Raw genomic sequence first — 125,107 nt, 5'->3', positions numbered from 1 at the left:
AGAGCAGGAATTAAAGGCATGGCCACCACAGCCTGACCCATGCTGCCATTGCTTAAGCACCCTAATGCCAATCAAAAGTCATTTCCCATACTTTTTTCTCACCGAGCCTTTCCTCATGTTCTCATTTCCTGGAGGTCCCTTCTTTATCACAGCCTTCACAGCTTAGCTTCTCCATGGAATTTTTTTTTTTTTTTTAAAGAAAAACTCCCATGGAATTTGAGGGAAAAGCTCTTACATGCACAAATTGTGTAGCCTCTTTCCTAGAAATTCTGATTCCACAGATGTGGCCCAGGACTAAGGAGTCTGAGTTCCTAGCAATTATCTCTGAGGATTCTTATTTGCAGTCAGGTTTGAGAACTGTTGGATATTAGATTAGCCAGGTTATGCTACAAAAAAAACAAAACAAAAGATCCTCTAACCTTGCGTGATGATTTAAGACTACAGAGATTTGCAGGCCGGGCGTGGTCGTGCATGATTTTAATTCCAGCATTCTGAGTTCCAGGCCAGCTTGGGCTATGGAGTGAGTTTCAGGACTTCCAAGGCCACACAGGGAAACCATGTCTCGAAAACAAACAAAGTACCAAGATTTGCTTCTAGCCTGGGTCGGATAATGTCAGAGATTTTGTTCCCTAGGAAGACCGGATGGATGCTTTGGGTGGCGGAGAATTTATGCGCAGCTGATCCACCTGTATACTCTGTCAGGCTAAATTTCTGTCCATCCGCTTGCTACAACTTGCTTGGAAGAACGGACATTAGGACGGTGTGCGCATATGATAGTGTGTAATGAAGCTCTCATCTCATTTTTAGGCCACAGACAAAGCAGAGAGTAAAGAGCAGATCAGCCCCACCCTCACGGAGTGAGGGCCTGATGTTTGTAAGCAGGAAAAGTCATTCTGATGCCTTCCAGTTGGGGCACTGAGTAAGGATTCATCGGATCTCCAGTCTGGCAGCTATGAGAGAGCCTGTACCTCTGGTGCACACCCTTCCTGTTCCTCTGTCTTTTCAGCCTGTTTCCAGGTTTATCCCATGAAGGTCTTGCACTTCCGGTTTGATGTCCCACTCCTCACCTCATTCTCTGCCTCATCAAACCATTTGGAACCTGAAAGTGACTACAGCATTATTAATGACAGCGGTGGTCTCTCTTTGCTAACTTAAAATTTAATAAAGAATACCTGTGGTGGGCAGTGGCGGCCCACACCTTTAATCCCGGCACTCCAGAGCTGAGTTTGAGGCCGGTCTAGTCTACTGAGTGAATTCCAGGACAGCCAGGCTACACAGAGAGGTACCCTGTATGGAAAACCTAATTAAGAAAAGAATATTTACTAATTAATACAACAATGATGTGACGATGACAGATCATCCTTCCGCAGTGCTCGTCAGGTACCAAGGTCTGTTTTAAGTATTTTGTAGGCGTTAATTCTTTACTCTTCTCAAAGACTATCTGAGGTTACTACTGTTATCTCCATTTCCAGATAAGGAAACGGAAGTACAAGGGGTTGAAGCAGCTTGCTCAAGGCAGGAGCTGACATTCAAGCCAGATAGAAAGCCAAATATTCCCTAGTCACCTTGTCTCTGCTTCCGAAGGGGCCCATTCAGCCTGTTTTGCAGCAAACCCAGTCACACAGCGGTGACTAAATCATGGCTCTACCTTCCTAGATGTGTTCTGGAGAGCTGATGACTTGCTAACCGTCTGGTTTCCCTGTCCACTTGCATGATGTAGATACCATTAACTCAGGGCTTCTTTTGAAATTATTTTGTTTTTGATTACGTGCAGAGCTGTGTGCTGGCTAGTTTTACGTCAACTTGACACACACACTTGAGTTATCTGAAAGGAGGGATCCTCCACTGAGAAAATGCCTCCCTGCGATCTGGCTGAGTGGGCATTTTCTTAGTTGGTAATTGATGGAGGAGGTCCAGCTCATTGTAGGTGGCGCTATCCCTGGACTGGTGTTCCTGGGTTCTATCTAAAAGCAAGCCGAGCAAGCCACAGGGAGTGAGTTGGTGGACTCTGCACTGGTTCTTGCCTCTGGGTTCCGGGCCTGTTTGAGTTCCTGTCCTGATTTCCTTCAGTGATGATTGGTGATGTGGAAGTGTAAGCCAGATAAACCTTTTTCCTCCCTGACCTGTTTTTCGGTCACGGTGTTTCATGACAGCAGTAGAACCCCTGGCCAAGCCGATCTGTGTCCGTCTGTGTGTGTGTGTGTGTGTGTGTGTGTGTGTGTGTGTGTGTGTGTGTGTGGTATGTGCGCATGCGTGTACTTGTGAGTGCAGGTGCCCGTGGAGTCTAGAGCCACCTGACGTTGGTGCTGGGAACTGAACTCTGGTGTTCTGCCAAGAGTGTATAGACGCTGTTAACTTCTGAGACAACCCTATAGCTCCAACTTAGGACTCCTTTAAAAGTTTTTCAATAGATTGACATATCTAGCCAGGTGTGGTAGCTTGTGTCTGTGATCTCAACATGAGGCAGAAGGACTGCCATAAATTAAAAAGCAGTCTGGGCTACACGGCTAGACCTTGTCAGTCCCTGCAGCACACATAGTCCCAGTTACATGAGAGGCTGAGAAGGAGCTCTCTTGGGCCCAAGAATTTCAGACTGCATAGCAAGATCACCTCCCTTCCCCATCACTGACCTACACCTCAGAGAAGGTAGTCCTCAGAAGGATGGCCTCAGACTCACAGAGAGCTGCCTTTGCTTCCTGGGATAAGGGCGTGCATTTTCTTCTCAGGAATAGCAGCAAGGGCTCTTAACTGAGAGTCATTCTGCAGTCCACGTATATTTTAAATAACTTCCCTCCCCCCCCCCCAGGGGAGGAGGGCTGAGGAGATTGCTTTGCAGTTAAGGTTTGCAGTCCTCTGCTCTTCCAGAGGACATGGGTTCCATTCCCAGAATCCACATCGTGGCTTGTAACTGGCTGAAACTCCAGTACCAGAGGACTCAAAGTCCTCTTCTGGTCTCCAAGGGCATCAGGTATACAGCGGTTACACAGACATACATGCAGCAAAACACCCATACACATGAAATCATTAAAAAGAAATGTTACCTTAATAATTATTTCCTGGGAATGGTAGCACATGCCTTTAATCTCAGCACTCGTGATGCAGAGGCAGGCTGATCTCTGAGTTCAAGACCAGCCTGGTCTACAGAGTGAGTTCCAGGACAGTCAGGGCCACTGTCTTAAGAGTGTCTAAGAGAAACCCTGTCTTACAAAAAAAGGTAGACACCTGAACAGTGGTTCTCAACCTTCCTAATACTTTAATACAGTTCTTCATGTTGTGATACCCCAACCATAGCATTATTTTCATTGCTACTTCATAACTGTAATTTTGCTACTCTTATGAATCATGATGTAAATATCTGACATACCACTCCTGTGAAGGGTCATTCCACCTTCAGAGAGGTCAAGACCCACAGGTTGAGAACGCTCCAGAGCACCCTCTCTGTCACAGTGATACACGAGTCAAGAAGGAGGCAGCCTTGCACTGGTGAGAGAGCTCAGCCGGTCAATGAATTGCTACGATGTCTGATGACCCGAGTTCCTGGATCTTAGAAGGTGTCAAGAGAGAACTGTTCCCACACTGTCCTCAGACCTGTGTGTGTGAAGGTGTGCACACTGAAACCCCCAGACTGTCCAGACTGTGTGTGCGCGCACTAAGGTTAAGATATTTTAGAGCAGGAAGTACCCTTACCAGGAACTGAACCTAATGAACCTTGGACTTCCAGCCTCCAGGAGTAAAAGTAGGCCCCTGCTGCTTAAGCTGCTGTGCCTGTGGCAGGCTTAGCACAGCTGTGGTGTGGCCTGGCCTTCTAACTCTGCCAAGGTGCCCCACTCCCTGCTTCTTTGTTTATTTTGGTGATGCTAGGGATCCATCCCTGCCCCCATTTATTATCCTCTCCTTGGGATTTTCTCCACCCACCCCACCCCCAGCCAATATGGGCTGTGTGTGGCCATAAACGAGTTCTCATTCTTCCCTTCGCAGCTGGATTTAGAGCTACAAGTGACCACATCTGACTCTGTTTGTTTTTTTGACACAGGGTTTCTCTGTGTAGCCCTGGCTGTCCTGGAACTTGCTCTGTAGACCAGGCTGGCCTTGAACTCAGACCAGGCTGCCTCCCAAGTGCTGGGACTGAAGGCGTGCACCACCACCACCTGGGTCCTTTAGAACTTCTATATGGTTCAGAAATCAAACTAATAGGAGGCAAGCACGCTGGCACAGGCCTGTAATCCAGCAGGGTGGGAACTTGTCTCAGAGAGCAAATGTAGGATCTGGAGGGAAGGCTCGAAGGGGAAGAACAGTTTTTGTTCTTCCAGAGGACCTGAGTTTAGCTCCATGTACTGGCACTGGGCAGCTGAACCGGAAGTAACTCCAGTTTCAGCAGATCCCATGCTTTCTTCTAGCCTGTTAGGGCACGCATGCACACATGCGCATATGTGCACATGCAGACACACAGGATCACCAAACAAATACACATGCTTTACATGGATACATACAAAACAGAAATTCTATATAGGAAGCTTCTTACTCTAACAATTTTTCTAACCACCTTGTCGTGAAATACCCCAGGCAACTTTTCTCTCCTGTTCTCCAGTGCATGGCAGTGGCTGTGGTTTTTGTTTGTAGACTTCTTTTATGCGTGTGAGTGTTTTGCCTGTATGTATGTGTGCGCATCATGGACATGCTATTATGGATGATTGTGAACCACGGTTGGCAATATCTAGGTGTTCGGAACGAAATCCTTTACAAAAGCAACATGTGCTCTTAACTTCTGGGCCTTCCATCCTGCCCTGGAACTTTTCTTTTCTTTTTTTTTTTTTTATTTTTTTAATTTTTTTCCCCCTATTTTGGAACTTTTCTTAAGTAGAGCAAGCAAACACACAACAGGTCCGCAGAAAGTCCATTCAGTCACTCTCAGAGTCTGGAAAACAATAAATGGTTGTTTTAGGCTGCTAGTAACCTTGACTTCCAAGTTGTAGCTTCTTACCCAGCTATATTTGTGCCTGAGATTCTCAGAAGTGGAATTTCCTGGATATGTAGGATATTGGAACTCTATGTGTATGTTTACCGACTTATGTATTTTTGGGGAATTGTCCTGTTCTTTGTCTATTTTTTAAAAAGTAAACTGGGCTAGACGTAGTGGCTCACGCCTTTAATCCCAGCACTCAGAAGGCAGAGGCAGGCAGAGCTCCGTGTGTTCAAGGCCAGCCTGGTCTACATAGTGAATTCCAGGACAGCCAGAGCTACATAGTGAAATCCTGTCTTGGAAAAACCCAAAATAAGTAATAAAATAAAAGTAAATAAACATTAAACTGGTCTTTTTTTTAAATCAGTATTTTGGAGTTCTCCGAGCAGTACAGTGGTAAGAATACAAACGCCCTCTCTAGTTTGTCCTTGAGTTTGCTTGTGTTTCTGTAATGCCAAAGTTTTATTTTCTTTACACAGCTATGAAGGGTGTTCTTCTCTTCTTCCCCCTCTCCTCTCCACTGTCTTCTTTGACAGAGCCTTTATTACACAGGCTGGTCTCCAGCTCACAGGGATCCACCAGTCTCTGCCTCCCGTGTGCTGGGGCTGAAGAGCTGGACCACCGCGCTCGGCCAGTTGCACTTTTCTTGTAACATTTTTAACATAACAGACTTTGTTCAATAAGGTACACATCCCATCTCTTCAATGGTGGCTTGTTCTTCAGGCTGAGAGGCGTCTTGATGCCAGGCCTGGAGCTCAGGAGAGCTCTGGTGCTAATGCTGTGGACGGGGAGCCCTAGAGATGCCCGCTGGGTGAAGGCACAGCAGTGCAGGTGATTTGAGGGATGGGAGGTCTGCGGCGGACCTCTAGAGAGTGGCCAAGTGATAACCCCCAGACCCACTCCTCATCTCTGGCCTGTGGGCTTGTGAAAGCTGCGGCCTGAGCACTGTCTGCAGGGGAGCAGAAGCTGTTAAGTGAGGTGACGTTATCCTTGGCTCCCAGAGATGAAGCAGACAGAGAGGGAAGTAGATTAAGACCTGCCTCAGTTTCAACATAGCAAATGTGGAAGAGAGAACCTGAACACAGAGGAGGGCCGGTCCCACCCTCAGCCCGTCCCCTCCTCCATGGAGACAACTCAAAAGTAGGGCATCAACAGGTGACATCTCTGGGGACAGTGGAACATTCCTTTTTCTTCTTCTTCCTTTCCTCCTCCCCCTCTTTTTGATGTGTGTGTTGGGGGGTTTCGAGACAGGGTTCTCTGTCCCGAACTTGCTTTGTAGACCAGGCTGGCCGATCTGCCTGCCCCTGACTCCCTCAGTGCTGGGATTGCAGGCGTATGCCACTACACCGGGCTTGTTTTTCTTCCCTTTCTTTCCCCTCCCTCGTTTCCTTCTGGCTTCTAGCACTGCTGGGACTTGAACTCAGTCCCTGGCTGGTGATCTTAGTTATGGCACAGACTCTGAGGCTAGGGGTGAGATTCAATGGTGGAGTGCTCGCCTCACATTCACGGAGTCCTGGCCTCAGCCCCTAGCACTGCAGAACGAGGGGCATGGTGGCACATCTCTGTAATCCACGTAACCATCCTCCACTCTACAGGGAGCTCCCTCGTCCTGCCCTCCACATGATCCTATCAGAAACAAACTAAAGAACCATGGCACCTGAAGGAGGACAGGGGAAAGTCCTTCTACCTGACACCATATCCTACTTCCCCCACTAGCCAGAAACTCAGACAACAAGATCAGCACAGGACAGACTTCAGGGCCATATTTTCTAGCTTCAAATCCTAACAAAGTCACTTACTAGTCATGTATCCTTGGGCACCTCAATTCCAGTTTCCTCTTTTTTTTCTCTCTCCCGGAGACAGGGTTTCTCTATATAGCCTTGGCTGTCCTGGACTCGCATTGTAGACCAGGCTGGCCTCAAACTCACAGAGATCCATCTGCCTTTGCCTCCCTGAGCGCTGAGATTAAAGTCATGTGTCACCTTGCCGGGCTCAGTTTCCTGTTCTTTAAAAGAAGGACAGTAACAGTGCCCCTATCTCATAGAATTCTCCTGTGGCTTCCAATGTTAGTTTTTCTTAGATTTTTTCTTGTAGCCCAGGCTGACCTCAAACTCATGTAGTTTAGGATAACCCTGAATTTTTGCACCTCCTGAGTGCTGGGATTATAAGTGCAAACTATGGTCTTGGTTTACCCAGTGCTGAGGTAAAACCCAGGACGCTGTGCACGTTTCATGTGTTCTACCAACTCAGCTACGATGCAGACTCTGTTTTGTTTTTTCAGACTGGGTTTCATGTAGCCTTGGTTGGCCTCAAAGTTACTAAGTACCTGAGGCTGGCCTTGACCTCCTCATCCTCCTGCTTCTACCCCTCGAGTGCTGGGATTACAGGTATGTGTCACCATGCCCAGATCAATGAATTAAAATGGTAAAATGTTTATATTGGTGCTCCGCACATATAAATGATACACAAATACTAAATGCACAAGAAAGAATTTCATTCATCCATTCATGGGGAGCTAGTGTGTGCAGGGGACCCAGCAGTGAATAAGGCAGGTGAAAATTCCTGTCCTTACAGACTTTATAGTCCAGTGGTAACCAAATACGGCCTGAGAGGTTTCCAAGTGGAGATAGAAGACGTGCAGGATTGGCAAGACTGCTACCCTAGCACCTGGTGCACAGTGGGGCTCAGGAGATGGAAAGGGAAGAAGATCCTGAACTAGCAGCAGAGTGCAAACTCTGGCAGAGACCTTGGGGCTCCTGAGAGCCTCAGAGGAACAGTCACCATCCTCGTCACCATCTAGCAACAGCAAACACACGATGCTAGCTCATAGCAGGCACCATTCTATTATTTTTTTTTAAGGATTTATTTCTTTAGCATGTATACAGTGTTCTGCCTGCATGTACACCTGCACACCAGAACTCATTATAGATGGTTGTGAGCCACCATGTGGTTACTGGGAATTGAACTCAGGACTTCTGGAAGAACAGCCAGTGCTCTTAACTGCTGAGCCATCTCTCCAGCCCACCATTCTATTCTTGTGTCTTATATCTAATCCTTATGAAACAAGAGGAGTTTAATGCTATCCTTCTCATTTTTTTCCAGATTGGAACTAAAGCAGAAAGGTTTAATAACCTGTGTCATAGCGGTTATGAGTGGGTACCCCAGCCCGGGTCATCAGGCTCTGGGCTGGGTGGGATCAGACCTATAGGTAGAGAGGATGGGACAGGTTGCTCAGCCTCAGGACCATGCAGAGTTTGAGCTTCAGACAACAGAAGGAATAGACACACCTCACTAACACCTACACATCCAAGACCCACTATACTCAACCCAAGATTCAAGGCTATGAAGGGCCCAAGAGGAGCACAGGACTCAGCAACGGGGAGTGCCACCAATTGCCTATTCAATGCCAGCACATGGGAGCAAGAGGTAGGAGGATCTCTGGAGTTCAAGGCCAGCTTGGACTCTCCAGCTGCACTGTGGAGTCTTTGGTGTTTCTCCTAAAGCATCTCATTATTATTATTATTATTATTATTATTATTATTCCAGAGCTGAGGACCGAACCCAGGGCCTTGCGCTTGCTAGGCAAGCGCTCTACCACTGAGCTAAATCCCCAACCCCCTCATTACTATTTCATTTGTGGTCTCTGGGTGTGATTAAAGGTTTGTTTTGTAATTCTGTTTGCTCTTGTTTTTTTGAGACAGGGTTTCTCTGGGAAACATTAGTTCCAATCTGGAAAAAAAATGAGAAGGATAGCATTAAACTCCTCTTGTTTCATAAGGATTAGATATAAGACACAAGAATAGAATGGTGGGCTGGAGAGATGGCTCAGCAGTTAAGAGCCCTGGCTGTCCTGAAACTCAATCTGTAGACCAGGCTGTCCTCAAACTCAGATCCACCTGCCTCTGTCTCCTGATTACTGAAATTAAAGAGGTACACCACAACTGTCCAGCACCTTAACCTTTCTAACCTTTCTTTTTCTTTTCTTTCTTTAGATATATTTATTATGTATACAGTGCTGTGCCTGCATGTATGAGAGCAGGCCAGGAGAGGGCACCAGATCTCATTATAGATGGTTGTGAGCCACCATGTGGTTGCTGGGACTTGAACTCAGGACCTCTGGAAGAGCAGCTAGTGCTCTTAACCTCTGAGCCATCTCTCCAGCCCCACTTTAACCTTTCTTGATGCCATCTGTTTCTTACCTTTAGCAAGGAAGAAGCTGTCAGACCAAGCTGTCAAAAGGGGAAATTGAATCTCGGAGGGCAGCAGTGAAACATTGAAGATCATACCCAGGGCTGGAAGACAGGTATCCAAGAGCCACCCCACACCCCTCCTTGTAACCAGAGAATGAGGAGGGTCTGAGGAGGCGGCAAGCGGCAGTTCAGCAGAGAGGCAGCAGCTAGTATGCAAGCACACCCTTGCAGAGCTCATCTTTTGTTTTTCTTTTGGGCCCCTGGGACATGCGCAGACTGCAGACTTACATTTGGAGGCTGTTAGCGTCAGGAGACCTTGAAAGTCAGACCCCACAGCAGGCAGTTTTCTCCACATCATCTTCAGGGCACCACAGCATGCAGACCGGGCCTCCTGAGAACCCACGAACACTGCATTCCTTCTGTGGGTTGGTCAGGAGGCACATTATCCTCACTCCCTCATTCCCAATAGCCAGGGAAGCTGCATTCTAAAGAGGAAAGGGTCAGAGCCCCACGCACGGGATCACACGGCAGTTGGCAGTTTCCAGTCCTAAAGATCACCCTGATCTTCTGCAGTCACCCTAAGTAGAGACATGAGAGATCAAAGTCCAGAGACAAAATATGATTCTCCAAAAGTCCACAGCAACTCGGACTCAGAAACGCAGGCTTCTTAACCAGAACATACTAGAGATCTGACTGACTGCTGTTTCCCTTGCTGAACTTTTCTCTAGGGAAATCTAATACACATTTTTGGCTGTGCTGACACTGCTGAGGGTGCCGACACCTGCTTTGGGGGACTTCTGTACAACGGAAGCCCCACGAGTGCATGGGGCTTTGGTCTGTTGGTCCCTGGTGTGCTACCAGCCCCTAAAACAGTATCTGTTCTGCAGTATGTGCCCAATAAAGATGTCAAGTGAACGTATGTCCAGGGAGACAAGGCTGGGGAAACGGCACAGTGAAAGACGCCTAAAGAACAGGAAGCCACGGGCTTTAGTTTCAGATACACGAAAGGCTAACAATATTCGGAACAAATTTTCTGTGTGGGCCTATTATGCGACAGCCACTGAATTCGGTGCTGGGGATTCCGTTAAAGAAAAGCAAGTCATGCTCAGACGTCAGTTGTATAAGGCAGGGCTGCGGAGGTAACAGTACATTTTTCTCAGTCTGAGCTGCTCTGAAATCATCTTGCCGCGCAGAAGGTAGCGAGCTCAGCGGGACTACAGTGCTCAAGCAGGGCGTAGGCCGCCCACCTGTCAGAGGCTGTGCCAGAAGGACGCGGAGGGCGGGGGGGGGGGGGGGTGAAGCGCCACCTTGGCTGAGGTCACTTCCCACCCCCAGATTCTCTGCCTACAAAACCCTGCGGTTCTCTGACGCTGTAGACTCATTATTTTCTGACTTTCAAGGTCTCACGATGCTGAAAGCCCCAAATGTAAGTCTTCAGTTTGCCCACGCGCTAGGAACCCAAAATTAAAGCAAAAGGTGAATTCTACAGGGTCTCCCCAGTACGTGGCTGAGAGTAGGCAGCGTACCCTTCCAACCCTCGTACAAACTGCAGGGTCGCAGCTCAGACCCAGGTGTCGGGGACGTCGCGAGACTGAGGTCCGAGACGTCGGTGACAGCGCCAGAACACGTGACTGGCTGTCGGGCGCGCGTCCCTCGGAACTGGGCCCGGGACTGTCACGTGACGGGGGTGTGTGCCATGGGGTGATGTGAGATCCGAGGATCTCAGACTGCGTGCAAATGACGCATTCCCAACCCTTCGGGCAACTAGATTTCAGTTCCAGCATGAGCCGTTCCGGTAGAGGCGGGGAGGGGGGGGCGGGCTCTCGATCCCAGGCGGCCTCGCTTCCGTTCTGCCGCAACTGCTTCCGACCTCCGCCTTTCCCCTCGGCGGGGAAGAGCCGGGACCTCGCGCGCATGCTCGGAGTCATCGCCCCGGAGGGGCGGGGCTGCGGCTTCGGGAGCAGGATGGGGGGAAGAGAAGGGAATTCCAACCTGTAGAACTTTAGGGGTCCTATGGTCGGGTTCTTCCCCGCGACCGTGGATGGTGACAGGGGCGGGGCCTTTGGCGGCTCCTGGGGGGTCTTGGGGTTCGCAGGGTGAGGGAGGGGGGTGTCAGGCGTGAGAGAGGTGCGGGACTTCCAAATTTAGGACCTTGAGGCCCTTTGGGTCCAGGCCCAGGGACGGGGCGCTCCGGCCACCATGCGCGACAGGACCCACGAGTTGAGGCAGGTGAGACACCGGGGTGGGGAGGAGAAGCTGGGGCTGGGCGGGCGCGCTGCGGTGAGGACCCCTGGCTTTGGGTCCGGGAGGGGTGGCTGATGGCCAGGAAGGAAAATCCCGGAAGCCCGTGCTTCCCGCGGGACGGGCACCGCAGCGAGCGGATAGTGCCAATGACTCCGGCCCTGGTAGGGGGATAACAGCTCCGACGACGAAGATGAGGTTCGAGTCGCGCTGGTGGTACAGCCAGGTGCCGCCCGACTGGGGAGCCCGGACGATGAGTTCTTCCAGAAGGTAAGGGTCCGGGGGACCGAGGTCTTGGGCGGACTAGAGTGCCACTGATGTCTTCAGCCCCTCTTGGTGACCCTCCGTAGGTCCAGACGATTCGGCAGACCATGGCCAAACTGGAGAGTAAAGTCCGGGAGTTGGAGAAACAGCAGGTCACCATCCTGGCCACGCCCCTTCCCGAGGAGAGTAAGCGAAACCTCGGGCTCTAGCTAGCCAGCCCGGTGGATTGTGGGGGATGTAGTTTTATTCAAGTGGTGGCCCGAGTGGGTTTTGGTTTGGGCTTGTGGTAGAAGCTGTGGTTTGGAAGTGTTGGCTTTCTCATTTAGGCATGAAGCAGGGCCTGCAGAATCTGCGCGAGGAGATCAAACAGCTGGGGCGAGAGGTCCGAGCGCAGCTAAAAGGTGAATGAACTTGAAGCGCCTCAGTCACATCTTCCCCTCTGATTCAGCCCCGTCGCTGGTATATGTGGGTGGTGTGTTGCCCACGTAGTCGAGTGATGCATCCAGGTCACACGGCAGGCCTCGTTCAAGGATCTCTGTCCCGTGGCATCCAAGCCGTGGTACTTTGCGTAGCCCATGCTGGCCTCTCAGATCCCTTTATCATTATTTTAGATTTAAATTCGAAATTACTTACTGCTATAGCTCTTGCAGCCCCGTGTGAATTCTTTGGGTAGACAGATGAGGGTTTCCTCACACTTGTGGGAACCCACTGACGTAATACAGAAGAAAACTTCTCTCAGAAATTCAGAATTAGCCCCCTTCCCCACTTCTTGTCAACCCATGTAGACCAGGCTGGCCTTGAATTCACAGAGATTCATCTCTGCCTGCCTCTTGAGCGCTGAGATTAAATTAAAGACCTGCCCCAACCATGCCCAGCTGTTCATCTCATCCCCTTCTTCCTTCTTCCTTCTTCTTCCTCTTCCTAGTTCCTTCTTTTTTTTCTCCTCCTCCACTACTACTAAAATACTTCCCTGCTCATGGTCACTTTATAATAAAAATTCTGTGAAGACAAGAACCTCCTTATTATGTAGCTGGAATGTAGATATGGCCTGTGTTCTGGTTCCCAAACAATTCTTTAAAATTCACTTAACATTTTTATTATATATTTAAAGTTTTATTATTATTATTATTATTTGAGGGAAGGTGCTCAATACACAGACCAGGATAGCTTCAAACAGAGACCAGCTGGCCTCCCAAACAGTTTTTATAAGTCTCAGGGAAAACACTCCTTTTGTCAACCCTTGTCTTTCTCCCACAGCCATAGAGCCCCAGAAGGAAGAAGCTGATGAGAATTATAACTCAGTCAACACGAGAATGAAAAAAACCCAGGTGGGTTTCATTTTCCTAGAACTAGAGCATTTTAAAGTGTTTGTTAGGTTATTAAATGGTGACTATTCAGCCCTTGGAGACCATTGATTCTGGGGTCTGTCCTGATTTTCATAAGCATATGAAGGTGCTTATGCTCAAAAGAGAGAATTTGGTGTAGGCAGAGAATCCAGGTCTCAACGAGTTCACTCCATTGTAACACCCTGCCTCCTCCATTCAAAGGGAATTTGCTGTGTCAGACATGATTTGGGCCTGGCTGTGAGAAGCACACTTTCCCAAAACTGAGAATGGGAATTTGGACTGAATAGGGAACAAAGATATTTCTCATATAGGACTTGGTACCTAATTCCTCTGCCCAAGGGAAGAAGAGACAGAAATAAAGCAAGTGGAGCTGGAGACAGGGCTCAGTGGTTAAGAGCACCGGCTGCTCTTCCAGAGGACCTAGGTTCAATTCCCAGCACCCACATGGCAGCTCACAACTGTTTGTAGTTCCCGTTCCAAGGGACCCAGCACCCTCACACAGACATGAATGCAGGCAAAATGCCAGTGCACACAAAAAATTAAAAAGAAGAAAAAAATGCAAGGATGTCCCTGTCCCCGTAGATAGAATTCAAGAGGTGAAAGGGCTGGCAAGATGGACCAATGGGCAAAGGTGTCCACTTCCGGGCCTTGGAGCCTGATTCAGTCCGGGATCCACGTAGCAGGAGGAGAACTGACTCCTTCAGTTGTCCTCTGACTTCTACATGTGTTCTGTGGCACACATGCCCTCCCCCAGGGACACACACAAAGTAAACATACGTAGGGGCTAGAGAGACAGGCACTCTCTCAGAGGAGCTGAATTCAGTCGTTTCCAGCACCTGTGGCAGGTGGCTCACCCCATCTGTAACTCCAGCTCCAACCTCCTCCAACACCAGCACTCCCTACATATGAACACATGATTAAAAGTAATAAAAATACTAATAATCAAAAAGTAAAAAATTAATATAGATATTTTAAATCTTCATATATTGTTTTAAAAAAAATGTTTTAAAAAGAAATGAGGGATTCTCCCTGGGGCAGCAGTGAAAAGGGAGCCATAAAAGGCGACATCTTAGGAAGGAAATTTGATGGGACTTGACCAGGCCCTTCTGGGTGCTAGTGAAGAATGGTTAGGATTTTGGGAGGTTAGGATTTGAATAGGTAGGGTGGTTTGGACATCTGGAAAGGGCACACACCTTTGATCCCAGTATTCGGGGAGGCAGAGGCAGGCGGATTACTGTGAGTTCAAGGCCAGGTCTACAAAACAAGTCCAGAACAGCCAAAACTATACAGAGAAACCGTGTCTGGAAAAAAAGGGGGTGGGGGTGGGGGTCGTAGGAATGGGAGTTCAGGAGAGTAAGCTTATGTAAGGAATCAGGTAGGGACCACGGGAGCCACACTACAGGAGGGCACCTGTGGTTCTTGGTAAGAGGGCCACTGTGGTAGTAACACGGTGACACTGAGGTACGTGAGCACACGTGCAGTGTCAAGAGCAACGCTGACATTTGGTGAGCCTTCAGCAAGTGCACACTTGCTGTCGGTGCCAGGCTTAAACATTCTATCTTCGAGACTTCACATTTTAGTGGGGCAAGACAGTCACCAAATAAGTACATTATTTTACTTTAGTTTTTACTCTTTTGAGACAAGGTCTCACGGAATAGCTCCTACTGGCCTGGAGCTCATAGCGATAAGGCTGCCCTCAGACTCAGGGATCTGCCTGCGTCTGCCTTCCCAGTGCTGGGACTAAAGATTTAGGCCGCTATACTCAACTGAGGTTAATTTATGATCTAGTAAGCATTAAGAGACAAAACAGCATAAAAAGAGGGAACATGCTGGCAGAGGGAGGGAATGTAGCTTAAATAAGGGGGAGGAGGGAGCTGAATGGTCGAGGACATGCTTCGCATACGTGAGGCCCTGGTTCCGACCACCTGTGGTACCAGAAGCTTGTTTTTATTTTTCTTCTTAAACGTGTGTGAGTGAAAATGGACACATGTGCACACCACAGTGGGAGTGGGTCGTCCCACACAGATGGGGTCTGTGTGCCTCTGCCTCCCATGTCACTGTAGGCATGCTGGGATCACAGAGGCACACCACCACATCTGGCTCTTAATGTGCTCTGGGATCACCGAATGTGGATTTTAATACTTGTGCTAGTAGCATTTTCACAGGCTCAGCCACCTTGGTAGTCCCGCCCTGCCCCAAATAAAGTTAAAAAACAAGTAAGGGCTGGGGTATCGGTCATGTTACACGCTTGTCTAGCATATGCAGGGCCTGGACTGCATTTCTACCACCACACAATGCAGCTCCCTGTTGGTACACACCTGTGATGCTAGCAGGCCAGCCTGGGCTACATGGGACCCAGTCTCAAACCAAATAATAGTAATAATAATTAATAAACAAGATCAAAATTGAAAAACTCAAAAATAGGTGAAGCCCGACATGGTGCACACCTGTAATCCCAGCACTTGGAAGGTAGAGACAGGATCAGGAGTTCAAGATCACCCTTGATGAGTTCCAGAGCTGTAGCATGAGCTGTAGGAGACCGTGTCTCAAAACCAACTAACCAACAAAAAATAAGTAAGGTGGAGCTAGAGAGATGGCTCAGCAGTTCAGAGCACCAGCGGCTCTTCCAGGGACCTGGGTTCAATTCTCAGCACCCTCGTGGTGGTTCACAGTCTTCTGTAGCTCCAGTTTCAGGGGTTGGACACCTTCTGGCTTCCACAGTCACCAGGCACATGGGCTGCACTGATGAGTGTGTAGGCAAAATACTCAGACACATAAAATAATCAATGATTGGAGACTTAAGCGTGCTTGTGGGAATGAGCATTTTAGGCAGAAGGAGCAGTGTGCAAGGACTGAGGGGGGCATGTTTTGCTGAGGGAGAAACCACTGGGGAGGAAAGGGAGGGAGATAGTAGGAGTGGTGAGGAGGAGGCAAAGTCATGGGTGTAATGAGGCCCCTGATAAGACCTTTGGTTTCCTTCTGAGGAAGGAGGGAGTCTGCCAAGGCCACAAGGTGGGTATACCTCAGCACCTCATGGCAGTTCCTTTTGACGCCCAGCTAGGCTTTCTGTTCTTAGCATGGTGTCCTGTCCCAGCAATTCGTCGAGCTCATCAATGAGTGCAACTCAATGCAGTCCGAATACCGAGAGAAGAACGTGGAGCGCATCCGTAGGCAGCTGAAGATCAGTGAGTTGGGGTGCCTGGCCCTCAGGGTTTGAGAGCATGGATCAGCTCTGAGCTGGCCTTTCCTGTTACAGCCAATGCTGGGATGGTGTCTGATGAGGAGCTGGAGCAGATGCTGGACAGCGGGCAGAGCGAAGTGTTTGTATCTAATGTGAGTGGCCACAGCCAGCCTCCCCTGTGGGCCTTCTGTCTCTGAGTCCTGGTTTCTCTGTAGAGAAAGCAGAGCAAGGCCCAGCCAGGAACGAGTTAGAATATGCTAGGATCCCATTTAGAGAAGCTCAGCAGAAACTGTGGATCGGCTCCTGGTCCCCCTGTGACGTCTTCTCCAATCCCTGTCTGCCTCCCAGATACTGAAGGACACACAGGTTACGCGACAGGCCCTGAACGAGATCTCGGCACGTCACAGTGAGATCCAGCAGCTGGAGCGCAGTATCCGTGAGCTCCACGAGATTTTCACTTTTCTAGCAACAGAGGTAGAGATGCAGGTGGGTGCCTGGAAGCCCTGTGCGGCCTGCCATCCTAGCTGTGGTTTGGAGTTACGCTCCGCCCTAAAGACACTCTCCTGGGCTCTTGTGTGCTATCAAGCACAGGCATGCTCCCAGGTGGCCCCCACTTCCATCCTGAGCCAAATTCTGCCACCTCCACAGCTACCTTGATAGCATCCCACCTGTCCCTCCAGCGTGCCCCTTATTCTAATCATGGCTTCTCTTCCTATAACAGAACCCCCCCCCCCATGCTATTAGAGGGTTTTTTGGAGAGCTGTCCCTAAGGGACAGCTAATCTCTCATAGGTTGGAATGGTGCTTTCAGGCTTGGCCGTAGAGGTCAGGGAGCTTCCAGCCCTGTCCTGACTTCCTGAGCTGAACTCCACAGTGCTACAGCCATTCTCTTCTGCAGCTGGTAGTCATGGGGAAGGTCTCTCATCCAGTGGGAGTGCCAGGACCAATGCTTGTAGTGCCAGGAGGAGGCAGGAAGAGGATGGAGACGGGCCCAGAAGAATGGGTGAATTCAGACCAGAGTTTACCATCTGTGGAAAAGGTGCTAGCCATACAAGGCCATGGCTTCAGGCCTCCACTGCAAGTGAAAGTTACATAGGACAAAGGAACAGAGAGAAGAGACATCATGACAGCGGTAGGACCTGGAAGCCATACTTATCTGAACATTTGTCAGCTCTGGTCCTGCCTTATCTTTGTTAATGTAGGTTTTTCTCTGCCAAGAATATCTTGGTCAGCAGCCAGGGCTACACAGAGAAACCCGGTCTTGAAAAATCCCCACAGGCTTTTAGTCCCAGCACTGGGGAGGCAGATTGCTATGATTTTGAGGCCAGCCTGGTCTACAAAGTGAGTCCAGGACAGCCAGGGGCTACACAGAGAAACCCTGTCTCAAAGGCAAGAAAAAAAAAAAGAAAATCCCTCAAAAAGAATGCCTTGGAAGCTGGGCGGTAGTGGTGTATGCTTTTAATCCCAGCATTCAGGGAGGCAGAGGCAGATGGATCTCTGTGCATTGAAGGCCAGCTTGATCTACAGAGAGAGTACCATGACAGCTAAGGCTATACAGAGAAACCTGTCTCAAAAAAACAAACAAGCAAACAAACAAAAAAATATCTTGATCATTTTGGCTTGTGCTGGGCAGCGTAACTGGTCCCTGCCTCCAGGCCTGGTTATCCCTCCGGTCTCTGAACTGTCCCATTTGTCCTCTGAACAGGGGGAGATGATCAACCGTATCGAGAAGAATATCCTGAGCTCAGCAGACTATGTGGAGCGTGGGCAGGAGCATGTCAAGATAGCCCTAGAGAACCAGAAGAAGGCGAGAAAGGTAAGCCTCAGCTCATGTCCCAGCCTTGGGCACTCCACAATGACTTTCCGTGACCCTTCCTCTCCCACAGAAAAAAGTCATGATTGCCATCTGTGTTTCTATCACTGTTCTCATCTTGGCTGTCATCATTGGCATCTCCATTACCGTTGGATAATGTCACATGTTCTTGGTGAGATTTGGTGGGCCTGCCCCATCCCTGGCAACAGCCTTCCTGCCTCCTGTCGGAACCATTTCTTTCTCCTTCCCTTGCAGGTATTGGGAGAACCAGAGACCCAGCGTGTGTGGAGGCGGGGCGGGCGACCCTCACATTGGCCCTGTGCAAAAGGGCAAATGGCTTTCTGGGATTGGCAGCTGCTCATTCATGGAGTCCTTCCCTTTAGGCCACAGTGATTGGGAGAAAGTTTGCAATGCCCTGTTTGTCTGGGACACGTTGTTTTGTAAAAAAAAAAAAAAAATTAAAAAAAAAAATAAAAAAGAAAGAAAGAAAGGAAAAAAAAAAAAGAAGCTTGGAGCCAGCTGTGCCTTTGTGTTCCTGGAAAGGCTGGCCCAGGCCTTCAAGTCTCCATTCTCCTTCCCCCCTGGCCATTGCTGCCACCAGGCCCAGTCAGTCAATCAGACTTCTCTAGAAGAGCATCCACAGCAGGCTAGCTCTACCCACAGGGTGGGTAAGGTAGGCCAGGGAGGGGTACAGCAGGGACTGCATATGCCTGAAGTGCTAAGCTGCCGAGCCCAGGGCTGCAGTGTGGGTGAGGTATATGTGTGAGAGATGCCAGGACATCTTGAGAATCACATAAGCAGACAGGAAGAGCAGCTCTCGGTGGGGACAGTGTTTATGTGGGATGTAGCGGGGACATGTGGCAGAAGAAGTTGCCTGGCACAGGGACCAGCAGGCCAGCTCCTGTGACCGGATATGGGCACTGCCTTTTGTAAGAGGAGCTCCTAGAGACCCACCATCGCACAGTGGCTGCCTGGCTTATGGGAGGTAGAAACAGGCAGAGGCGCTGGAGTCTGCTGTTTTGTTTTTGTTTTTTAAGATTTATTTATTATTTATACAGTATTCTGTCTGCACGCCAGAAGAGGGCACCAGATCTCATTGTAGATGGTTGGGAGCCACCATGTGGTTGCTGCGAATTGAACTCAGGACCTCTGGAAGAGCAACTCTTAACCTCTGAGCCATCTCTCCAGCCCCTGAAGCCTGTTTTTGTCTGTTTGTTTGTTTTGTTTTTATAAGGCATGTGAGCTACAGGCCCTGATTCTATTTCAGGGCTAGCCTGGTCTACATAGCATATTCCAGGCTATTCAGGGCTACATAGAAAGACTCTGTTTCGGGGGTGGGGGAAAGAAATGAGTGTGTAGCCTGGCATGGTGAGGCACACATGCAGGCAGAGGTCAACTTTGGGGCATAGATTCTCTTCTAACATTGTGGGTTCCACAGTCAAACTCAGGCTGTCTGGATGTAGCTTTTTCTGAGGACACTTGGTTTACAACTAAGCTACTCCTGGCCCGGGTTTGGTTAGATTGAACAGTCCTTGGCTTTAGTCTCCAAGGTGTTCATTCCACCCTGCTTTCATCCCACGAGACTGTTCAGGCACCTCTCGCCATAACTGTGCTGAGTGCTGAAAGAGCTAGCTGTGACAGGCTAGTTAGTGCACTACCTGACCATTTCAGGAGGGATAGGAGGATTGGCTAAGTGGACCCCTGCCTGCCTTCAACTGGCTGGCAGAGTATTGTTCTCAGATTGTACATCTCTTGCTATCTCTGTGTGGGATGTACTTTGTTGTGGGGTTTTTGGGGTCATTTTTGTTGTCTTTTTAAGACAGGGTTTCTCTGTGTAGCCTTTGCTGTCCTGGACTTGCTTTGTAGACCAGGTTGGCCCCAAACTCAGAGTGATTGCCTGCCTCTGCCTCCCTGAGTGCTGGGATAAAAGGTGTGCGCCACCACACCCAGCTGTGGGATGTACTTTGATCTCAACTGGGAAACAACTAGTCAAGAGAGCATAGGTTTTTCCTCCCCTCAGTGTAAAGCAGCTTAATTTAGGAATCAGGTATGTGCTGGGCATCACATGGAGTCCCCAGACATACCCAAAAGCAGCAGAATTGTGGTGGCGCACGCCTTTCATCCCAGCAGAGCCCTTGGGAGGCAGAGACAGGCATATCTCCATAAATTCAAGTCCAGTCTGGTCTATAGAGCAAGTTCCAGGACAGCTCCAAGACTACACAGAGAAACCCTGTCTTGGAAAAAAAAAAAGAAAAAAGAAAAGAAAAACAGAGAGACAACGTAATGGTAATGACGGATGGTGGTAGGGCATGCCTTTAGTCCCAGCACTCAAGGGAGGTAGAGGCAGGAGGATGTCTGTGAGTTCAAGGCCAGCCTGGTCTACAGAGTGTTAGGACAGCCAGGGCCCCACAGAGAAACTGTTGACAGAGACAGAGAAACTTCCACAAAGGTGAGAGCCTTCATTCCCTGGAATGGACGGGTGCTAACTAGATGGCTAAGCTGGATACATACATTCTGCTTTCCGGGATGGGGCAGCTGGGACCAGGGGGAGCTTGCCTGAGCACCACATGTGTTTGGCTCTGGGGACTCTGGGTTTCCCAGTTTTCCATCTCTTTTTTTCATCTCCAGCAGACTCCTGGCTGTTGGCCACCTTTGTCCACTTTCTCATGCTGCCTTCAAAGTGAAACAAGATCAGGGCCCCACCTGCTCCGATACAGATGTTGGACACTGACAGATTGATGTTCAACATCTGTGCAGCTGGGTGTCTGTCGTTACCTTTTATTTTTAATTGCATTTCTTTGTGTGCGCATGTGTGGAGGTTAAGAGAACCATTCAAAAGACTAGTTTTCTTCCATGGTGTGAGGCTGTCTGTAGCTGACCTTTGCTACTTTGCGGGTTCTTTTTTACTACCCTCTATTTCTCCAGTTTCACCTCCCAACACTGGATAGGAAAGAGGAATTCGGGAAGTCCCTCAGTCTAAATTATCCTTTTGTTTCTTCTTTGACCATGACTACTAAAAAACTGCAACCAACCTCTCTGAACAAGTAACAGCTGTTCCACACACACCCTCACACACACACACACACACACACACACACACACACACACACCTTTCGGGGCTCTAGCATTTATATACCCTCCAAAAAGTTCCCAGACTGTCACACCGTCACAGGAACTATCTGCAGGTGACAAGAGGCAAATCATAGTCCGCTACTGCAGACAGTCCAAAGCAGCCCCCAATCCCCACACCTGAGACTAAACTGAATGCACATTCTTATATCTGTGTTTTTAAGAAACCCAAATTCCCAAATTGTCACTGGAGAGATGACTCAGAGGTTAAGAGCACTGGCTATTATTCCAAAAGTCCTGAGTTCGAGTCCTAGCAACCAACCACGTGGTGGCTCACAACCCAGTGCCCTCTGCTGGCATCTGGGCAGAACACTGTATAAATAATTACATCTTTTAAAAATATATTTGAGTCGTCAAGCTGGGAGGCAAGCACCTCTATCCACCGAGCCATCGCTTACAGTCAGGTATGGCAGTATGTCCTTGTAATCCCAGGAGTCAGGAGGATCACTAAGAGTTTTAGGCCAGTGTGTATTATATAATATATAGCGGGGCGGGGGGGGGTTGGCTTCAAGACTGTCTTATCAGTAAACAAATGGAAAGAGAGAGGTAGTGAGGTGTGGCCAATCATATCTGGAGGCTGGAGGATCAGGTGAAGGTCCTTCCTGCTGGGTTTGAGGCTGGGAAACATGAAACATTGTCTGTGGAGCCGGGAGCGTGGGTGGGGAGATACAGCCGAAAAGGGCTTTAAGCCTCACATTCAGGGACTGGGCAGATCACTTGCCATGCAAGCCTGAATGAAAAATGGAGATCAGATCCTCAGAACTGAGCATGTGTGGTGGTGGACCTGTGTCATCCCCAGTGGGCCTCTCGTCAGATGGAGTTGGGGACAGGAGAATCCGAAAGAGCCCAAGGGCCAGCTAGCCTGGTAACATAAGACCTTGTCTCAGGCCAGGTGGAAGGGATTCATCCTCTGACCTCCACATTGACTCACCCTTATATGAGCAGGCACACAGCGCAACACAAACTATTAACACTCATCTTTGTGACGAAGCCCTATCAAGCATATAATTTGTGCCGTTTGCAAAAAGTCTTTGCAGTGATTCCCACCAAAGCTGGTCAGTCAGTCAGGATGACTCAGGGAGAAGGAGGATTAACAGTCAGTTCTCCCAGAATGTCAGTAGACTTTGGATGCCTACAGTCAACAGCCAGAGAGCAAGCATTTCTCTAAAGAATTATGGGTGTCACTGTTGTCCCATCAAACTGATGAGAATCTAATAGGTAAGAAGCTACCATTTCCTGTGTATGGGATCATGCTTGGAATCTTAGCACTCCGGAGACCGAGGCGGAGGATTGCCATGAGGTCACAGACTACGGCCTGGAAGTCTAAGTTAGTAGGAAGTTGTTCGGTCGAGTCAGAAGATCCAGGTGTGAGCTTGCTGTTTTTATGTTGCTCCTTCTCCTGGACCACTCTCAAGATGCCCTCCGCCACTTCCACAGTCCCACACTTGTAAGGGAACAGTCTGCCCTTCCCCTCAGTTGCTGCTCAAGCTGTAGAGGTGATCATTGCTCTCATCTTTTTAGAATATAAACTACAGCACCAGAAACAGCTACACATGTTGCTGAGAAAGAACATTTTTAAAACCCAGGGTTACTTTAAACTCTTAGCAGTCTCCATACCTCAGCCTCCGGGAAGAGCTGGGATTACAGTTGTAATTGGTTTTTGGTTTGAGACTGGACGTATACCAGGCTGTCCTTGAACTCCTAATGCTCCTGAGTCAGCCTCCTGAGTACTGAAATTACCCAGAAGTACTACCATGCCCAGCTCAGGCTGTTTGTTGCTTTTTGTTCTGTTTCTCTAAACTGAGGGCAGAATTAATACTGGCCAACTAGTGGCCACTGCAAATTATAGCCAACAAAAATATTAACCCCTCTAAGGCTGTATTTGTTTCTCTGTGTGTGTGTGTGTGTTTCTTGAGATTGGGTCTCACTCTGTATAAAGCTCAGGCTAGTTTTAGAATTTGAATCCTATTGTATGTGCATGAGTGCTTTGCCTCCGTGAATGGATGTACACCACCTGCCGTGGAGATCAGAAGGGCTGTGGATGCCCTAAAATGAGCTACTGTGAGTCACCATGTGGGTGCTAGGAGCCAAACGTAGGTCTTCTGCAGGTGCTTTTAACCATTGGATCATTGCTCTAGCTCCAGCCCAGGGTAGTCTTGAAGTCACGGTGTAGCCAGGTCGATCTCAAGCTTAGCCTAGTTCTCTTGGCTTAGCCTCCTTGGTGCCGGGACTGCAAGCATGTATTTCATGCCCACCCAACTTTCTGTTCCTGAGGTGACAAACTGTCACACTGAGAGGCTCACAGCCCACACTTATTCTTTCACAATTCTGGAGGTGAGAAGTCCAAAGCGGGCATCACTCAGTGAGCCAAGCGTGTGCGGCCCTGGCTCCTCCTGGGGGCCCGGACGCAGAGCCTGGTCCCTTCTCGGGTCTAACAGTTCCTTGTGTTCCCTGGCTGGTGGGCCCAGCGTCTGCTCCAGAGCACACCATTCTGTCACCACCACAGAAGCAGTGACTTCTGTGTCCCTCGTAAAGATGCCTTTGTGGGGTCAGGTAGTGGTGGCCTGTAATCCCAGCCCTCGGAGGCAGACACAGGTGGATCTTGGACTTCAAGGCCAGCCTGGTCTACACAGGGAAATTCTGTCTCAAACAAACGAACAAACGTGTTTGCATAGGACCTACCCAGACATCAAGCTCTATCTCCAGCCTGTCTTTAGCTGCACAGGTCCACAGATGACAATTGTGCTATATAGGTCAGACTCGCCCCAACTGAGTCTGTAAATTATTACATCGTCCAAGGCTTTTGCCATATAAGTTAATGTTAGCAAATTAAAGTGATTGGGATATGAATATGGGATGGGGTGTCTGCCACACTATTCCGCATTTAACTCAATTTAATTATTTATTCACAAAATACTTATTGAGTAGGATTTATGTTCAAGACATTAGCCTGGGCGAGAGAAATAGAAATAGGCGTGAGGTCTCTGCTTTTATACACGGTACCTGTTAGTGGGGAAGTCAAGTGAATAAACTGTTAAGATATTCTAAAGCTGTAACAGGCATTGTGAAGACAAGGATGGCAGAAAGCCCTTTTTGGCGGGGAGGGAGGCTAAGGAAAAAGCCTGAGAGTTTTATTCCTGGGCTGTGTATCAGGACTGTCTCAAAAAGAAAAAGGCCTTGAGTTGTACTGCCCATCTGAAGTCCCAGCTTATGGAAGGCAGAGGCAGGCAGCTCTGAGCCTGATGCTAGCCTGGTCTACACAGCAGCTTCCAGGCTAGTCAGGACTACATAATGAGACCCATATTTACCTTTAAAAAAAAAAAAGGTAAATAAGCCAGGTGGCTGTGGTTCAGGCCTTTAATTCCAGCACTCGGGAAGCAGAGGCCAGCCTGGTCTATAGACTGAGTTCCAAGATAGCCAAGACTACACAGAGAAACCTGTCTCAAAAAACAAAACAAAAACACCAAAAGCCAAACCAAATAAACAAACAAAGGTGATACTGTTTTAGGAAGAATGACTAGCACCAAGGTTGGTACGGAGATCTGGAGGCAAAACAAAGCCGCCGAGGATTATTTTTAGCTTGGAAACTAAGAAAATTTCCCAACGTGGAGTTTTGGTTTTTTATTTGTGGTTTGAGAGTGTCTTACTTCGTAGCCCCAGCTGACCTGACACTCACTGTGTAGATCAGGCTGGCCTGGAATTCAGAGATCTGCTGCTTACCTCAGCCCCCAAGTGCTGGGATTAAAGTCAGGTGCCCCCGTAGCACCTAACGCCTAGGGGGATCTTAAGCGTTACTTTTAAGGTTTGCTGATTTTTTTTTAATAATTTATTTTATTTTATGTGCGTTAGTATGAAGGTGTCAGATCCCTTGGAACTGGGGGCATAGACAGTTGTGAGCTGCCATGTGGGTGCTGGGAATTGAACCCGGGTCCTTTAGGAGAGCAGACAGTACTCTTAACCACTGAGCCATCTCTCCAGCCCCGGTTTGCTGATTTTTATTGATTCATGTGTATGTATGCTGAACCCAGGAAGGCCAGCGGCATCAGATCCCCTGAATCTGCAATTATAAGCAGTTGTAGGCCACTCGATATGGGTGCTGGGAGCCAGATCCAGATCCTCTGCAAGTGAGCACTCTTCAATACTGAGTCATCTCTCCAGTCCTCCAAGTGGGTTTGTACATTTTGCTTTCCATGGGTAGTTTCACCCTCCGTTGGTCCAGGTGCCTGTAGTTACGAGGCTGTGTGGGTGGGGCGCAGTGCTGGGAGGGAAGCCAGGCCCTCACCCATGCAGGGGAAGCACTCTTCCGCTGAGCCCTTTAGTTGTACATGTCCACAGCTGGGGACCTGTGCTGTAGGTAGACTTTACCCACAGTGCGACTGGCATCTGATTTTGATGACTGATAAAATTTGGGACTTTAGAATAGGAGACGTTTTTGGGCTTTGACAGGGTTAGAATTTTGGGAAATGTCTTTTTGCGGATGGGACAATCTTTGAGAGCCAGAAGAGATGTGCTAGTTGAAATAACGGTCCCTGAAGAGTCCACACCCCAATAGCTATGGATATATTCCTTTACGTGGCAAAAGGTACTTACTTGGCTAGGTTTGTGTTGTTTCAGTACTGGGGCTTGAACTCAGGACCCTGCAAATGCCAGGAAAATGCCATCACTGAGTTAAACACACAGTGACTGACCGAATGGTTGACTGAATGAATGACTAGGTCCCACTGCATATCCCGGGCTGGATTTTGACTTGTGGTCCCCCCCCTGCCTCTACATCCTGAGCAGCTGTGCTTCCTACAGGTATCTATCATCACATTTAGTTGGCAAAACTGTGTAGGTGTGATTAGAGTTACTAAGACTAAGGTTAAAATCGGCTTATGCAGATGAGCCAACGTAATCACACAAAAACCAGAAATCTCCCCATCAAGCAACAGAAGACTAAGGGAGAAAGAAGAGTCAGAGGCTGGGGACGGTCATTCCCAGTTGTAATGCAAGCACTCAGCAGGCTGGGGCAGAAACATTTCAAGTTTGAGAATCAGCCTGGGCCCTGCAGCAAGACCCTATCTCAGAAAACCAGCAAACAAGCCCGAAGAAGGGTTAGGGAGATGGGTCAGTTGGTAGCCTTTGCTGAGGAAGGAACTGAGTTCGAATCTTAGCCTGTCTTAAAAAAAAATAAGGAGGTAGGTCTGTGTGTGGTGGCTCATACCTTCCATCCCAGCACTTGGGAGGCAGAAGCAGACAGATCTGAGATTGAGGCTATCCTGCTCTACATCATAAACTCTCAGCTAGCCAAGGCTATACAGTGAGAACTTATCTCAAACAAAACAAAAAACACAAACCCGACAGCAAATACAAAACAAAAACCAACAAACTAATAAGGCACAGAACTGGCTGAGGTGAACACCTGATGGTGCCTTCCACACACATGGGCACCTGATAAGGTCATTGAGACTGGAGTCTGCTTGAGGTCTGTAGGTGGGAGATGGAGACAACAGAGATCTAAAGAAGGCTGACCCCAGGACAGAGGGACTTCTGACAGCAGTCCAGAAACTGACTGGTCTCCACAGCTCCTCAGCTGAGGTCAGAATGCTGCTGCTTCCTCTGCTTCCGCCTTAGCCCCAGTCTGTCTCCCCGACTCCCAGGGGTGACCATCTCCTTTCTGTGCTGGCCCTGAAACTGCTGCCTCAGTCTTCCAAATGCTGAGGTCGCAGGGGCACACACACCTGGCCCTTCTCGTCTCTTCCCTTTCCTCCCGCTTTCCCTCCGCTTCCTTTCCTGGGACGGAGGCCAGGGTGAGCCTGTTTATGCAGGGGGCATGATGACCAAGTCCACTCACGGAGAGCTGATCCCAGCTATTGTCTTAGCACTGGAGCCTATGAATCTGCATTCGCCAGCTGGAGAACACCTGGCAGGAAATGGAGTTAAGGGATATTAGAGAAGACTAGGGAGGGACAGAGAGCAAGGCGTCTAGACATTACTGCAGGTGTGGCGCATGCCATCAATCCCAGCACTCAGGAGGCAGAGGCATGTGGACCTTGTGAGTTCAAGGTCAGCCTGGTCTACAGAATGAGTTCCAGGACAGCTACACAGAGAAACCCTGTCTTGAAAAAAACAAAAACAAACAAAAAGAAAAAATCAAAAGAAAGAAAATGTTAACAAACATTTTAGAGACTTGAGATTTAGCTTAGTTGGTAGGCTGCTTGTGTAAGCGTGTGCAAAGGCCTGTGTTTCATCCCAAGCACCAAAGAAACCTGTAATTCTAACACTCAGAAGGTGGAGGCCAGACGATTAGAACTTAAGGTCATCCTTGGCTGTGTACCAAATTCCAAGCCAACCTTGATCCCATGAAACCTTTGTTTGGTTTTTGGTTTTTTGAGACAGGGTTTTTCTGTGTAGCCTTGGCTGTACTGAAACTCACTCTGTAGACCAGGCTGGCCTCCAACTCACAGAAATCCAGAGTGCTGGGATTACAGGCATGTGCCACCACACAGGGCTCCCATGAAACCGTTAAAAGTCTAGCTCAATGGGAGTGAAAGGGGAACTTCCCTATTGTATCACAAGACTGTATTTGTCACTAACAAAGAACAATTCAAAAGTGAAATAATCAAAACAATCGGTTCTCTTAGGCCTGGCGCAGTGGCTGGCCTGTAATTCCAGCACTTGGGAAGCAGAAGGTTAGGAAGTTCCAAGGCTAGCCATGCCTACACAGCGAGTTTGAGGCCAGCTGAGACTCTATGAGACCCTGTCTCAAAACAAACTAAATGTCACAGATGAAAAACGAGAACAATTCATTTGTAATAGCAACAAAAACAATAACTTGATATAAACTTAACAACATAAGATTTATAGGTAAACCAGGTGTGGTGGCTCATACCTTTAATCCCAGGACTCAGGAGTCAGAGGCAGAAGGATCTCTGTGAGGCCAACCTGTTCTACAGTTAGAGTTCCAAGACAGTCGGGGCTACACAGAGAAACCCTGTCTTGAAACAAACAAACAAATATATTTATAGATAAAATGAAAAAAAAAAAAAAACAGTTGAAAGGAATTAAAAATCTAAGGTGGGGCTGGAAAGGTGGCTCAGTGGCTAAGAAATACTCTTCAGAGGACATGGCCTTCACTTCATTCCCAATGCCTGTGTGGCGGCTCACACCGGGCCTCTCAACTTCAGTTCCAGGAATTCTGACATCCTGTTTCCAGCATTTCATGCACATGGTGCAGAGACGGACATCCCAGCCAAACCCATGCATGTACAATAACAAGAAATCTTCTGTATGTTTGCTTGTTTGTCGAGACAGGGTTTCTTTGTGTAGCCCAGGCTGCCTGCATCTGCCTCTGCCGGGGTTAAAGGGATTCACTACCATTGCCCAGCTTAAAAATAAATCTTTAAAAAGGAAAATATCTGACAGGTCAGAGATTTGATAAATATCCCACACATGAATGAACTGATTCAGTACAACGACCAAAACCTAAACTTGCTTTTTATTTCTTGATAGCAAAATCTGGCAATCTGATCTAAAAATTCAATAGTTAGGTGTGATGACATACATCTGTAATTCCAGCACTCAGGAGGCTGAGGCAGGAGAATGGACTGTTTGAGGCCAGCAAGGGCTACATCGTGAATTGAGGGCCAACATGCAGCTCTCAAATCCAGTCTCAAAAAAAAAAAAAAAATTACAAAATGAGCCGGGTGGTGGTGGCTCACGCTTTTGACTTCAAAACTCAGCCAAATCTCTGTGAGTTAGAGGCCAGCCTGGTCTATAGAGTGAGTTCCAGGACAGCCTTGGCAACACAGGAGAAATCCTGTCTCAAAAAGCCAAAAAAAAAACAAAACCCAACAAAACTACAAAATAAAATCAAAATGGAACTGTAAGAATAGGAAAAAAAAAATCTTGAAATAAAACAAGTTGGGAGAGAAGAAATTACCAAGCTGGGAGCCTCATAGGCTCTGATCTGAAGTTTTACAAAACTATACTAACCGGGGGCTGGAGAATGGTTCGGTGGCTGGGAGCACCTGTTACCCTTGCAGAGGTTTGGGATTAAGTTCCCAGCACCCACATGGTGGTTTACAACTATCTAGCAATTCTAGGGGCTCCAACACTCTCTTCTGAGTGCACAGACATACATGCAGTCAAAGTACACAGAAATAAATGCCATCTTTTTAAAAAACTCCTGTAATAATCTAGATATTGTGGTCCTGGCATAATGACAGATATGAAACCGAAGGTGTGATTTGAACGTAGAGCCTAACATGTGCCAGGCCTTCGGTTTGAGCCCAGCAAGAAACAAAACAAAACCCCTCATATTTACAGTTAGTTTATTTTTTTAAAGAAGGCCAAGACAATTAAATGGACAACAAATGTCTTTTCAACAGATGCATCTGGAACAATTGAAAATTCATAGGCAAAAGAATGAAGTTGAACCTCCTCCCTCAAACCATACACAGAAATTAACTCAAGATGGGCCAAGTATCTTAAGTCTAAGGGCTTCTAGCTATAAAAACATACACAGCTTGAAAAGTACATTTATGGCGGAGAAATACATTTATTAAGGAGAAATGGTTCAGCTCTTAAGAACACTTGCTGCCAAACTAGGTGGCTCACAATTGCTTGTAACTCCAGCTCCAAGGATCAGACACACTCCGTGAACACTGCACTGACATGCACACAACCCCCACACAAGCATCATCAAAAATGAAAACCGGCAAGTCTGCAAATAGATGTCATCAGCTTTGGTGGCGCGTGCCTTTCCTCAATGAGTTATCTCGCTGTCCAGCTTGCTTCTGCCTCCCAAGTACTGGGCTTAAAGACCCATGGCCCCGATCCCCCACCCCACGTAACTTTTATCCTTTTAGTCCTCATCGCGAGCTAAGCAAATGCTCAACCACTGAACTACACTCTCAACTTGAAAGACACCCTTTCATTTTAAACAACCAAGGGTGTGTGTGTATAGGCCACATCACTTACTCACAGAGATCCTCCTGCCTCTGCTTCTTGAGTGCTGGGATTACAGGTGTGGGTCACCACACCCAGCTCAGAGGACAGCTGCTAAGAATCGGCTCTCTCCTTCCATCATGCAGGTCTCTGGCTGTTGAATTTAGGTTGTCCGGCTAGGTGGCAAACGCATTTTACTGGTTGAGCCATCTCAAAAGACTTCCCTCTAACACTAATTTCTGAGAACTGGGTGTGATTGTGCTATCTCTGTCACTGAGATGTTTGCTATTTTTCCTGCATTAAACTATGGCTGCTTGCTGCAATGTTCCCATGACCACACTTGGGCCTGGAGATGAACTGCACCCTGCGGTCTTCCTGACGCTGCCGACTTGGCGGTCCTCAAATTCTGTGACAGGGCATGGAATCCCAGTGTGGTGATGCATGCTTGTAATCTCAGCATGTTGGAGGCTAAGCAGGAAGATCACCTCAAGTTCAAGGACAGCCTGAGCTAACACAGGGAGACACTGTCTCAAAAAACAAAAACAAAAACTGTCTACAGGAAGACTCTCAGAAAAGGGGGAAAAGAAAATAAAGAGCTTAGGAAGGGAGTTTCAGCTTACTTCAGCCTTTAGCTTTGCTTTAGCTACAAACAGAAAGGAAGGCCCTACTGGATACAATGTAGGATGCAATCTTCAGCAGCCCGCTAGGCAGGCGAGGTGGCTCAGCAGGCAAAAGTGCTTGCTGCCAAGGCTGACAACCTGAGTTCCATCCCTAGGTCCCAAATGGGAGAAGAAAACTGACTCTCCCAAGTTGTCCTCTGATCTCCATAAATTTAAAAAAATAAGTATTCCAGCTGGGTGTGGTGGCGCATACCTGTGATTCCAGCACTCTGGGAGGCAGGTGGATTGCTGTGAGCTCGTGGCCAGTCTGGTCTACAGAGAGTTCCAGGACTGCCAGAGATACACAGAGAAATCCTGTCTCAAAAAAAAAAAAAATTTACAAAAGTTGATAGTAATCCTAGCACTTTAGATACTGAATGAAAACATAAGATCACAGGCCAGTCTAGGATACACAGCAAGGCTGGCTCAAAAAAATAAAAAATAAAATAAAAAAACACAAAACAAAACAGCAATAAAGAAATGAATGATACCTAGATTGTGTTTGGCTTAGTGGTATAAGCCTGTCTCACCTGCTCAGTAAGCTGACAGTACAGGATCAAAAGTTTCAAGTCGGTGGTGGTGGCGGCACACGCCTTTAATCCCAGCACTGGGGAAGCTGACAGGTGGACTCAGGAGTTCAAGGCCAGCCTGGTGTACAGTGAGTTCTAGGCAACCAGGTCTACACAGAGAAACCCTGTCTTGAAAAACTGGGGGGAAGAAAAATGTTCCAAGTTTATCTGGGTTAGTCACCTTCGTAATTCCCATGTCTCAACATGAAAATAAAATAAAGGGCAGGAGCTATAGGTCCATGCCAAAGTTTTTGCCCAGCATGCTTATGACTCCTGGTTCAATCTTCAGCACTACAAAACTTAAAATAAGTAATAGTAAGTTTACAGATATACACATGGCTGTTTTTGAACCCCTCTTTCACTCTACTGGTTGACTTTAATTTTTGTGCCAAACATGTTTGTTTTTTGGTTTTTCAAGACAAGGTTTCTGCGTAGCCCTGGCTTTCCCAGAACTCTTTCTGTAGACCAGGCTGGCCTCAAACTCAGAGATCTACCTGCCTTTGCCTCCTGAGTGTGTCGATTAAAAGCATGTGCTACTGTATTTTTTATTCTAGTGCTTTGGTTTTTAGCATGTCAAAGATGTCACCTCTATTCCTTTTTTAAACTACCATGGGATGGATGTGTAGCTCAGTGGTAGAGCAAATGTTTAATATAAGTGAGATCCTACCTTCAATACCCAGCACCAAAAATTTACCTAAATGAAAAATAGAAATATAGATGTTCTATATGAGCTTTGAGTTTTCAGACTGAGTTAAAAAATCCTTTGGGCTCTTTCCATACACCATAATGATGTTCTGGGGGATGCTTCCAAAAACTCTCACTCATGCCAAACACAGGCACACATCAGTCCAAGATGGCCAACGTGACAACCCATGTGCCCAAGTCACCTTCTTTTTTTCTAGTTGTAATGGTGACATGCGGCCATACTGATAAACTTTAAAATACTGATGATCACAACACTTTTGGGAACCTCATAGGCTGACTACACAGTGTGCAATGACCAGGCCTAAGGCTGACACAAACCTTACAAATCTGGGAAAATGGCAGAATAATCTGTCTCTGTCCCAAGCTTGGTTTCACTGCACTGACAACCAGCTGACATCATGAAATACAAAGGAATGGTAGCAAACCTATGAGCTGGAGGCCAGCCTCTTCTACAGAGTAAAGTTCCAGGACAGCCAGGAACTCTGGTTGGTTTCCCCTTACAAATGTCAGACAGTCAGCTGTGACAGCATATGCTTGGGAAGCTACAGCAGAAGTACCAGTTTGAGGGCAGCCTGGGCTACACTGTGAATTCAATGCAAATGCAATGGATTTAGAGACCAAACTAGGAGAGTCAACTTTTCCCTCCTAATGCTGTAGATAGAACCCAGGACCTCACATCACACATGATGGGTAAGTGCTCCATCACCAAAATAAATTCCAGTTGTCAACTTTTGTGTATCTCATAATGTGGCCCTGGTCAGCTAGAACTCCTGATGTTGACCAAACTAGTCTTGAACTCAGAGACCTCCTTCCCTCTGCCTCCCAAGTGCTGGAGTCTATCAACATATTTTAGTAACAACCTTGTCAATTCAGGCATAGTATGCCCCACTGCTTAGACTACATATATTTCTTCACTTGGCTTTGTGTGTATGTGTATGTAGCCCCTGCTTTCCTGGAACTCCTTCAAACAGGCTGTCCTTGAACCCAGAGATCTGTCTGCCTCTACCGCCTGAGTGCTGGGACTGAAGGTGTGCACCACCAAACCCAAACCCAGTAAGGACTTTTTTCAAGACAGGGTTTCTCTGTGTAACAGCCCTGGCTGCCCTGGACTCCCTTTCTGTAGACCAGGCTGGCCTCGAACTCCCAGCAATCTGCCTGCCTCTGCCTCCAGAGGGCTGGGATTACAGGCGTGTACTACCATGAGGTTAGTTCTTTGTAGTTCGTGGGTTTTAATGTGAAGAGGAATCTGTTTCCCTCCAAGTACACCTTCTAGTTTGTTACTGTGAAAAACAGAAAAGATAATGTTTTTTAGCTGTCTCATACCTGAGGGGGGAACTTTTTGTGACCCTTAGCCTTTAACAGTGGAGCCATCTCTCCAGCCCTGAGAAAAAAATAATTGTTGAGGCCAGCTTACTATCTATGGAAGGACAGACATAGTAAAGGTTTCACGGCCCCAAGTACAGGCTAACCTAAGCTGCAGAGGCTGCTTCACTGCAGGGCTTGACGCTTTTAACACACTGCTGAATTCCCCGGAATTCTCAGAGTCTCAGATACCTTCCTGGATCAACCTGCCTACAAAGCTCTTACAACCCAAAATATACTTTGGCAATCAACACATTTCAAGACCCTTCTGGGGCCAGGTGTGGTAAACACCTGTAATCCTAGTACTTGGGAGGCTAGTTCAGGAGGATCGCTTGAGCTCAAGGTGAGCCTGGGCTACCCACTGAGCTCTGGGTCAGGCTAAGCTTTGAGATCCTGTCACAAAACAAAACACCCCCCAGAGCCCTCTGTGTGTCTGTCTGGGATCTCCACTGAGGCTTAACTGCACCAGAATGCAGAAGACAGCTCGGTGTCAAAGCCAACGCTTTAATGACTGTGTCTGCCAGCCTCGGTTGTCCCCGGCTCTCCATGGACTGAGAGCAGAGCTAGCTGCCCACAGGAGACTGGGGGTGGGGCTTGGGGGGTGGGGTGGGGAGGAGTAGAGAGAGCTGCAAGCTTCAAGCTGACCCTTCTTCTGGCATTCCTAGCAAAGCCACGAGGGGCTCCAGGGGGATGGGGGTCCCGATGGGCACGGGGTGGGTGCGTTCATGTTTGCGCAGGTCACTGGCACTCAGGAACGCTTTCGGACACTGGGGACAGGAGTAGGGGCGGACGGAGCTGTGGGTGCGACTGTGCTTGCGAAGCCCAGCCCTGTCCGAGAAGCTCTTGCCACACTGGGTGCAGGGGAAGGGCCGGAGCTCGGGGTGCGAGCGCTCGTGCCGGCGCAGCAACGTCAACGTGCTGAAAGTTTCTTTGCACTCTCGACACACGAACTGTGCGGGCTTCTCATCGGTCTCCTCGCCCGCCCCCTCCCCCGCGTCTCCCAGGGTGCCAGGGGCCTCCCCGACGCTGGCGTCCTGGCACTCCACATGCTCCACCGTCATGCCCACCACCTGCCACTGTGTAGCCACTACCCCACCAGACTCGGGCGGTAACCCCAGCAGCCCGGCGGGAGGGTCCCCTAGCCCAGCCCCCGCCCCGGGGGCGGCCGAGCCCTCACCCACGACGCCTACGGGCAGCGCCAGTCCCAGGACCAGCTCCTGCTGGGGGGCGGCTCCGGGGGTCTCGTTGCTTCTGTGGGTGCGCTCGTGCTTCCTGAGGCTGGACAGCACCACGAAAGACTTCCCGCAGGCGTTACAGTGGAAAGGACGCTCACCCGAGTGCATGCGGCTGTGCTTCGTGAGGCTGGCTCGCTCGGCGAAGGCTCGCCCGCACTCCTCGCAGCGGAAGGGCCGCTGGCCCGAGTGCACCAGGGCGTGCCGCTTGAGGTCCCAGGAGGCCACGAAAGTCTTGTCGCACTGCAGGCACTTGAAGGGCCGGTCGCCCGTGTGCACTCGCCGGTGCATGGCCAGGTCGGCCGGCTGCCGGAAGTCCTTGCCGCACTTCTCGCAGCGGTAAGGCTTCACGCCCTCGTGTGCCCGCTGGTGGCGGCGGAAGCTCGAGGGGTCGGAGAACATGCGGCCACAGCGAGGGCACAAGAAGGGCTTCTCGCCCGAATGCGTACGCTCGTGGCTTTGGTAGGAGCTGAGCTGCGTGAAGCCCTTCCCACACGCTGGGCAGCGGTAGGGTTTCTGGGCTGCGTGGATGCGCTGGTGGCATGTGAGCGAAGAGGATCGCGAGAAGCTTTTGCCGCACTCGGAGCAAAGGAAGGGGCGCTCACCCGTGTGGGACCTGAGGAGGGACGGAGGACCTGGTTAGATGGCAATGGACTCAAGTGGGACGGCCCAGTGGCCTGACTGGGTGGTAATTGCCTAAGAGACACGGAGCTGCACCGGTCCTCCCTACGACCACTGCCCTTTCCGGCTGTCCCGGAACCTAGGCCCATCAGGCCCCCTCGCGCTCCCAGGTCTCCACCCAGCCTGACCGCGGGCCAACCAGGCACTTCCGTCTTTAGACAAGCACCCGGCGGTCCCTCCTCCCACCGTACCCCCGGGCCTCACCGCTCGTGGTTGCGCAGGTCCTTGAGCTCGGCGTAGGCCTTGCCGCAGCGCTCGCAGCTGTAGGGCCGCAGGCCGGCGTGCGTGCGCCGGTGCTTGCGGAACACTGACGGATCGGCAAAGCTCTTGCCGCAGTCGGTGCAGGCGTAGGGCCGCTCCCCTGTGTGCCCGCGCTGGTGGATCTTGAGTTTGGACAGTGTCCCATAAGCCTTGGGGCAGTGCGTGCATCGGAAGGGCAGCTCACCAGCGTGCGAGGCCAGGTGCACACGCAGGCACACTGGCTGCATGAAGCGGCGGCCACACTCGGGGCACGGGAAGGGCTTCTCCCCAGTGTGGCTGCGCCCGTGGCTGCGGAGCTCAGGAGCTGTCTTGTAGGCCTTGGGGCACAGTGGACAGGCATAGGGCCGGGGCTTGGCCACTGAAGCAGACACCTTGTCTCCGCTGGCGTCCTCGGCCTTGGGCTCCGTGTCCACCTTGGACTGGACCTCATTCACCTCCTCTTTGCAGTCTGTAGATGTATGTGTAGCAGCATGGCGGGCTGCCCTGGGAGCATTTGGAAATGTCTTTGTACAGAACAGGCACTTATAACGGCGGCCAGAGCGCTTGTAGCAGGGGCCTGGGGCTTTGGCCTCTGTAGCCTCCACTTCCATGGCCTTGGTGGGTGGGTCCTCTCTGCAAGAGAAGAAAAATTAGATCAAAGCCATCCTTCTGCCTTCTTCAAGCCTTCCTTCTTTACCAAAGCCATCTCAAGATCTGAAGTGACCCTATCTTTAAGGGAAAAAAACCAAAACAAAACAAATCCGGGGGCTGGAGAGATGGCTCAGTGGTTAGGAGCGCTGTCTGCTCTTCCAAAGGACCCAGGCTCGATTCCCAGCACCCACATGGCAGCTCACAACTGTCTGTAACTCCAGTTTCACAGGATCTGATACTTCCACACCAACCAATATACATAAAGTAAAATTAAATACATGATAAAAGAAAAAGTTAGTTTTATTTTACTTGTATGAATGTTTGCTGGCACCATGTCCATGTCTGGTGCCCACGAAGGTTGGTTTATAACCATCTGTAAATGGTTATAAACCAACATGTGGAATCAAACTAGAATGGTCTGCAAGAACCGCAAGTGCTCCTAACCACTGAGCCATCTCCTCGGCCCAAACCAGACCTCTACAACCAGTTTTGATACTGTGTTCATGTCTCCCCTGTGATCTGCTCATTGGGTGTAGAGACCAGTAAGTGAGGGGCCAGAATCACAAAAGAGCCAGCTATATTCTGTTCCTCAGCCTGTTTTCTAATTCTCTGGCATTCCTAGAATGCCTGGCTTCTATTACTCTCACAATCTTATTTTCTCACTTCTGACCAAGGCCTTAAAGTTTCCAGATGCTCAGGGAAGACAGACCTTTTCAGAGGAAGGAAGAGCCACTGTGGGTGCGTATTACCCTCCCCCGGTTGGCCAGTTCTTGGAGGAACAACTGTTCAGAGAATTCTGACCATGCATAGTTGCAAAGCACACGACCCCAGACAGGAATTTTGGTCCATCCTCTGTGGTGGAGTCTCTTTTAGTCCTTTTTCCAAAACTGTGGTAATAGGAGCTGCACTCCCAAGGCAGTCTGACCTACTGCTGGCAGTCAGGGCCTCTTTCTCAGTCACAACTAATGTGTCTAAGCTGACGAGGCCTCCTGGGATACTAGCTCTTGCCGAGTCCCTACATTCTGGCCAAGAGCCCAGACAACATCCACACAGCTGCTCCTAGGATCATAGTTGGGAAAAAATAGGATTAACAGCTGCATCAGCCTTAACACCAGCTCATCCTCCCAGAGGGATGAAGGGAAGAGGATTAGGGCAGATCCTCTTAAGAGAAGCTTAGATGTGGTACGGGGGCAGGGAAGAGTAGGTGTGGACAGCCAGGTGTGTCTGGAGGGTGGCAGGCCAAGGTTCCGTGTTCAGGCTTGTGCACCATTGACTAGGATGTTTACAGACCCGTGTCCTCATCTGTACATCACAGGAGCTGGAGTGGAGAAGGAGGCTGGAACTGAACTAAGCCAAGAGGATATGGGGAAGGGGATGGGTTGGGGGGGCCTATTTTGGAAAATAATATAAAAGCAGTTTGTCCAGTTGACCAATGAAGCCCCTTAGAGTCTCCTCTGAGTTAGCACCATACTAGGAAGCCTTTTTTTGTTTGTTTTGTTGGGAGGGAGTTGAGTCTTGGGCCCAGGGCCCAGGCAAGTGCTCTACCGCTAAGGCACATCCCTAGCCTCCTAATTTTTTTCCTAAAGAAAAACAAAACAAAAGCCAGGCTTGGGTGCAGCCCAACAGCAAAGTTCTTGCATAGCATGCATGAGGCTTTGCTGGTCTTGATGCTGGGACAGCTCAAATCTGCTGAGCACTCGCTAGATTTCACAGTATCTTGACTGTTTCTCACTCACCCTTACATCAACAGCACAAGGGATGCAGGGCGTCTGTGCAACCAAGTATATCCTGAAGGCAGAATGCCAGCTCCTAATCTAGCCTCCACCACTTCCCAGCTGATGTGACTTTTTGTGCAGTTACTGTATGTCTCTGACCTGTGAGATGGCCGTAACAATAGCAGTGACTCACAGGACTGAGGACTGAATGGAACCAGATGGCTTCTCTCAGCTACAGTGTCTTCTCAGAGCCTGGGTGTGGCACCTTACAGAACTCCCAGACAGCCTGAACTAGGAGTCCCTGACCCCATCTTACAGATGAGAAGGTGGTGGGTTCTAAGAGTAAAGAGACTTGTCTGGTCACACAGCTAGAAACTGACCATGGCTGAGATGTGCCTGACTTTGGGTATTTCAAGTTTTTGAGCCCTTGCTCAGAAGTCTGGGACCTGACCTACCGTCTAGGCCTGCAACAGTGTCCCGAAGCCCTACACTTTGAACCTACACCTTCTTTCATCTTTCTAACACAGCCCCGAGAGCAGAGCTGGGACCCAGTGCTGTCTGAGACTTACTAATCTTGAGCGCTGGCCCCTTATCCCAGCCCTTGCCAGGCTGTGCTTCAGTCTTCCAGTCTGTGAACCAAAGACCAGGTTGCTAGAGGGTTAATCCCTCCTGAAGCACTTAACTGTCTAATGGATCTCAGCAGGCACCCAGTCCATGAAGAATGGAGAGCCAGGTAGGTTAAGTGTGTCTACCTTAAAAAACTTTATTGCACCCACTACGTCAAAGACTGAGGTTTTTCTAGGTGAGGTCTGGCAAACCCCTGCATCAAAACCCTCATCTAGGAAGCACACCTACGATCCTAGTATTTGTGAGTCTTATGCAGGAGGATCATTAGTTCAAGGCCAGCCTGGACTACATAGCAAGATCCTGACTTAAATAACAAGCGGCTGGAGAGATGGCTCGGATGTGAAGAGCCTCGCTGCTCTTTCAGAGGACCTGAGTCTGTTCCTAGCACCCACATTGAGTGGCTCACAACCACCTGTATCGTCAGCTCCAAGGGATCTGATACCCTCTTCTGGCTCCTTTGGCACCTGTAAAGAAGTCTGAATACAAATACACAACTGAAAATAAAAATAAAACTTTTTTAAAAAGCAAACAAAACCATCTAAGGAAGCTGATGTAGGACACTGGAATCTGCATGTTTATTCTTTCAAATTAAAAAAAAAAGTCATAGGCAGGAGAGACTGCCAAGCAGTTGAGAGCACTCACTGATCTTCTAGAACAATGGTTCTCAACCAGTGTGTCTGGAATGACTCACAGGAGTCACCTATGACAATCTGAAAACAGATATTTATGCTACAATTCGTAACAGTAGGAAAATTACAGTTATGGGGTAGAAACAAAAATAATTTTATGGTTGAGGGTCACCACAACATGAGGAACTGATATGAAAGAATGGAAGCATTAGGAAGGTTAAGAAACACTGGTCGAGAGGTTATGAGTTCACTTCCCAGCACCTGTGTTAAACAGCTCACAATGGTTAGGCTGCAGCGGATCCGCTGGAGCCTGACATCCTCCTCCATCCTTCTCTGAGCATGGGCACACACACAAGTGTACACACACAGAGCCCTTTTTGGTTCCTCTGTAGCCCTGGCTGCCTCGGCCTCCCCAGTGGCAGGACTAAAGGTGCGTGCCACCACGCCCAGCTTCCTCTGTGTGGTCTCTGACTCTGTCTCCCTACAGCACTGCTGGATTACACATCTGCCTGGGTTTGGGGGCTTAAACTCAGACTGTGAGGTTTGCATGGCTGGTGTTTAAACCCACCAAACCATCTCCCCAGCCCTGCAAACTGTACACTAAACAAACTCTGATCATTCCAACCAATACTGAAGAACCTATGAGAGCCAGCATACAAAAGGGGAAGTGCCTGCCTGACACGTGAGGCACTGGGTTCTATCCTCAGTACCACAAACAAATGAGAGAGAGAGAGAGAGAGAGAGAGAGAGAGAGAGAACACCCCCCACCCCCCACCCCCGCTTAGGTCTTCAAGTACTTATAGGAAGGAAACACTTTTACTACAATTCTATTTTAAAATGTGTTTTTACTATGATTGTATTTAAAAGTCCTCACAAGGCAAACCGGGTTCACACCTGATTAAGATGCCCAGAGTCAAAACTCAAATCCTCAAACCCTGGAATTGAACTCTTTTGATCACTCTTGATTCACTTGAAATTCTTCAGCAAAATCCTGACATTTCCCAGGATGAAGACAAGCGGTTTTCTGCGATTAGCGAACCCCTCATTCAGCTCACTGCTGCTTAGCTCTGTCCAACTCCCCACTTCCATCATGAGGCTTCACCCACCCAGGCCTCCTGTCTTGGTTTTAGACTTTAATTTCTTCAACTCCAAGGTGTTTATGCTAGCAGTTCCCTTCGTCTGAAGCACCCTGAGACCTTTGTATCTCTGAGTGCTGTCTCTTTGGTAACTTTGGGTTTTACTGTCACACACCTCCTCTATTAAGGCTTTCATTAAAGATTTTGCTTACTCTGTGTATGAACACTCACTCACAAGGTATGTGTGGAGGACAGAGGACAACTCCTTTTACTCTATGGGTCTAGGAGGCTAAACTCAGGTCATCAAGGCTGGCCATCTCCCTGCCCCTAAGGAGGCCTTCCTGGGCTCTGCAGAGATGGCACAGCAATTCAGAGCAATTGCTGTTCTTCCAGAGGATCCAGGTTTGGTTCCTATCACACACAGGGTGGCTCACAAACACCTGTAACTCCAGTTACAGGCATTTGGCATACACTTGGCACACATACATACATGTAAGTATAACATTCATACATTAAAAAAACAATAAAGGTTTTCTTGTCTACGTTTTCTGGGGGTGGGTCTTACTATGTAGCCCAAGCTGGCCCGGATTCTTCTCACCTTGGCCTCTTCAGTGTTGGAATTACAGGTGAGAACCATGAGCTTTGGTTCTGATCATCAACCTTCCTTTCTTTTTTGGCAGCCCTTGGAATTGAACTTAGGGTCTCATGCAAACATTCTACTACTGAGTTATGCTTTCAGCTGGATGCACTTTCATTCATTCATTCTCCCCCCCCCCTCTTGGCTGTCCTGCAACTCACAGAGATCTGCCTATCTCCTGAGTGCTGGGACCTTAAGGTGTGCACCACACCTCAGAGACTCCCTTCAGATGATGATATCATTGTCCTGGCTACCTTTTTATAAATTCACTTTACATCCTTGTTGTAGCCCCATCCCTTCCCCCCTCCCAGGAGCACCCTCCCATCCCACTCCCTTTTTTCCCTCAGAAAAGGGGAGCTCCCTCACCCGTCCACCCCAGCTCATCAAGCTGCATCAGGACTGAATGTGTCCTCTTCCCCATATCCTGGCTACCTTTTAAGTTCTTTCAAAAAAACCTTTTTTTAAATTTTTATTTTTTTAATGGTCCCATCTAGATCAAATCCTACGTGCAGGCTTACGCTGTGGACTAGGTATCACTCGTATTGTATGGACCCTGATTCGACCTCTCAAGCTCATTTCTCAATTCTCCAGAAGTCTGTGATAGCTGAATATTTGTGTTCTTCAAGAATTCTTGCCCCCTCTCCTGGACTCTATTTGTAGACAAGGCTGCTTGGAACCCAGAGATCCCCCTGCCTCTGTCTCCCTGAGTGCTGGGATTACAGGTGTGTGCCACAGCACCCAGCTTCTTCTAAAAATCTTATATTGAAGCTCTAATCTCCACTGTGACTGTGTCTGGAAACAAGTCTTTTCGTAAGTAATTAAGGTCAAATAAAGTCTTAAGGGTAGGACTTCAGGCTGTAAGGTTAGTGTTCTTGGTGCTAGTAAGAAGGCCCAGTGGGTAACGCCGTTTTCCACCAAGCCTGACAGCCTGAGTGTCAGGACCCGCATGGCGGAAGACAGAACAATTCCAGTAAGTTGTCCTCTGACCTCCACACAGGTGCTGCAAGCACACACAAGACAAATTAAAATGTAATCAAACATGTTCTTAAAATAAGAGAGAACAGAGAAGCCAAGTAATTACTCATAGATTTAGCTGGTATTTGAAGCCAAGTAGACAAGATAACGAAATTTCTGCCATCTGTCCCCTTGACTATCGCTTTATTAGCAGCAACACATTTTATTATTTGGTTGTTAGTTTTCTGCCTCCAGCACTAGAGTCCAGGGAATTTTGTCCTATGCACTCTCCTGTCCAAAACTGCTTGGTGACTGAAAGCAAACCCGGGTCTACAGCCTCTGCCTCTTCCATCGGAGGAGTTTGTGAGAGGAGTTTGTGAGAGTCAGTCACCGACTATTTATTAACGGAGAGAGAGGCCCCATCTTTAGAAGGTCATACAGTTCAAGTATCACCCTAGCACTACAATTTGCTCCCTGTTGTGATGGAACGCCCTGTTACTACTCGCCTGAGGGGGATGACCTTTTGCTGCCTCACAAGTTAAGGCAGATTTAGTGCCTGCAAAGTTTGGGGGGTGCGGGGAGGGAAGCGGCGCCGCTGTGGTTAACAAATAAGAGGCATCTACATTCCCCCATCTTTGCAAGTCAAAATATAAGCCACACAGACCTCGGGCCTTTTGGTGAGTTGATGGAAATGTATTGGGGTGAATTGCTGTCCTCAGCCTAACAACTGGTCAGCTCACAACCCGCTCCCATTTTTCCAGCCTCAGTGTCTGTGGCAGTGTCTCCTCTGGTCGGCAACCTAAGCTCCATCCACAAATCACAAACTTTACCACCTCCATATGCAATTGCTTTTGCCCGGGAGCCCTGGTTTTCCTTCTCCCACAGGAAGATACTTGCAAGCTTCCCATTCTCTATTTCCCAATAGTCCACGCCCTCAAGAATATTTAACCAGCGGTAAGCACGAGGGATGCATGGCGCTCCGGGCCTCAATTTCCTCAGTGGAATGGGGTCCCTGAAACCTATGGGAGTTTGCAGGGCGGTAGGGCCTACCAGACTCTCTGAGGAGGGACAGGAGCTGCAGAAACCCAGCGCTCCTCGCTCTCTGCAACCGTGTTTGTGCGGCTGTCCTCGCCAGACAGGCAGCCCCCGCCGAGCGGGGCTGTATGCTGACTCATTTGGGACTAAACCCTAGGATAACGTGGCTTCGGCGAGTGGAACAGGGCGGAATGAATGAAGAAGGAAGGGAAGAACAAATGAATGGACGGAGGACCGAGAGCAGGACAAAGGCCTGCAAGATGGCGTTCTCTAGGACCGCGGGAGGGGCGGGCAGGACCTCGGCCTGGGAGGGGGCGCGCAGACGCGGAGGACTTGGCTCGGAGGCCCTCGCCACCCAGACAAAAGCCGGTCACATGGCGGACTCTAGGACCCCCGGGCCCGCGCGGAGCACGACCGGCAGCCGCGTCCGCCGAGCCTAGGCATCCACCGCGCTGACCCGCGGGCACCGGGCGGGTTCTAGGACCTGCCGGGCCCGCGGCCCGCCCGAGGCCGCTCGCCGCTCGCCCCGCCCGCGATGCTCGCGCCCGGTCAGCTCGGCCCGCTCGGCATCGGAGGGGAGACCGAGGGCGGCGCAAACCGTGTCGGCGCCCGCCGCCCGAGGCCCTGGCGACTCCCCGCAGCCCAGTCCTACCTGGCTGGATCTCCGCGGGCTCCACAGCTTCGGCGGCGCTGCCCGGAACCGACGGCGCCCGGGACGGTCGGGGAGCGGCCGGCGCTAGGACCCAGCGGGGGGGAGGGCGGGCGAGGGGCGGGGCCGGCGGCCCGGCGGCGGAAGCGGAAGGCCACCCTCCGCGCTCGGCAGGAAGGAAAAGCTTACGGAAGCTCCCCGGAGCCTACCGTAGCAGAGAAGTAGCTCGCCAAGGGTCTCTGGGTGCCGCGGGGCCGGGACGCGAGACGGTGCGCCCCCCGCCAGCTCGTCGGAAGTGTCTGCAAGAGCTAGGAGGTGGGGAGCAGCAGAGAGGGCCCCCAGGCTTTGTGGTCCCCGAGCCCGTCGCTAGCCCACCGCCTCTCCCCCAGCGGAGGAGCGAACTTGTGAGGAGGCCCTCCCACCCCTGAAGAAGTGTCACCAAAGCGCCGTGGCCGGGGCCGCGGGTTATTTACTGTCCCTGCGCCGCCGACTGAACAAGCACTGGGGCGATTTTTTTTTTTTTTTCTTTTCTTTTCTTTTTTTTTTTTTTAAAGGAGCTCTGGACGGAAGTGTGGCTTCAGCAGCAGGGCGCAGCGCCGACCTGCGTGGGAGGAGCCAGAGTTGCGCCCACCGTCCCCAGCGCGGTAGCGCGCGCTGCCTGCCATCCCAACACTCCCGAGGTGGAGGCAGGAGGGTTGCCCCGGGCTCGAGGCCGGCCTGGGCTGCAGAGTTAGACCCAGTTTCAAACCAACAAAAAACCAAACAAACAAGAGTCGGGCCCGCCCGGAACCTAGCGCCGGAAGCGTGTCCGTGTAGAAACACTGACCTGAGGGACAGGAAGTGTTCCTGGGCGGAAGTTTCCGGGGGAAGGTTTAGCTCCCAGGACACTTCCTGGTTCCTAGTAACAATAGGAAGTGTCCGCGGAACTGGGGTAGACTCTTGGCGTATACCAGCTGTGCCCTGTTACCTCTATCTCCTCCTTTCTGTCCCCTCTTTCCCTCATCTACCACTCCCGGGAACCCCTGGCTGAGTGTACGTGGGTATGAGCTCGAGAACACTTGCACCAGCAACCACTTAGGGCTCGCGGCTGCAGTTAGGGTGAGGGTCCCAGTGCGCAGGCGCGCTCCCGTTCACGACCTCCAACGGACGCGCCGGCGGCGGGAACCAGAAGGCACTCCTGGTGCGAGGTAGGGATCTAGAGAAGAAATTGGCAGAAAAGACGAGTGACTCTAGAGAACCGTGATGGTGTTTGACTCTGGACAAGGGACTCCAGTGCAGGAGTTTTGAGTAGTGAGAATTCCGGGAACAGGCTCAGCTGGTGAGATTAGAAATAGTTGTGTTAGGGTCCCGGGAGACTGTAGTCTGCTTCGGAGAAAGGCAAGATGATGTGGCAGAAATGAGTAGCTGCTACTGGGGAAGCGAGGGTTTGGGGATTAAGATTGCCTCTTAAAGTGACTTGGGCTGTGTACTGAGACCCTGTCTTAGCATCTCCCCGAAAGAATTAACAGCAGTGCTTGCCACATGGTACTGCCCAGCACAACGAGTTGCCATCGTCATCATGATTTAGAGAGGATGTAGAAGAGAAATGAAAAGTGATGGTGTCAGCAAGGTAAGGCAGGCAGGGGATAAAATGAAATTCCAACCTGAAATGGGATGGAATTAAATGTATTTAAAGGAAGTAAGTGAAACAAATGCCTACCAATTAGGAAAACTGTGCTGCTAAAAAGGCAGAGGGTTCATCCCTGAAATGGCCTCTACCTTCCATACAGGTTAGGTGGTGGCTGAAGACAGCAGCTGTGTTGTTAGTACTTTCAAACCACTGCCAGTTTAGCTGAAGGGTAAAGAAAGAAGGATTGGATGTCTCTTATTGTTAAGACCTGGCCAACTTTGTGGCTCTTACCTATAATCTCCAGTCTCAAGAGGTTGAGGTAGGAAAGTCCATGAGTTTGAGGCTAGCTTGGGCTACATAGGGAGTTCCAGAGCCGCTTAAGCTACAGAGTGAGCTGAGACCTTATTTCAAAAACAAAACAATAACAAAGCCAGAAGTACTTTTGGCTTGTTAAAATCTCATAGGTTTTTGTTAGTTCCAGAATAATAGAGAGCAGAGCTCTATAAACAGTAAGACTGATTATATATATACACACATACACACATACTGTTTAAAAAGTCAGGTCTGTCTAAAGTCTAGACTCCTAGGTTTTAGTTTTCTTATGTCTCTCTGGCTCTACAGATGACTTAAGCATAGGGAAACTTTTCTTGACATTTGTGCATAGTGAAGCTTTCTGATGGTGCCTCTGGACCTAATATCAGGTCCCTGGCGTGGATGGTCGGGGGGCCTCTCGGTGACTTCTTATGAACATGGTACTCATATAGCCAGGAAGCAAAACTGACAGTCCTTTCTTTTGACTGCTGCCCCTTCTTTCTAGGCCTTGGCTCCTTCTGCAGAGAAAGATGCTGCTGCCACCTGTCTGTTCCTTCTGAACCTCCAAGTTTTTCTACCACATCGCCCCATGGAGGACATGCCCCTTTCATTTGGTTGCTCTGACTGTCAGAGACAGTTTCCTAACCTCCCGGAGCTGTCGCGGCATCGAGAACTACTCCACTCATCTGCTAACCAGGACGGTGAGAAAGTTGATGGTGTCTCTCACCCCTGCCGCAGTCAGCAGTGTGAGCGTGGCTACCGTCACCCAGGGAGCTTGGCCAACCCCCAGCAGAACCACGGGATTGGTCTTTTTCCCTGTACTACCTGTGACAAGGATTTTGCTAATCCCTTGGCCCTCCAGAGCCACATAAGGACTCATGCTCCTGAGGGCCACCAAAGGCATGGGCCCCCACACGCCAAGGAAACCTCTCCACATCAGAGCGAGCCAGTGTGCACTGACTCTTGGGGTCAAAGGCTTGGTTCTGGGGAAGGCTGGGAAAATCAGACAAAGCATGTACAAAAGACACATGGTTGTGAATCTGGAGCTGATCCCAGGGCAGCTGCAGATACTTGGGAAGATCCACCTAGAAAACGAAGAGAGAGCTTAGAAATCCAGCCAGATCCTAAAGCAAGCGCAGAAGACTGGGTACCCGCCACCAGTTCTGATGGAGCGCCACCACTCCCTACTCCAGCGAGCAGCCTCCTTAGCAATTTGGAGCAGTATTTGGCTGAATCGGTAGTGAACTTCACGGAGCCCCAGGAGTCCACTGAGCTGCTTCCTGCTGAGGCGGAGCGAAAATACAAGTGCAATCAATGCGGAAAGACCTATAAGCATGCCGGGAGCCTTACCAACCACCGGCAGAGCCACACTGTTGGCATCTACCCTTGTGCCATCTGTTTTAAGGAGTTCTCTAACCTCATGGCTCTGAAGAACCACTCACGACTCCACGCCCAATACCGGCCTTACCACTGTCCCCACTGTCCCCGTGCCTTCCGGCTCCCTCGGGACCTGCTGGAACATCAGCAATCCCATGAGGGGCTAAAGCAGGAACAGCCATGTGGCGAGAAAGAAATGCCTACCACAAACGGACACGCAGAGGAAAGGGGCTGCGATCAGCCACCTAAAACAGAGATGCTCAATGGCTCTGGGGAGCTCGGCACTTCTGGGCAGCTGGAGGATGGTGGCCCAGAGGAGTATCGACCTTTCTGCTGTGGGGACTGTGGCCGTACTTACCGTCATGCAGGTAGTCTCATCAACCATCGAAAGAGCCACCAAACAGGTATTTACCCCTGTTCCATTTGTTCCAAGCAGCTCTTTAATGCAGCCGCTCTAAAAAACCATGTGCGTGCTCATCATAGACCCCGGCCAGGAGCTGGGGAAGATGGTCAGTCATCGGTATCCTCAGGAAGGACGTTGGCTGAGGCTACCCCAAAAGAGGAAGAGGTCCCCACTGCCAACCTGGACCATCGTCCCTATAAGTGTAGTGAGTGTGGCCGGGCCTACCGCCACAGGGGAAGCCTGGTGAACCACCGCCACAGCCATCAGACAGGGGAGTACCAGTGCTCGCTCTGTCCTCGAAAATACCCCAACCTTATGGCTCTGCGCAACCATGTGCGGGTACATTGCAAGGCCACACGCCGAAGTACAGACCCTGGGACTGAAGATTCGCCTAGCCCCGTCAAGAAGGAGCAGCCTGACCCAGCGGGAGCAGAAGCCGCATTTCACACAGATCAGGAGCACACGTGCCAGCGAGAAGAGGCCACCAATACCCTCTCAACAGCAAACAGGACGATGCCACACAGGTGTAGCATTTGTGGGATGTTCTTTGAAGATCTCAAGAGTCTCGAACGTCATAACATGACCCACAGGGCAGGGGAAGGGGACAAGAGCAGGACAGGCAGCACAGCATCTCCGCCAAGAGCATTTGCATGCCGAGACTGTGGGAAGAGCTATCGCCACTCCGGCAGCCTTATTAACCACAGGCAGACCCACCAGACAGGAGACTTCAGCTGTGGGGCCTGTGCCAAGCATTTCCATACCATGGCTGCTATGAAGAGCCATTTACGACGTCACAGTCGGCAGTGGAGCAGGAGGCATCAGAAACGAGATAGTAGTGCTGGGGAAGAAGAAGCCAAACTCCCACCTGTGGGTACCTGGACCCTGAAGTTGGAAAACCATGAGGACCTGGATTGTTCCCAAGACCCTTTGGGAGAAAGTCCTTGTGGTACTGAAGACGACCTGGAAAGGGCTGGAGACTGTTTGCAGGCTGGATCTAAAGGCAACAAATGTGAGCTTAAAAAGGATGAAGCCTGTTTCCTGGGTGATAAAGAGGGCACAGGCACTGAGGAAGGATTAGAAAAGAAAGAGGCCTGTTTCCTCCACAACTTGAATATCCCAGGTGACGAGGAAAGCAGTGAAACTGGCTTTTGTGATAGCCTCCCTGGGTTGGACAGTGACCAGAAGCCTGGTATTTGCCAGTCGGACTCCTCCCATCCTGCTGACGCTGACGCTGTCTGGAAGGCTGGAGTCATTCACACATGTTCTGATTGCGGGGATTCTTTTCCCAGTGCTGCCGGCCCATTGAGCCATAGGTCCTGCCACCCTCCAGGCATCTATCAATGCTCTCTGTGTCCAAAAGAGTTTGATTCTTTGCCTGCCCTTCGTAGTCATTTCCAGAATCACAGGCCAGGGGAGGTAGCCTCAGCACAGCCTTTTCTCTGCTGCCTGTGTGGTATGATCTTTCCTGGGAGGACCGGGTACAGGCGTCATCTGCGCCAGGCTCATGGCTCTTCTAGCATAACTGAGGGCTCAGAAGAAGAAGAGGAAGGCACCTCGGAAGCAGCCTCTACCCGCAGTCCCCCCCTGCAGCTCTCAGAAGCAGAGCTGCTGAATCAGCTGCAGCGTGAGGTGGAAGCTCTTGATGGAGCAGGTTATGGGCACATTTGTGGTTGCTGTGGCCAGACCTATGATGACCTTGGGAGCCTGGAGCGTCACCACCAAAGTCAAAGTTCCAGCAATAGGACAGAGAATGTTCCTAGCCACTTAGAAGGATCAGGTGATGCAATAGAAATGGTTGCAGATGATGTCTTTGAGGGCACAGTGATCTCCTTCTCAGAAGAAGGTGGGGACACAAAGTCTGAAGAGGGAGTAGGTGGCACAGTAGCAGACAGTCTTTGCATTCAAAGTGGTGAAAACTCTCTGGAGTCCCACCCCCGCCCTTTCCAGTGTAATCAGTGTGGGAAGACCTATCGCCATGGAGGAAGCCTGGTGAACCACCGAAAGATCCATCAGACAGGTGACTTCATCTGCCCTGTCTGTTCCCGCTGCTACCCCAACCTAGCTGCCTACCGGAATCATCTGCGGAACCACCCTCGATGCAAAGGCTCAGAGCCCCAGGTGGGACCCATCTCAGGAGGCCACAGTGACTCCCAGAAGGTGGCAGAGGCAGAGCGGGAGCAGGCCTTCGTGGGGCAGCTCCAGGAAGAACTTAAGGTGGAACCCTCGGAGGATCTGGCAAGGGAGAAGGAAGAAGTGTGGGAAGAGAGCACTGTGAAGGAGGAGGAAGCGGAGCAGAGGCTGGAGACGGGCAGTCAGACTGACGTCAGTTCTGAGCGCCCCTTTAGCTGTGAAGTGTGTGGCCGCACCTACAAGCATGCCGGCAGCCTCATCAATCACCGGCAGAGCCACCAGACTGGCCACTTTGGCTGCCAGGCCTGCTCCAAAGGCTTTTCGAATCTCATGTCACTTAAGAACCACCGGCGCATCCACGCAGACCCTCGGCATTTTTGCTGCAGTGAATGTGGAAAAGCCTTTCGCCTGCGGAAGCAGCTGGCCAACCACCAGCGGGTCCATACTGAGCCACGTAGGGGTAAGGAGACCCAGAAATTGCTTCGTGAGGATTGGCCTTTCAGGTGTGGGCAGTGTGGCCAGACCTACCGCCATGGTGGCAGCCTCCTGAACCACCAGTGCAACCATGAGACAGGCCGTTACAGCTGCCCCTTCTGTTTTAAGACTTTTTCTAGTCGCACGGCCCTGAAAGACCATCAGAGGCTGCATTCTGACAGCCAACGGCGGAAAGCAGGATGGCCCCAAAGGGCAGCAGCTGTACGTTGTGCCCTTTGTGGCCGTGGCTTTCCTGGGCAGGGATCTTTAGAGCGGCATCTGCAGGAGCATGAGGAGACCAAACTAGAGCTGGCCAGTGGCCAGGGAGGCCAGCATGGTACCGAAGGCAGTAAGGGGAACCTTGATAGTGACTGGGAACTGCAGGGCAGCTCAGATGGCATTCAGTCAGTTCTGCCACTGGAGCGTGGAAGCAAGAGGCCGAGGGAACACAGTCAGAGTCCCAGTGGGCCGGCAGGTCCAGAAGTCACAGAATCTTTATCTTGGGAGGTGGGAAAGGTAGATGGGTGTCAAGGAGACAGGGGACAGACGAGTCACAATGGTGCCTGGGCTCTTGAGGATCAGTTAACTAAGCCAGAAGGCAAGTTGGAAGTTGCTGTCTCCAGGAATCCTCGTGACCCCTGTGAGAGCCAATCCAATGGTCCTGCTGTAAGTTCTATGGATAGCTGGGATGATAGAGACAGCAGCTCTCGGCTCCAACCAGAGAGCCACCCCTATTGCAGCCAGTGTGGCAAGACTTACTGCCAGCCTGATGGCCTCTTGAACCCCAGCAGTAACAGGAAAGACGGTCACAGTTGTTGGCCGTGTTCCAAAAAGTTCTTGAATCCTGTGAGCCCTAAGATCCACAACCACGTTACTGCCCAGCCCTTTGGTTGCAGTAACTGTAGCAAAGTGTGTGAGGCCCATAGTGAACTGGCCACACACATGCAGACTCACCACATGATCGAGCACAGTCAGGTGCCAGGTCAGACAGAGGAGACCAGAGATCCACAAGCGGGCATGGTAGAGGTGGATCTCCCTGGTCCAGGGAAAGCTCAGGAGGCCCCATCAGAACCTCCTAGAGACCCAGAAGAGAATGGGAAGCCAGCTAATGGAGGACAAGGAATAAATTTCATAGCAGCTGAAGACAAGGAACGTCCATTTTGCTGTGCCCAGTGTGGACGTTCCTACCGCCACGCTGGTAGCCTGCTGAATCACCAGAAGGCCCACACCACTGGACTCTACCCTTGTTCCCTGTGTCCCAAACTTCTGCCCAACCTGCTGTCTCTCAAGAACCACAGCAGGACCCACACGGACCCTAAGCGCTATAGCTGCAGCATCTGTGGCAAGGCTTTCCGAACCGCTGCCCGGCTTCAGGGCCACGAACGGGTCCATGCACCCCAGGAGGGCCCATTCACCTGTTCTCACTGTCCTCGCCACTTCCGCCACCGAATCAGCTTTCTGCGGCACCAGCAGCAGCACCAGGAGGAGTGGACAGTGTCTAGCTCAGGTATGTGGGATGAGTGCGTTGGGCAGAGGATTGAGAGGACCCAGAAAGAAAGGATTGTGAGTGCACAGTGGAGAGAGAAATCCTGACCCAGAGGAGATGAGGGGAGCAAGCAGAAAAGAGTGAGATGGACTCAAGTGGCAAGGGCCTAGAGATGGACTGACAGCCTAGTTTGAAATGGTTGGCTGCCTTTGAGCCACTGAGGTATGAACCCTGCCTAAGTCAGGAAGATGGGCATTATGGTAGGTTGGGCAGTGGTGTGGACTCCTCTATTATGGCCAAAGAGGAATGGCCTTTTTCTTTCCGTGGTCAGAGGTATCTGTTAGAAATCACCAACTGAGCTTCCTGCTGGTGCCACAGAAAGCTGATTCGGTGGCGGAAGTGGCGAGGACAGTGAGAACAGGTGAATGGGTCCTCCTGAGGTGCATGGACCCGTTCGTGGCCCTGAAGCCGGGCAGCGGTTCAGAAAGCCTTGCCACAGATGCTGCAGCTATAGCTCTTGGGGTCCGTGTGGGTTCTGCTGTGGTTCTTGAAAGACAGCAGGTTGGGCAGAAGTTTGGGACACAGGGAACAAGGGTAGAGTCTAGTGGTGTGGGCCTTCTGGTGATTCAGTGGGGCACCAGCACTTCCAGGAAACCTGATTTAGCCAGTAATGATTTCCAGAAGAAAAAGATGGAACCATGGGCTTTGTTTAGGTTCTGGTCTTTCCTAGAGTGGGCAAGAAGCTGTGGAATGAGAGAGGTGGACGGTGGAGGAGTGCCAGTTCCTGGGTTGTCATATAGGTAGATAGGTAATAGCCTGCAGGTTTAAGGAAAGGTGAGTCTGCCTGCTCAGTTGGTGACTTCTAACTGGCTGCTCTGTGGCTTTACTGCTGACTTGGCCAGTTTGCTGGGTCATTGGCCAACTCTGTTCTTCTGTCCTCCTTCCCTGATAGTTTCTCTGCCTTTTCTTCTTAGAAGTGAGGCCTCTGGTCCTTCCTGGGAATGCTGTACCACATCTTTGTGTTTGTTCTTTTAGTTAACTTTTTCCTTCTCCTCTTGCCACAGATCTTATAGGAGCCAGCCAAACTACCCTCTCTGCCATCACCTTCCCCCAACACACCCCTTTAACTGAAGGACTGACTCACAGATAATTGTTTCTTTGAAGCCAGGCCCGGTTGAGCAGCAGCAGTCATTAGTCCCTATCTCTCATGCTCTATCAGAGTGGATCTCAGGGTAAACTGGTCTCCACCCAGCCCTTGGACGGGTAAGGCGGTGGAGTCATGGGCAGTCTATGTACTCAGCCAGTTCATATTCCACATTTAGAGAGGAAAATGCATTCTGTCTGTAGCCACCAAGGATGGATGTCCCTGAAATGGTATGCCCTTTACCAGAGCTTGTCTGAGAAGGACAATCGTGGTGATGGTTCCTTAGAACTAAAGATATAGCCCTCAGGACAAAGGCTTCTTGTGACGTCAAGTGAGTGATGCCTGTTAGCCAAGGCCGCAAAACTAATGAGGATTTGTGGACTTGACCTGTTTGGTGAGGGGTAATATGCTGGGCATGTGCCTGGGGCCTCTTACATGGTAGGCAGCCACTTGAACGTGAACTATTTATGCCTGCCTCTTGCACTTCTCTGTGCTCTCAGGGCTGGAGAGGTGTAGGCCCCCTCAGTGACCTGTCCTTCTCTCCCTAGGAGTTTCAGTGGCATCAGCGGCAAGCAGAGGGGACTCAAGTACAGCCTCACTCCTGAACCCTTCACCCCAGTGGCCTGCAGACCTCAACTTCTCCCTCTGAACTTCGTCTCCAGAGAACAGCTCACTGAAGTTGGAGTACAGGCAGGGCAGGGAGAGGCTTGGATCTCCACATTTCTCTCAGGAGTTGCTTGGGCATCCCCATCTCCTCTGCCCACAAAGACAACCCTGATCTGGTTTCTTTCTCGAGAAGGGCATCAGGTAGTCTTCATGTCTGCCCATGAAGGATCTCCTCCCAAGCCTGTGTCACCATGTTCTTCAGGGCCAGGCTCTGCCAAAATACTGGGATGGCCAGATTCTAAGCCAGGGAGAGGCAGATTGAGAGTACCACAGGTGGGAAAGTTGCCTGTGGGAGGGGAGCCTTTTACTATAGTTTGTAACTTATTTTCTAAAATCTATTTTGTAACAATTTATTTAAGTTTTAAAAAAGGAAAATTGCTCCCCAAACCCCACCCTCCAAAAAACAACTTTTTTTTTCACAACAGCTATTGGTGTGGTTGTTTCTGAAGGATTGGATAGAGAACACTGGAGACATCTCTGTTGAAAAGCAGAGCTTGGGGGTGGGGCCTTGGCCACACATGGAAAGCATCTCTGGGCAGGTTCATTCCCAGCCAGACGGCTGTCAGGCCTGCCTCCAGGCTGGCTGGGAACCACAAGACAGGCAGGGGAAGGGCAGGCGTGTAAAACTGGGTGTTGACGTGGGAGTTGCCTGGCTTTTCTGGCGTCCTGTGAGCAAACTAAAGAGTCACCATCAACAACTGGCTGCTTGGCCTGTCAGGGAGAAGAAGGAAATTAATTTTGCTCCATCCCTGTAGTTTTATTACTTCCCTTGTAGAAGCATGATCCATATTGGTCCCCGTGGTGTATGGGAGACCCGAAGACCCAAGAACCCGAGACTCCATGCTGCCTAAAGTCCATGTGGGTCTGTCTGTGCTCTGGCCCACACAGCTGGAGGCGTCAGAACAGTGTTTCCGCTGGGTGAGAGCCAGAGCTAAAGAAGAGTGAAGTGACAAACATACTTGAGTTGACCAGGCAGCTTCCAGGCTCAGCCTCTGGCTCTGGCTTCTCGGCGAAGTAGACCTGCCAGTCTAGATTGCTGACCCAGTCCTCGTAGGCAGAGAGTGCTGCAAAAACTGCAGGCCTTGCAGAGCCTTGGCATGTGTCTCCAAAGCTGTGCAGTCCAGCCAGGAACCATGTGCCCCTGACCTCATGTACAAGTGGTGCCCCAGGTAGGTCCTGTCAGGAAGCAGGTTACACTTGGTGACTTCCCGCGGCAGGTGGAAAGGGCTTGGGGGCTAAAGCCTGGGCTGTTTGGGGGCCAACTGGCAGAAAGTCTGTTCATGAACTGCAGGGTGAGAGAGTGCCGGGGTCTGCTGGGTAAGGTTTGGGAACTGGAACTCACCTCACAGTGAGGCGCCTCACCCACAACAGTGGCGCATACCATCCCTGGCAGAATGTGAACACCTGTGCTCCCAGGGCCTGCATGCTGTTTGTTACAGGCCATTGGTCCCAGGACCGTCACAGGCACTGTCTGGGGGTAACTGATGTCTAGAAAGCAAAGGAAGAGACTAGATGCCTCAGTTGCCTCCAGTGGACAACTGCCAGGGTCCCCACTCCTGTGTACCTGCTCCTTGGGCCAGCCCAAGAACCCAGCCGTGTTCACCATCAGGCAGATGGTGGTCAGCATAGGGCAAGCAAAGGGGCCTCAGGCCAGGGCCCAGCGTCACAGGCTGAGCCAGCAGCAGGAGGGCCACATCATAACCACCCTCTGGGTGGGTATAGGCCCCGTGCAGAATGAGTTGCTTCAGGCCCCGTTCCTCTGGTCCGGCCCCCAGTCCTACGCTCCATTCCTCTAGGGTTTGGCGCCTGTGGAGAGGCAGGGTTGACAGCACTGAGTGACAAGGCTCTGGGGCAAGGGGCACAAAAGAGAGGGCAGGAGGCTCACCCAATAAAGCAGTGAGCAGCAGCCAGCACCACCACCTCTGATACCAGGGCTCCACCGCAAGCCAGCTTCCCGTGGTGCTTCAGCCTGGCATCCCAGGGCCACCAAGAGTGGGCTCCTGCCCGGGGGCCTCCACTCCTCAAGGAGCCACATGCTGAAACAGGTGGATTACATCATCCAGTTAAGTGGTCACTTCCTGCTAGGGCCTGTGCTGAATGCTTCCATTAAGTTAGCAGATCTCCCCCATCCCCTTCTCTAGGTTGACTTTCAGCCTCATTACCAAAGCTAACCAAACTAACATGGAGATTAACCTGGCTCTGTAACCCACACCAGGTAGCCCATTTGGGATTCAGAGGCACATGTGCATGCTTTTAATCCTGATGTCTGACAGTACTCCGTGCCAGCCTTACCTGGAAGGGCGCTGCCCAACTCCCCCACCCACCAGCACTTCTCCAGGCCTGTACCAGCCCTAAAATTCCTAGCTTACTAGTGTTCTTCTGAATATCAGAACCTCACTTCCTTCCCAGGTATGTCTTTGCTTCCTTCCCAGGTATAACCTAGCTTCCTTCCCACATATGACTTTGCATGCAATTTGCATTGCCCTGCCTCAACCTCCCTCTGTTTCTGCCCCAGAAACTTGCAGCTTTCCCCCTGAACGAGTCAGATTTCAGAGACATTCATATATCTGAATTTGTAAAACTTTCTGGCCCCAGTGGGGCTGTTTGTATCCCAGGAGCTAGAAGGGGCCTTAACAAGCCTAGTTCTCGATGGGCCATGTCTAACTGGAGGTTGCTTCCTTGTTGTTTCTGTCCACGGCCCAGGAAGCCTTTATGTGTCTTGGATGTCCCTAAACTCCCCACTCCTAATACCCATGCTCATACCTACCCACACAGCTGTTCTCATCACTCGTCTCCACAATTCCTGGAGCCTGCACCAAGAAAGCTGCCCCGTGGATGTGGGCCTGCAGCCACGAACTGTGAGCAGCCATGTCAGTCAGCAGCACGGGAGTGTCCTCTTGGGCACATCTTGATGTGAAGCTAATGATCCCAACCTGGACCCAGTGTCCATCAGGCTCTTGGCACATCACAGGGCCCCCAGAATCTCCCTGGAGCCAGGCAAAGAGGTCAAAAAACAGAGACCCCTGAGCCCCAACACTGGCCAGAGGCCCAGTGGCTGTATCCCATCCTCCTCCTCTGGAGGTTTGGCCCTCAGCCCAAGACTAGGCCCTCCCTTTTCCCCTGTACTCATCAGACCTGGCAGGGTCCCTGCACCCCAGGCTGTGCACCCCCACACAGCATCCCAGGTCTTGCTGGATTGGCCAGCAGCCGCTGGTGCAGCCGATTGTAGAGACAGTTACAAGTGGGGCGGCTGATGAGCTGAAGACGCAGATTCCGTAGGGTCCTGGAAACTGGCAAGCAAGGTAAGGTTGAGTCTAGCTCTGGGGCACTCTAGGATGTGGGTGCCAGCACAGGTAGGAACCGCCTGGGCAAGCAGAGTGCCTCTCTACGCTTCTGTCTAGGGCAGTGCTTACCATCACTGGTGTTCTGGTCCCAACCAGTGGCCCAACAAGAAGCTCCAAAGGGGAAATGGTGAGTGGGTTGGGGCAAGCAGAGGGTTGTCTGAGCCGAGGGATGGGTGAGCTGGAGCAGGGCCAGGTCTGATCCCTGGGTATAGTGGTTATAGGCCTTGGGCAACTGCAGAGCGGCAACTCCCACCTCCTCAGCCCCCAGGCTCAGCCCCTCCTGCTTGAGAGAACCCAGGACCACGGACCAGGTGCTCAGGTCTGTTGTGACCACCCTGAAAGGAGAAGAGCAAGGCCCAGGCAGCTGAGTGCCAACGGAGACATGACAACTTGGAGAAGACATGACAACTTGGAGAATAGCACGGGCAGGGGGAAGATGAGCAGATAAGGCACATGGCTTTCAGCACGGTTCCCTCCTTTCAGTTTCCATTTACTCTGCAAAGCATGTACCATGAAAGATTGCTAAGGTTAAGCTAGTATCGTGTGCCTGCTACTTGGCACATCCTCTATAAATGATACTTTGTTATTCTAGGGGCAAAAAAAACCCCCAATCTTGTGAGGTACAGGGACAAACCAAGAGAGACTGGACCAAAGCATGACTCACTTTTCAAAGCAGTGAGCAGCTGTGAGGACCCAGGTGTCTGCCACCAAGGAGCCACTGCAGATGTGTACTCCCTGTCGCCTCACACTGGCCTGCCAGGGCCATTCGCCAGGTGACGTGTTGCCTTCATGGGGCTCTGGAGGGCCGGGACCACGCTGCCCACATGCTGTAGAGAAGGGGGAGTCATGCCAGCTGCAGATGCTGTCCTGACCTTAGGACCACAGGGTTCCACTTCCCCTCAGCTCATACACGAGTACAGCCTGGGGTCTCATGGCCCCATCACTTACCACGCTGAGCTGCTTGAAGACCTAGGAAGAAAAAGACACAAGATGTGGGGGTGCCTTAATGCCTGGCCCAGGTCTAGTGGAGGGGATGAGTTGAAGGACAGGCCCTGGGTCCTTATCTATGACTGGCTACCTCACCAGCCCCTCCCAGAATGAAAATATTTATGAGGCTGAAAAGCAGCTTTTATTGGAGCCTATTCAGAGTGCACGGCCATTAATTCTCTCAGCCGTGCTCAGCACTCCTGGGCCGAAGGAGCAAGACTCAAGGTTTACCTTGGGAGCGGGCCAACCCTCCTCCAGGCTTCTGAACCCCTAACTCCTGCCCTCACCACTGAGTCAGGGAGGTGGCCTGTGTATGTGAAGAACATTAGCTTAATTGTCCCTTCGGCTGTAGAAGCGTAAAAGGTTAGATTAGAGGTTTGTGTCATGTCCAAAGTTGGGGAGGCCTCAAGTGAGCCTCACTCCACCCCTGTCCTAATGGATCAGTCTGGCTTTCCAGGGGGTCCCTGTCCTGCCTGCATCCCATCACAGTCTCCCACAGATAGGTCTACCGAATAGCTGAGGCAGAGTTGGCATGGAAAGCCCCAAGCCAGAACATGCCTGGGGTCATTCTGGAAGTAGAGGATCAGACAGGGGACAAGACAGACACACGGGTGAGATTGCCACAAGCCGACACAGGGATCCCTGCTTCTTCCCTTTCTAACCTGGTACCAGAATGTGCTCTCAAACATACTACATAGCTTTTCTGTAATTCAGTTTCCTCGCCAAGATAGGAACGTCGTGCTTACCTCAAAAGAACCACTGTAAAGAAATGTAGGTTCTTCCAAAGTGCTGTAACCTGGCCCAGGAAAACTACGGCCATTTTGATGGCAGGCTGTGTGCTGCCTCCCCTCACCATCAGAACCCCCCCCACACCCACACACCCACACTCCAAGGCTACTGGGGCAGAGAGAGGCTTATGAGTCCCCACAGTGCCACTCCCCCTCCCTTACACATGAGTGACTTACCCTCTATCAGGACCACAGCTCCCACAATAAGCAGCTCTGGTCCCCAGCTCTGCCTCATGCTGCCAGGCCACTTGTGCTCTGGTTCTCAGAGAGGCCACCTGGGTCTCCCTGGCTCCACCCCTGCTCCGCCCTCAATCAGCTAAGAGGTGTTACTTTTCCTGGGCTGGAAGAAAGCCAACAGCTCTTAGCTTGGGGGCTGTGGTTGTGACTCTTAATCCTCTCTGGGCTTCAGTTACCAGCCAGACTCCCCCAGTTCAAATCCCAGTTCCCCCATTTACCGTACCGGTGACTTTGAACAATGAAGTTGTTTGTGCCTTGCCTGAAAAACTCAAGTGCTTGTGGGGTGTGGGGAGAGAACTGGGGGGATAGATCAACAGTTAACAGCACGACCTGGTTTGATTCCCAGCACCCATAGGGTAGTTCACACTAGGGTCTGTAACTCCAGTTCCAGGAGCTCTGACACCAGGAGCTCTGACACCCTCTTCTGCCCTCCCAAGGCACCAGGCACATATGGTACATAGACACACATGAAGGCAAAACACTCATGCAGATAGAATAATAGTAAAAAAATTAAATTGGTCTCATCAGGTAGACTGGAAGAAATACAGATTTTTATTATTGTTTTTACTTTTTAAATATTCTATTTTATGTGCTTTCATGCTGAGCCTGTATATATGTCTGTGTGAGGGTGTCAGATCTTTCCAGCCAGTTGTGAGCTGCCATGTGAATGTTGGGAATTGAACCCCAGGACCTCTGGAAGAGCGGTCAGTGCTCTTAACCACTGAGCCATCTTTCCAGCCCTTATTATAGTTTTTTCAATCACTTTATTCCAGAGAGAGGGCAGCCTGTGCGGTTTTTTTTTCCCTGCACTATGTGGGTCCCAGGATTTGAATGCACATGGCCAGGTACCTTTACCTGGGGAGCCATCTCATCGGGACCATAAGCAAATTTAGGGTGCGGGTGCAGACACTTGCCACCAAGCCTAACAACCTGGGTTTGATTCCCTGGACCAACATGATAAAGGATTATTGCAAGCTGAACTCTGCACACACATCATGGTATTCACCATGCACACAAATAATTAAATTTTAAAAAAAAGAATGCTTAGGGCCTGGAGAGATGGCTTACTGGGTGCTCTTTCCAGAGGACCCGGGTTCAATTTCCAGATCCACACAGAAGCTAACAACCACCTGAAACTCCAGTTCCAGGGGATCCAACACTCCCTTTTGCCTTCTGCAGGCACCAGGCACGTATGTGGCACACAGACATACATGCAGGCAAATGCTCATACACATAAAATAATCTCCTAAATTCCTAAAAGCCCAACATAGTGGTACACACCTGTAATCCCAGTACCTGGAGGCTGAGGCAGAATTTTGAGTTTAAGGTCTGGTTGAGCTACCTAACCAGTTTGAGGCCAGCCTGGACTGTACAAGCAAAGGCCCTGTCTCCAAACAAATCAACCAGTCACAGTGTTTAGACAAGTCTGACATCTAGACCAGTTACTTCCTGCATGAAAAACGTCTCCTGTGGAGCGGCGGCAGACTCCTCAGATTGCACTTTTCAGCTTCTCTGCCTCCCTCAGGCCAAGCCAGGTAAGTCTTATACACCTCAGTTTGCTTCTGAGGTAACACGTGCAGGGCCGTGTGTTTACACGGGTGGATCTCATCCCAACCTCTCTCTGGGCCTGCTACCCTGTCGGCAAGGCCTTCTCTCCTTTTTTGCAAATGCTGGGGTGGAGGTTAGAACACTGAGGGTGCGTGCTTTTGCACCTTCCAACTCCTAACTTAGGCTAGCTCCATCATTCAGGAACCCTGACTGCGGTATCCGAGGCCAGCGTGGGCAGAGTTGCGAGCCGACAAGAGCCAATGGTGGATGCCCGTTATGAGAGAGGGGCTGGAGTATAGCTCAGTGGTAGAACACTTGCCTTCCATGTGCAAAGCCCTGTGTTGATCTGAGATCTCCCTCCCCCGGCACTTGCAGTCTCAGGGCACCTTAGCTTCTCTGTACCTATGCTTCCTCACCGATAGAGAAACAATATAACTATCTCATGCAATTACTCTGAGGATTAAATTAACACATTAATTGGCACACATTAGGAAAAAACAGAAACAGAATCTTCACCTGGCCCCCCATGGGTGATAAGACTGGCTGGGAATGCTAGGTGGGGTTTTTGCAGGAGTTCAAGTCGGACTACAGGAAGATGTCCCAAGCAGGCCTGCCCTCCAGGTGTGTGGCAGGCCCTCCTACGACAGGAGGTCTGATCCGTAGGCAGGAGGCACAAGCTTGTTTCCTGGTCATGGGGGCTGATGCGCCAGGTTTTGCTGACTACACATGCCGGAGATGATGCAGCCGTCGCGGGCTGGCCCTCCATGCTCTGACTCATCCCAATTCCAGAGAAGGCAATAAGGGAAAGACCAACACCCCGAAGGGTCTCTGGCAGACACACGCTTCAGACTTGACCAACATAAGAAAATTTATTGTTCAAAATCCTTCTCTTTAGCCAAAAGCAGAAAACAGTTCTTGGGAACAGAACTTAGAGGTACATTTGGTCATTGTCCTGTGTGTGGTTATTGGGGGGGAGGATTTGAATGAAGAGAGTGGGGCAAGGCAAACAAAGCAGACTAGGTCAGCCTGGCCTGAGATGGCACCTCAGTGCCTTTTGGCCTTGTGTTCAGGCACCTCCTGAAAGCTAAGCCACATCAGACCCACATTGATGGCATAGGTGGTAATGCAAACGATGCAGAAATCATGGAGCACAAAGAACAAGATCCAGGCCAGATAGACAGAACCAACGACAGACACCAGGGAACTCAGTACCAGGAGGACAGAGGCCCACCGTCCCCTCCAGCAACCTGTAAAAAAAGAGAGTATCAGTAATGGTACATCTAGAGTTCTGTCATGCCTCCACAGTGACAGACAGCAGGTACATCCAGTAAAAAGTACTCTAAGACAGGATCTGATGGATCTTATCTGCTCAATAATCCTTGGGACCCAAACAGTAAATTCTCCTGCTAAACTCTACATGGAATGAAACACAGGTAACACAAGTCACATTTGGAGTCCTCTTCTCAAAAAAGAATTTTTAAGATAGATGTGTTAACATATGTCTATAACCCTAGCATTTGAGTTCTCAAGACTCTGGAGTTCAAGGTCAACCTTGAACTCATGAATGCATAGAAACATGTCTCAGAAAAAAAAAAAAAAAGCAGCTAGGCATGGTGTCATACAGTCCCAGAGGGCAAAAGCGGAGGATCCCTGCAAGTTCTAGGCCAGCCTGGTCTACATAATGAGTTTCAATGACAACCAGGGTCACTTAGAGAGACCCTGCCTCAAGAAAAACAAAAACAAAAACAAAAAAACACCCAGTGGTAGTGATTCAAGTGTCTTTAATTCCAGCACTGGAGTTCAAGGCCAGTCTGGTCTACAGTGTGTTCTGGGACATTAGGGCTGTGCAGAAAAACTCATTCTCAACAAAACCAAAAACCAAGTCAGGTGTGGTGGCACACGCCTTTAATCTGAGCACTCGGGAGGCAGAGGCAGGTGGATCTCTGAGTTTGAGGCCAGCCTTGTCTACATAATGAGTTCCAGGGAGGTACAGTGAAACCCTGTCTTGAAAAAAAGAGAAAGAAGGGATAAAACCCAAAAACAAAACAACAACAAAATGAAACAAGAAAAAGAAAAGGACTTCTGAGTTTGTAGGAAATCTTTTGAGGGCCCCTCGGCCTCTGGCTAACTGAACCAATTCAAATACTTGGGCTAAGAGTTCTCCCGCCCTGTCTCCTTGGAAGGAGGCTGCTCAGTGACTAGTCACTGTCAACTATCTAGGTCACCAAGGCATGGGGTGGGCTGATCTGGAAGGGGGAAGAGGTCGTGAAGGGGCACGGCACTCACCTAGCAGCAACTGTGTGCCATAGAAGATGCAACCAAACAAGCTGTTGGACTGGTTGAGGGCGCTGTCGGCGCCCAGCACATGCTCCACCAGCCCAAAGCCCTGGCCCCACCTGGCGGGAGTGAAAGAACCCAGGTAAGTGCGGTCAATGGCTCTTGACCTTTAGCCTAGAAACGTGAGGAGCAAGAATCCATTCCACCCACCAAGAAGCCAAAGATTCTTCACGGAGACCTTCTGCCATGTCACTGATTCTACCCTGACCTGGCATCACGGACCGTCAGAGAATTTTCAGGAGCTGGGGGAGACGGCTCAGCAAATAAAAGTGTCTGCTGACAAGCCCGTCAACCGGCTAGACTCCCTGCGACCCACCAAGTGGGAGACTCGGCTCCCCAAAGTTGTTGTTCGACTTGCACAAGCATGTAAGTTGCACGCACATGCCACCTCACAAAGAAATAAATAAATGTAAAAACAACAACAGCAACATTTTTTTAAGCTTGATCGCGCTGACCACAATTGGGTAATCTGGAGCACATTCTATTTGCTTTGGACCCACAAAGCTACAGTTACCTCACCACCCACTAACATCCGGTCTTCCAACACAACACTGGCCAGTGCTCCATCGCCTCCTCCCGCTCTGTGCCATCATCCTCAGCCTCTACCTACTCCACTGCCCTGCTGCCTCCAGTTTGCCAATCACTGTTATTCCCTGGCATCCTCAGGGAGCGTTCAAACACCACAATCTCTGAGTGGTCCAGCCTCTGTGCACGTCCGATTACCCACCAAAACTCCTCGGGCAGTCCGCTCTCGAAGTGTCCGTTCTGCGGACACTGCGATCCTAGACTCCAAAATCATCCGGCAACCTGGCCGTCAGGTACACCTTGGCCTCCAAGGGCCCCAAGCTTTCCATGTCTGCACGCACCGAGAGGAGAAGACCCGCGAACAGCTGATGGCCGTGCCCACGTCACAGAGCGCGCGGTAATCCCGGTCGCGGGCGCGCGCCGCCTTCACGTGCAGCGCGTACATCGACAGCGCAAAGCCAACGAGGCAGAGTGCCAGCCGCAAGCGTCCCGGGCTCCTCCAGCCGGTGCCCATGTCGACAGTACAGCCCGGGTACGGGAGTGACCAGCCCGCCACGGGGCGGGGCGGGGCCTGCCGGGACCACGCCCCTTCGACCGGAAGACTGGCGTGCCTTGGCTGGCATTCCCCGATCTGATTGGCTGTTCTTAGGCACGACGGCTAGGCATGCTGGGCTGGTTAACTGGATTAAGGGATGAAGCTAGTCAGTGCCTCGGCAGCTGCCGGGCATGATGGGAATCGTAGTCCGAGAGGTTGCAAGACCTCAAGGTTCAAATGGAATCTCTCCAGCTGTAAAACTACTACTGATGGGACGGTGCCAAGTTTAGCGCGTTGTTTTTTTTTTTTTAATGCCAAATCGTGTTCTATGCATTTGGCAAATCTAGAACCTACAGATTAACGGACTAATGGAATCCAGCGAAAGCCGGGATGTGATTAAGGATGCCACTCGGCTACAATCTGTGCTTCCAGGTCGCCGCCAGGCATCCCTCGCGCCCCACCAGCGCCCCTTGTGGGCAGAGCGCACCCTCCCTCTCACTGTAAATTCCGTTATCTTGGCCACATTGTTTGCCATTTCCCAGACCTCGGTATTGTTTGTGGCGCCCTCCTGGCAAACCCTGAGCCGGGATCGGCCCAACGATCCCTCTTATGTTATCTCCCCTTTACAAATATCCCATCTATTGAGGACCCATCCGTTCACCTCGCCACCCTTCGCATTTCCATGGCGTTCCTTCACTGGCTCCTTCTCCCTGCTTAATCTTATCACTTCACAGCCAAGTTTTGGGAAGATTTTACATTCCTGGTCTTCCTTACGTCTTTCTTGCTACGCCCATAATAAACTAGCTTCCCCTTGAGCATTCCCTACTTACAAGAATGACCAGGACGTTAAGTCCAATGGTTATTTTTAGAGTCATATGGTTTGACCTCCAAGTGGTATTGCTTGCTGCTTTCAAGGAACTCTTTCTTCCCTAAGGCTACCCTACCTCCCCGGCTGCTCCTTCTCAGAGAGAGTGGTGGGCACAGCCTTCGTTTCCAAACATGCCTCAAACTTGTCGTTACTTTGGGCTGTATGGCAAATGGGAAGTAATGTTACATATAATTAAAGTGGGTAACGTGGCATTTGATTTTTTGTGTGTGTGCCATAGGATTTTTATTATTGCTTTCAGGATTAGCACGCAGAGTGAAGGGTTTTATCACGACCTCTCTGTACATGTGTTTATTCTGTTCACACACATCCTTGCCGCTTTCCTTCCTTCTCAAGCCTACCAGCCAGCTACTTTATCCCTCAATGAGCCTCCTTTCTGCTTTCCTATCGCATGCATTGTTTCCCTCTGTATTTCTCATCTCCCTTCTTTAAGATCTCTCTCTCTCTCTCTCTCTATTCTTCTCTCTCCTCTCACTCTCTGAGATGGGGTACATCTCTCTCTAAGATGTAGCTCTGGCTGTCCTAGAACTCTCTACACAGATCAGCCTGGCCTCAGACTCATAGAGATCTCCCTGCCTGCGATTCCAGGGTGCTGCGATTAAAAGTGTGTGTCACTATGCCAGCTAAGATCTTTTCTTTCTTTCTTTCTTTCGATCCCATTTCCAGTTATGACCTACAAAGAATCAAGGAAAAATAAATAATACATACACACACACATACAGAATCAGCTAAGCATAATGGATGTCTTACTTAGGGTTTCTATTGCTGTGAAGAGACACCTTGACCACTGCAATTCTTATAAAGGAAAACATTTAATTAGGGCTGGCTTACAGCTTCAGAGGTTTAGTCCGTTAGGCAGACATGGTACTGGAGAAGGAGCAGAGAGTTCTACATCCATATTAGCAGGCAGCAGGAAGAGAACTGGCTTGATCACCAGAGACCTCAAAGCCCACCCCCTGGTGATACTCCTCCTCCTCCCACAAGGCCACACCTCCTAATGTGCCACTCCCTATGGGCATATAAGGGCCATTTTTATTCAAACCAGCACAGTGGTAACCTTAGAAGGTGCAGACAGAAAAATCAAGAATTCAAAGTTATCTTCAGCACAGGCTACATGAGACTCTGCCTCTAAAACTGACTAAATAAGCCAGAGACATACTCTGAATTACTGTGTGGGTCCAATAAAAAATAAAAGATCACAGGAAAGAGTTACAGAAGACAGAGGCTGTCCTGAGCTAATAATGAATGTTATTGGCTTTGAAAAGCAGGGAAGGGTAGCTGGAGAGACGGCTTAGTGGTTGAGAGCATCCAGAGGTCCTGAGTTCAATTCCCAGCAACCACATGGTGGCTCAAAACCATTTATAATGACATTTGATGCCCTCTGCTGGCATGCAGGCACACATGCAGGCAGAAGACTATAAATAATAAATAAATCTTTGGGGGTGGGGACAGCTGTGTTGGTGTAGGAATGGGAGGTTGGGGGTTTGGGTGGCTCACAACTATCTATATTGAGGTCTGATGCTCTCTTCTGTCATGCAGGCATACATGCAAACAGAGTATTCATATACATAAGCAAATAAATATTTAAAAAAGAAAAAGAAAAGAAAAGCAGGGAATGGCAAAGCAGCAGAAACATCTTCCCTAGTGTTTCTAGAAAGAACTTTCCATGCAGTCCTGGCTGATATAAAACTCCTCACAATACTCCTACCTCAGCTTCCTGAGTGCTGGGTCACAGACATGTCGTCGAATCTAGCCAGAATTATTTAATCAATCAGTTAATAATATGCTGTAGAGAGCCAAGAAAGTTGAATGAATGTGTAAGGACGAATGAAGTCCTGAGTGGATGTTATCGTTGGCATGGTCATGGCCATTTCAAGGACCAAAGTCTCAGAGCCATGGGACTATGGCAAAGCTCCTTTAAGGCCTGGGGTAAGGCTCAAAGGGATGTCTAAGTCTTCCTCCGGTCCAAGTGGAAGTGCAGACAGTGTGTGCAAGTATGACTGTTTGGGAACAACTGACCCACGGGGGCAAAAACTAGCAACTGCAGCTTCCTCCTTCCAGATGTTTACAGCCCGAAGCTGTTCACCTACAAACACCTCCTACTGACACTAGCTAACTCCTCTGCTTTTGCTGTACATAATAAACTCTTATTATATAAATAATAAACTCTCTCGGGTCCCTGGTTTTTGTATCCTAGGTGCATTCCATCAGAGCAAGCACAATACGCGCGCGCGCGCGAGCGTGTGTGTGTGTGTGTGTGTGTGTGTGTGTGTGTGTGTGTATCTATTCTTTCTTCATTCCCTCACAGCCCCAGGGAGGTTTCAGGGATCAAGCCCGGCAGGATTCAGTGATGTGGTATCGCCCAAACCAGCCTCAATCTTTTGACCCCTCAATTTTCATTCCCTAATACTGAGACCACTAACCTGGGTCACCATAGCCAGCAAGTTATTGATATTTTTATTTTAGTCTAGTGACATCTGTATCAGACTTCTGAACTAAAAAAACAACAACAAAATGACAATTAGAAAAGTTTAGCCAGGTTTGTTTGCACCCACCACACAAATTGATGGCCTGGGTTTAATCCCCAGAACCCACTCAAAGGTGGTAAGGTAACAGAATAAACCTTAAAGAATTTCTGCCAGACCTTGACCAAAGAACTTTCCATTCCCCTAAGGCTTGTTGAAGTCCCCTGCCTTATGTTGAAACTCCAGCCAATTCCCCCTCATTGATGAACTCAGTCACCCACTATCACCCACATCTTCATAGCTGGTAGTTTCTAAAGATAAAATGGCTTGTGAGGACAAGCAACTCCAGGAAGGGGAGACTGTAGACTTTGCAGGTAGCCCCCCAAAACTGCATAAAGGTCCTCATTCCCAAGCCTCGCCTCTGCCCCCAAAAGAGACCCAACTAGCCTCTTTTTGCAGCCAACCCGCCCCCCCCATGGGAGAGTATCTGCCTTTTGATGTCTGAAATTAAACAGTTCTGTATGTTGAGGTCAAATTCTGGTCTCTTTTTACCTTCTGTTTCTGTACTCTGTACCCAAAATCTAATAGGTGGAATAAGAGAACCTACTCCACAAAATTGTCTTCTGACCTCCACAAGTATATTCACAGTTGTACACACACACACACACACACACAAACACACACACACATTTTTTAAAAGAAAAAGAAAATTGGTTTGTAATGTTGTAAACTGCCAATACTGTGGTGATTTGTATGCCAGCTAATAGAAAGGAATATACAAAAACAGGACTTAGGCCTGTTGCTCATCTGTTATTATATATGGCTGACTTCCCCTAGATTAGAAAGAGTGATATGGGTAAGCATGATGGTGCATGCCTGTAACCCCAGCACTTCAGAAGCAAACCCTGGAGGGTTACTGAAATTTTGAGTCCAGCCCGGTCCAGGGAGTTTTAGGCTAGCTACATACTGAGACCCTGTTTCTAAAGGCAAAACAACACCAACAAAAAGACAGAATCACAGCTCCTTTGTGATTCTGCCTCATAAGTCACATCACCTTTTCTGTCTCATCCCATTGGGTCAGTCTGTCCTAGTCAGCGTGGGAAGAGATCAACAGGTAAGACTGAGAACCTATCAATACCTAGCAAATGACCACAAAATAGCCATAGGAACTAAACAAGAATAAGCGAAAACAGTAAGAAGTCTCGTTGGTCTGGGTGGTGGTGCGTGCCTTTCATCCCAGCACTGGGAATGCAGAGGCAGGTGGAGCTCTACAGAGTGAGCTCCAGGACAGCCAGGGCTGCATAGAAAAACCCTGTCTCAAGAAACAAAACAAAAAACAAGAAAGAAAGAAAGAAAGAAAGAAAGAAAGAAAGAAAGGAAGGAAGGAAGGAAGGAAGGAAGGAAGGAAGGAAGAAAGAAAGAAAGAAAGAAAGAGTCATGTTGGTGGCACACATCTGTAATGAGAGACCAAAAGATCAAAAATCAGTGGCTATTATTTTAAAGTTTAAAGCAAAGGCCTGAACTAAAGCTAGCTGGGTATAAATATGTCTACCCATAATGCCCTGAGGGGAAGAACTAGTCTTACTGCATTCTTTTCTTGCCTATTAGAGATAAAGTTGCTAGGAAACGGGCCCATCGCCCTAGGGAGGGACACCAAATCATTAATGGTTTGGGGACCTTCTTATAGCTAATCAATTCAAAATGCAGCATTTTGATAGATGCTGGCCATGCAGCAGGAATCAGCCCTGCTTTGGGCACCCTGGGAGGGACGGGAATCTTTAAATCACCCAACTAACCTGAGCATGGGGCTCTCGCCTCTCACTGCTTTGGCAGTGGGGGGTGTGAGCTCAAGCTGCAGCTTGTAATGATTTGTAATAAAAAGATCCTCATGTGTTTTGCAATGAACTTGACTCCTGGTGGTGGTCTTTTGGGGTATCATGATTCCAGCACAACAGTAACTCCAGTTTTGGAAGACTGAGTGAGGTAGGAGGATTGTTAAACTTACAGGCAGCCTGATGATCCTGTCTGAACAAAACAGATGAAAAAATATAAATATATATAAGTGTATAATATAGTTTAAAATATTTATTGTGTGCATGTGTGCACAAATTCACACATTTATTAATGTCAAGGTACACACATCAAGGTCACAGGTCAATTTGTAGGAGTCTGTACTTTCCTTCTACCATGTAGGTTCTGGATACTGAACTCAGGTAGTCAGGGAAGCACCTTTGCCCACTGAACCAGCTCACTGGCTCTTCTGCTTTCTGTTTGTCTTTCTGTCTATTTGGTTTGTGTTGTGGTTTTTCTAGACATGGTTTCTTTGTGTAGCCCTGGCTGTCCTGGAACTTGCTTTGTAAACCAGGCTGGCCTTGAACTCAGAGATCCGCCTGCCTCTGCCGCCCAAGTGCTTACATTACTTGCATTAAAGGCGTGTGCCACCGTGTGGGACTCTTCTCTCAGTTTTCATGTGTTAGGAATTTAGAAGGAAAATTTGGACTGGTAGGGCTGGCACAGGCTGTTAGAGTCAGATGACCGTGACCGATGGACTGGTTGAAGGCCGAAACAACAGAGATGGCCTAGGATTCTGATCCACACCTGTGTGTGTTCTTGTAACCTCAGGCTACTCATGTCTTCTGTCTGTATAGATAGTTTGGGTTCTTGCACAGCAGAGCAGCCTGAGGACTAGGATAGCCAGCTTTTAAAATAACCCTCAGTGGTTTCCTTGTTCATACCATTGTGTAGTTTCTTCCCACACTAAATAGGACTGAACTTGCCCAACGACCTCATGCAACAGTAGAGCTACTGAATCACCTCCTCATGGTCATCATCTGGATGTCTCACTGGCCTATTAAGGGCAACACATCTGACAATGAAACCCCTTATTTTACCCATTCATTTCTCCTCTGGGGTTTCCTATTTTAGGGAGGATCCCCTCTCTCCTTCTCTCCCTCCCTCCTTCTCTCTCTTTGTTCCCCCTTCCCCCCTCCCCCTCCCCACCTCCCCACCTCCCCCCTCCGTCTGTCCTGGAACTCAGTATGTGCTGGCAGCTTTGTGAACAGGAGCTAAGGGCATGTGTGTGTCCAAACTAGATAGCAGGCAGCTGCAGCCAGTTCAGAGACAGCTTCAGTCTAGGGCCAGGTTAAATGAGGTGAAGTGGCTGCCAGCCGCCTCCGCCTACTGGCTGCCAGCGTGGTGGCTCCTGTCCATGCCGAAGCCACGTGAGAGGCAAGTCCAGGAACCCGGCAGGAACTCAGAGTCCTTTGCTTCTGATGAACGCTTGTCACCCCTCTCTCTCCCTTTTTCCACGTGCTATGCCTGCTAGCCAGAGCTGAGAGGCCTCCTGGCTTTTCACCAGGATGTTGTCAAGAAGTTGTAAAAAATGCGGGGGTGGGGGTTTGTAAGGGGAAGGATCCAGTTGAAGAGGAATCGGTCTGGTAACGCAGAGTTTCTGAAAGTCTGGGAAGCTGTCAGTGCAGACCTTCCCCACTTCCTCAGGCAGGTCAGCCTTGTGAGGGATTCCACCCCTACGACAGGACATTCTCAAAGGAATCCCCTGCTTAATGTAACACTTTTCAAATATTAAGAAATCAGTACACACACTGAAAAGTCTCTCCTGATCATCTTTTCTGCTTGTCTTCTCCGTACTTTTTGCCATCTAGACCATGTTCCCAATAACTAAAGCCAGAGTGATCTAAGGAGGAGAGAAAAATTAAAACTTTCAGTGTGGTGGCACTTGCGGACAAACTGACGCTTGAAGTAGGCAGGATCAGATTGCCAGGCTGAGGTGGGAGGACAGGGTGTTCTGGCGCAGTCTGTCCCCAATAGTGCGACTCACTATTTGAGACTAGTCTCAAAACACCAGTCAAAACTAAACAAAACCAAAATCATTTGGTGGTTCCTAACTCCACAGCGCAAATACAGACATATTCAGGAGCTGTTGGCCACTCCATGAAACCCCTCCCTCCCGAATATCAAACGGCTCCAGCCATACAGGCAGATCATCCAGGCTTTCCTTTATCCGGTCCTTGCCCGGCCACCTTCTACGCATCTTGCAACTTAACTCACACGACCTGGCTCTCACACGACCTCCTGGGAGGCGCCAAACACAGCTATCACATCCAAACTGTCTTCTCCCTCACAGTAGAGAACACCCTTCCTCCCCTTGGGGCACAGAAAGGTCATCAAGTCTGCTAACTTGCAGGAAGGTAGAACTAGTAACGCTCGTGCTAATTCCACACCTGGCGCTGTTCTGGGCAGCCTGAGTATATAAATTCGTATAATCTACAGAGCTCAAGGATTAATACATCTTCATTTTGCCAATACCATAGTTAGAGCACCGAGAAATTAGCTAAATTTCCTCGGGTGGTAAGAGAGCTGAGCCGAAGTTTGAAGCGGGCAGACCACGAATGAGCTAGGAGTTTAAACGATGGGACCTTAGAGAAGCAGGCAGGGTCTATTCCGTCCACATCTAAGGGTTTTTCCTGCTCCCTAGCATTTTTCTCACAGGGAGCTTACTTTATACAGTAGACGACAGAGTCGATGATAGGGTGTTTGTAATTTCGGGCGCACCGCAGGGAGCCAAACTACTTAACTGCATGGGAAAGGAAGCCTACATGAGTCCTCTCGGTCAAACTACAACTCCCAGGAGGCACCGGGAACACACAGCCCGCGCGATGTTACAGCAGGGGAGGGCGCAGGCGGGCTCGGCTAGCCGGGCGGGTCGACTGCTTCGGCGGTTCCGCTCGGACCCGGGCCCAGCGTCCGGCCTCGCGGTAAGTGGAGTAACTCACAGTAACTCACACAGACCCCTCCGGCGGACGCTTGGCAGCACAGGTCCTCAGCCTCCACCCCTGCACGGAAGTGCGCATGGGCGGGGGCTGGCATCTACCATATGGGGGGACTCTGGCCGGACTAAGTGACCCAGCGGAGGGGGAGCTCCGATGGGGGAACTCTGGGACCTCAGTTTCGCTGCATGCACCCTTATTCTCCCGTGCGCTCTGCTTGTCTCACGGACGCAGGCCAGTCCTCAAAGGCTCGGTCCCGTAACGCCGAGTAGGGGGTCAAATCCACCCCTGAATGGGGATGTCCAGAACCTGAGGGAGCTGGGGAGAGGTTTTATGGCTAGAACGGACCGGAGATTACTTCACCCGCTTCCCCGAATGCGCACACAAACCTTCAGCTTGTTTCAGAGAGAAGAGTAGAACACCCGGAGAGTGTTGTCCAACCTCGGCCTGAGCGTGTCTCGGGAGATGGTTGTAAGGGCTGGGCAAGTTTGTCCAGGTCTGAGGATACTGGTGTGCACTTGGGAGAAAATAGTGCAAACCATCTCGATTCGGAGTCTTACAACCGCCTTCCACCACTCCAATAGATGGAAGCTGCCGTGCCGGCGCTGAGCATGTCAGCTTCTTCGAGAGATCCACATCCCTGAAATCCGGGAGAAGCCCTGCCCACTCTCTCTTTACTCCGCTTTGGGGTCAGCGCTGTCTCTTGGGTCCTTGGCCCCGTCTTGGCAGCCTAGCTCAACAAAGCAGCAGGACAATGATACTGACTTCAGTGCTGGGCAGCGGCCCTCGGAGCGGGCCTTCACTGTGGCCCCTTTTGGGGTCCTCACTGTCACTCCGGGCTCGATCAACATCAGCCACCGATACACACCATGTAGAGCTGGCCAGGGAACGCTCCAAGACTGTGACTTCCTTTTACAACCAGTCAGCCATTGACGTGGCAGCAGAGAAGGTACGCTGTTTAGGTGACGGGCAAAAGTAAAGCTGGAGTAAATCTTAAGGGAGAGGGTGGAGCTAATGCCAGGTTGGTGTGGGGTCTTGAGTGTCTGGTGCTCAAAGTCCCCCTTCCCTTTTAGCCTTCAGTCCGCCTCACTCCCACCATGATGCTCTATTCTGGCCGCTCCCAGGATGGCAGTCACCTTCTGGTAAGGCTCTTTCTTTTTTCTCTCTGCTCCAGAGGTTCTAGCCAGCTGCTTGGGACCTTCCCTCATTTTTTTTTTTTTTAATAGAAAAGTGGCCGCTATTTGCAACAGGAGTTACCAGTGAGGATTGCTCACCGGATCAAGGGCTTCCGTAGCCTCCCTTTCATCATAGGTTGCAATCCTACCATACTGCATGTGGTAAGGCAGTGGGGACCTTCAATTAACATGCACACGGCTCAAGAGGCAAATGGGGGAGCCCAGCCCTGCCAAAAGGTGTTGGCCTGGATGGGACTAAGCCTCAGGATGTCAGAGGCCAGGACTATATCCATGGGAGTTGAAAGGGTCCACTGGGGCTAAGACCTTACTAACTGAATTGGGTGTTGATCCCTATGGGTGGCTGTTTTACTACTCAGGTGTCTGTAGCACCTCTGTGAGTTCCTATGCTTATTCCATGCAGCACGAGCTATACATCCGGGCCTTCCAGAAGCTGACAGACTTCCCTCCGGTGAGGCTGGGCTGAATAGGGTAAGGGGCCAAGGTCAGGGGTGGACCACCTGTGCTCATGACTCTGTGACCCCGCAGATCAAGGACCAGGCCGATGAGGCCCAGTATTGCCAGCTGGTGCGACAGCTGCTAGATGACCACAAGGATGTGGTGACCCTGTTAGCTGAGGGTCTTCGTGAGAGCCGGAAACACATAGAGGTCAGAGGCAATAGAGAACGGGCCTGGTGAGGTAGGATGGTTGGGAAGGGGGCACAGGTTTCTGAGACTCTCTCTTTATAGGATGAAAGGTTGGTCCGGTACTTCTTGGACAAGACACTGACGTCAAGACTTGGCATCCGCATGCTGGCTACTCACCACTTGGCACTACATGAGGACAAGGTGGAGCTGAGACCCCTGACAGATCTGAGAATGTCAAATGGGGATAGGCACCTGAGCCACAGGCCCACCCTTGGGGCTGGGGATGGACTTTGTAGCTGCTCTGGCATTCCAGATTGTGGGAACTTTGGCAGCTGAGGTGGGGGTGGGGATGTTGCTGGTTCTGACCTTCTTTTTCCTTCCAGCCTGATTTTGTTGGCATCATCTGCACTCGTCTGTCACCAAAGAAGATTATTGAAAAGTGGGTGGATTTTGCCAGGTGAGACTAGAATGGTGCAATGGGTAGATGGCTCAGGGGCAGGGAAGGCATCTGGTCCTGGCGTGTTCTAGGGCGAGGCTTCTTTGTTTTCTTTTTAATTATTTTTATGTGTGTTGGAGTTTTGCCTCCATGTGTGTCTGTGCACCATATGCGTACAGGACCACAGAAGAAAGAGGATGCTGTAAGCCACCGTGTGGGGTGCTGGGAACCAAACCTAGGTCCTCTGCAACAGCAGCAAGCGCTCTTAACTGCTGAGCCATCTCTCTCTGAGCCACTCTCGGCTTATTTTTTTAATTAGGTTTAAGTATTTGTGTGGGAATGTGCACGCACATGTGTGGGCGTGTACCACAGTGTGGCCAGAAGACAACTTGATGGGAGTCACTTTTCTTCTTCCACTATGTGGAATCAAGGGATTAAGCTCAACTTGTCAGGCTTGGTGGCAGGTGCCTTTACTCACTAAGCCCTTTTTTTTTTTTATTTCTTATTTTTTTTTTTTTTTTTTTTTTTTAAGATTAAGTCTCACTTTGTAAGCTTGGCTGGCCTGGAACTTACTCTGTAAACCAGGCTGGCTTCAAACTCGTAGATTCACTTGCCATTGCCTCCCCAAATGCTGGGATTAAAAGTGTGTGCTACCCTGCCTGGCCACTGAGCCATTTCAGTAGCCTCTGATTTTGTCTTGAGGCAAGATTTCACTGTATAGCCAAGGCCAGACTGGAACTTGGAATTACCCTGTCTCAGTCTTCTTCATGCTGGGATTACAGATATGTGTCACCATGTGTAGTTTAATCAGGGCTCTCAGCATTGGCACGCTTTTTTTTTTTTTAAGATTTGCTTGTTTTCTATGTGTGTAAGTGTTTGTTTGCATGTACCTTTGTGTACCATGTCTGTGCTTGTTGCCCACAGAGGTCCCTTGGAATCAGAGTTATAGGCAGTTGTAAGCTGACCAACATGGGTATTGGGATCCAAACTTGAGTCTCCTGCAAGAACAAATACTCTGAATAGCCAGGAACCATCTCTCCAATCCCACTGTCGACATCTTAAGCTAGTGGAGGGCTCTTGTCTTTTAGGCTGTTTTAATACAACCCTTGATGTCATTTGACACCCAGAAATACCCTTCAGTGTGATGTGCAAAACTATATCCATGTGTTGCCCAGTGCCCCCTGAGGAGAAGAATCACCTCCAGCTGAGAGCTATATGCTAGGGACATCTATCGAACTTTATACCCACAGACGCCTGTGTGAGCACAAGTATGGCAACGCCCCTCGGGTCCGCATCAATGGACATGTGGCTGCCCGTTTCCCCTTCATCCCGATGCCACTGGACTACATCCTGCCTGAGCTGCTCAAGAACGCCATGAGGTGGGCAGGCTGGCTGTAACGGGTGGGGAAAGACAGGAACACGGGTACCACCACCTGTTTATCTTCCTGTCCTGAACAGAGCCACCATGGAGAGTCACCTAGACACTCCCTACAACGTTCCAGATGTGGTCATCACCATCGCCAATAATGATATCGATCTCATCATCAGGTTTGTGCAAATAGAATTGGGCCGGGATGGATGAAGGTGCTGGGCTGTAGGACCGCAAACCAGAACCTACCCCCTCTGGGTTTGGACCCTGATCAGAAAATATATTCATTGATCCTAAGGTTGTCAGAAGCTAGACATTATAGATTTAGGGCCAGCTGAAGGACCTGGAGTTGGGCAAAAGGTTGTTTGATGGGAATAAATGTCAAATCTTACAAGAAATCAGAAGCAGTCTGCGGCCCAGGCCGAGGTGAGGATAGAGGAAGATAAATAAAGCCATATTCCACGGTTAGGTGAAACAAGAACACACTCAGCACTGTCTGCTTAGGGGGCTATCGGGACCACATCAGACCTGACCAAGTCCATCTTGTCAATATCCTTCCAGGATTTCAGACCGGGGTGGAGGAATTGCTCACAAAGACCTGGATCGGGTCATGGACTACCACTTCACCACAGCTGAGGCCAGCACCCAGGACCCCCGAATCAGCCCCCTCTTCGGCCACCTGGATATGCACAGCAGTGGCCAGTCAGGACCTATGCATGGGTGAGGCCCCACCTGCCCAAGACAGGGGAAGGGTAGACCAGGACACTCAAGCCTCTGACATCCCTATCCTGTCCACCTCCCCCAGCTTTGGCTTCGGGTTGCCCACGTCCAGGGCCTACGCGGAGTATCTCGGTGGCTCCCTGCAGCTGCAGTCCCTGCAGGGCATTGGCACAGATGTCTACCTGCGGCTCCGCCACATTGATGGCCGGGAGGAAAGCTTCAGAATCTGACGGCGGATTTTTGGCCTGCTAACCTGCCACACTCCTCGTAGGACCTTCTGGGCCTGGCAGGGGCCACTATGTTCTACAGGCTGCTGCTTCGTGGAGCTTCAGGGCCTCAGACAGGTGGACAGACACGGAGCTGGGCACCACTCCTCCTCAGCAGGGCACACTGCTTCCTACCTCCAAGTCTTGGAGGAGAGAAAGCAGGGATCCCTGAGGCCTCCAACACCAGCTCTGCCGTGCTCACTCTTGAGGAGTCCTTATTTGACCTGCTGTTTATTAAAGTTTGCATTCTGAATGCCCTCTTGGGCCCCAAATGTTGGGAGGGCAGGTGAGCTTTTGTTTCTGCCTGCTTTGGGGTTCGCTAGGCCCTGGGAGTTAACCTGGTCGTGTCCACAGTCTAGCTGTCCGGGCACCATGGCAAGAGGAGAACTGGTCCCAAGGTTCTTGCCTATTTAACTTGGCAGGAGTGGGGTTGACTCTGGAAACTTCTGTTCATTGAACAAACTTGCTGGGCCCCAGACGATATGAGAGGACCCAAAAGACTTATCTTCAGGCCCAACACTTCCCTGCCTGGCAGTCATAAATTTCAGAGGTAAAGGTCACTGGACTGGGCAGCCTTTAAGCCACCTGATTCCTGAGCTTGAGTGAGGTTAAAAATACTGTCTACCAACTGTAGCTGCAAAAAGAAATGCTTAAGGTTATACAGAGACCTGGGAACCTCACAAAGATAAGCAGAACTGCCTGGAACAGAACCTCGGATGGATTCCAACTGAAAGCACCTCTTCCCCTGTTTAGGACCTAAGGGCTTCCTTGGTGGGACTGGATGGAAGAATCAGATTGTTTTGTTTGCTTTTTGTTTTTGATTCTGGGTCTTATGCAGGCTGGCTTCACACTTTCTATCAGTCGAGGATGACCTTGAAATTCTGATCTTCACCATGTCCACACATGCTGAAATTACACTCATCCAATACCATACCTGTGCTGGGGATAGAACCCAGAGATTCTTGCAGCTACTCAAGCATTTTTCCAAGAGAGCTATATCCCAGCCTTTTTTTTTCTAATTTATTTATTATGTATACAATATCTGCATGTGTGCCTTCACATTAGAAGAGGGCACCGGATCTCATTATAGATGGTTGTGAGCCACCATGTGGTTGCTGGGAATTGAACTCAGGACCTCTGGAAGAGCAGCCAGTGCTCTTAACCTCTGAGCCATCTCTCCAGCCCCCAGCCTTTTCTTCTTTGAGGTGGTTTCTCTGTATAGCCTTACCTGGCTTGAAACTTCTAGACCAGGCTCACCGTGAACTTCCTGCAGCCCCTTCTGCCTCTGCCTCCTAAGTGCTGGGACATAATGACCTCTTGACTTCATTTCTGATCCCTGTTCTCTTCCTGAGGCTAGTTGTGGGTCAATATCTTATCCTACCTCTCATGGATAGAGCTGTGGGATTGAAGGGAAACAGAAAATTGTATCTGGGGACCAAATGGCAGGTGGTAGGAAACTACAGTGCCTTGCAACACTAAAAATCCTGCTGATGGCCAGAGATAGGTAGCAGCCAGAGCGCAGTGCTTGGAGCATGGGCCTTTCCCTGGAACCAGTGGGCTCCAGGGATGGGTTTTTAGATAGGAAAGGAGGGATCAGGTTGGACCCTCTAGAAGCTGATCCTAAGGATTTGTGTTCAAATAACTTGTTGAAGTGGCCCCAGGGCCTGGGGGTACCACAGTGCCCTCAGTTCCATCAAGGCTCTGTATGTGTGTGCGCGCATAGCCCAGAGCCAGTGGACTGTTCGGAGGTGCGCTTTAGGGAGTCAAGCTCCGTGCTGATTCCCTCACTTGACACTTCTCTGTTTTGGGTATGTAGAGATGAGAAAGTATTTACATTCCTAGACTGCAAACTCTTTAGCCTTTCCAGGAAGAATCAAATGTGATTTTTTTTAGTGAATTACAGACACAAGAGCAGCTGGAGGCTCAATATATAGAAGAATATACCAGTCCATGAGATTCCCCTGTATTTGTTATTAAAAATTTTTTTTTTTTGAAAATAGAGAATGTTAACAGACTTAAGAGCAGTGAATAGAGTAATTGAATCAATGGGTCCATTTGGCCTGTAATTCCTTTGCCTTTATTACCTAAGTCATAGCCTATGATAGTAATTGATTTTAAAGTGTGCTTTTTTTACTATCCCCATGCAAGAACAAGATAAGGAAAACTTTGCTTTCACAGTGCCTCCATATAATAATGCTCAACCTTAAATGGGTGTCAGTGGAAAGTTCTTCCACACAGGAATGTTAAATAGTCCAACTGTATATCAATATTTTGTGCAATAACCACTAGAAATAATTCGTAGGCAGTTTCCTCAATCTATTGTTTACCATTACATGGATGATGTTTTGTTGGCTGGTTCTGAGGTAGACACTTTAAAGAAAGTATTTGGTGAAACAAAAAGATTTTTTTCTTATTGGAGTTTGTAGATTGCTTCCGAAAAAATTCAGAGAGGAGATTCTATCCACTATCTAGGTTATAAAATAAGTCAATAAAAAAATTCAACCACAGAAAGTACAGATCAGAAGAGATCAGTTGGGAACTCTTAATGATTTTCAAGAATTAATGGAAGACATTAACTGGATAGAGCCCACCCCTGGATTAACAGTCAAGAGTTAAAGTCATTTGTTTGAAATGTTACAAGGAGATTCCTACTTAGACAGTCCAAAATAGCTAACACCAACAACAAAAGCAGAGAAAGAGTTAACTTTAGTAAAGACGTTACAAGATGCATATGTGGCTCATATAGATCCCAAACTGGACTGTATTTTGGTAATTTTGCCTCCAACTCATTATGCAAAGAGAAGATAGTATTTTAGAATGGATCTTCTTAGTGTGCAAACAAAATATAAAATTAAAGACATATAGAAAAGGTTTCTGATTTAATTATAAAAGGAGTAGACCCAGCAGAAATCATAGTGCCTTATACTAATACTGAGATTCTTCATTATAGATAATCAATGAAGATTGGCAAAGAGCTTGTAGCAACTATATGGAAGAAATCAAACCACAAATATCCTAAAAACAAGCAACTTCAGTTTATTAAAAAGGACCAATGGATTCTCCCCCACGTAGGAAGTGGAATGCCTATTCCTGAATCACCTTCATACTATTCCGATGCAAATAAGTTGGGAATGACTGGTAATCAGTTAGAAAAAGCGATTCACAGCCCATATGCGTCAGTTCAAAAGTCAGAGTTTTATGCAATTCTTACAGTCTTAGATTTTTCTGAGCTTAGTAGTATGATTACTGACTCTCAAGAAAGCAGTTGTTCTGCATACAGAAACTGCTAAATTTGCTCCTGATAATTCAGAGTCAACCTTATTTATGCAGCTGCAACAGGCAATCAGAAATAGAAACTATTATATATCATCCATATTTGGTCTCATAGGCTTGCCAGGTCCATTAGCACAAGAAAATGAAGAAATTGAGCAATTATTAATAGGAAGTATGTTAGAAGCCTTGAAATTTCATGAATACCACGTTAACAATAAAGCTTTGGCAGGTGGCGGCGGCACACTCCTTTTAGGCAGAGGCAGGCAGATCTCTGTGAGTTCAAGGCAAGCTTGGTATACAGAGTAAGTGCCAGGACAGCCAAAGCTACACATAGAGAAACTCTGTCTTGAAAAACCACAAAAGTAAATAAATAGATAAAGGTTTAAAGAAAAAAAAAAATTCTATCACCTGGCAACAAGCCAAGGAAATTATAAGAAAATGTCTTGCTTGCTCTTTGCATAACTCAACTCCATTACCTGTTGGAAGTAACCCTAAGAGCACCAAAAGACATGAAATCTGGCAGATGATTGTGTTTCATTTTGCAGAATTTGGAAAACTAATGTTTGTACACCATATCGTTGATACATACTTGGGGTTTCAATGGGCAGCTGCTTTGAGTTCTGAAAAGGCTGATTCTGCAGTTACACATTTACTAGAAGTAACAGCTATTATGGGGATACCATAAAAAGCACAAAGTGAGACTCAGCACCCCTGCATATGTCTCCAGTAAGGTGAAGCAATTCCTTGCATATTACAACATGAAGCACATTATAGGTATACCATACAATCCTACAGAACAAGTTGTAGAAATATCTAATTGAACCTTAAAGGAAATGCTTATATAACAAAAAGGAAGAATAAAGACTCCCAGGGATAGACTAAATAGTACTGTGTTAATTTTACATTTTCTGAACGTTAAGAAGAAAGGAGCAACAGCAGCAGAGAGACACTGGGTTGTAGAAAAAAACCTGAAATTAAAGCAACCTAGGTTCTATAGGGATGTGTTAGTATCAGAATGGAACTCAGCAAATGTTTTGTGTTGGGGACATAGATTTGTTTATATTTCTACAAGAAAGGAAAAGCTATGGATACCATCAAAACTAATAAAGCTCAGAGTTAAGCAGGAGAGGTCTTCTGAAAACCTTGACCACTGACCCAGAAAGAGCAAAGAAGAAAGCCTGACCAGCCACCGCCTTTCCCTGCCAGCCAGAAAAGCCTGGACAAGAAACATTCAGTACCTAACCACTGACAGGTCTATGAGCAGGACTTTGGTTTCCTGAAATACAGAGTCATCCACAATGCAAAGCAACAACAGGCAAATGATCAAGATTTTTAACACATCATGCATGCCCAAGTTGGGGCTGCAACCCAAAGGTTCACAGAGCAAGAGGTGGAGATTAAAGGACTTCAGTGAGGAACTCCGGAACACCCTGTGCTAGAAGATAAGACACTCCAGGAGTATAAAAAGTTCAGGAAGCATCTAGGCAGTGGTGGCACATGCCTTTAATCCCAGCACTCTTGAGGCAGGTGGATCTCTGTGAGTTTGAGGCCAGTCTGGTTTACACAGTAAGTTCCAGGACAGCCAAAGCTACACACAGAGTAACCCTGTCTCGAAAAACAAAGTTCAGGGAGTAGTACCCAAGTTACAGGAAAGAGAAGCATCAGTTAGGTTCTAATCTCAGTTGTGGATATGCTCCTGAGAGATCAGCAGATCACATCAGACACCTGAGAACCCTGGAAAAGACGTTGGAAAGAATGGAGAAGCAAAATCGCAATACTATCATGGCTACAGGGAGCACCCAGGGCAGCTTCAAAACTGCATAATTAGTAGCTAAACCCAAATGGGGGCAAAAGGTAACGTGATTTAGTTTGTGTGCCTAACCCTTTAAAGGATCTCCAGCTGGCCCTAAGACTTTCAGTGTTGGAATTTCTGGGAACAGGAGAGGATTTAAAAAAAAAGGCAGCAGTGGCTGAGAAAGACTGAGTAGGACTGGAGTAGGGTCCTACAGTTGGTGCAGGAAGAAAGAAGATTGAGCAGGGTTAGAGAAGAGAGGAGATTAAGCAGAGTGAAATTAGGAGACAGGTGACGTGAATTGGGCTGGCAGAGTGAGAAGAGAAGACAGCTGGTGACAGTTGAGGCTGAGCTGAGCAGACAGGCCACAACAGTTGTTACAGTTTGGAGCTCCTAGTACTGGGAAAACTGGGAGGGAGAAGGGATTGTTTAAGCACACGGTTGGGGAACTGACAGAGGAACAGTTGGGAGAAACGTTTGAAGGGCTGAAAACTGGGAGAAGAGCTGGCAGGGACTTAGAAGAACTGGTTAGTGTTTGTATGGAAAGAAAACATTAAAAGAACAACAAACTCACACATTTCACAGATACACACCTGTGATCCTGGCACTTGGGGTGCTCACACAGGAGTATAACACAGACATATCATCAGCAACGAAAGGGAGCTGGGCCCGGTGAGATGGCTCAGCAATCTAAATTGTGACCTTGGAACTCCTTGCAGGAGAGAACTGAGTCCTGTGAGTCCTCTGACCTGCATGCACGTCATACACGATAATAACTGGCTTGAGTACAGTCCCCACGCCGCTCTAGGAAGAACAATTGAATCTGCATGTTGGAATAACAAGGGACATTGGCATGAAGGCAGCACAGGTGTGTTGTGCTTGGATGCTTAGATCTAAATAAATTTACTGTGCCTGGGCTAATCCTTACCTAGGAAGGACATCATCTGTAACTGAAGATGTCAGGCAAAATGTCAAGTGAGCAAGTGTGGTAACAGAAGCCTGGGCAAATGCAGTAACAATCCTGAAAGGGGTTGGAATGGAAGGAGTCTTTTGGTTGTGTCTTCTCTTTCTTAGGATGCCTGATGGTGCTGTCTATCCTGCCCTGAACTTCTTTACTGCCCAACAGCAAAATAACCAGTTTCCACCAGTGCCTTCTCTCTTATTTTTGTATGTGTGTCTGCCTGTGGGTTTGTGCATGTTACTGTTATGATATAAAACAAAAAACAAAACAAAACAAAAAAAAAAAACAGGCACTCAACAGATCTAAATAGGAAAAGATTTATTTAGGGGAAGAGACAGAAAGGGTCAGTGGGAGAGCATAGGAGAAGGGGGGGATAATAACAGCCCCCTGGGAGAGAAACCAAAATAGAGAGTGGGTGGGTGGAAGTGGCAGATGGGTTTTATCTGGAGCACCTAGCCTAGGTGGTCCCTAAGGACCCCCGAAGGCAGGCCAGTTGAACTGCCTGCATAACATAACAGCTACTTTAAGTCCCTGTGGGGTCCAGAGGGGTGTGGGATCTCCTTGGAGCTGGGGTTACAGGCAGTAGTAGGGATGTGGAAACAACCCAGATCCTCTGCAAGAGCAGTATGTGCTCTTAACTGCTGAGCCATCTCTCTGGCTTCCCCCTCCCCAATGCCCCACAAAGAAAGGATTTATTTTATTCCCAGAGCCATCTCTCAAAGATACCCAGTGCTCAGATATTTTTTGGGCCATAGTTTCTGAGACCCAACCTCAAGCTGCCTCTCAAGAACTGTTAGGAAGACTGATGACCAAATTATGAGTCAAAGAACGTTTAGGGAACATCCAAATGAGATGTTTACCGAGTTCCTACTCTGCCTCAGACTATGCTATGTGCTATTGTAAAAGTCACCAGTACATGGGGACAAGCTCCCGATGTGGCGGGAGCCAGTTAGTTTAAACAACAGGGGCTGAGAAAAAGAAACTTATTCCAGTAAGCCAGCTGGTGAGAAACTGGGTGACAGGCATTATCATCCCTAAAAAAAACCCCATCTCGCTAGGAAGCTAATTTAATGGTAGCTTGTATAAAGATGGTCAAAAACTAGTGGGCACCATCTCAGGGGCGCACAGCAATTCTTTATTTTTTAAGATTTATTTACACATTATGTATATAGTGTTCTGCCTGCATGCCAGAAGAGGGCACCAGATATCAGTATAGATGGCTGTGAGCCACCACGTGGTTGCTGGGAATTGAACTCAGGAACTTTGGAAGAACAGCCAGTGATCTTAACCTCTTAGCCATCTCTCCAGCCTTTTAACCATTCCCGTTGTGTGTGTGTTTACACCAATTCCTAACTGCTATTATTTCTCAGCTCTGCAAAGCTCTTATATCAAATGGTTATCCTTTTCATCTACAGTTCCTAACATAATATGCCCTGGGCAGGCTACCAGAGGTGTTAGGTGCAACACAGGAATGAGGGAAAACACACCTTTCCCGGCCACTGTGGAAGGTGGGAGGAAAGGTGACGTTAAAGAGAAAATTAGACCGGTGTGTTGCTCCACTTCACCTACCAGTAAGTTTAACTTGGGGGCTGGAGAGAGTACCTGGGTTCAGTTCACAGCTCACAACTGTCTGTAACTCCAGTTCCAGGGCATCTGACACCCTCGCCCAGACATGCATTCAGGCAGAACACCCATGCACACAAAATATAAATATATAATAAATTATGTAAAAGTTAAACTCGGATATTGTTATATGGGTTTATATAACGCTATGACTTAACCATATGTATACCATATATATTAACCATATATATTAAGTTTTTCTGAATCTCAGGGAACCGGTACACTGTACTCAGAGAAAGGGTCACTCCTCAAGAGTCTTCAGCCACTGCCAAGACAGTTCTTTATTGTATTCCTGCTGAGGGCCCCTGGCTGGAGATGTAGTTCAGTGGTAGAGTTTGCCTAGCATTAACGAAGCCTCAGGTACATTCCCTAGCACTGCATGACCCTGGTGTGGTAACATCCTAACCAACATTCAGGAGGTGGAAGTCGGATGAGAGTTCAAGGTCATCCTTGGTCACACTGTGGGTTTGAGCCCTGCAGGGGCCACATGTAATTCTTAAAAAAAAACAACAACAAAAACCCAGTTTATTCTGAAGGAAGTTTATTTGGCACACCTATTCTTTCCTTGTCTCAACTGTTTTTACTTCCACCCTGAACAAGAGATAAATCCAGGGTGGGCAGCATACATGAGGCATGTATACCACGCTGTGAGGGCACACAACTGTAATCCCCAGGAAACTGCCACCAAGTCAACGTGTTTCAGGCTAGCCACTGAGGAGGGCCTTTCTCAAAAAATGAGAAGGGCAGGCCACGGTGGTGCCGGAAGAAGACAGCCTGAACTACATGAGACCCTGTGTCAAAACGCACAGCAAAAACCCAACAAAATCTGGACTGAGGCCGAGCGTGGTGGTGCACGTCTTTAAATCCCAGCAGAGGCAGGTGGATCTCTTGTGAGTTCGAGGCCGGTATGGTCTACCTAGCGAGCTCCAGGTCAGTCAGGGCTACATAAGTCCCTGTCTTTAAAACAAACAAACAAACAAACAAACAAACAAACAAACAAACACGAAAAGAAAAAGAAAAATTAAGATTGTACTGACTTCTGGCACGTAAACACCACAGCCCTACGCAAAACAAAGCACCAAACTAAAGCTCTTGCCACGTCACAGTCTCCGCCTCTAACACTGAGATTCTACCCGCCCTTCCTCCGCTGACCCGGAACTTAAAAGCGTCTCCGCCATCACTTCCGGTACCGCAATGGCGGCACAGGGAGCAACAGCCGCAGTTGCTGCAACGACTTCGGGGATTGTGGGGGAGGGAGAGCCCGGGCCCGGGGAAAATGCAGCAGTCGAGGGGCCTTCCCGGTCCCCGGGCCGCGTCTCTCCGCCGACTCCGGCGCGTGGCGAACCAGAAGTCACCGTGGAGATCGGAGAAACGTACCTGTGCCGGCGGCCGGATAGCACCTGGCGTGAGGGCGGGGACCAGGGCCTAGAGGCGGGGCTTAGGGCTGGGGCAGGGCTTAGGATGGGTGCTCCGGAGGGCGGAGTTTGGGGCCTGGGAGTCTTGGGGCGAGGGTGGTGACTCTGGTAAGAAGGCAGAGAATTTCTCGGGAGCTGTGTCGGCAATTCTGCTTGGTGTCGCCTGTAAAGCCACCAGTAAGGTGATCTCGACCTTAGCGTATGAGCACTCATTCTAGTCCGATTTCAAGTTAGATTTTTTCTTGCTATCTCTCTGTTCCTTCCGTGGTGGTTTGTTTTGTTTTTGTCTGTCTTTACATATCTCTCGCCCCTTCCATCACCAGCAAAGATAGTCCAATTCATAAAAACACGTTTCCCTTTAACTTATGTTCCTTTTACCTCTTCAAAATAAACTCCAAGCTGAGATGGCTCAGCAGGTAAAGGAATTTGCCACCAACTCTGATGATCTGAGTTCTAGTCCCAGGAAGGAAGGCTGTCTTCTGAACGTCACATAGGAGTACCCTGCACCCCCCTAATAAAATAAATACACGTAATTTTAAAGAATAAATGTCAGGCATGGTGGTGCACACTTTAATTCCAGCACTGGAAAGGTATGGCTTTGAGTTTGAGGCCAGCCTGGTCTGCATAGCAAGTTCCAGAAGAGCCAGGACTACATAGACCTTGTCCCAAAAACAAAGCGGAACTCCTTAAAGTGTCAGTCATGTCTGAGAGACCCCTCCGGTTTCTAGGCACTCCTAGCAAGGGCTGTTGTCGGACCAGGCCTTGCTCTGCCCTCCAAAGACAATGGCTTTATGTGCCTTTTGTTCTTGGAATACATTGACCTTTCTCATGTTTTCCTGGCTAGCTCTTGCTCATCTCTGAACTTTATCTCCTATGGTGATCCCATTCTTGACCCAGGCAAACTTAAATGCTTATATATGTAATGTTATGTACACATGCAGTGCCCACTATCATATAAGTAATTTAAAATTACCTGACTTTCTGTGTTAATGGGAAAATGCTAGAGAGGAAGATCTCTTGTGATTCTTTGCTGTGTCTGCTTTCTGTGTCTAGGGTCAAACAAGCAGCATTCGTTTCTTTCTTTCCTTTTTCTTTTCTTTCTTTCTTTCTTTTTTTTTTCAAGACAGGGTTTCTCTGTATAACCTTGGCTGTGCTGGACTCACTTTGTAGACCAGGCTGTCCCCAAACTCACAGAGATCCACCTGCCTCTACCTCCCTGAGTGCTGGGATTATAGGTGTGGGCTACCACGCCCGGCTCAAGGATTAGTTTCTAGACAGGTCTACCAGGTATCTGTCACTGTGTTAAAAACTTTAAAGCCTCTCTTACTGTTTTAGGTAGGCACTATTCTTTTCAGATGAAGAAGTAAGTTTCAGAAAGTCAAATAATGTGGTCAGTTGCATTCATTTAGGGAATGTAAAGGAAGAATTATGTATAAGCTTAAACTGACTTAATCCCCAGCCAGCTCTCATGTCCCCCAAATAAGTGAATGACTAAATGAGACTGATTTTGAAGGTAGACCAAAACATTTAAATACCAGGTTTTCTCAGTTTTGAAATCTCTGGCCCTCTGTAAGCCTCACCCTCCCACAAGCCCCCCAAAAAGTCCTAACCTGGCTCACCTTACTGGGTGTATAAGTGTTGTAGCAGATGTGGACAGGTGGATCTGGAAATTACCCCTCAGTGCATCAGATTCCTCACCTTTTTTTTTCTTTATAGATTCAGCAGAAGTGATCCAGTCAAGAGTGAATGACCAGGAGGGCCGAGAAGAATTCTATGTACACTATGTGGGCTGTGAGTGCTTGGGGCCACTGGGCCTGGGTGGAAGGAAGAGGTAGCAGGGCAGTCCCTCATGGTCCATCTTAACAGTTAACAGGCGACTGGACGAATGGGTGGACAAGAACCGACTAGCACTGACCAAGACGGTGAAGGATGCCGTGCAAAAGAACTCTGAGAAATACCTGAGTGAGCTGGCAGAACAGCCTGAGCGCAAGATCACTCGGAACCAAAAACGAAAGCATGACGAGATCAACCACGTGCAGAAGGTCCTGGCCCCTTCCCTTCTCCAGGGCCCAGGAGGCCCAGCTGCTTCTGCCAAGCCCAGTAACAAAACCATAGCAACTCCTGCTTGAAATCTTGTAGTGTGCCAGGGGTTTTTTTTTTCTCTCATTTATTCTTTATATGTAAAAAACCTCAGCTTATAGAGAGAAGAGACTTGCTCTTCTCACCGCAGGGAAATGGTACAGTTAGACTGGAACTCTGGAACCTAAAGTCCAAAGGGAAGGAAAAGAAAACAAAATTATACCAGTTACTTCATTATCCACCTCAAGCTGAGTGCTATAAAATCGCATCAAATACTCCCCAGCTGTTACCACAGGGGAAATTACTTTTTTTGTACATGAGGATGTGGGCTCAGAGAAGTTAACATGTCAGAGTTAAACAGCTGGTTAGAAGGTATGCAGGAGCTATGCCAAACGTTGGGTTTTCGAGCCCAAGTATTAGGTTAAACATACTTCATTCTCTCCTTTCACTGGTGTTTCCTTTTGCTGAGCATCTTAGTTTACAGAGGGAGCACAGGTAAGTTTAGAAATCTCATTGGGAAGTACATTTTCTTAGGGGACAGACCCTAACCGTGGTTTTGATACATCATACAAAGGTATCCAACACCAGAAGTCTTTTGTTTAGTTTTGAGACAGGGTTTCTCTGTGTAATCCTGGCTGTCTTGGACTCACTCTGTAAACCAGGCTGGCCTCAAACTCACAGGGATCTCCCTGCCTCCTGAGTGGGATTAAAGGTGTGCGCCATCACATCTGGCACCAGGATTCTTCAAGAAAAAAGAATTTTTTTTCAAAATTTTTATTTAATATATACATTTATATGCATGATATGTGTGTGTTTGTATGTATGTGTATCGATTGTACCTGGGGGTATGTGTGTGCCATGGTAAGAACCCCAGGGCAGGCAGCCTGTAAATCATGCTGTTTAAAATGACACAGAAGTCAGATACATGGCAGGGAGCAAGGTTTTACAGAAAGGAGTAAGGAAGCCCACAATGTTGGGGCTAATCCCAAAGTCTAAGGAAAATATGCTTAGAGAAGAGATAGAAGAAAGAAAGAAAAAAGAAAGTTACCCTTTTCTGAGAAAGTCAGAAAAGGGAGCGGACCTACAGTCCTGCATTGATTTCCAAGTACTGCAGCGGCCATGAGCCGCCTCATCATAGTTCTGCCCTTCCTTCTGCGCCTCTGGTGAACACAGTGCAGTGAGGTCACAGGCTGGAGGCTTGTTTGCTGTGGTATGTATACCATTTACACTTTGCAAAAGCTCTTTAGGTTTATGTGTATGAGTGTCACCTGCATGTATGTATGTGTGTCCAGTGACCAGTGTTCAGGAGAGGATATTGGATTCCCTGGAATTGGAGTTAAAAATAGCTGTGCGCTACCATGTGACATGTGGGTGCTGGGACCCAAGCTCAGGTCTTCCGCAAAAGCAGCAAATACTCGTAACTTCTCAGCCATTTCTCCACCCCTGTAAAAATTTTTAACAGAAGAAAAAAATAGGATAATGTAGACAATATCTTTGTTTTCCACATTCTTGGGTAAGTATTGTTTTGACATAATTTTGTTTGACTTGTAATCCATGCTTGTATACATATACAGACGTTTCAACTGGCTACAATGCCAGTATGCTTTAGTAGGAAACATTTTTGATACCCTAAGCTAGACAGACTCAAGGTCTAGGGTAGCACTGTCTAGTTGAACTGTTGTAAGTGTCCTATATGTTGTTGCTAGTAGTCTTTTAGCCATCTGTGGCACTTCAGTATTAGTCTGCACATGTCCAATTTGACAAGTTGTTTTTTTTTTTTGTCATGAATTTGATTTAAATAGTATTTGTGATTAATGGCTGTTCTCTTGGACAACACAGGTTTAAAATGCTGTTCTCTGACTTGAAGAGAGTGACTCAGTCAGCAGGTGGACTGAGTAATGATGTATGAGTGATAAACTATCAGAAAGGTTTTTTGTTTGTTTGTTTTTAAGATTTATTATATACACAATGTTCTGTCTGCATGTACACCTGCATGCCAGAAGAGGGCACCAGATCTCATTATAGATGATTGTGAGCCACCCTGTGGTTGCTGGGAGTTGTTAGGACCTCTGGAAAAGCAGCCAGTGCTCTTAACCTCTGAGCCATCTCTGTAGCCCAAGGTTCTTTAGCGTGTACCTAGTTACTGAGGATTTTTGTTTGGGGTTTTTGTTGTTTTATGTTTTGTTTTGTATGTTTGTTTTGCGACATGGCCTCAAACTTGGTATATAGCCAAAGATGACCTTGAATGGGTTGCCCTGCCTCTACCTCTGAAGTGCTGAGATTCAGGTGTGTACCACCATTCCCTGTTCTAACTGATGTTTAATTCTAAATAAATTACAACATTTAAGAAAAATAGTTGTTTTGTAATTCTTTAATGTATGCTTCACAAAAATAAAACAAGAATTTTCCTTTGTGAAAATTGAGCATTGCAGTATAAAGAGACACTTGAAGAGAAAAGTCTTTGTTCCTTTTGTTTTTCCTGTCTTTGTTGGAATTGCACAGACCAAGGCTACTCTGTCATACCAGTTCTGTGACCTTGGGCAAGAAACTTTGCTTCTTTGTACCTCAGTTTTCTCGTTTGTATAGTGGGAATACCAAGCACTCTTGTGTCAGGGATTCATTATGAAGGCTAAATGAAATAATCTTTATAGAGTGCTTGTCAGTTGCAATAAGTGGCTGCTGGCAGGTGCCCACAGGCATGTGACCTCATCCCTTCCTGTCTGTTCACTACTCTGTGAAATTGAAATAATTCTATCAAGGCCAGGTATGGTGGTGCATACCTGTAATCACAGCACTGAGGACCTGAGGTAGGAAGGTTTGGTAGGCTGAGATAAAAATTTCCTGTATGCTTGGAGTTCAAGGCTGGTCTAGAATACAAGGCAAATTCCAGAGCAGCGTGATATACATACTGAGACCCTGTCTCAAAGACAACATAATAGCCCAACACACAGAAAAAGTGAACCTAGTCAGATTTCCTGGAAGCTGCTTGGGAAGGATGTTGAGTCTTGAAGGGCAGGAAAGGGCAGAATATGTGATAATTCCCAGAGCTTTGTCATGGACCTGTGCTTTGTGCCAAGGTGAGGTAAACACACAGCATGAAGAGAAGGAAGGTAGAAGTGACTACATATGTGAAAGCTTGAAGGCTGCAAGACAGGTTTTGATAGCCGTGGGACTGAGGTGTAGCTGGAAGTTTAAGGAACGCTAGTCAGTTGTCCAGACCTAAAGTGGCAGTGATTATTTGGAGTGGATCAGAAAAAAATTCCACAGGAACTGATTCTAGAGATGTCATAGAGATAAGAGTTGGCATCCGTTCTGTTGGCCATTGGTTAGCTAGCAGGGTGAGAAGTCTTAAGAGCAAGTCGGCCAGTGACATGTTAAAGAGAGGGGCCAGGAGGAAAAGGAACCTGGGCATCCTTTGTGGACACCTGATGCCTGGCATCCCATGAGAAGATGGGGAACATCAAGGAGCAGCCTCAGGAGCTGCTGAAGCCTGGTGTTCAGGACCCAAGCCCAGCAGGTCTTACCATATTTCCCGAGTCTTACAGGTGACTCTGTACAGCTGAAGCTTTTTTTTTGGGGGGGGGGGTTCAAGACAAGGTTTCTGTGTGTATCCCTGGCTCTCCTGGAACACTCTGTAGACCAGGCTGGCTTCAGATTCACAGAGATCCACCTGTCTTTGCCTCCCGAGTGCTGGGATTAAAGGCATACACCATCACTGTCTGACTACAGCTGAAGCTCTTCACGTAACCACAAACCAGGCCTGATTCCCAGCCCTGCTTATCTAGCTCAAGGTCCAGACTGGGGCACCTGGATGTGTGGGTAGGTAGGCAGATTTCAGAGGAGCCAGCCTCATAACCTAGTAAAACAAATGAGATGTTGGCATGATTATTGGTACTGTGCTTATTTATTATTCTTGTGTGATCCAGAAGGCAGTAGAGAGGCACTGAGTTCCTGGGCAGGGGGAGCAGTCTAACCATGTTGTTCATCTGTGTGCCCTTCTTGCCCCAGACCTATGCAGAGATGGACCCCACCACAGCAGCCTTGGAAAAGGAACACGAGGCGGTAAGAATAAGCAGGGCTGGGGACCAGATGGGGCCCTCCCTGCCCTTCTCCTTGTTCCTGCTGAGCTTTGAGCTGTGCCCTGCCCCCTACTCTCCCCATCTGCAGATCACCAAAGTGAAGTATGTAGACAAGATCCACATTGGGAACTACGAAATTGATGCCTGGTATTTCTCACCCTTCCCGGAAGACTATGGGAAGCAGCCCAAGCTGTGGCTCTGCGAGTACTGCCTCAAGTACATGAAGTATGAGAAGAGCTACCGCTTCCACCTGGTGAGGCAGCCACCCAGCCAGGGCCACGGGAGGAGTGCAGGCCAGTGGGGAAGAAATTGCCCAAGGGATTAGATAGCTGGATTCCTCTGGGTGCAGTCGTGTTTCTATAGTCCTAGTGCCTAGTGGATGGACAGGAAGATCAGAAGTTCTGGGGCATCCCTCGGCTACACAGTGAGTCCCAGGCTGGCGTAGACTTTGGAGAGATGGCTCAAGGGTTAAGAACACTGTACCGTCTTACAGAGGACCCAAGTTCAGTTCCCAGAACCCGTATCAGGCACCTGTAACTCAAGCTCCAGGAGAGCTAAAGTCCTCCACTGGCCTCTGCTGGAACTTGCACTCAAATATACATGCACATAAGCATACATACATATATGCACATTGTTAAAAAAATATATTTTTATAGGCTGGCCTCAAATTCACAGAGATTCACTTGTTCTGCCTCTGGAGTGCTGGGATTAAAGATATGTAAAACCATGCCCAGCTAAAAATTAAAATCTTTTTTAAAGGAGGGAAACAGAGCTCAAAGCCAGCCTGGTCTACAGAGTAAGATAGCCTGGATAGCCAGGGCTACACAGAAAACCCCTGTCTTGAAAAACCAACCCAACCCAACCCAACCCAAACAACAGCAACAATAACAACAGGAAGGCAACAAACAGTCCTTAGCGATGATGTCAGCCTGTAGGAAGAAGTGCTGTACTGCAGCTGTCAGGAAGGGGGCGCTTTTCACTAGCAAGCAGGATGTTTCCCAATGTGGGACCTGAGGTGAATGAATGAATATGTGACTGTTAGGAAAAGGTGTCCTGGCCAGACCTCCAGTCAGATGGTGTGATACTTGGCAAGTTATTAGCCTCTTTGTGCCCGAGTTAGGAAGTGGGTCCTGTGACTGCTGAGGAAGCAGGGCTCCTGAATATAAGGTGTTGAACATAGGGCCTGCAGACAGCAAAACTAAGAGGCGGAGGCTGGGCCAAACTGCTGAGTGAAAGCCACTTGGTAGAGAACTTAAGAGTGTGAAGTGTCCTCCCTCCCCCCTCCCAGGGCCAGTGTCAGTGGCGGCAGCCCCCCGGGAAGGAGATCTACCGCAAAAGCAACATCTCTGTGTATGAAGTAGACGGCAAAGACCACAAGGTGAGTTGATAGGCCTGGTTTGTCACCTCCACCAGGCAGAGGCCAGCCCTCAGTGGGTATCCATGTCTATTCTGGGCCAAGTGAGGTCTCACATTCCTTAGTGCTTGGCCTGTGTTGGTGCATCGTGAACACAGCTTGTGCTGTACCTCCTCAGGCCAGGTTGCCCTTCTTCTGAGGACTCCTCTTCTGAAAGTGTGGTTCTGTTTGGGTAGTTCTGGAGCCTAGAGTGGAGACAGACTGTCTTGCCTGAGGCTGCTCTTAAATAGCTTCCTCTTTCTGTGTGACCCAAAGATACTTGCCTGGAAGAGGAAGTGCTTTTCCAGAGACATCCTGTTCATCACCATTGAGACTACAGACTAAGTTCCTGCTTCTCAGAGGAATGATTCCACTGGGAGCAGGGATGAGCTTTTGGGGCCTGCTTTGCCTCTGCCTGCCGGGTCTGAGAGAGAGAGAACTTTAGCAAGTATTTTAGTCTCCCCTGAAGGGTCATGTAGTACAAGGTGAAGAGGACAGGCTTCTCAGGACACTGTGTCACTTCCTGGCTAGTCTCAGACAAGTTACCTAACCCTGTTTTGTTCCTGTTTCCGCATCCATAAGACAAGAGTCATAATTATTTACCTCATCTGTTTGGTGGAACAAATGAGACCACAAATGTCAGGTATGTAGCACGTGCTACATCTAGTCGGCTGTTAGTAAACAGGTCCTTGTTGTTATTGGTGACCTGTCCAGGACTGAGGTGTCCCCGTGCTAGGGGACTACCTGTGAGCCTGGTTCTTGTCAGCTGTACCAGCTTCCTTTAGCTCAAACTGGTAGAATGACAGAAGGGGCCCCCACTGGAAACGGGGCATGTTTACCAGCTCCACCTTCTGTCAGATTGGAAATGTTAACACCACGCTTCCCCACTCAGGCTCCTAAGTCACACCAGACCAGCAGTGCTGGGCTCACACAGTCCTAGACTGGACAAGAGAGCAGATGTGAAGAGGCGTCAAAATCCAGACACCAGTGTGTGGTGACTCGCACCTATAGTCCTAGCACCCAGGAGGCGGAGGCCAGCCTGGACTATAGGCTATCTAAACCCTGTCTCGAAAATGAAAAGAGCTGGGTGTGGTAGCACATACATGCCTTTCAATGCCAGCACTTGGGAAGCAGAGTTAGGCAGATCTGAGGGTTTAAGGCCAGTGTGCTCTACAGATCCGAGTTCTAGGCTATAGTAAGACTCTTTCTCAAAAATAAAAATAGCTGGGTGAGGTGGTGCATGCCTGCAATCCCAGCTCTCCAGGAAGGCAGAGGCAGGTGGATCTCTGTGAGTTCCAGGCCAGCCTGGTCTACAAAGCAAGTCCAGGACAGCTAAAGCTACACAGAGAAACCCTGTCTTGAAAAGCCAAAAATTAAACAAAAGAAAACAAGCTCCAGAAACCCATTAAGTCTGTATGAGGCAGCCAACTGCAAGGTGCTTTGTCCCTCCTTATGCTGTCCCTGGCAGGCCTCTTTGTGTACATCAGTTAGACTGAGGCCCAGTAGGGGTGTCTAATTGGGCAGAAGACAGCCCAGTCATTTTGCTCCAGCTGTAGGCCTCTCCGTTTGGCAGTTACCAGCTTCTGCTTAGCAGCTGCGTATGGACTGCTGTGGGCTTACCTGTGAATGGGAGAGAGCATGGGCCCAGCTGAGTTTCTGCCCTGGCATTCATCAGCTGTGGAACCAGAGCCATTTTTTTTTCTGGGCCTCAGTTTCCTGCTCTGAAACACGAATGTCTGTAAAAACTGAAGCCGATTATGCATGTAAAAACCCTACCCTTTATTTGGCTCTGAAAAGTGGTCAGATGGGTCAGCAGGTAGCAGTGCTGTCCTATCAGCCCGGCCTGAGTTTATTCTAGAACCCATAATAGAAGGAGAGGACCAACACCCGGAAGCTGCTTGCTGGCCTTCTCTGCCAGGGCGTGTGTCCCTACCCACTAACAAAATGTAATAAATTTTAAAGTGTCAAATGGTTTGGCATGATGACACACCTTTAATCCCAGAGCTCAGGAGACAGAGACAGGGAGATCTCTCTGGATTTGAGGCCAGCCTGGTCTACAAAATAAATTCCAAGCCAGCCAGGACCACACAGTGAGGCCCTGTCTCAAGTAATAATAATAACTTTTCTTTTCTAAAAAGGAAGTTGTGGTCAGTCCAGCCCTCTGGCACTGTTTGTGTGAACGGACTTGGCTTTGAGCCTCTGTCCACCGCACTGACTGGAAGTCTCCTTTCTGCTTGAATTCTGTGTTCTGGTCCTTGGAGCAGCAGAGCGGCAGCTGGCCCCCCAGACGGAGTGGAGGCCCTGCACTTGCTTGCTAAGCCTGTTTCTACCTCCTCTAGATATACTGCCAGAACCTGTGTCTGCTGGCCAAGCTCTTCCTGGATCACAAGACCTTGTATTTTGACGTGGAGCCCTTCGTCTTTTACATTTTGACGGAAGTAGATAGGCAAGGAGCCCACATTGTTGGCTACTTTTCTAAGGTACTAGCTTGGGGAGTCAGGGAAGAGGGTGTTATAAACTAGAAGAGGGCTAGCACCCCTAAAGGACCTGAAACCCCGAACTCCACAGGAGAAGGAATCGCCAGATGGAAACAATGTGGCCTGCATCCTGACGCTGCCCCCGTATCAGAGGCGTGGCTATGGGAAGTTTCTCATTGCCTTCAGTGAGTGGCTGCTGCAGTTGGGAATGCTGAGGTGGGGTCAGGGAGAGGCTGGCTCCTTAGGGTTCGCCTTCTGTCATTGCCAGGTTATGAGCTCTCCAAGCTTGAGAGTACTGTAGGCTCCCCAGAGAAGCCGCTGAGTGACTTGGGCAAACTCAGCTACAGAAGCTACTGGTCTTGGGTCTTGCTGGAGATCTTGCGAGACTTCCGGGGTACATTGTCTATCAAAGATCTTAGGTAAGAGCCTTGGTGTCCATCCTGGTCCAGGATACACTGTTCCATTAAGGACCCTGTGGAGGATCATCTTGGGATGCTATAGGAGTGAGCTCTCCTAAGGTTGGTCATGGATCTTGACTCTTACTCCTGTTGCTGTCTCCGTGTGCTCTACTCCTTCTCTACAGCCAGATGACCAGCATCACCCAGAATGACATCATCAGCACCCTGCAGTCCCTCAACATGGTCAAGTACTGGAAGGGCCAGCATGTGATCTGTGTCACGCCTAAGCTGGTAGAGGAACACCTTAAAAGTGCCCAGTATAAGAAACCACCCATCACAGGTGTGTTACTGCTATGTGCATTGTGTGTGTATGTACGTGTGTGTGCACCCAGAAGCGTGTGTGTTTCAGCAGGGTGGGATAAGAGCCAAGGCGCCTCTCTCTCTCTCTCTCTTTCTCTCTCTCTCTCTTTTGGCTGTTATAAGATCCCAAACCGGTTGGACCAGGTTCTAGGTCTGCAGCCTAGGGCAGGTTACTCATTCCTGGGATTCCCTCCCCCTCCTCAGGACTGAGGCTGCCCTTTTGTTCTCACTCTGAGGTGAAACCTGGCCTGTGCCCAGACAGGGCTGCCAGGTGCAGGCACACTCGACCCAGGGACCCTGCATGGCTCTCATGCCCCTTTCCTCCCACAGTGGACTCTGTCTGCCTCAAGTGGGCGCCTCCCAAGCACAAACAAGTCAAGCTTTCCAAGAAGTGAGTGGCTGGTGCCCTGCTTTGGACTGTGTTTCCTGGCCTCTGACCTGTAAATATATGTACAGACCTGTTTTATGTCATTTATTAATAAAGTAAATTCTGCTGGTGTGCTGAATTTTGGAGGTGCGAAGGAGATGCCAAAGGGTAATGTTCTTCATTTCATCTTACATACAGCCAGTTGTGTTAAAAAACATTTACTCCTTGCTCCTTTTACCCCTCACCCTGATCCAAGCCCCAGCCATCTCCGGTGGGGGCTCAGTCCTCCGGAGTCCAGGAGTCAGCTCAGCTTGGCAGTCAGCTTGGCAGCCAGTGGAGTAAGGCTGAGGTTTTTCCTAGCGAAAGACAGGCGAAGCCCAGGAGGCAGGAAGAGGACGGGTGATGGGCTCATCAGCAGGTGGGTAGGGCCCTGAAGCCAGCCTTCTGCGGCAGTCAGCGAGGCAGGTGCCCTCTGTGCTAGGTACAGGTTGAGGTCAGGGCTTGTTTTCCTAGCTGAGGCTTATGGGAGCTCCATAGGAGCCTAACCAGTAAGCTGTAGATAACAGAAAGGTGGCTAGAATTTCTGTCCCACTCCACAAGCTGTGAACTTCTTGGCTGTAGATTATAATCCCAAAGAGCAAACTCAGAAGAATGGGCTCAAAGATCAGGTTGGTGCCCTCCTGGACAGGCACATGTCCTTGGGGATGCTGTTGGTCCTGGATGCAGGTCAACTTTGAGGGTTAAGTAGCTTAATGTTCAAGCCAAAGGCAGAAGAGACCCAGGGTCAGGCCCAGTGGCAGGAAAAGTATAGGCCTTAAGGATCCTTGGGCTGGGGCTGAGTTGAAGACATGATGGTTGCAGAGGTGACCGTCGGGTTGGGACTCCTGAGTTTGGGGAACTACCCGAGGCTGGAGTTCTGCTACATTGTGGTGGATCCAGGAAGCGTATGTAGAAGTCAGAGTGTATACTCCAGGCCTGTTAGGGGCGCCACAGGCATCACCCCAGCTCACAATGCCTGCCAGATACCATAGCCCCTCCATGGGACAAGAGAGTGGCCCTCCAGAGTCACCCTAAGGAAGAAAAGAGCTCCGTCAGGACGGGCCTCTGGCCAGCGGTCCTCCATGCAGCTTCACCCAGCCCTCCACCTCTCAGGACACACCTGTGTTCTCTTACCTGGCAAGCGTCCTTGCCCCCCTTCACATAGCCAGCACACAGCATGTCTTGCTGGATCGTGTGGGGCTCCTCAGGCACAGCGTTGATGTTGTACAGGCAGCTGCAGGTCTCCCGGCTGATGAGCGGGACCTCAAGCTGCTGCAGAGGCCTGGGTGTCTGGAGGCTCACTGTGGGAACCACACACGCTTGCTCAGGGCCCCACCCTCCACCAGCCATCCTCCCTTTACTGACTCTGGGCCCCTGTGCCCGACCTCACCTGAAGGAGCCACATGACCCCATCCTGTGACAGTACAGTGGAGGCCATTGGGAAAGGAGGCGTTGGCTGCAGGGAGGCAGATGGGTTTGATGTAGCGGGTGAAGTTAACAGGGTTGCTGAGGCGGATGAGGGCAATGTCCCCCTGGGAGCCCTCTTCACGGTAGCTTGAGTGGGAGATGACCTGAGCCACCTTGCAGACCACAGTGTCACTGTTGTAGGAGTCTAGCTGGTGGGCCCCCAGCTTTACCTCATAAAGTTCTTTGCTGTGTTCTCTGCAGGCAGAGAGGCAAAGAGTAGGACCTGAGGAACCTCTTCTGTTCCCTGACCCCTGTTTTTTATGTTGTCCTGCCCTCAGATTCTTATCCCAAATAGCATTTGATGGCCTAGTTTTACACCATGACCCAAACCCCTCACTTCCCTCTGACCGGTTCCTTCCCCACCCCACCCCTCAAGACAGGGTTTCTTTCTCTGTGTGGCCTTGGCTGTCGTAGACTTGCTTTGAAGACCAGGCTAGCATCAAACTCACAGCAATCTACCAGCCTTTGCCTCCCCAAGTGCTGGATCTCACTGTGTATCTGGCCTGGAACTGTCTACAGTCAGCTGACCTTGCACTAACAGAGGCTTCTGCCTCTTGAATGCTGGGATTAAGAACATGACTACTATGTGTGGCCTAACAACACTGACACTCTTGAGCACACACCAGGAACTAGTGCCCCAGGAACTGGACTGACCCATGGCACACTTGTTTCTTTCTTTAGTTCTTTTTTTCTTTTGAGACACAGTCTGTTGTATCCCAAGCTGACCTTGAATTTACTATGTAGTAGCTATGGATGACCTTGAACTTCTGATCCTGTCTCCACCTCCCAAGTATCACCCAAACCCTGTTTCCAACCCACTTCTGACCTCCCCTCCGCCCCTCCATTGAGTTGGTACCTGGGGAAGCAGTGAGCAGCTGACACCACCCATTGATTCGACACGAGAGACCCGCCACACACATGGACGCCGTCGAAGGTGATGCTGACCTGCCAGGGCCACTGACCCGGCCTTGCACTGCCACCGCCTGTGATACGCGGCTGGATGACTACACCACAGGGGGCTGTCCAGGGAGGAAGGGGAGGTAGGTGAGGTCAGGCCCTTAGTGGCCCCACAGCTGTCCTTAGCCCTTCCACCCTGACATATTGAGAGCCTGGAAAGTGCTTTCACCCTGAGCTACCTTCCCCACCCCATGGCTCAGCAGCTGTGAGCTCACTTGCCCAGTGCTGTCCTAGTCAAGTGTCATGGCAGCCCTTTCCTCTTAAGCCTTCTTGCTTTCTATCCAATCTACCTCTTACAAATCTGAATGTTTTTATAAACCACAACTCTGGCCAAATCAGTCTTGCTGAACTCTTCCGTGGCTCCAGACTGACCGTAAAATACCTCTCAGAGGCTGAGAGATGGATCAGCAATTAAGAGCACTTGCGCATGTGATACACAGACATTCATACAGGCAAAATACCCAATTTTAAGAATTAAAAAAAAGATATTCCAGACGTGCATGGCACTATCCTGACTGTGGAGCTGGACACTTCCTGTCACATACATTGGGCCACACACTCTTCACCCCTGGACCTTTGTTAATACCACTCATTCTCATCTGGATGCCTTTCCCGCCCTTCTCTGCTAGGCTGAAGAGCCATTCAAAGCGCACAGTCTGTTCTGAGCTAGTTGGCTGAGTCACAGGTGTTCTCCCAGCTTCCAGGACCCTCAGTCCACAGGCACTGTCCAGGCTGACAACTGTTCTCACGCCTATGACTGTTCCAACTGCACCAGTCTGTGCGCTGCCAAAGGATGCCCCTCTTTCCACCCCATCCCTGCATCCGCTGGGCACACAGAGCTATGGATGAGGTTGAACACTGAAACAGAATTGGATTCTTTGGGCTGTGGACCTGCTCCCTCCAAGCTAGCATTTGGCAGAGAAAACAGGCGGCCAGACTCTTCCCCTGTTCCCTCAGAATCATGACAATGGCTACTACTTAGGGTGCTGCTGCAACAAATCTGGGCACCAAGGGGCTTTCCCTTCCCAATCTACAGCCCTAGAAGAACAGAACTGACAGCCTTTCAAGGCAAAGAAAATGGAGCTTAGAAAGATAAGGGGACAAGGTCACTAAATAGTTAAGCTCAGACTGAAACCAGTCTGCCTGGGAGCTGGTCTGCATAGTTTCCCTCAGAACCACCTCACCGACCCACACTAAGAGTCAGGCTTCGGACAACTCACTGCTTCCCTTTACCTCAGTTTCCTCATAAAGCAAGAGCCTTGGTTCCATACTCACAGAGCTGTTGGGAAACAGCGTGGCTAGCTGAGCAAGCCCAGCCAAGTGACAAGTGCTCCTAAAACCCCACCACTGGGGGACTCCAAACTGCCGTGCCCTCGCCTCCCCAATTCCCAGTTCCCCAGGAAGCCTCACCTTCGTCTCCATCGGCTCCTGGAAGGAAAGAAAGAAAGGGGGGAGTAAGCAGGGAGGCCTGAGTTCCCTGACGCCTTAACACCAACCGCTTTCCCAGAGCGGGACTCCTTGTTTAGGGGGCTAGAAGGTGGCTGAACGGTAGGAACACAGAGATGCTTGAGTTCCGTTTAGGGCTGTGCTCTACACAGGTTCTGCCTGCCTTCACAGGTGCCCTCTCCAGCCCTTCCTCCCGGCGCTGAGCCAGACTCACCCATTCTTGGCTGGAGCAATCCGATCAGGAGAAGAATGGCCACAGCCTCCAGCTGCCCAGGTCCCAGGCCCACCATTAGGGCCATGGCCCAGGACGAGGGCCCCCTGGGGGAGACTCTAGGTAGAAAGGGAAGAATGGAAGGCTGGTTTTGTGGGCTCCGAAGTGAGGAATCCCGGGACCTAGGCTGTGAAGGTGAAGCAGGTATGAACGCGGGCTTCCCAGCAGGAAATGACCACGGGGGATGGAAGACGGGGCACGCCTTTAGTCTCTCCACTGTGGACCTGTTCTGCCCTACAATCTGGTCATCATCACAGAGTCCTCTCCAGACACCTCATCGGGGAACCAACTACCTGTGGGCTCCTCCCTCAGCCACGCCTTCTTGGCTGAATGCAGTGGGCTTTTTTTTTTCCCCCTCCCTTGCTTCTGACCTCTGTAGCCCTTTCAGACTCCTTAGGCAGTGGGAGTGGTTTCGGTAGAGGAAAACTGATCCTGGCCAAAGAGCAGTCCTAGCAGGACTTGAAACCCTGAGGGCCAGCCAACTGTCGTCTTCTTCCTGGTCCCCTCCTACCTCCATTACCCCCACCTCCACTACCCAGCCTGGCCCAGACTTTATTACTGCAGAGCCACAGCCCCTGCTCATTCTTTTCCTCCTTCCTCAGGCCAGGTATCTAAGACTAGGACATGGCGGATGCCCCAGGCCAAGGCCATTCCTGGCAGAACCCCTCCATAAAGCCCGCAGCCTTCCTGCAGGTGTTGAGAGTGTCTGGCTATTGACAATCCTAAGTGCCTACCATGCCCCCAGGCACGAGTGGCAACGTCCTCAACGTTATTATAGAGTATGGATGTCGGGCCTCAATCGAATAATTGAATAATTTCAAACTGGGAGCTGTGATGGACAAAAGGAGCGCGGGCTCTGTTAATTGCACAGGAGCTGAGAGGTCCTAGAGGAAGAATGCTGAGAACCAAACCCCACGAGGACGTGGAAAGATGCTAACATGACAAAGCTGGGCCAGGTGTGGTGGTACAGGCCTATAAATGCCGTCCTCCCTCCCGCTGCCAAGGCGGAGGCAGATGGCTCTCTTGTTAGTCTGAGGCCAGTCTGTTCCGGGACAGCCAGGGCTACATAAACCTTTCTCTTTTTTTCTTCTCTTTTAGGGGCTTATTCGAAACAGGGTTTCTCTGTATAACCTTGGCTGTTCTGGACTTGCTTTGTAGACAGGGCTGGCCTAGAATTCACAGGGATCCGACTGCCTCTGCCTCCCGAATGCTGGGATTACAAGCATGTACCACCGAGCCTGGCTCATAAATCTTAAAAAAAAAAAAACAAAAAACTGGTTATGGTAAAGTGGGAGATCTATAGTTTAGGTTGCCAGAGTAGAAGCTCAGGGGGAGGGGCTGGGGAGATGGCTCAGTGGGTAAGGCACTTCCTATGCAAGCGTGTGCAGCTCCCCAGTGCCTATGTCAAGCTGGGTGTAGTGGTCCATGTTTGTAACCCTGGTACAGTACTGTGCGGGAGATCGCAGATCCTGGGGCTTGGCTGGCCAGCCAGTCTAGATCAAAGAACAAGGTCCGGGTTCAGTGAAACCCTGTCTCAAAGACAAGGCGGGAGCAGTAGCCTCAGAACCTGCTTATATGGACGAGTGTATGTGTGTGTGCACACAACACAGAAAGAGTTCAGGGAAAGGCGGCTTGTGTGACTGCTATCACTGTGGCACTTGGAGTATGGCTCAGGCTTCGGCTTGAGAAGCAAACTCTTGCTTCTACTTTCTTCCAGAAGCCTGGGCATCTGGACTTCAGCCCAGGGTCTTATCAGAGAATCCCTGGAGGACTTTGAACAGATGTTGACTTTAGAGGGAAGGGCAAAACTTTGGGAGTCATGGTATGTTTAGGGAAAGGATGAGTGAGGCAGGCTCAGTGTAGGGGGTGGGGTGGGCAGCTGGCTTGGTATAGAGGGCAGGTGGATGTATGCACGCACTTTAAAGGCCAGCCTGGGCTACAAAGTGACTCCAGGACAGCCAGGGCTATTACACAGAGAACCCTGTCTTAAACAAACAACAAACAAACAAACAGAACCCAAAGACTTCCACCCTTTCCCCAGGTCCACATTTGCCGTTGGCTTATGTGCTCAAATCTCATTTCTCCTCTAACCATTTCTTGATCCCTTAGTAAAGGAGTGTTTAGATGTGAGTACTTGGTGAACTTACTTTTTCAGGCTCCGGCTGTTGTGCTTTGGCAGTTATCAGGTGCTATGGACTGAATTGAACAGGTGAGTGGGGTGGGCAGAGGTGGGATGGGCCTGCAAGTGGCCCAGGTCCTGGGAATGTACGTTTAACATCCCGGCGTAGGTTTGGGGCTGGCTTTCACATCCCAAGCCTTCCTAGTCTAGTAGGTACAGAGACAGGGCTCAGGTAGGCTGCAGGTGCTGGGGACACTAATTCCAGTGGAGAGGTGACACACAACCAGCTGTCGACCTAATCTCCCCCGCCCAGAGGCAGGAATGAGGGAACAGCTGCCACGTTATAGGGGACACATTTCCTGGGATCCCAAGGCCTGACTCACCAAGAGGGAAGAGCCCTATCCTTGGGGCTTTCCCCTCACCTCTGAGCTGTTCAGTCCCTCAGCAGCCTAAGAGATGCCACAAAGCCACGTGTCTGTATTTACATCTTTATTGTCTGTCCCTCCCCCACCCCCAAGGATTCTTAGGTTCAACGTAGCCGGCACTGAGGTCCAATTATCTGAAAGCTGAAGCAGTATAGGTGGAAGAGGCCTGGAGCCGGCCGGTTGGGCCACATTCCGGCCCCAATGGGTGTCGTGAAGAGGAGCCATGCGCTCAGCCCTGGATCAGTGGAACCGATAGGAGCAGGAGCAGAGCGGCAACCTTAGGGGAGCTTGCAGCTCCTGCCAAGTCTTGGGGGCAGTGGTCACTGCCTTCAGGATGCCAGTAGGGGGAGCCACTGGGATGAAGAAAATGGGCTTCTCCCACTGTTTGCGATATCCAGGTTGCTTCAGGGTCCACGGCTGCGAACAGCTCCCTGCTCCCTCGAACAGCCATGCCCATGAGAATCCAGGGGCCTCCCTCAGTCTGGCACAGGAGGGGAGGTGCTGAGGTCACCTGCAGAGTTGGAGCCAAGGCCAAAAGGGTCTGTTACCCTTCCGTCTGGTTCTCCTGACTTCCCTAAGGTCCAGTCACAAAGCTCTGCATATCTCACCCTTAGGTATCCTGGTTCCTGGTCTCTCTAAGGTCTAGCCGAAAAATACTACCTGTTTGTATCTGGAACCCAATACCAAGAAATTCCAATTCCAATATGAATAGGGTCTAGCTACCCATAATCACCTTTCCCCTCCCTGGCCCAAGATGCCTAGGCCCTGTACCTCACATCTATCCTCCTGCTCCTCTGTGTAGAGGACACAAAATGTTTCGGGAGTCAGAATGCCCTGGTAGAGGCAGTGACAGAGTCGTGGTGTCAAGATGGAGACAGCAACAGCTACAGGAACTAGGGAGAAGACAGAGAGCTGTGAAGAGTCTGGCCTGAGGTCACTCCGCATTCCCATGACCCAAGGGCTCTCACCTCGGTCCTGGGGGTCCTTCCAGCCCAGCACCCAGCAGCTGGCCCCTGGGGGAATAGCCCCTGGATGTAGGCAGATGGGAAGAGCTGATGGGGATGGCTCCACCCGAGAGTTCAGCTCCAGGAGGGCCAGGGGGGGTCTAAGTCCTAAGTGGCGGGGCAGTCGGATGCTGACGACGGATCGAGATACCTGGTGGCCTTGTGGGAGGGTGCTGACCCCTGCCCGGCCCACATATACTTCAATGTGAGGCACTGTTGTGGAGCCCAGCCTGTGGGGACAGGAATCAGCTTCAGAATCAGATCCTGCCCTATCTCTTCCATAACTGGTGAAGTCCTTCCCAGAAGCACAGGGCAGAACAGGTCTCTCGGAACATCCAACTGCTTGGTGATTGATTCCTCTCTCTCCTGTCTCCGAAGATCTCACCCCCAACCCACAGCCAAACATCCCAACAAAAACACCCCACAACACTTTCCTGGTGCTATACAAGCCCCAAAGTGACAATGTCCTACTACTGAAAGAGTCCTTGATCTATTACCCAATTTTTTCTCACCTTGCCTTTTTGGCTAGAAGTGACCCACCTGAGAACACAGTGAGTGGCTGCTAGGACCCAGCCTGGGGCCACCAGAATCCCGGTGCAGACTCGATCACCAGTCACATGCACCTCTGTCAGCCAGGGCCACAACACACCAGCTGCAGTGGCTTTTGGCTTTAGGCCACAGGCTAGAGAGAGGAGGTGGCCATTTCAGAGGGAGTCCCAAAGCTGGGCCCCTGAAGGCCTTGCCATGATCTAAGAACTCCCAGAAACTCCTTGGGCCTCACAGACCCTGCTCACCACCATGCTCAGTGCGTGGGGGACAAGTCTGTTTCTCGGTCTCCTCCCCCTCAGGGCCCCAGTCCCAGGTTAGCTGGTCCTCCAGGTAAGCTCCCTGAGTCACATGACTGATCCATAGCCCATGAGTCTGCAGTGGGTAAAAGGCTCGGGGACGGAGACAAGCATTTGAGAGGGTTCTGTATCCAGCCAGGAACCACGTCCCCTCCTCACGACACAGAAGGCTCCAACCGGAATCTTTCTGCAGCAAAATAGTATTATTACTAGCGTGAGTGCAGGCTGCAGGTGTCCTGATCCTCACTCAGCTCTTTCTGGGATCTTGATACTTCTTTCATGGATAAATCCAACATCTTTCTAGCCGAGTGCCAACAGTAATTTGTGTAAAAATCCAGCCCTCCCTTGACAAACCCCAACATCTTCTCGGCTTTCTTTTGTTTATGTTTGTTTCGAAACAGGGTTTCTCTGTGTAGTCATGGTTGTCCTGGAACTCTCTCTGTAGACGAGGCTGGCCTCGAACTCAAGTGATCCGCCTGCTTCTGCCTCCCGAGCGCTGGGATTACAGGTGTACAACACCTGTCGCCCTCTTTCTGCCCTCTCTTAAAATTTGCCAAGATCGGGTTGAGGCGATGGCTTCAGTCGGTAAAGCACTCGCTTCACGAGGATCTCGGCTTTGGATCCCAACAGTCACATTTCTTTAAAAGAATGAGTAAGCCAGATCTCTTGAGTTCGAGGCCAGCCTAGCCTACAGAGTAAGTTCTAAGATAGCTAGGGCTACACAGAGAAACTCTTCCATAAAAAAGGAAAAAAAAAAAAGAAAGAAAGGAAAAACAAAAATGAAAATACACGAGTTTTTGTACCCCAGGCAAGAAGCCCGGGACGCCCCGCCCCGTTCCTAGCTCCTCCCTCCTCCAGCTGCGTCCTGGTAAGGACCGGATTTCCGCAGCGAGTTCCGGTCGCTTACCCAGCATAGGCCCGCCTCTTCCTCCTCCTGGTAGGCGGGGCAAAGCCAGTGCGGCGGGTGTCCTGGCGGCGGCACTGACTCCCCCTGGCGGCCGTAGAGGCAGTGACACCACCAGCTGTTGAGCAGCTGCGCCTCCAGCTGCGCGCTAGCTGGTGCGGACTCTGAGAGGAGAGAACGGCGAGCGGGTCGCCTCGGCCGCGTGGTTCCCGCCCCGCCCGCCGCACCCGATCCGGGGCCCCGCGCGGCTCCGCGCACCCCCGCGTCCCCAGCGAGCCAGGCGGCAACGGCTCCCGGGCAGGAAATAGTGCTCGCGGTGGGGCAGGCACACGGCGCTCGGGGCCGCGGTCAGGTTCACGCGCGTCCTCAGCTGCAGCAGCGCCAGGTCCGAGGCGGAGTCCCTGGAAGCGTTCGCGTGCGGCACGAGGCGCGCCACCCCTTCTTCCTCCCGCCGCGAGGGCAGCAGCACCCGCCAGGTCTCGAGAGCCACGGATGAGCTGTCAGAGATGGGGGGGGGGGGGGCTGCTGGCTAGGGATGCAGAGGACGCGTCTGCATTCCGCACACACCTAGCTTCCCACGGCTGGGACCCTTCGTCCAACGCTGGAACCCCGCCTTCTACCCTGTTATTCTGGTTCTCCCGTTCCGGACCGACTCTCCTACCAGACTCCCCCGCTTTGTGCTGGGTTCTGTACTTCCCAGGTCCAGGCACGGCAGGCTGAGTTACAACTCCCACACCAGGGGAAGGGCCGAGCTGTTCCCCTCAGGGGAGCAATCAGATGCGGGAAGGGGCAAGAGCGAATGATGCATTCTCACTCACTCCAGAAAGCAGCTGGCGGGTGCCAAGACCCAGCTGTCAGACACCAGAGCTCCATAGCAGGGTCTGGAGCCTGGCACCATCACCTGAGCCTCCCAGGGCCACGTTCCCGGCCGCGGAGCCTTCCCGCACTCTGAAAGATGAGAGGCCTGGGTCAGGGAGGGCTGCAGAAATCCTTCACCCTGCAGCCCCCACCCCGGTTCGAATCCGGCCTGCCCAGCTCAGTCAGGTTCAGTGTATCTCTGTCCTTCACCTGGTTGGGCAAAGCTGCAGTTTTCTTCTCTGGGCTCCCAGGGTCCTGACTGGGGCTTCTGGAGCTGGATGGGAAAGGCAGGCCCAGGCTCTGAGCCCGTCACGTGTTCCCGTATCCATGACTCGTAGGGAGCTACTGCAGTGAAGACCCCAGGGCGGTTCCTGCGTCCACAGCCAATGCCGAAGCTGGTGATTCCCGCCTGGAACCAGCGGCCGCCATCCTCACAGACCAGCGGTCCCCCAGAGTCACCCTAATAGTAGATTACTCCAGTCAGACGTTAGTTCAAGAACCCGCACACGGGTTTGGCCTAACATATGGCCACCTTCTAGGAACCTTCCTTTGTTTAGGCCTGGGCTTGAACCTAGGGTCTCACGAATGCTGAGCTCCACCCCCTTTGAAAAGCAAATCAAGGAAACCCTGTGCTGGTCGTGGTGGAGCACGCCTTTAATCCCAGCAAGGGGGAGGAAGAGGCAGACTGATCTTTGAGCTCAAGGCCAGAGTGCCCTACAGAGAGAGTTCAAGTACAGCCAAAGCTACATAGAGAAACCCCGTCTTGAAGGGGGAAAAAAAAAACAAAACTAAATAAATGAATCAATAAATAAAATTTTAAAGTAAATGAAGGGCCGAGGGGGTTGCTCAGCCGGGAAAATGCTTGCCTTGCGAGCTTATGGACCCGATCTAACAGATGTGAAAATGTGGTGACCTGAGCTCGCAAACCCGCTGGTAAGGGAGGCAGGAACAGCACAGTCCTCCACATTCGCTGGTCAGCCGATCTAGCCTAATGGGTGAGCTCAAGGTCAGTAAGAGACCCTGTCCTTTGTTGTTGTTGTTTTGGTACATACCCGTAGTCCCAACACTTGGGAGGGGAAAGGATCAGGACTCAGCGACATAGTTATTTTTAGGCTAGCCTGAGCTACATGAGACTGTCTCCAAACAAAGAAAAAGTGGGCCAGTGAGGTGGCTCAGTGGTTATAGGCGCTTGTTGCCAACCTGATCATCTGAGTTCAATTTCCAGTTCACATTATGGAAGGTGAGAACTAATTCCCTCAAGCTGTCATTTGCTGTCTACACGTGTGCTTTGACATATTGAGTGTAACACCCACCAAATAAATAAATGTAAAAATAAATTAGAGGCACTAGCTGAGGAAGACTCTGCTAGAACTAGGCAAATACAGTAGCAACAAGAGCATGCATGAGCACTCAGAGGCAGAGGCAGGTGGATCTCTGTGAGTTGGAGGTCAGCCTGGTCTACAAAGTGAGTTCAGGACAGCCAAGGCTACACAGAGAAACCCTGTCTCAAAAAATAAAAAAGCATTTATGTCCCTATATTTGTAGTCCCTGCTATTCCAAAGGCTGAGGCTGGAGGATCACTTAAATCCTTCAATCCAGGAGTTGAAGACCACCTTGGGCAATATAGAAAGGTCCTGTCTCTGAATGAACAAATGAATGCATTAAGGGCAGTGTGGGCTGGTGGTGTGGCACATGCTTTTAATAATCTCAGCACTTAGGAGACATAGGCAGGTGGATCTCTGTGAGTTTGAGGCAAGCCTGGTCTACAAAGTGAGTCCAAGACAGCCAAGACTATACAGAAAAACCTTGTCTCAAAAAGAGTAGAAAAAAAAAGTGTGTGTGTGTGACTGTGAAATGAAATGAGGAAGACCTAAAATCATTCTTCTTACAGTCTCTCTGTAGTTCAGCTCAGGAATCTCGGCAATCTGAGGAGTATCACAAAGGAGTCTGGGATCTGGAGAGACGGATAGGAGCACTGGCTACTCTTCCCAGAAGACCCAGGTTCAACTCCCACCCACACGGTGGCTCACAACCATCTGTAATTACAGTTTTAGGGGCCCTGATGCCTTTCTTCTGACTTCTTCAGGCACCAGCAGCCATGCACATGGTGTACGAATATACATACAGGAAAAATGCTGACACATATGAAACAGATTTTTAAAAATGTTTAAAGGGGCTAGAGAGATGGCTCCATGGTTAAGAGCACTCACTGTCTACTCTTTCAGAGGACCCAAGTTCAAGTCCCAGCACCCATATTGTGACTCAAAACTGTGTATAACTCCAGTTTCACAGGATCTGATACCCTCACACAGACATACATGAAGGCAAAACACCAATGCATATTAAATAAATATACAAGTAGTTAAAAAAAGAAGACTTAACATTTTGTAGATAACAGACCAAAATAACTATATTTTTAAAGACTGATTTTAGTGTTTTATGTATGAGTGTATACATATATGTTTGAATGCCACATGTGTGTCTGTTCCCAGTAGAGGTCAGAAGAGGGTGTTGGGTCCCCTGGAAATGGAGTTACAGAGGTTAAAAAGGTGCTAGGAATTGAACCCTGGTCGTCTGCAAGAGCTCTTAACCTTAGAGTCAACTCTTCAAATCTAGTTACTTAAATTTAACTCAGTTTTAGTTTTTCAGGCCTCCTAGCTCCCCTATGGGGTGTTTTGTTTTAGTTGAGATAAGGTCTCCTGAAGCCCTGGTAGTTTCAGATTCACTGTGCAGCTGAAGTTGGCCTTGCCTTCTGATCCTTCCACTTCTGCCTCAGGAGTTCTGGGATTTCAGGTGTGTACTCTTAGCTTGCATCATGCTGGAGATCAAATTCAGCACTAGCCAGGTACTCTAACCACTGAACTATGCCCCCAGTGTTTCTCCCTCTCTCAACTTCTTTCTTGTGTCAGAGTGGTGTGTGTGTGTGTTGGCCCTGGCTGTCCCAGCACTCTTTGTAGATCAAGCTGGCCTCAAATTCACAGAGATCTACTTGCTTCTGCCTCCCGAGTGCTGGGATTAAAAGCAAGCGACACCACCACCCAACAATACATATGTAATTTAAAAAGGGGTTTGAACACAGGTCCCCTGCATTTGTGGACAGTGCTTCCCCAAGAAGCTACAGGATATTAAATGAAATCTCATGTGTCAGGTGTGGGATACCTCCCTATGTAGGAGCTGTTCATCAGAGAAGTCCCAGAGGCTCCCAAACAGCACAGACTATTGCCTTTCCTCTTGATTGCCCACATAGATGCTAAGACTCTGTCACAGAAGATGCAACACACTTTGGTGGCAATACACAGAGAAATCGACCTGGAACTGACCAGAAACTTCTCTGCTGGCTAGCCTTCATAGTGCTGGGACGTGCTATGGAAGCTGGTGGGGAGTTCAAGTCATCAGCAGTCATCAATACCCAGCAGTGAACCCTGAATGCTACAAGAGCAACCTGGCCAGCAAGATATGCCCATTGACGAAATAGTGGTATGAAGGCCATGGAGGTAACCACCTGCTTTCTGCTTGGGTGTGGGGCCTGCTCCACAGGAAGGAGTCTATCCCTGGTAATATAGACCACACAGTCATGGGCCCCCTGTGGGTAATCTACTCTACTACTGTTCTTTGGCTAAATGGAGAGCTTACCGCTAGGTAGAACACTTGTATCAAAACCACGAAACCACCCGACCGTCCCCCAGGGAACAGGGCAGAAGAGGAGGTGGAAAGAACCTGAGAGCTGGAAGATGGAGAGGCATGCTGTGAAATGCTGCCTTCCAGTCATGGATGGGATGGCCATTGCATCCATGAACTCACCACAGTTGGTCATGTGCTTGCCTGCATAGGAGCGGATGAATGAAATCAGCCGACAGTCCAACAGGCAGCACTAACTGGACTCAAGTGAGTTGCAAAAATAAGAGGGAAGATGATATGGAGGTGGGGGTGGAGGGGTGCTGGGGGTTCCTGCTGGGAGAAGAAGGGGGGCTCAGGAGGGCTGTGATCAACGTACACTTTATATATGTATGAAATTGTCCAAAAGTGAGTAAAAGGTATTCAGGGCAGGGGAATCAAATGATTGACGCCGGAGGGGTGGCTCAGTGATCACAAGAGCACGTGTTGCTCTCGGGGAGAACTCAGGTTTGAGTTTCTCCGACCACGGGTTGGCGCATCTGAAACTCCAGTTCTAAGAGATCTGGTGCTCTCTTCTGGCCTCTGTAGGCACTGCACACATGTGGCACACCTGCCTACATCAGGCAAAAAACTCACACACATGAAAATAAGTAGATCTAATTTTTTAAAAAGAGACTGTGGGTCCTGAAACCTCAGAACCTTGTATCCACACCACACCACTACCATGAATGCTGGGTTTCATTTCTCAAAAAAAAAAAAAAAGTTGTTTCAAATACACTGTTTTGGCCATCATCCAATTATCTGGAAAATTCCCTTCTGTGAAGAATTAATTCACTTCCTCCAATAACTATTTGTTAGGTACCTACTAAGCAAGAAGTGCTGTGCTGTCGGCTGGACTTTGGGCTAAGAAAAATAAAAGCTAATACTTTATTAGATCTTGGTGAGGGCATTCATCATGTAACAGCACGTTGACATAGGTGACTCCATTACTGTCACCTTCCACATGTGAAGTGTGAGCATCTGGCAAAGCTGAATGTCTAGGAGTAGGCGGTGCTGGGCTTGTGAAGAGAACGGAGGCAGCGAGTGCAGGGCATCGCCCTGAGTGAATGTGCACTGTTGACATGGTCAAGGCCTTGGACCCATGAGAGACTGGCAAGGCTGTGTCCGCGTATGGACCGTGCTCAAGATGGGTGGCAATGCTCAACTCCAAAAGTCCAAGACAATCCATCAGTGTGTGCAAAGACTAGCACCTGCAGCTTCCTCTGGGACGTTTACAGCCTGAGACTCCTGGTCTATGGAGACCTCCTACTGAGACCAGCTAACCTTTGACACTGCGCTGTGCCTAACAGACACCCCAGCTCTGCAGCATGTGTGTCTGTCCTTTCTTTAGTCTCGCCATCACTAATCAGGGTTCCACAACCCCCACCTCATGGGACGCAGGGGTAGACATGGCCGTAACGAACACTCCAGAGTCCCGTGCTTTACCGCATCGTGCTCCTTTGGGGAGCAGGTACCCACAGGAGTCCTAGCTTTCATTCCTCCATAGCCTTTCCATCAGTCATTGATAATCTTTTTGTTTTGTTTTGAGATAGGGTCTCTTGTAGCCTAGGCTGACCACTATGTAGCTCAGAAAGGCCTTGAGTTGATTCTCCTGGCCTCTGCTTCCCAACTGCTGAGATTACAAGCGTGCTAGGCTAGGTTCCGTTGACTGTCTTTGACATTTTGTTTGTTTTGTTGCCAGAGACTGAGCCCAGAGCCTCCTAGGTGCTAGGCACATACTGTACGTATGAGCCATACTCCCCAGACCAGATTTCACTGAAGATGAGGCTCAAATATTCATCTACTCCTTAGCTGCTTTCTATGGGTTAGGAGACCTCTCCTCACCTGGCAAGTATCCCTTCGTCCCTCTGGATAGCCAGCGCATAGCATCCCTGGCAACAGCTGGAAAGTTAGGTTGAAAGGGCCAGGCCGGCTGTAGAGACACTGACAGGCAGCCTCTCCCAGCAACTTTAGCTCCACTTCCTGTAGCACCCAGGGGAGAGGCAGAGGGTCTGAGGACAGAACCAGAGAACAGGTACTGTGAATTAGGTATGAAACACTCATCTCCCCAGGGCTTAGCTTTGCCCCTTTGAGCTGCCTCCTGGATATGCCCAGCAGCATGCACCCAGTAGGTCTGGAGATGTAGCTCAGTTGGTAGGCTGTTTGCTGACAATGTACAAAGGCCTGTGTTCAGTCCCCACAACTGAACACACCAGGTGTGCTGGCACATGCACCTGGCACATGCCTGCAATTCCAGAATTTGGGAGGTGGAAGTGGAGAGTCAGAAACTTAAGGTCATCCTTAGCTACATAGCAAGTTCAATGCTAGCTTGGGCTATGTGAGACCCTGCCTCAGGGTGGGGGGGAAATGGTATCTTGGCCTACCACTTTTACTTACTTACTTTCTTACTTACACAGTATTCTGCCTGCATGTATGTCTGCACACCAGAAAAGGGCACCAGATCTCACTATAGATGGTTATGAGCTACCATGTGGTTGTTGGGAATTGAACTCAGGACCTTTGGAAGAACAGCCAGTGCTCTTAACCTCTGAGCCACCTCTCCAGCTTCTTGACCTACTGCTTTCATCACATCTTCTATTGCTCTTATCTTTGCTCTAAAAAGTTCTCTCCTTACGTTTGGCCCCTGTAAGCGGACAGTGAGAGCTGCCAGAGATGACGGCACAGGATGTGTACTATGTGAGGTCTCCAGAAAACACTGTACTACTGTATATGTGTGTGTGTGTGTGTGTGTGTAAGAGCTAAAATCACAGCTCTCAACGCTGGTGTGGAGGTGTTCAGAAAAAGAGCATCCTTTTCACAAAACTATCATTTGTATTAGATAAGGTCTTGTATGCATTTGCCAAATACAGAAACTGGACTTTAGGATGAGAATCTAGGTGTTAGCCACACGTGGTGGCACATGCCTTTAATCCCAGCACTTGGGAGGCAGAGGCAGGAGGATCTCTGAATTTGAGGCCAGCCTGGCCTACAGAGTGAAGTCCAGGACAGCCAGAGCTACACAGAGAAACTCTGTCTCAAAAGACAAACAAACAAACAAAAACAAAATACAATAACAAAAAAGAATCTAGGTGACATCCATGACCCCCTTTTTAAAACATTATTTTATGTGTATGAGTGTTTTGCCTGATTGTGTACATATCACATGTGTGTCTGGTGCCTACAAAGGTCAGAGAAGGCCACAGGCTATCCTGGAACTGGCGTTATCTGGAGTTACATTTGGGTGTAAACTACCATGTGGGTACTGGGAACCAAACCTGGTTTCTCTACCAGAGCAATCATTGCTTTTCTGCTTTTTTTTTTTTTTTTTTTTTTTAACTGTGGAGCCATCTCTCCAGCCCCCCTGACTCCCCTTTTAAACTCACCTTTCCCAATTAGTTTCCAAGTCACTTGTGACATCTCTGTATTCTCACTGTAACGTCCCAGTGCAGGAAGCATAAGCTTGGGCCTGAGTGATCAGCCCAGCATCCTGACTGTTCGGTTTCCTAATTCACTCTATACCTACTACTTCCAGGAGTAAATGGGTGCTGCAAGCTCAAGTGGGGCCCCAGTGCTAAGTTTTTGGGACCCCAACTGTATACTATCACTTCTGGCTGCTACTTTTTGTTTGTTTGTTTTTGTTGAGACATAGTCTCACTTTGTGGCCCTGGCTGTCCTGGAACTGACTGTGTAGAGCATTCTGACTTGGAACCCACAGAGCCTGGGGTTCATAGCTATCTCAAACTCATAGCGATCCACCTGCTTCTGCCTCTAGAGTACTGGGATTAAAGGTGTGCCTCACCACACCAGCCCAGTGGCTACTTTGGATGAATAGACTCAGGAGCCAGAAACATGTAGGGAAGGTGAAGAGGACCTTTTAGATTCACCAGAATCCTGGTCTGGCTATGATGGAACCTGTTCTCGGAGCTCAGCTGGCTGAGGAAGTCTGAGGGTGGTCGGTGGGGGTGGGGTGGTCCTGAGTTGGCAGCTGCTCTGTTTCTCTGCCTCTCAGACTGACTGTAAGATCTTCTAGATCCAGCCTCTGGCTGCTGGTGGTGGTGGGGTGCACACCTTTAAATCTCAGCCCTTGGGAAGGAGAGGCAGGATCTCTGCTACACTAACTCCAGAAAGTCTGTGTAGCATAAAAATGTGTTATGCAAGCATAAAGTTATGCAGACAGACAAGGAGACACGTTTCCTATGGGAATCAGCTTCCTGGAAATCCCTAGCAAGAACCCTAACATGACCATCTAAGCCAAAAGACGTATTTTTTAAGTTCCATGCTTACTTGGTTGCAGGATTAAATTGATGAGCTTTTTTACTGTTTCTCTATGATTCTTGAAACAGTACAATTAACTATTCAAGAAAACATTTCTAATAGATCACTAACAGCTTTAGCAAATAAGAGTAGAAGGAAAATAAAATTTTAGGAGAGGTAATAAATCAGATTCAGCATCAGGAATTGCTTGTGGAAAAACCAAACATTGTAGGTAGTAAAAGGACAAGAGTTTTAGGGCTTTCTAAAGAAAATATTTAATCAGGATCTGTTAGGATAAATGCTCTGGATATTCCCACTGCAGTAAAGCTACTACAAAACCATTACCTAACACAGGTATTTATGATGAGGAAAGAAGATAGGCAAACATAGGAGGTCAAAAAGATTTGTATTATACTATAAGTTTTACGGACAGGCTAACTCAGGTATCTTATCTCTAAGGAAAGATTGTAAACCCTTAGCAAGCCAAACAGGAGAAATTCCCCTCAGTGCTTACCTCCAGGGGGGTTGTAAATCTTTAGCCAACCTAGTTCGAGGATTATTAACAACCCCTAATTAACTAACAACAAACTACGTAAACAGACCACAAGTTTAACAAGCCCCTGGCCCTCTACTTGCTAAATTGGCAAGCAAGTCACTAGTTCTATGTTTGCTCTGCTTAAGAGGCTGTTAGGCCAAGATTTTTTGTAGACACTGCCTTTTACCAGATTGCCTTCAGTTAAAATATAAACTTTGTAAATGTTCTGGGGGATATGTCAACTTTAAGGTGTTTCTTTGTAAGACTACTATAAAAGTGTTGGCTTGACTTCAGTAAAACACAGAAGATCCAAACCAATACCACCTGGTGTGGGTCTGACTGTCATTTCGCCTATCTGTGCTTTCCTGATATCCGAATTCCCTGATTTTCCCACAGACTCGGGGCACCCGAAGGGGCCGGCCCTCAGCAGATCTCTGAGAGTTCCAGGGCAGCCAAGGGTACCCAGGGAAACCCTATCTCGAAAATCTGAAAGAAACCAGCCCAGTGTGGTGGTGCATGCCTGTAATCCCAGCACTCAGGGAGGCAAAGGCAGGTAGATCTCTGTGAGTTCGAGGCCAGCCTGATCTACAAATAGAATCCAGGACAGCTAAGGCTACACAGAGAAACCCTGTCTCAAAAAAAAAAAACAATAAATAAACAGACAAATAAACACAAGAAAAAGAACAGAAAAGATCCAGCCCTCTTATCCTTGTGAGCTTTGCCCTGCCACTCAGTCTAGCATCCTAACTTTTCTCCAGGGCCTGCAGGATGGCCTTTACTTAGCACATCCTCCCGTCACACCACCTCCTTCCCAGAAATCTCCTGCTCTGAAGGCCCATTGTCAGGATGCTCAGGTTCTTTCCACAAAGACTTCCTAGGTGTTCATGGTCATTGATCCCTGATGGTACCCGTCTTGAGCCATAGCTGTGGCATCTCCTCCACAAAGCTCTCTCAAAGCCCCCAGTCCTGTCAAAGTCTGACCAAGGCAGATGTGGAATAGCTATGGGTGTGTTTGCTAGTGGCAAAGTAACACTCAGTAACAGGGGTGGTAGAAAATGGAAAAGTCGCCTGCCCTCTGACACCTTCTAACACGGCATCAGTTAATACGTTGATCACCTACTGGCTGATTTTATGGTTTGTCTACTCAGGGTGATGCAGTCTCTGAGAAGGCCTGGGTTCTGCTTCTTTGCGTTCACTGCTGCATCTCTATTCAGTGCCTGCTTATCACAGTGCCTGGCACACAGAAACATCTTCAGCAAAAGAGTGAATGAATGGGGCTGGAGAGATGGCTCAGAGGTTAAGAACACTGTTCTTCCTAAAGGTCCAGAGTTCAATTCCCAGCAACCACACGGTGGCTCATAACTATCTATAGTAAGATCTGGTGTGCAGGCAGAATGTTGTATAAATAATAAATAAATCTTAAAAAAGAAAAGGATGAGTGAATGATGTTCTCAGTAGGGAGAAGCAAAAGTGGGTGAGAGGCTGAGGAGGGACGGATAGAATGGAAGGGAGGAAGAACAAGCTGTCCCGAGCGTCAGCACTTCAACACCTACCGCAGTAGCCATACCCACAACCCCTTCCATATAGCTGTGCTAGCCACTGATGACAGGCTTTGCGTGGATTTTCTCCTCTGAGCCTCCCAACACCCCCGGGAGCTGTTTTCCTCCTTTCACAGGAGGAAATGTGCAGGGAGAATGCTTTGTCTGAGTAAAGCTGGGACGGAACCCAAGTCTGACCTAAATCCAGAAGAGAAAAGAAAAGAAAGAACAAAACCAAAAAACGGGAGAAAAAGGTGTGGCCAGGAGTGGGGCAACCTTTTAGCCAGAGAAGGGTACAAAGAAGGAGGTTCGGAATTTTCCGTGGATCGGAACCGAATCTCCTGAGCTCTGCCTGGGTCCCTCCCTTTAGGCCTCACTTCCAAGGTGGCCACCCACACGGGGCCGGGTGGGTGGGCAGGAGGGGCGCCCCACTTACCAGCCTCCTGGACGTCTCCCCAGCCGGTGGCCCAGCAGGTGGTGCCATGAGCGAAGAGGTGAGAGGCGCGAGGCAGGCAGACCGGCCGCACCGAGGGGCCCAGCCTGGCAGGCGAGTCCAGGCGCAGCAGGGCCAAATCATAGCCCAGATCCGCTCTGCTGTAGTTGACCGGCACCACGATGGCGGCCACTGCGCGCTCGTGCGCGCCTTCCAGGGGCCCGTCCTGGGAGTGCACGCCCAGCAGGACTGACCACTCCTCGGCGGGTTCCAAGGTCCCATTCCTGCTCCAGTACCAGGGAGGGAAGGGGACTATGTTGGCCGCCAGGAGTCAGCAGATCATGTTGAGGCTGAGTTCTGGGAGCCGGAGCCGAGGGGTAGATAGAGCCAGTAGGAACCCAGGGAGTGAAGGTTGAAAGGGTCAAATAGCATCCTTTCAATGGGTGCTGCCAAGGAGGACGCTGGAATGATAATTCTTATGCCAGGGTATTCACCCTAGACAGCGGGACTTTGCTAGGGTAAGCTGGGAAAGTCGAGCTACAGGACCGGGTTAGGTAGAGCTGCAGGGCGGAGTTAGCCTTTGAAGTAGAGAACCGGGACGAAGACTGTACTCACGTCACGAAACAGTGAGCGGCGGAGAGAACCCAGGAAGGGGCGATGAGGGAGCCCCCGCAGATGTGGCCCCCACCGTGATGCAGGCTCACCTGCCATGGCCAAGTGCCAGGATGGGCGTCGGAGCCCCCCACGATGCGGGAAGAGGGCTCAGGGCGGCCGCAGTCTGGAATGGAGACCCCTGGACGTCAAAACCCTGTTAGGGGTCCCCTCCTCTCCTCTCCTCGGACTCCAGAGATCCTGGAAAAAGCCTGAACCTCCATTTACTCCTTCAGCGTGTCCTGAACAAGAGCAAAGCACTGCTGAGTGTGCCTGGGCACTTGCAATTCACTCATGACCTAGCCAGCCTGAAACTTCTTTACGGTTCAAGACAGCCAGGTGTGATGGCCTTTAGTCCCAGCTCGGAAGGGAAAGGCAGGCAGATCCCTGAGAGTGCGAGGCTAGCCTGGTCTACAGGATGAGTTTCAGGACAGCCAGGGCTATAGCGAGACCCTATCTCAAAAACCAAACCAAACAACAACAAAGAACAAGATCCAAGGCAACTCAAGCCTCTCACCTAGGTCTTCAAATTCTCCTTGGGTAGGACTGACAGCTGGAAGACAGAAAGTAGAGAGAGAAAGATACTCCTTAACTTTAACCCCGACATTGCCCGGTCCCCGTCTTCCTGCCCTTCCCCCACTTTTGCCTCCCCAATTCACTGTTGTTTAGCCCCTTGATCTGCCTGCATCAAGGCTACGGGCACCTAGCTTTCCCCTGTCTACCAGCCTTACCTGAGTCCTGGAAGGCTTCTGGGATGGGGCTGACCACTGGGAAGACAAGAGGGAGGTAGGAAAGGCTGGAGAGATGATGCGCTTAGGTGCGGCTTTCGCTCCTGCCCCGCCCCAGTACTAACTGAAGTGTCCCCACCACTCCCAGGACTCCTTTTCTGATTCCCCTTCTATATGATCCCTTGGGCTCCTCCTACGGCCCTTCTCTCCTTCTGCCACTCTCACCTTCATCCTGTTGACACTCTACTTCTCTACCGTCTCCTCTGGTATCTATCTCACGGCAGTAAAGGATGCAGGATACATCACCTGCTTTTCAACTCTCTAGGTGTTGGTACCAGGCTTCTTGTAAGCCCTATCCCCTGAACTTACCCAGGATGACAACTGGGAGGAGCAGGTGTTGGGACATGGTTCGCTAGAGCCTGCTGGAGGCACAGACAAGTGAAGGGCTGCTTCCTGCCACCGCTCTGTCACTGACGATGTAGCTGGTTCCTCCGGATGATCCCAGGGGTAGCCCCACCCTTGCTGGCTAGAGCCCATCTGTGGGAATCTGAGAGGATCTGGGGCTGAAAGGGGAAAAGGCTCAAAGGCCCCACCCAGAACTCCAGAGCATCTCACGTATCTGGAGTCTCAGAGTGGAAGTAGGGGAGATGTCCTAGCTCCAGGACGCCTGTTGGATGTGGGAGAGATGAGCCGAGAGCCCAGTGTTAAACCAGGTGGGGGTGGAGCGCTGGAGGCACAGGCGGTGGGTGCTTGGAAGAGCAAGATGGGGCTGAGCGGTAGCCCTTGGCATGGCTCACCTGAGACCTCACCTTTGGTTGGGGTGTGGCTTCCCCAGTGGCTTCGCCTTTTCTTCTCACACAGCTCTGGTTACTGGAGCTACTGGCCAGGGCTGGGACAGGAACTCTAGGGAATTCAATTCCATCCTAACAAAGGAATCACAGATTCTGGCTTGTTGAGCAAGGCCTAGGGGTACTGGAGAGGACTGAGCAGTCTGGCAAAGCTGAAAACATCCTACCACCCTCCGTGCTGGGGTGGTGGACTCTCAGTACTGTCCCTTGCTCTTTGTGTGACAAAGTCCAAGACAGCCAGGGGTCTGTAACAGAGAAACCCTGTCTTGAAAACCCCAAAAACCAAAAACAACCCCCCCCCACTCATCCTCTTGGTATACTGTTTATCATTAGGAGCCTGTTTATGAAATGCAAGGCGCTGGTGTGGGGTGGCCACCTGTGATCCCCATGCTGTGAAGTCTGAATGCATTCCACTTGTCCTAGACTACACAGTGAGACCCTGCCTTAATGGAGGAAGGAGTTGGAGATGTGGATCAGCTGTTGGGGTTGTTTGCTGCTCTTCCAGAGGACCTGACCTCAGTTCCAGGAACCCACACCACCAGCTCACAACCTCCTGTTACTTCAGCTCCAGGAGATCTGGTGCCCTCCTTTGGCCTCTGTGGGTAACAGCACCCACGTGGCATACAGATGTGTGCATCACACACACACACACACACACACACACACACACACACACAGAGCCGTATGTTTGGGTTGAGCATATAGCTCGACCGGTAAAAATGTTCACCTAGGGTGCATGAAGTCCTGGGTCTGATCCCCAGTTTTACATAAACTAGGCATGGCAGTGCATGTTTATGATCCTGGCACATATGAGGTGGAAGCTGCAGGGTCAGAACTTCAAAGTTATTTTTAGCTACACTAGGAGATAGTTGCCTGTTTATGGGTTTTTGAGATAGGGTTTCTCTGTGTAGCCTTGGCTGTCCTGGACTGGCTTTGTAGACCAGGCTGGCCTGAAACTCACAGAGATCTGCATGCCACTGCCTCCCAGAGTGCTGGGACTACAGGCGTACACCCAACGCAATATTAGGAGTTTTGAGGTCAGCCTGGACTACATGAGACTTTGTCTCAAGCAAACAAGCAAGCAAACAAACAAACAAACATAACTCTACTTAGAGGACCTGAGTATTTAAGGAAGGAGCTGTTTGCATGTGTAGGCAGACTTGAAGGAAACCACAAGAGATGAGATGAGAAAGCATGGGCTGGCAGCAAGGGAGAGCCCTGGGGCCTGGCTGTAGAGAAGCAAGGAGGAAGGGTAGGAGGGAGACACAAGGAGGGGGAAAGCGGTTTCTGGCATTCGGGAAGAGCTATGTCTGTGCAAGGAGCCAGCCAGTAGCTGCTGCAGTCCTCAGTGGGAGAGTGTGAGCTTCATCCCCATCAGGGAAGAGGCTTGGGGGAAAAAGACACAACTAGCTATTGTAGCAGTGTGCACCCATAATGGCAGTGCTTGTGACCCTGAGGCCAGCTGGCTGTATAGTAAGACCTGCCTCAGAAGCTAAAGGGAAACAATACCTGTGTTATTTATTACCTTTCTCGTTTTTGTGAGTGGCTGGACTCCACTGAGCTGTTCTACTGCTTGTCCCCAAGTATTTTGCAGTCAGATGTGTCTGAGATGGGAAGCGTAACAGAGCTCCAGACTTTGGTAAACACCCAGACCTTAGCACAACGGACTCCATGATGGAAGTACCACTCCATCATTGTAAAACTCAGCACGTAGACACTACTGGCTGCCAAAACTAGAACAAAGGCCTACTCCATCAGAGGCCGGAGTTCTGGGAAAGTCTTTAAATGTGCTACTGACCTAGCTTTTTGGCTTCTGTAGTTCTGCTTCTGGCTAATTGTTCTTGTTAACTGAAGTATGCCAACTCGGGGCATGGTTTTTGTGCTTTAGAAGCTCACCCTGAGAAAGGCCGTTCTGAACCTGCACTCACATGTGCGGGAATGCACGCACAGGTGCAGAGGTACACACGCACACAAAACAAGCCAGGCAGCGGTGGCACACTTCTAATCCCAGCACTAGGGAAGCAGAGGTAGGCAGACCTCAGTGAGTTCCCGGGCCAGCGCGGGCTATAGTGAAATTCTGTCTCAAACAAAACATGAAAGAAAAATAAAAATAAAGAGAATAGGTGGCTTGGAAGTATGGCTCAGAAGTAGCGTGCTTCCCTGCTTTCAGTCCTTGGCACTAAAACAAAATAACCTAAAAACAAACAAAAAGCAAATAATGTATCTAAACTACAACAAATTTATGCACAGCTGTTCACTATCATCTGAGACATTGCAAATTTATTATTTTTTTAAAAATTCTTAACTTTTTTTAAATATTTATTTAATTTATTATGTATACAGTGTTCTGCCTGCATGCCAGCAGAGGGCACCAGATCTCACTCTAGATGGTTGTGAGCCACCATGTGGTTGCTGGGGATTAAACTCAGGACCTCTGGAAGAGCAACTGGTGCCCTTAACCTCTAAGCCATCTCTCCAGCCCCAAAAGTTCTTAACTTTTGCTGGGCATGGTGGTGCACATCCAAAATCTCAGGACTCAGGAGGCAAAGGCAGGCAAATCATTGTGAGTTCAAGGCCAGCCTTGTCTAAAAGTGAGTTCCAGTCCAGCTACCGAGACACAAGTTTTGTCTCAAAAAAACAAAAATCAAAACGAAGCTTGCTAATTTCTACATATTTTTGCGTATGAGCGCATGTGTGGAGGTCAGAGGATGACCTGTAGGAACTGATCCTACCTCCTTCCACCCTGTGGGTTCCAAAAGTCAGACTTGGGTGGCCAGGCTTTGTGGCAAGTGCCTTTAACCTATGGAGCACTCAGGGCAACTTGAAAAAATGTGAATTTAAAGCAACACAGAGGATTGGGGGGTTGACTGTATTGGGGAGTAGTATTTCTAAGACCCTGGGTTCAGCACCAGAAACAGACAGACAGACAGACAGAGAGGCAGGCAGACAGGTGCACACACATGCACATGCACACAAACACACCATAAAACAGAAAAACAAAAACAAGATATCAGTGGCTGCTCAGTTAAAATGGAAAAGGCTGACCTAGAGCATATTGCGGCAATACTGTGAGGCGTGTGAGGCATAGGATGTAGCTCCTAGAACAAAAAAACAAAGATTTCTGTAGAGGAGTGACTAATGCTTTCGGGGCCTGTGGGTGTAGCTCAGTGGACTGCTTGGCTAAACAAGTGAAATGCTCTGGGTTGGATGGGTTTAGTCCTCGTCATTTCCTGTATTCGGGAGGTCCGGGAAGGAGGATCAGAAATTCAAGGTTATTGTTGGCTGTAGAAGGGTAATTCTCAAACCTGTGGGTCGTGACCCCTCTGGGGGGGTCAAATAACCCCTTCACAGGGGTTGCCTAAGACCATCAGAAAACAGATATTTACATTATGATTCACAACAGTAGCAAACTTGCAGTTATGAAGTAGCAACAAAATTAATTTTGTCATTGGGGGTCACGACAACATGATGAATTTATTTCGTTTGAGACAGGGTTTCACTGTGTAGCCTTGGTTGTCCTGGACTCACTTTGTAGACCATGCTGGCCTCGAACTCACAGAGATCCACGGCCTTCCTCTGCTTTCCTGAGGGCTGGGATCACAGGCGTGCACCACCGAGCCCGGCTCAACGTGACAAATTTTATTAAAGGGTCACAGCATTAGGAAGGTTGAGATCCACTGCTGTAGAGCAAGTTTGAGGCCAGCCTGTCATAAAACATGCTGCAGTATAACATAGCATAACATCATAGCATCCTTATCTACAAGAGCCAGAAGCCAGGAAAGAAAAGCGCAGTGACAAGGAAAATTGACAAATTATGGTGTGTTTGTACAATCGAATACTATGCAGCAACGAAAAGACTGAATTACTCTTGGGGTATGGTGGGATCCATCTGTCTGACGCTCGGCAGGCTAAGGCAGGAGAGTCATTTGAGCTCAGAACTTCAAAGCCAGCCTCGGCAACACAGGAAGGCCCCATTCCCAAAAAGAATTACTATGTGTGCAGCAACAGGAATGAATCCCAGAGAAATTATTTTCAGTGAGTGTCACACTCCATGATTTCAGTTCTAAACAACTGTTGAACCCTGCTGTTTGAGGTTGCAGTCCTCCAGGTCCAGAGAGCCTTTCTGAGCTTGGCACTATCTGGAGGACTCCCTCTCCCCATCAGGGCCTCCTACTCCCTGCCCGACCTCATCTGGAGAGTGTCTTTAGGCATAGATGCCCCTAACTATGTCTGATATATGGCCTTCGACACAGTTCCCTGCTAGCTCGTCCCTCCCTGCGCCTAGAGGATAATTAGGTTCTGTGTCCCTGTTCCTATGACAGGATCGTCCGTTTAATGCAGATCAAGCATCCTTGAAGTGCCTAGTTGCAACCACTTACGTCCAACCATCCGGGGAGCCCCTACTACTCAAGGACTATGTAGTCTTTGTTCTTCCCTGATAAAGCTGAACTCTCTCCCTCAAGTGGCTCCCGGAGGTCATTTCTATCGTGCTCACGGCTTTCTGAGCCCTGTGCCTCCCCTTCTGCTCCTCCTGCCTTCATGGGCTGGTGGCCAACAGCCCTCAAGGGAAGAGGAGACCCACACACAACCTTTTCTCCCTTTTCTCATTTTTCTTTCTTTCTTTTTTTATTTCCTTCTCTTTTATTTTTTTGCAACGGTGGTCTCACATGTTGTCCAGGCTGATCTTAACTTACTCCTGATCTTCCTGCTTCCACCTCCCAGGTGTCTGGATTATAGGAGTGAACCATCACACAAACACCTGTTTTAGCCAGTGCTGGAGAGAGAAGCCAGGACTTTCTGAGTGCAAGGCGACCACTTTGCCAATGCAATAATTTCTCCGGCACCCTGTTTTTAATTATAATAAGTAATAATAGTTATTATTTTAATTATTATTATTATTAATTGGTATGGAGTTACAGTGTAGTTGTAAGCAGCCATGTAGGTGCTTGGAATTAAACCCCGGTTCTCGGGATGAGCTGCCAGTGCTCTTAAACCCTGAACCGTGTCTCCAGCTCTCTATTATTGTTATATATTATTATTTAAAGATAAGATCTCACTATGTAAAGTTTGAGCCTTGGCCTTTTGACTGCTGAGATTACAGGCCTAAGCCATCATATTTGACTACTCACGTACAATTTTAGGAAAAAGACAAACTGATAAATGGCGCTAGAAGCCAGGAAAGGGAAATCCTTTCTGGTGACAGCACTGACTGAAAGGAACACTGGGAAGTTTGACATCTTGACTAGGTGATGGCTATGTAGAAATGGACGTTCCATGTTCCGCTGAGCTGTACTCTTTTTTTTTTTTTTTTGTGTGTGTGTGTGGGGGGGGTGTTTGAGGATTTCTCTGTGTAGCCCTGGCTGTCCTGGAACTTACTACGTAGACCAGGCTGGCCTCAAACTCAGAGAGCCTCTTGCCTCTGCCTCCCAAGTGCTGGGATTAGAGGTGTGTGCCACAGTGCCCAGCTTGAGCTGTGCTCTTAAGGGAAGTATACATTTTGTACTTTACCGCTTAGATCTTACTAAGGAGACAAAGAGGCGTTTCTAAATGGATTCTAGGGTCAGTTAAGGAAACACAAATGAACCAACTCCAAAAATGTTTTCCTTGACTGAAAATGTTGGTAAAAGAGCTACATTATATCAGATACACCGGGGTATTTGTGCTACGCAGCTTCTCAGAGTGCCGGGAAGATAGAGAGACCTTTCAGTGCCGGGAAAAACAGAGGCATTCCGAAGCCAAGCTTTTGATATTACATTTCCTGATAAAAAGAGACGGTTTCTTTTAAGAAAAA

At 49.5% G+C, this 125,107-nt stretch overlaps 10 protein-coding genes across 26 annotated transcripts; 4 read left to right on the top strand and 6 right to left on the bottom strand.

Annotated features, from left to right (window-relative positions):
- Positions 1 to 5,295: 5,295 nt before the first annotated feature.
- Positions 5,296 to 11,078, bottom strand: LOC132647141 (uncharacterized). 10 transcript variants are annotated; one of them, XR_009585429.1, is made up of 5 exons: positions 10,677 to 10,838; positions 9,667 to 9,728; positions 9,439 to 9,569; positions 9,160 to 9,189; positions 5,296 to 8,689 (listed from the first exon to the last, which is right to left on the bottom strand). XR_009585429.1 is itself a non-coding variant. In XM_060366800.1 (4 exons), the coding sequence occupies exons 1-4, from the start codon at positions 11,076 to 11,078 to the stop codon at positions 8,679 to 8,681; spliced, it is 609 nt and encodes a 202-aa protein (XP_060222783.1). In that variant the 3' UTR covers positions 5,296 to 8,678. The 10 variants fall into 10 exon arrangements, 4 of the variants coding, with proteins under 4 accessions (XP_060222783.1, XP_060222784.1, XP_060222782.1 ...); XR_009585431.1 differs by having other exon boundaries at positions 9,439 to 9,541; XR_009585427.1 differs by having other exon boundaries at positions 9,667 to 10,838.
- On the top strand, positions 10,980 to 18,498 carry Stx4 (syntaxin 4). Of its 2 annotated transcripts, XM_021655401.2 has the most exons (11): positions 10,980 to 11,379; positions 11,560 to 11,661; positions 11,742 to 11,841; positions 11,982 to 12,056; positions 12,913 to 12,983; positions 16,078 to 16,186; positions 16,258 to 16,334; positions 16,531 to 16,668; positions 17,887 to 17,997; positions 18,068 to 18,166; positions 18,250 to 18,387. In XM_021655401.2, exons 1-10 carry the CDS (start codon positions 11,350 to 11,352, stop codon positions 18,149 to 18,151), a joined length of 897 nt encoding a protein of 298 aa, XP_021511076.1. In that variant the 5' UTR covers positions 10,980 to 11,349; the 3' UTR covers positions 18,152 to 18,166; positions 18,250 to 18,387. The 2 variants fall into 2 exon arrangements, with proteins under 2 accessions (XP_021511076.1, XP_021511075.1); XM_021655400.2 differs by lacking the exon at positions 18,068 to 18,166 and having other exon boundaries at positions 18,250 to 18,498.
- A 10,920-nt stretch (positions 18,499 to 29,418) lies between these two features.
- Positions 29,419 to 43,604, bottom strand: Znf668 (zinc finger protein 668). 2 transcript variants are annotated; one of them, XM_060366795.1, is made up of 3 exons: positions 43,476 to 43,604; positions 35,464 to 36,132; positions 29,419 to 35,194 (listed from the first exon to the last, which is right to left on the bottom strand). In XM_060366795.1, the coding sequence occupies exons 2-3, from the start codon at positions 36,108 to 36,110 to the stop codon at positions 33,982 to 33,984; spliced, it is 1,860 nt and encodes a 619-aa protein (XP_060222778.1). In that variant the 5' UTR covers positions 36,111 to 36,132; positions 43,476 to 43,604; the 3' UTR covers positions 29,419 to 33,981. The 2 variants fall into 2 exon arrangements, with proteins under 2 accessions (XP_060222778.1, XP_060222779.1); XM_060366796.1 differs by lacking the exon at positions 43,476 to 43,604 and adding an exon at positions 42,839 to 42,973.
- Positions 43,605 to 43,648: 44 nt separating this feature from the next.
- On the top strand, positions 43,649 to 53,497 carry Znf646 (zinc finger protein 646). 2 transcript variants are annotated; one of them, XM_021662011.2, is made up of 3 exons: positions 43,649 to 43,787; positions 45,899 to 51,284; positions 52,956 to 53,497. In XM_021662011.2, the coding sequence occupies exons 2-3, from the start codon at positions 45,983 to 45,985 to the stop codon at positions 53,054 to 53,056; spliced, it is 5,403 nt and encodes a 1,800-aa protein (XP_021517686.1). In that variant the 5' UTR covers positions 43,649 to 43,787; positions 45,899 to 45,982; the 3' UTR covers positions 53,057 to 53,497. The 2 variants fall into 2 exon arrangements, with proteins under 2 accessions (XP_021517686.1, XP_021517687.1); XM_021662012.2 differs by lacking the exon at positions 43,649 to 43,787 and adding an exon at positions 44,265 to 44,659.
- Positions 53,498 to 53,605: 108 nt separating this feature from the next.
- Positions 53,606 to 60,755, bottom strand: Prss53 (serine protease 53). Of its 3 annotated transcripts, XM_021662014.2 has the most exons (11): positions 60,494 to 60,755; positions 57,366 to 57,386; positions 57,082 to 57,244; positions 56,487 to 56,752; positions 56,209 to 56,363; positions 55,841 to 56,060; positions 54,959 to 55,109; positions 54,638 to 54,879; positions 54,416 to 54,561; positions 54,033 to 54,249; positions 53,606 to 53,784 (listed from the first exon to the last, which is right to left on the bottom strand). In XM_021662014.2, exons 1-11 carry the CDS (start codon positions 60,753 to 60,755, stop codon positions 53,765 to 53,767), a joined length of 1,863 nt encoding a protein of 620 aa, XP_021517689.1. In that variant the 3' UTR covers positions 53,606 to 53,764. The 3 variants fall into 3 exon arrangements, with proteins under 3 accessions (XP_021517689.1, XP_021517688.1, XP_021517690.1); XM_021662013.2 differs by having other exon boundaries at positions 53,606 to 54,249; XM_021662015.2 differs by lacking the exon at positions 60,494 to 60,755 and adding an exon at positions 58,370 to 58,427 and having other exon boundaries at positions 53,606 to 54,249.
- A 72-nt stretch (positions 60,756 to 60,827) lies between these two features.
- On the bottom strand, positions 60,828 to 63,407 carry Vkorc1 (vitamin K epoxide reductase complex subunit 1). The gene is made up of 3 exons (XM_021662016.2): positions 63,181 to 63,407; positions 62,264 to 62,373; positions 60,828 to 61,224 (listed from the first exon to the last, which is right to left on the bottom strand). The coding sequence occupies exons 1-3, from the start codon at positions 63,351 to 63,353 to the stop codon at positions 61,022 to 61,024; spliced, it is 486 nt and encodes a 161-aa protein (XP_021517691.1). The 5' UTR covers positions 63,354 to 63,407; the 3' UTR covers positions 60,828 to 61,021.
- A 7,967-nt stretch (positions 63,408 to 71,374) lies between these two features.
- Bckdk (branched chain keto acid dehydrogenase kinase) lies at positions 71,375 to 76,395 on the top strand. Its single transcript, XM_021662023.2, has 12 exons — positions 71,375 to 71,500; positions 72,097 to 72,461; positions 72,586 to 72,654; positions 72,739 to 72,849; positions 73,109 to 73,156; positions 73,234 to 73,353; positions 73,435 to 73,533; positions 73,716 to 73,789; positions 75,019 to 75,147; positions 75,227 to 75,316; positions 75,699 to 75,857; positions 75,943 to 76,395. Exons 2-12 carry the CDS (start codon positions 72,267 to 72,269, stop codon positions 76,085 to 76,087), a joined length of 1,239 nt encoding a protein of 412 aa, XP_021517698.1. The 5' UTR covers positions 71,375 to 71,500; positions 72,097 to 72,266; the 3' UTR covers positions 76,088 to 76,395.
- An 8,542-nt stretch (positions 76,396 to 84,937) lies between these two features.
- Positions 84,938 to 96,499, top strand: Kat8 (lysine acetyltransferase 8). 3 transcript variants are annotated; one of them, XM_021662018.2, is made up of 11 exons: positions 84,938 to 85,177; positions 86,904 to 86,978; positions 87,054 to 87,229; positions 91,275 to 91,328; positions 91,434 to 91,598; positions 92,634 to 92,723; positions 95,078 to 95,218; positions 95,307 to 95,400; positions 95,484 to 95,634; positions 95,799 to 95,953; positions 96,304 to 96,499. In XM_021662018.2, exons 1-11 carry the CDS (start codon positions 84,967 to 84,969, stop codon positions 96,366 to 96,368), a joined length of 1,377 nt encoding a protein of 458 aa, XP_021517693.1. In that variant the 5' UTR covers positions 84,938 to 84,966; the 3' UTR covers positions 96,369 to 96,499. The 3 variants fall into 3 exon arrangements, with proteins under 3 accessions (XP_021517693.1, XP_060222777.1, XP_021517694.1); XM_060366794.1 differs by lacking the exon at positions 84,938 to 85,177 and adding an exon at positions 85,282 to 85,369; XM_021662019.2 differs by lacking the exon at positions 84,938 to 85,177 and adding an exon at positions 85,284 to 85,364.
- A 43-nt stretch (positions 96,500 to 96,542) lies between these two features.
- Prss8 (serine protease 8) lies at positions 96,543 to 100,818 on the bottom strand. Its single transcript, XM_021662020.2, has 6 exons — positions 100,464 to 100,818; positions 100,214 to 100,231; positions 98,703 to 98,865; positions 97,770 to 98,041; positions 97,514 to 97,680; positions 96,543 to 97,410 (listed from the first exon to the last, which is right to left on the bottom strand). The coding sequence occupies exons 1-6, from the start codon at positions 100,546 to 100,548 to the stop codon at positions 97,090 to 97,092; spliced, it is 1,026 nt and encodes a 341-aa protein (XP_021517695.1). The 5' UTR covers positions 100,549 to 100,818; the 3' UTR covers positions 96,543 to 97,089.
- A 2,301-nt stretch (positions 100,819 to 103,119) lies between these two features.
- Prss36 (serine protease 36) lies at positions 103,120 to 118,874 on the bottom strand. The gene is made up of 14 exons (XM_060366200.1): positions 118,838 to 118,874; positions 118,472 to 118,507; positions 118,258 to 118,293; positions 117,093 to 117,401; positions 112,175 to 112,341; positions 106,886 to 107,135; positions 106,636 to 106,765; positions 106,076 to 106,314; positions 105,821 to 105,981; positions 104,863 to 105,100; positions 104,609 to 104,750; positions 104,033 to 104,298; positions 103,836 to 103,957; positions 103,120 to 103,575 (listed from the first exon to the last, which is right to left on the bottom strand). The coding sequence occupies exons 1-14, from the start codon at positions 118,872 to 118,874 to the stop codon at positions 103,294 to 103,296; spliced, it is 2,415 nt and encodes an 804-aa protein (XP_060222183.1). The 3' UTR covers positions 103,120 to 103,293.
- Between the last annotated feature and the right edge of the window lie 6,233 nt (positions 118,875 to 125,107).

The sequence above is a fragment of the Meriones unguiculatus genome, chromosome 14 (genome assembly GCF_030254825.1).
Source record: "Meriones unguiculatus strain TT.TT164.6M chromosome 14, Bangor_MerUng_6.1, whole genome shotgun sequence".
Taxonomy (NCBI): Eukaryota; Metazoa; Chordata; class Mammalia; order Rodentia; family Muridae; genus Meriones; species Meriones unguiculatus.
The sequence above is the reverse complement of the archived record's forward strand: the minus strand, read 5'-3'. Positions and strand labels throughout refer to the sequence as shown.

Coding starts and splice junctions, on each gene's coding strand:
- Bckdk (XM_021662023.2), top strand. CDS start 72,267: ATGATACTGACTTCAGTGCTGGGCAGCGGCCCTCGGAGCGGGCCTTCA. Junction 73,157..73,233: donor AGCTGACAGACTTCCCTCCG/GTGAGGCTGGGC, acceptor GTGACCCCGCAG/ATCAAGGACCAGGCCGATGA. Junction 75,858..75,942: donor CAGTCAGGACCTATGCATGG/GTGAGGCCCCAC, acceptor CACCTCCCCCAG/CTTTGGCTTCGGGTTGCCCA.
- Znf646 (XM_021662011.2), top strand. CDS start 45,983: ATGGAGGACATGCCCCTTTCATTTGGTTGCTCTGACTGTCAGAGACAG. Junction 51,285..52,955: donor GTGGACAGTGTCTAGCTCAG/GTATGTGGGATG, acceptor TTCTCTCCCTAG/GAGTTTCAGTGGCATCAGCG.
- Kat8 (XM_021662018.2), top strand. CDS start 84,967: ATGGCGGCACAGGGAGCAACAGCCGCAGTTGCTGCAACGACTTCGGGG. Junction 92,724..95,077: donor TAGACGGCAAAGACCACAAG/GTGAGTTGATAG, acceptor TACCTCCTCTAG/ATATACTGCCAGAACCTGTG. Junction 95,401..95,483: donor GAAGTTTCTCATTGCCTTCA/GTGAGTGGCTGC, acceptor TGTCATTGCCAG/GTTATGAGCTCTCCAAGCTT.
- Znf668 (XM_060366795.1), bottom strand. CDS start 36,110: ATGGAAGTGGAGGCTACAGAGGCCAAAGCCCCAGGCCCCTGCTACAAG. Junction 35,195..35,463: donor GACCTGCGCAACCACGAGCG/GTGAGGCCCGGG, acceptor GTCCCTCCTCAG/GTCCCACACGGGTGAGCGCC.
- Prss53 (XM_021662013.2), bottom strand. CDS start 60,755: ATGAGTCAGAGCATGGAGGGCCAGCCCGCGACGGCTGCATCATCTCCG. Junction 57,387..60,493: donor TATCACCCATGGGGGGCCAG/GTGAAGATTCTG, acceptor TTTTCTTCCTAG/GTCTTCAAGCAGCTCAGCGT. Junction 54,880..54,958: donor GCTGCTCACTGCTTTATTGG/GTGAGCCTCCTG, acceptor GCCTCTCCACAG/GCGCCAAACCCTAGAGGAAT.
- LOC132647141 (XM_060366799.1), bottom strand. CDS start 11,078: ATGACTCCGAGCATGCGCGCGAGGTCCCGGCTCTTCCCCGCCGAGGGG. Junction 9,542..10,676: donor TTTGTACGAGGGTTGGAAGG/GTACGCTGCCTA, acceptor GTGGGTTCTCAG/GAGGCCCGGTCTGCATGCTG.
- Stx4 (XM_021655400.2), top strand. CDS start 11,350: ATGCGCGACAGGACCCACGAGTTGAGGCAG. Junction 16,335..16,530: donor GCGAAGTGTTTGTATCTAAT/GTGAGTGGCCAC, acceptor TCTGCCTCCCAG/ATACTGAAGGACACACAGGT. Junction 17,998..18,249: donor ACCAGAAGAAGGCGAGAAAG/GTAAGCCTCAGC, acceptor CTTCCCTTGCAG/GTATTGGGAGAACCAGAGAC.
- Prss8 (XM_021662020.2), bottom strand. CDS start 100,548: ATGGCCCTAATGGTGGGCCTGGGACCTGGGCAGCTGGAGGCTGTGGCC. Junction 98,042..98,702: donor GCTGCTCACTGCTTCCCCAG/GTACCAACTCAA, acceptor CTCTGCCTGCAG/AGAACACAGCAAAGAACTTT. Junction 97,681..97,769: donor GGGTCATGTGGCTCCTTCAG/GTGAGGTCGGGC, acceptor TGGTTCCCACAG/TGAGCCTCCAGACACCCAGG.
- Vkorc1 (XM_021662016.2), bottom strand. CDS start 63,353: ATGGGCACCGGCTGGAGGAGCCCGGGACGCTTGCGGCTGGCACTCTGC. Junction 62,374..63,180: donor TCGCGGGTCTTCTCCTCTCG/GTGCGTGCAGAC, acceptor CACTCCCGCCAG/GTGGGGCCAGGGCTTTGGGC. Junction 61,225..62,263: donor TGGCACACAGTTGCTGCTAG/GTGAGTGCCGTG, acceptor CTTTTTTTACAG/GTTGCTGGAGGGGACGGTGG.
- Prss36 (XM_060366200.1), bottom strand. CDS start 118,874: ATGTCCCAACACCTGCTCCTCCCAGTTGTCATCCTGG. Junction 105,101..105,820: donor AAGAGGCGGGCCTATGCTGG/GTAAGCGACCGG, acceptor ATTTTGCTGCAG/AAAGATTCCGGTTGGAGCCT. Junction 103,958..104,032: donor GAAGGACCCCCAGGACCGAG/GTGAGAGCCCTT, acceptor TCTTCTCCCTAG/TTCCTGTAGCTGTTGCTGTC.